Genomic DNA, 141,080 nt, shown 5'->3' with positions numbered 1-141,080 from the left:
CACTAAACTACTCTCATAATTATGAAAATGAAGTCAGTTATATTTTATGGCTTTCACAATCACATGCACTCAGTCAACATCTATGGGAGATTTTGGACCACCATGTAAGACATTCCTCTCCACTGCCATCATAAACACCAAGGGCGGGACTATCTCATAGAAGAGTGATATTGCATCTGGTCAGATAACTGTAGAACCAGTGCCAGGCTATCTATAAGCTACTTTAACACTCTTGATGTCGGATTTTTCTTTAATTTGTTACCAGTCAGCAGTTCCTGTGAGCATGTGATTTTCCAGTTTTATAACATCTGGCCATGAAGAATATCAGTCTTATCTCAAGGAGAATATCAGTCTTATCTCAAGGTTTAACCTGCTCACCACCACCCTGTTGTGACAGGGCAGCGTGACCTGGGATGACAATAAGAAGATCAAAAGGATGGTAAGTAAGTACTTTTAGTGCTCTCACCATGACAAAGAAAAAAGAAACTTTACATACACCCTCAAGAGGGTAATTTCTTTGCATGTGCATGAATGTGCTTATACTTGAGGTTAACGCTCTGAACCTACTGATAAGAATGTTCAACTTCAGCAGCATTTACAGAAACCAGCCGTGAACTACGACAAAAATTCTGTTATCTCAGCAGCTTCCTATAGTTTGAAAGAGTGTTTGTGTTATGGGTTGCTTAAAGCTGATATACACTAATCACATAATACACAATACTACTGCTACTACTACTAATAATAATAATATATGGCAGATGCTACTCTTCCAGACAGATACAGTACTGTGCAAAAGTCTTTACTCACCTCTCATTTTACTCACTACTTTTTTTCAGTCACTTTGTTACCAGCAACATGCCACAAAAATGCATTATTTATTCCCATTTATTCAGTCGAATCTATTTGACTGGGACAAAGTAATATTTTTGCACAAGGAAGATAATTCATCTTTGAGCTATTTGCTGAAAACGTGGCATATCTCAGCTTGGTGTGCAAAAAGTCTGAGACAGGACTTGAGAGATGGTTCAATTGATCCATCTACTGTTCATCAAAGTTTCATCAGAAATGGTCTTAGTGGAAGGGTGGCTGTCGAGAAACCATTCTTAAAGAAAAGCAACAGGGAGAAAAGACAAATTGCACAAGCACCGGACTGAAAACCAGTGGAAACAGGTCTGATGGAGTGATGAATTCAAATTTGAAATTTTTAGTTTAAATCACCATTTGTACACAAGAGGTCAGGAGAGGTAAAACAGTGAGTGTCTGAAACTATCTGTAAAGCATGGTGGAGGCTATGCAAAAGGGAGCCAACATGCTGAGAGGAGCTTTGAATGTCTTTCAAGAAGCCTGGTGAACTATTCCTGAAGTCTACTTAAAGAAAGGACAAGAGCACTTGACTAAAAAAGTTCAGGCTGAAGTGCACTAAGTGGTGCAGAGGTATACGCCATGATGGATTACAGCTTGTTCAGTGACCTTCTCTCCACCGCAGCTTCAAATGTGTCCAGTTTGCAGGCATTCAAAGAGCAAATCTTTCTAATCTGTTCTTTTCTAATCTAGTTTGCTGGTGTCACCAACAGTTACTATTGGAGGGCACTGGGTGTGACCAGTTCCTGAGTGACTGAAAGTCTCCATCATTTTACTGTATAGGCTGAGGGATCTCTTTATCCTCTTTTTATATGCAGCTTCTGTGTTGGTCTTCCAGTTTAACCTGTTGTTGATGATGATGATGACATCCCAGTTCTTCTTCAGCTTGTCAACACCATGTCATAAAATTTAATTAAATAAAGACAAATAACATGTTTTATTGCATATACCGATCATTAAAATAAAAACATGGTAAATGGCCTGTATTTGTATAGCGCTTTTCTAGTCCCTAAGGACCCCAAAGCGCTTTACACAACCTGTCATCCACCCATTCACACACATTAATATCGCTGTGACACATTTTAGTTAAAGCTCATTAGTGTTTCTACTTTATTTAGAACCTCTCGTGCCACAGACGTGGGTCATGCTCCGAAAAGGGAACCTTTATGGAGAGCCGCTGGAGAAAGGAGGACTCTTTATGGGTGAACACCAGCAGTTTCCGGTAAAATTTGTTTTGAATTTTTGTCGAGCCACTGACAGGGACTCAGACTGTGGATTTCGGGTAAGGTTAAGCACGAAGTTATTTTATTGTTTGATTATATCACATCATTTTCAATCCACAATATCAGGGGAGTGTTAGATTTTAGAGTCTGTGAGTCTTAAACTGGAGGACTTTTAAATCGACCGTTAATGACGTATTAGCTGTTCCTCTGTCGTTTGTTGTCTTAACGCAAACTCCGGCTTCAGTTTTCTTTCTGTTTTATGGGATTCATTTCTGTTGTGTGACAGAAATGTCCACGCTGTTTCCGTCGTTGCTGCCCCGGATAACGGAGTCTCTGTGGTTTAATCTGGACCGACCGTGTGTGGATGAGACCGAGCTGCACCAGCAAGAGCAGCAGCACCAGACCTGGGTAAAGGCTCCCCAGAGCAATTATAGACTTGTATTTTCCATCTTTATGCTATTTTTTTGCTTCCATTTCACTTACGATGAGTTTATATACTCTGCGCGTGTTAGTTTATAATTTATTAGTTTGAGTATTTGCGAAAGGCTAAAAGTCATATAGAAGTCCTGTAGTCTGCTATAATTACTGGTGGCTCTATTATTTTTCCTTTATCAGAATCAAAATAATAAATAAACTTATAAATACATCTTAATCCCAGGAGGAAATCGTTCTAACTTGAGCTATAAATGTGAAAAACATAAAGTGTAAACACTATATATAAAAAAAGAGTAAAACTAAGGCACTCAAAGTGCAATGTTTAGTCAAAATTAAATGTTACAAAGTTAAAACAATACTTTACACAGTACGGTGTGAAAGATTGTTCAGTATAACTTGGACAGTATTGTCCTTTCTGAAACCTCAGATCAGTCAAGCTCCACAGCTGCAACATCTCTGGCCATGCATGATCAGTCTATTGATCGTATTATGAGACTTCATACACTTTAATATGTGCAAACTGTCTCTACCGTAGCTGCAGAGCATTGCTGAGAAAGACAACAATCTGATGCCCATTGGAAAACCAATTTTTGAGGTAACGGAAAAAGATTTTTAAACACAAAATAGACACAGTGTGAAACAGACTGGTTACATACTTTGTTCCCCTCCATTCATGCTGTCTGCATTTACTGGGTGCAGGCAGGCTACGAAGAGGAGGAAGAAGAAGATGACGAAGATGAAGAAGACAGCGAGGAAGACTCAGAAGATGAAGAGGACATGCAGGACATGGATGAGATGAACGACTACAACGAGTCACCTGATGATGGCGAGATAAATGAGGTGCTTTTCTTTATGATTTGAATAATTTTTTTTCCAGGCGACAGTATCACAAACCCTACGGTCATGAGGTTTTTTAATGTTAAGACTTGGTAAAAATACATGTATCTAAATTTAATTCAGTTTCTTTCCATTACCAAAACTGCCTCTAATCTAGCTCGGTTTCTTTCTGTCAGGTGGATATGGAAGGACCAGACCAAGACCAAGACCAGTGGATGATTTAAGACAATACTGGTTTTCATCAGGCTGGCCCTGGGTTTCCACTCCATGCTTAAAATACAACTGCTGCTCTTCAGTCTCTGACATGTTTTTATGTGTGAAATTAGTGAAAGAACAATGCTGAAGAATCACCATAAGATACTTTGAGAAATCAGTGCATTTTTTCTAACTTCAATTTAATTACAATTGTGTGACTGTGGAAAATACTTTAAACCAATCAAAGTGGCTCCAATTGTGTGGTGCTCTTAAGTAGTGTTGTTTTTGTATCAAGTCGGGAAAACCTTCACGCAGTGGTAGCAGCAGGCCCACTGATCCGTTATGTAAACCTTGAACTTTTGCTATCTACAGTTATGCAGAGCAGCGTCTGCAACCAGCAGACTAAGCATGACCATAACGTCAAGTCAGCAAAATAACTTATTGACCTATGCAAGAGTCATCCAGTTGCTTCACCATATAGTCCTGTTCTGTTTCCCAGCAGTGTTTTGTATGTTACAGAAATACCTTCAGCAGAGCATTCATAAAACCCCAGGACATGTATTCTGATCAGACACTTTTTATATTTTGAACTATGTCAGAAGCAAAAGCTGCTAACAAATATTTAAATATGAGACACAGAGTTCTGTCATGGTTATGTTGTAGAATATTTAACCATGGCATTCCCTACTTCTGCTGAAGTTGTAAATTATTTTAACTGAACCATGTTTCTGTTTTTGTGTATTTGAATTTATTAATAAAATCTAACAAGATGTGACGCGTCACTTGTAGTTCAATAAAAAGTTTGGTGAATTTTGGTGGTGGGATGGCCAAGGTTTATATAATTAGACTTTAACTGCAGGGAAGATTTTAAGAATTAATGCTTGCAGTTCAGCTGAAGGAAGACAGGTGATTAATATTAACATGTACTTTAATAAAAATTTTATTTTAATTTAGGTTTAATTTGCATTTAGATTAAATTTTGTGAGTCTCAAATTTGGGAGTAAGAAAAAAGAAGCCTTAAAAAAATTGTTTATTTGAGTCTTTTAAACAAAAGAAAAGACATGAGATGCTGAGAAGTCACAACAAAGTCCCAGTAGAATAAAAGGTGATTGGAGCATATGAGATACCTAAACTGGGGATTGTTTATATTTCTCTATATAGAAAGTGTCAGCCTTTTGTTTTAAGATTTAATTTAGCTTTGTTTTGTTTTTGTGGGTAAATGTTGCAGTAAATTATCTCTTGTGAAATCGGTGGGGCACTTGGTCAAACGGGATCTGCAGTAAACCTTGAATCTCCTTCTTTACCCAGTATGCACTAGTGAGTTATTTTGCAAGGTATTTCTTCACAGGATGAGCTGTATTGTTACACAGACTAGAAATTGAAACGATACCCCTTTAGATGAAGTAAGAATTTGGACATTTCTGTTTCTGAAGTGTGTGTTTGAGTAACAATATGAAATCCTGCCATGATGTCATGATCTACTTGATTCCCTGGTACACCAGCTCAGCCATCCCATCCCTGATGCCCTTGCTATACTCTAGCATGGCCCGGTGGATCTTCCATTCATACAGGCCACTCTTGCGAATATATCTAAGGAACTTTGGAGCACCAGGAAACAGCACGTTGTCTGCCAGGATAATAGATCCTTTTCCCAGTAGACCAGAGCCCTCGAGCATCTGTAACACACAGGGACAGCGAGTGAGGCAGCTGGGTGGGTAACAGTAGGAAAGCGCAAACCTTTAAGTCAAATATATAATATAATATAATATATACAAATATCCTGTCTAGTAATTTATTCTCATTACTTGCAGGTCAGGGAGGTAACATTTCTTCCAGTGGTCCATGAAGACAAAATCCAGTCTTTCTAAATTGTAGTCAGAGCGCAGCTGAGGGATCACTTCATCAGATGGATTGACAATCAGCTCCACCTGAGGAAAGCACAGCATGATTATCAAAAGTATGAAACTCTCATTGTTTAGTAAAATTAGAGTAATAAAGCCCCAAATGTATCTGGTCTTTCAGACGGCCTGCTGCACATGAAGTGTACTGAACAAAGAACATTTTTTAAATTGTTTAGATGCTTCTCTAACTCACCGTGTCATCATCAAACCCTGCCAGGCGGATGACTTTCTCAGCGATAGCGGCATTTCTCTGGTCCATCTCGATGCTGTAGAGCCTGGCGCCCAGAGGCAGAGAACGGGCAATCCGCACAGTGCTGTATCCACAGTGGGCACCCAGCTCCAGCACTGTCAGAGGGCTGTGCTCCATCAGCAGCCGGTCCAGGATCTTTCCTAAAAATCAAGGAAACCATACACGCAAATACACACCTAAAGGTGCTTTTTACTTTTTAAAACAAACAAACAAAGATTACGTTTGCTGTGTTCAAACTCTGTACCTTTTTTAGGTCCAATGTTGCTGATGAACTCCACCTTGCTGCACCAGACATCAAAGGTGTCCAGGATACTGTCAGGGTCTCCGGGGGTGGCATGAGTGAGGACGTACTGAAAGGCACGCTCCTCTCGGCTCAGACCAGTAACGCAGTCCTTCCATATCCTGATGAGGACTGCCCGATAGAACAGCACAAAGAAGTAACGGTACCTGATAATCAGCGTCAGCAGGAGTGGAAGGAAGGCCAGAGCAATAGCAGGAGACACCATCCTAGCATCTACAGACAGAAACACACATGCACAGGTCGGTTATTTGTCAGATATATTTTAACAAAGTGAGCCCTGTATTATTTATCACAAGAAGTATAAGTAAACACTGACTACAAGGGTTTTTGAAAGATGTTTTGATTGACTGGCTCTGGAAAACCTAAAAGAGGAGACCTTTGGGAACAAATAGTCTACACACACACACACACACACACACACACACACGTTTACAGCATGTCATTAAATTATGTCTGCTCTCTCCCATAGTTTGTGTCTTGTCTCTGTGTGCTCCTCTTTTCTCTCTCTTCTTTAACCTCACCCACCACTCGGTCGCGGCTGATGGCTGCGCCTGCTTGAGTCAAATTCTGCTGGAAGTATCTATCTTCGGCCTGGTGTTTGCCATAGGGGATCATTAAATTGGTGTTTTTGTGAACTGGCAAGTCCTTTAATACCTGAAGTATACTTGTTGCTCTCTTTCTGATTCCCACAGAATTTATGCACCTGCAACACCTTATAAAAGCACTGAATCATTTTGATTTCATGGTCAACAGCATAAACAGAGAAAATATTACTACTCAACTTCAATTTAACATTGATCGGTGTCTTAGACAACACTGGGCGTGCGTTCCTTTAAAATTTAGAAATTCCATGATTGGCACAAGGGAATTTATATTATTGCATTTTTTCTTAGCTCAGGTTCATTGAGGAAGGCACTTGTCTTTTTTAAATAAACATCAACTGATGTTCTCATAAAAATAAAGAATCATAATTCAGGGGCAGTGGTATCACTCTCCAAACTACAAAACCACTTACTTATTCTGTTTATGCACTATGTGCTTAAACTATGATGTACTGGCACGTAAAACAACAACAGAAGGTAATACTGCACTGGATTAAGAAAAATTTCCCAAAGTGTGTCTCTGTTGTACATTTTTCAGTAACGTAGTCTGGTTTAGCTTTTAAATATGACCTAAGCTGTAAGTAAGGACAACAAGGACGCAGAAAAGCCACAATTTTCATTTAATCATTATTTCTTTACAGCAAAGAAATAAATGTACATACACAGGAAACTGTTAATAATTAAAACACTGTGATCTTTATTTGTAATCACAAAATATTTCTGAGCTGAATGAACTTCTAATACTCATGTATGCAAAATGACATCTGCACAGAAACAGGTGTAGCCGCCATAGTCTCGTGCTAAATGTGAAAGAAAGTACTGTGCCGCTCTAGATGTTTCTACTGCCCCACATAAGTGTAGACTTCACCGACTTTCTGCATCACACTGAACAGAATCCATGTTACTCGGAAAGAAAAGACAAACTTACCTGTTTAATAAAAAGCAGAGTAGACTTTGAAAGGTGGCACTTGAGCTGAGGCAGGTGCAGAAACACAGAGAGAAGAGCGTGTGTGTTTAAGAGAAGCTCAGAGACACAAGGCTGTGAATAATTTATGTATCACGTGCATGACAGTATATATATATCCTATAAATATTCCCATTTAACAGAAAAAAACTACAACTGTTTAACATCAGGTTTTGCCATTTTTCATGTGACATGAAGAAACCAGTATATTTAAAAAAAATAAAATACAAATAAAATGAGCAACAGGAGAAACAAGGGCAGTGTGAAACTGACATTTGATATCTCAAGTTAACGTCAACAGGTGTGCGTCTCTGTGCGGAGTCCAATTTCTTTCTTTACTAAGTCATGATGGAAGGATCAAGAAAAACCTTATTGATGTATCAAGTAAAATACAAGATTAAAAAAATAAATTGAAGTAAACAGATAAATATATTGCTTGTGTGTGCATGGACATGTCACCACAGAGAGGGGAGATCGGTCTCCACCACAGCGATCATTACAAAAAGATCTCTTAATTCAGTGAATAATTTGATAATGGAGACAAAATGTAACTCATTTATGTACAAAAAATATATATATAAAAATAAAATGCAATGTTCCTGCCGGTATGATTTTGGGTGGTTCAGCAGTGTACACAAACACCAGCTCTCTTATCTTTGTTGATGAGGTGATGATCATTTGTAAAGTCTCTGGCTTCTCATTTTGGTAAAAATAATGCTCCGTTTTAATGGAGGAAACTCAGTGACAATAATAATGCAAGGATACATTTTGTAACAAATCAAGATGATGCTGTGGTTTAATAAAAAAATGTTACTATTTTTTTAACGTAGCTATCTGAAACTGTCTGAACTATCAGCTGTTCACCAGTTAGCAGCTGGCTCCTTTGCTGGACTTTGTGTACATTACTGCAAAGCGCTGGTATTCACGCAGCACAATGAAAGCATCATCTGCAGGGCAGGAACAGATGTGGATGACTCGCTGTTTAAAGCTCTGCACACGGCTGCTTGAGGAGAGCTCGGATGAACTTCTTCAGCTCTTTGTCCCCTCTGCTCCACCTCACCAGTCGAGTCAGCACCAGTCTTCCCTCTTCAGCCTGAGCAAGGGAAAGGTACCATCCACCTTTCCCCACCTTTTTTCCTCTTTTTGTCAGTTTCTTATCCATCTGCACCTCCTCTTGACTTTTCTCCTCATTCTCGTCACTCTCTGCAGAGTCTAAACCAGGACAGTTACACGTGCCGCCTTCTTGGAGCCACAAAGCGCTGTGGGCCATGGCGCCTCCGACTCCTTCTGCTTTCTCAGCCCCTCCCCCCGCCCATCTCAGGATGCGACTGCGGGCCGTAGGCACCAGCTGAAGGTCACCCCCCACTGTCATCATGCTGCCCAGACGCATCTTAAATGCTACGACAGAGACACGGAGAACACTATTCAACAGGTGTCACTTCATGCATGTTGTAAATCACCCAGTCTCTGTGACTAGATAAGCTGTCCTGTTTTTGCAAGAGAAATTGCATGCTACAAAAGAAAAGGATGCATTTGGAGCCCACGTTATCTATAACACTTTGTTCTCACCATATGGACTGTGGCAGAAGTTTTCCTGGATGTCAATCTCTCCTTCTGCAGCCAGACTGCAGGCTTCACAAATAACACTCCCTGGGGGGATGGAAAACGACAATGGTTAAATGATTGCAGCAGTCTGCAGTGGGGATATAAAAATAATCACCTTGGTGGAACTTTTCTCTTTTGTTTTCTTTCGTCCATTAAACCCCAGCATCAAAGCAGGCCAAACACCTTAAGGCTTCAGTAAGAACCTTAAGTAAAAGTGGATTAAATACAACTTTACAGTCTAAAGTGTCTTGAGGTGGCTGTTGTAGTGATTTGTTGCTATATAAATAAACCTGAGTTGAAACTGAATTGAATTTTTTAAATGGATGCTGTGAAAGAGGCGTGATTGCAGTACTGTAAAAATTACATTCAGGGATGAATAAAGAGTAATACTAAAACTTAAGTAAAAGTGCCAGTATATTAATGTTTTTTTAAAAATCTGTTCTAAGTAAACGTGCTGCATTTAAAGACAAAAATAAAGAAGTAATATGAGAAAAATGTAATAAAGCAGAAAAATGGCTTCAGGAAATGTAAACTACATTTATAAAAATGAAGTAAAACTACAGCACTCCAAGTGCAATGTTATTAATTAAAATGAAATATCCCAAAGTTAAAACAATGCCATGTACAGTACACAGAGTATATTATAAGTGAAGTGTAATTAGTACAGTTTACATATGACTGGAGTATTATTGATGCAGCAAAGTGGAAGCACAACCTTTCAAAATGGGTGACATCACAATACAATCATGTAGTTTTCTTAAAAATTACTATTGTTATTATTATTATTGGACAATTGTACTTGTCGGAGGCTTCAACAGTTACTCCATTAAAGTTAAATGTGTCAATTAAATTTCAGTTCAATTACATTTATATAGGAGCAAATCAGAAAAATAGTGCTTCGTAGTGCTTTATATTGTAAGGTAAAGACCCTACAATAACAGAGAGAAAACCCCAAAGATCAGACAGCGTCCTATGAGCAAGTATTTGATGAGAGTGGGAAGAAAAAACCCAGAATAAAACACCTTTTAACAGGAGGAGACCTCTGGCACAACCAGGCTCAGGGAGGGGCCCTGACTGGTTGGGGGTGAGGAGAGGAAGACAGGACAAAAGAGAAGAGAGCCAGAGATTAATCATAACTAATGATTAAATGCAGAGAGGTGTAAACTATGTGTAAAAGCATAGTGAGTTAAAGTCCCCCAGCAGTCTGGGTCTATTGCAGTCTGACTAATGGAGGATTCAGGGTCGCCTGATCCAGACCTAAGTATAAGCTTTATCAAAAAGGAAATTTTCAAGCCTAATCTTAAAAGTAGAAAAGATGTCTGTCTTCTGAATCCAAACTGGGCGATTGTTCCACAGAGAGGGGCCTGAAAGCTGAAAGGCTCTGCCTCCCATTCTGTCCTACGAACCACGAGTACGCATGCAGTCTGAGAGAAAAGTGCCCTACTGGGTTGATACGCTACTAAGAGGATTATGATTATGGGACAAACACTTGCATTTTAAAGACTTATTAAAATCTTACATGAAACACTAGAAGAGCTTGTGAACATTTACAATGAAAAAGAAAACATGAGAAAGTTCAGTTCAGTGTTTATGAGAAGCTTTTCTGGAGTAAGTGAGCAACATTTCCTTAATGAATGCAGTGGAAATAAAGGAAAAGGATAAACTATAAGAAAAACACAGTCTAGCAAACCGCATCCTCAGAGCTGTACTTGAGTACTTGAGAACTTCCCAAAACAAAAGTGTTTTGGTGGAGAATGACACAACTTTGTGCACTGACCTTTGGGCACCTCCTCGTGCTTCGCCTCCTCTGTTTCCCGCCCATCCTGCCCCTCGGATACGGGGATGCAGAGTTCGGTTTCGTGTGGGAACCGGGTGCAGTTAAACATATAAGGCCAGGGGAAGCCGAACGCGCTCATCACTGGCACGCAGCCATCCCGTACGGCCTCGCACAGGTTCCTGCAGGGGCTGACCGGCCCGCTGACCTCCGGCAGACACACCGGAGCGAAGAGCGAGCATAGAAACTTCTTGGTGTCCCGGTGGCAGTGCTTGGAGATGAGTGGCAGCCAGGCTGCAGACTGCTGCTGGACCTCCCTCAGTGAATCATGGCCGAGCATGTTTGGAATCCACATGCTCCTGTAACCGATCCCGTGGCACAGAGACATAGTGCTCGGAATGGGTTTGCACACGGAGCGAAAAGTGGGCTTGAACCAAAGCGACGGTTCCGGAGGCGCGCTGTCAGAAGCGTGAGAAACTCCAAAGAGCGCAATGAAAGAGAGCAGAAAAACAGGCATCGTTTTGTCTACAGTCTAAAGCGCTTCTGCTCTTCTGTCTGGACTTGACCGGCATGTAGGTGTAAACAGAGAGGTGTGGAGGAAACAGGGGGTTAATGAGAGGCCAGGCGCCTCCCAGTCACAATCCCACCCCATCAAACCGCTGCTGTCTGCCTCCACGGCAGTGTCAGTGGGGGCGTAGGGATTGTTTACTTAGTTTGGGTTGTCAGTAATGTTGAAAACATTTGTGTGCAGCGCCACAAGACAGAAAGAATAAACTTCTGCAATGCTATTTGAACTTATGAGAAATATTCACCAGCCTCCAAACGTCTGTGTATTGACAATAAGGTTAGATTAGATGAAACTTTATTAATCCCTCGGGTGGGTTCCTCCGGGAAATTCTAATTCCAATAGCACAGCACCAACAGAAGTTACAGAATGTGAGCAGAAATATACCATATATACACATATATAAATACAGAGTATACAAAAGGGATGAATAGAATAAATAGGAATAAGAATACAAGGGAATTGCACATTTCAAGTATGTGAGTCTATTGCACCGTTGACTATTAACAAAAAGTATTGCACAGTGAAAAGGCACTACAGCTTAGTTGTTCCCCCCTGCTTTGTCCTCCTGTTTCCCCTCCCTCTCCCCTCCAGAGAGGAGTTAAAAATCCTTTGTGTGTGGGACAAAGGAGTTTTTAAGTCTGTTGGTTCTTGACTTTAGGAGAAGCAACCTGTCACTGAACAGACTCTTCTGGTTGTTTATGACCGTGTGCAGAGGATGCCCAGCATTGTCCATAATGTCCAGAAGTTTCTTTAGTGTCCTTTTCTCTGCAACTGTCACCAGAGTGTCCAGCTTGATGCCGACCGCAGAGCCAGCCTTCCTGATCAGTTTTTCCAGCCTGGGTGAGTCCTTCTTTGCTGTGCTGCTCCCCCAGCACCCCACAGCATAGAACAGTACTCCAGCAACCACCGACTGGTAAAACATCCTCAGGAGCTTCCTGCAGATGTTAAAAGCGCGAGGTACTTGTATGTGTTGACCACCTCCTCTCCCTCTATCTGAACTGGCACTGGACCTGCTCTGGACCTCTGGAAGTCCACAACCACTTCCTTGGTCTTTGAGGTGTTGAGTTGCAGGTGGTTTGTGTGACTAAATGTGACAAAGTTCCTCATCAGACTCCTGTACTCTTCCTGATCATCCCAGATACACAGTTTATAATTTAAACTGTTGCTTTTTATGCCATTCTGCTATGTGTTTTAATGTTTTTTAATTGCTCTTATTTGATACTTTACAAAATATAAAAAATTGGAAATGTATGTCTAAGTAACAAACAAACAAATAAAGTAACAGTGACAGTGCAGCAGTATGAAATTAATTGCTGGAAATAAAATGTAACTATCGTGCGTTTGAGAAGCTGAATGTGTTTGGTACCCTGTCATCGTACACAACCCGAGGATATATCAGCGAGCCTTTAATCTTTCCCAGCGAGTCTGCCACATGTACAATGACATGTCCTATCCTGCCCCATCATCTTACACTTTGCTACAGTAGCTTATTGTAAACGCAGGAGCAGTTCATACTTGCTTAAATATTTGTAGTTTGGTTTATCCTAATTTCCTATCTTACTTCAAAGCAAAAAGAAAGAAATACAGTGTTCAGACAAGTTAGAGTCACTCAATACAGAGCAGAGAATTAATGACAGAGGCACAGCACTTTGCTACTTCGCCTAAAGATTGTTATGGACATTAAAAAAGTACTCTTCAGGGCAATACAGAACAACAAAGTGGGATACTTGTAAGCTGATTCATCAGTAATGTAATACTCTATAATTAAATCCAACTTAACCTGCTTAGACCCAGGGAAGTCCCTTTATTGAACCCCACCTATATTGTGTCCTGTTGGTTCTATATGTTACGTAAACTTCCTAATTACTGTCCACATATACAGAACTGGGTAATAGTCTTCAGCCAACCCATATTTTTAATGCTCTGTTTCCAAAGAGCCAAACTTCTTTATGTTTATTTGTAGGCTTTTAGAACAAAAGTTCTTCAGTCTTCCTGAACATCTTCCAGAGTTTTTCTTTGTACATACAGTGGGGCAAAAAAGTATTTAGTCAGCCACCGATTGTGCAAGTTCCCCCACTTAAAATGATGACAGAGGTCAGTAATTTGCACCAGAGGTACACTTCAACTGTGAGAGACAGAATGTGAAAAAAAAAATCCATGAATTCACATGGTAGGATTTGTAAAGAATTTATTCTTAAATCAGGGTGGAAAATAAGTATTTGGTCACCTCAAACAAGGAAAATCTCTGGCTCTCACAGACCTGTAACGTCCTCTGTAAGAAGCTTTTCTGTCCCCCACTCGTTACCTGTATGAATGGCACCTGTTTGAACTCATCATCTGTATAAAAGACACCTGTCCACAGCCTCAAACAGTCAGACTCCAAACGCCGCCATGGCCAAGACCAAAGAGCTTTCGAAGGACACCAGGAAAAGTATTGTAGACCTGCACCAGACTGGGAAGAGTGAATCTACAATAGGCAAGCAGCTTGGTGTGAAAAAATCAACTGTGGGAGCAATCATCAGAAAATGGAAGACATACAAGACCACTGATAATCTCCCTCGATCTGGGGCTCCACGCAAGATCTCATCCTGTGGGGTCAAAATGATCATGAGAACGGTGAGCAAAGATCCCAGAACCACACGGGGGGACCTGGTGAATGACCTGCAGAGAGCTGGGACCAAAGTAACAAAGGTCACCATCAGTAACACACTACAACGGCAGGGAATCAAATCCCGCAGTGCCAGACGTGTTCCGCTGCTGAAGCCAGTGCATGTCCAGGCCCGTCTGAAGTTTGCCAGAGAGCACATGGATGATACAGCAGAGGATTGGGAGAATGTCATGTGGTCAGATGAAACCAAAGTAGAACTTTTTGGTATAAACTCAACTTGTCGTGTTTGGAGGAAGAAGAATACTGAGTTGCATCCCAAGAACACCATACCTACTGTGAAGCATGGGGGTGGAAACATCATGCTATGGGGCTGTTTTTCTGCCAAGGGGACAGGACGACTGATCCGTGTTAAGGACAGAATGAATGGGGCCATGTATCGTGAGATTTTGAGCCAAAACCTGCTTCCATCAGTGAGAACTTTGAAGATGAAACGAGGCTGGGTCTTCCAACATGACAATGATCCAAAACACACCGCCCGGGCAACAAAGGAGTGGCTCCGTAAGAAGCATTTGAAAGTCCTGGAGTGGCCTAGCCAGTCTCCAGACCTCAACCCCATAGAAAATCTGTGGCGGGAGTTGAAAGTCCGTGTTGCTCGGCGACAGCCCCAAAACATCACTGCTCTCGAGAAGATCTGCATGGAGGAATTGGCCAAAATACCAGCTACTGTGTGTGCAAACCTGGTAAAGACCTATAGTAAACGTTTGACCTCTGTTATTGCCAACAAAGGCTATGTTACAAAGTATTGAGTTGTATTTTTGTTATTGACCAAATACTTATTTTCCACCCTGATTTACGAATAAATTCTTTACAAATCCTACCATGTGAATTCATGGATTTTTTTTTTTTTTTTTTCACATTCTGTCTCTCACAGTTGAAGTGTACCTCTGGTGCAAATTACTGACCTCTGTCATCATTTTAAGTGGGGGAACTTGCACAATCGGTGGCTGACTAAATACTTTTTTGCCCCACTGTATGCTGCTTTTTCAATCACTTCTTTTGCTTTTTACATTGTTTTTTTTTTAATCATTTATTTATCCAGGTAAAAGTCTCACTGAGATTCAATTTTCATTTCCAAGAGAGACCTGGTATTTTTCAGTACAATCCTTGTACCTGACCATTGTCAGAGGAATGTAAGCCACTTAATACTGACGTAGGAAACATTCAAACATAAAGTCACCTAGCTTAAGAGATGAACTAATGTTGTGTCTACACTTAACAGGCAATTTAGCAAAGAATCACAGAGATCTTATCACTGCCAGCTGGTTGCAAAAACAAATAATTTGTTCCCATTTATTAACTTAAATCTACAGACACAGTTTGATGGGCTTAAATTATTATTTTTGCAGCAATGACGGTGATTCCAAAAGAGATATTAGCTTAAAACTTGGTGTGCAGCAAGTCCTTAACAACTTTAAGGAAACTGCACAAGTTGAGGATAAAAGAAACCAAAGAAATTAAAGCAGAGAAACAGTATCTGAAAATCATAGTGAAACAAAAATCCAGCAAAGACCTGACACGGGGCCTGAGAGATACAGTAGATACATCTACTGTTCACTGAAGCCTCATCAGAAATGGTGTCAGAGGAAGGGTGTTTGTCAAGAAGCCGTACGTTCTTCACAAAGGGAGTCAGGAAGAAAAGTTTGAGGTATGCCAAATTACACATGAACTGGACTGAAAATGAGTGGAAACAGGTCTGATGGAGTGATGAACCTTTTGCGTCATAAGATTGTTCTGTGTAATGTGTATACAGCAGGTCAGGAAACAAGTACAACACAAACTGTTTATAAAATATGGTGGCGACTCTGTAAGGTTTTTGGCTGCATTTCAGCCAGTGTTAAACCTGAGATTTCTTTCTGATATACGCATTTCTAATCCTGCCAATCCGTTTCACTTTCAATTTTAAAAATCATATCATCTGCAGCTCTGCCACCTCCAGCTCTCTACTTAAAATCAGGTCTCATTACCATCTGGCACAAATCTCACAGGACGCTCGTCTTCACCCACTTCACCCCGGCTCCACTCTAACCCTAACCTCTTTTGTGCACTGTCCATTGATTTGGATGGTTAACCCCAGGTATTTAAACTCATCTACCTTCATTGCGTCTTCACCGTTACAAAAAACAGTACGTAAACAAAAAATACATAATGAAACCATCAAAAAGCAACATACTAAAAATGTCGTATATTAGTATTAATATATTATTCATTTCCTCGCGACCCTGAAAAGGATAAGCGGAAGCGAATGGATGGATTGATATTATCTATTTATTTATCATTCATTCAGTTCACGTTTAAAGCTTCCTCTTCACGTGACGAGGTCCGACGTCGCTTCTCAAAAACCGGAAGTGGTTCTTGTGTTGTTGCGTTAGAGCTACTGTCATGTGATAGCTCGCCCGAGAAGCTGCTGCTGCTTCTGACAGTAGCTCCTTACCTTTAGATGAGGTTATAATACAACCACGCTGGAGACAACTTTTATGTTTGCTAGAGAAGAACAGCACGACTGGTTTCTGACGGAGAGAAGGGACGCCGGGGTTGTGTAGTGTCGGCCGTCGGACGTTGCCATGGGTTGCTGTTACAGCAGCGAGAACGAGAACACAACTCAGGTAGTTAGCTGTTAGCAGGCTAAACCCAATATGTGAAAGCTGGGCAATTTAAAAGTGGAGTACCTAATAGTATATTATCCCTTTGGGCATATTTCCCCGCAGACGGTACACGTGAGTAATGCGTGACGACGTTAACAAGTGGTCGTTTTCTAGGGGCTAGCAGCTTGCTACTGTAAGCTAGCCTTTGGCTAGGCCTTTTGTGAAGTACAAGCCAGTTAAGTTAGCCAAGATGATAAACAGTCTGACTTCAGAAAGCTTTAACAGATCCAGAGGCAAAGAGATGTGTTTTGATGGTTTAAAAAAAAAAAAAGTTATTTACTTATATAAATGGTTTTAAAGCGAGGTGAAAAGTAAAGAATAAGTTGCTAACGTGTTAGATAGGACAAACGGCAAGGTGAGGGACATTTGGGATTTTACTTTCATGTAGTCATATGACCCTAAAGATTCCCAGCTATTTTTAGTTTAGAGAAACAAGTCATTTCTTCCTCCATGCATCTTTCCAGTTTAAAGGAGCAATGGGGACAGAATGAAGATCTATCTTTCTCTGCCTGCCTGTGTTGTGCTCATATATTTGTTTTAGACTGAAGAAATTACTTTTGGAGTATTTGTAAGAGCACCACAAGTTGCAGAAGTGATACTTTGTGCGTTGTTGCATTACTATAATGTAATTATATTAACTAACACACACACACACAAAATAATGAAGTAAAATAAATAAAATAAAACAAAATAAATGATAACTTTAAAGTGGTCTCAACTGTCATAATTAGCTTTGATTTAGAAGGAAAAAGAAGTAAGTTAAATTTCTTGATTTGTTTAAGGAAGAGACAAAGCCGCTCATCTCCCCGAACCCTCCCAGCAAACCACTAAATGGCGTGACCGGCTGGAACCCTGGAACTAGCTCATCAGCGCTGTCAAATGAACAGGCCCTCCTTTCATCCATCCTGACAAAGACGGCACAGTAAGACCCTCCTTAATGCAAATGTAGCCATGCCACTGACAATAACGCAAGAGTGTCTGTGTAATAAACATACCGTTATCCCCCTGTACATCAGGAACATCATCGACGTCTCAGCAGCAGACGCCATCATGGTGGAGCCGCATGAGTACATGGACAGAGCTCGACAATACAGGTGTGCAAATAGACGGTTTATGGCTTGATGGGTTTTGTTTACTGGCTCATAATAATTTTGGATGGCTCTTCAGCATGTTGTTTGATTTCTACCAAACAGAGCAGCCTCGTTTACACTAAAACACAGGTGCAGGTTAAACACTAGCTCCTCAAAGCACAGTCTACTGGTTTAAGAGAACTTAAATAGCAGCACAGCTGATTTCTTTATGTTTTTCTCTCTTCAGTACAAAGATGACTGTATTGAGCACCAGTCTGCCTCAAAACAAAGCCCTCGCTCTCCCCTCCCTCACCAGCCAGCCCCACCAAGTACTTGCGAGTGACCTGGTGCCATACTCAGATGTTCAGCAGGTATCCATCCATATGTAACATACTCTGATTGAATGGGGCTGTGTGATTCCTGTGCAGAATCCCCAGTCATGTCATTTTAAAGACAGCTAAGCGGTTAGAATTTGACTTCTCTTTTTTCTTTGCAGGTGTCTAAGATAGCAGCCTATGCTTACAGTGCAATATCTCAAATCAAAGTGGATGCTAAAGAAGACTTGGTGGTCCAGTTTGCCATTCCCTGATTCTGCAACTCTGGCCTGCATATTGTTGCTCCAGTCCCACTTTCTTCGTGTCACTCCTGCATCCTCAACCTCCAGCCCCACCCGTCATTAAACATTTTGGTCCTCCTGCTTTCTGCTTTAAACTGCTTCAAAGACGAAGACAATGTAGGGTCTTACCCCATGGCTGTCCTCGAGTGTAATTAATTTAGTGACAAATGGAAGATGGGTTTGAGCTCGTATGTACATCAGCGAGGCCTCCAGCTGTGGAAATCAAACTTTTTGATGATCTCTTAAAAAAAAAAAAAAAGTTTTCCACGGGTGTTTTTAGTTTCTTTGTTTTCTGAGAATCAGAGCTAGCTTGTCACCTTGCTGATACCTATGTTGGACTCACCTGGGATAAAGCTGTTGGATTTTTGACACAAAGCTGTTGGCTGTTGGTTAATACAATGCATTTGATAAAGTCTCCACTGAAAAAAAGGGATCACTGTGGCGTGGAATATCGCAAATAATCACTGCACCACATGTTGAATATGTTATTTACCAGGGGAATAAAAAGCAAAACAAAACCCCCAAACATGATTTAATCTTAACTCTTCATATATGTTTAGCTCTGTTTTACATCCTTGATGTCACCAGAAATTCTTCAGTCTTTATCCCTGAGCAACATAATGTTAATATTAGCACCAGTAAAAAGGAATGACACGCTTTTTCTCCCAAAATTAAAATGTTATCGTTTAGTGGAGTATACTGGCAACCATAAACAACTCACACTAACCTAGTTAGAGTGAATTTCAATGACATTTGACAGTGACGGTGGAGTAATCTGTTATTCCAGTCGAGGCCAAACCTTAATAACCTTTCCTTGGCTGGTGGGTGAGGATGCAGCTTTTCTTGGGTCACAATTCTGGAGTTTACAGGTGGCGCTGTGTCCTCTGCGCTTATCTAGCATTAAATAAACGAGCAGGCCAGAAGTTCAAGTGTAATATTCAAAGATGAAAGTGCGTGGTTGGGTGTGTGCGAGTGTGTGTAGGGACAGATATTGTGTCTTCATGCCTTTGTACAGAATTTTCTGCTTGAATATAAAAACTAAACATGATGGATTGTATGAAGTCCCTCCTTTTTGTAGAGACTTCACTGGTCAGAATTGGCTAAGATCTTGTGGCGATAAGTTTTTATGAAACACAAGAACCCTTTTAAGGCCTGCATTTGTTAAGCTTTTAAACAAAGAGGTTTCCCCTGCAGATTGCAATATGATTGGATTCGTTCATAATTAGAAACTAACCGTTATAGCAGTGCAGCAGGGGGCAGGGTGTTAACAATCAGTCTATAGCAGCAAATAAAACGAATTGATCCCTTTTTGTGATTATTTATTTCTGTTTCTCGAGTATATATTTGCTCCTCGGAGGAGAGCACGACTGTATGCGTGGGCAGGGAGCACGGTGAAGCGCTCTAGACACAAAAGGGATAATCTGCTAGGCTTTGATTATTTAAACCACGCAACTGATCTGAGCTTTTTGCAATGGGTTCTTGGCATTTTTTCCCCCTTTATGTTTGTTACTCAAAAGTGTAATACTACCTGAAATATGTTTGTAATGTCTTAGGCTAGTACCAAAAAGTTTTAGTTTTGTTTTTTGTTTTGTTTAATTCATTAAAGACTTTTAACAAATCGCTCCTGTCCTGACCCCAGTGTGCTCTTATGTGAGATGTAATTATTCAGTGATGCTACAGAGATGGTCAACAGCACTTTCTTTAATTTAACTTTGTTGCAAACAGTATTAAAATATTTCCAAAACCCACATGAATGATCAGATATCTGGATGTGAATGACAACATTTTGTGATCTATGGATAAAGAACACAGTAATGTACTACAACACTACTAATTCTGAAGAACGGTTATTATCAGTGGCCTCATCAATCAGCCACGCTTGAGTTAACTGATTTAAAGAAAAGTCAGGTGTCTCTTTTTTTATGCTTTTTTTGTATACTGCCTTTAGTATATTTAATAAAGCCATGCAAAATTACTATTAAACTTAGTTCTGAGTTATAGGCCGTGCTAGTAAGCAGAAGTAGGCTGAATTTTGTCACTTTATGGCCTGTTTTGAGCTCATACCTGCTCAGTACAAGAGATTACTACACAAAATGCAACACATATAAGCTCTTTTTTTTTTTTTTTTGAGAAAAAGGTGAGAGATTGTGACATACCCCTTGATATTAATGCTCAAAGGGTCATTGTTTCCCAGAGCCTCTCCCTCTTCTTTTTTATTTTTCTCTCTGTGACCCTCCTGCTTTCTCTGCAGCTCTCAGTCACCTTCTCATATACTCTTAGTATTTAAGGACTGGCTTGCCATCCATACAATGCCAGATCATACAGCTAGATTTTTAATAGTAATGTCCGCCTCTTTATTCAGTGTTTGGATTAATCCCTTTATGTGTGCTTCATGCTTAATAAAGTGTGCACTTGACAAATAGGTAAAGAGTATCAGTTTATGGATGGAGACGAGCCAGCAGTCACTGGTTAACCTTGCTGCTCCTGCAGCGGCTGTTGCTCTGGTGCCAGATCTTTGCCAAGACTCGCTCCTGTCGCGTTATGGCACTGAAGTCCATTGTCTTTAACCGAGGCAGGACGGTAATCACACGATTCCTACATACAGAAAGACGCCCAATAAATATCTCAGGCACATTTTGTAGACATTTATACAGAAATAACACTGAATACTAAAAAGGCCTCGTCTTTGCAAACGCATCCAAACTTTATCTTGTGTAACCAGCACTGCAAACATGCTCTAAATGAATGAAGAAGCTGCTGTCACTCATTAGAAATCGGTTTTAAACAGAGGCGCCTCTGTCTGCAGATGGACATGAGCCTGCAGTCACTGCACTGTATGTGTTTTTTTAACCGGTGTTGCTATGCAGACTAGGACAAGTAATATGAACCCTATCTGCATTTAAGCACCTGTTACAATGTTATGAACTTAGATGCTTGCCGTGCACTCATGTCACACTTACAGACATCTGCAGAATGAGAGCAATCCCTCATTCTACACCTCTGAGGTGTCTGAGCTTCTGATTGTCTGGACTTGGTTCTGTAAACAGCAAACTATCATCAGCTTCTATAAAATATCTCCCATTTAAAACACATTAAAGCTCCCTGGGACATGTGTGACGAGTGTTTAGTGTAAAATACAGTTGAGAAAATCTCCACCTGTATGCCTTGTTGGTTTCTATGACATTTCCATGCAGAGTGATGGTGTGCAGATGTGGCAGCACTCCCAGCCTGTCCACCTCTGACAGAATAAAAATGCTGTTTCCATGAAGGTACAACACACGCAGTTCACGCAACTCACACAAGACCTGGAACACACATGTGTACACCAGCTTCAGATGTACTTCAGATGTAAAAGAAAGACAAGCAGCTGCTGATAACGACACTCACGTGGTCTATGTGTGTGATTTTGTTGAAGGAAAGATCCAACCAGGTTAGATGTGCCGGCTGAGCCAGGAAATGGCTAACAGTCTTCTGGAGGTCATGAAGCTCAGTGATGTTGTTGTTGTTGAGGCGGAGCGAACAGCTGAGATATTTCATCTCTGAATTTTTCTTTAGAGGCCGCAGACCGCTGTTGGGCTCCTCTATCCATGTGTCTGAAACCCCAAATAAAATAAAACATTATTTTATGAATATTAAGTGAATATTAAGTGCTACTAAAGTACGGGCCTGTGATTGTGTTTGACTTTGTGTGCTGTTGTATTAGTGTTGCCATCTTTTTCATTAATATAAAGGACTTGAGGCTTAACGAATCCCTCCGACGTAACATAAAATTCTCATAAAAATGGTCAGAAATTATTTTAAATATCTTAATCGATACTCACAAATATATTTAACATTTCTCTTGGGGGGGGGGGGGGGGGGGGGGTGTGCTTGTAGTGAGATAAGGACAGACTAGAAATCTAAAGAGCAACTGTTCCAAACTTCAGGCTGCCATTGTCCAGTCTGAAATGTGATAATCTTCTGAGGCCCACCCAAACCCACTGTTAGAGCTTTGATCGTCACACAAGTGGAAAAATAAGTAATTTCTTTGTGTTATTCAGTTGGATCTTCTGACAATTTACTTCTTTAACTTAAAATTCCAACAACAGCTTCCCCCCCCAACTAATGTAAGTTATGTATAAATTTTAAAGCGCCATGACCTTGTTTTATTACTTCAGTTTCTTTTCAAAACATCAATATTTCAGAGTGACTTTAAATTATACATTTTAAATGGATTTGAATTACCCCAAAAGGATTATCATTTGATTTGGACTATATAAGTGTGCATCCTAATAGGTTCATTAAGTTAGAGGTAACTAATAATTTACTTATTTATTGTAAATGACCTCTTGCAGCCCTTAAGATCCTACATAAAGAGCGATATAGCAAAGAGTATTACCTGTTAAATTGCTGATGTTTTTAAAAGATAAATCCACTGGAGCTGCATACATAGTCACCCGCCAGCAGGGGGAGATGATGTTACGGTGAAGTACTGCGTTTAACAAGAACGTCTTTAAACACAGCACGATCATAAACACAAACAGCACGAACAAAAAGTTTGTGATATGAGTGAATAACACACACTCACTGCTGCAGATAATGAATTTAAAGCTTCTGTAAAAGCACCATAAACGTGTCATGATCTGTCAAGTCATGCTAAGTATGCTAAGCAGCACATTTGAGCCATAAACGCTATTTCTAACCATACTGATCAGTTTTAATCATTTATGTGGATATTTCACTTACCCAGAGTGTAAGGTATATTATACAGCTAATACACGTCACGGTGGCACAGCTTCCAGTAATGAGACAACAATTCGTTTCTATAGAAACGACCGAGTGCCATATGGAACTTGTAGTCCAAGCCAGTCTTGCCAAACGGCAGACATCTTGAAGCACTTTTTTGTGCAAAATGCAATGAAATGAACTAAATCTGTTTGAATCATCTCTACCATTTTGGATCTGTTTCGTCTGAATGTGGATCTGTCCGTTTCAGCTTCCTTACAGGAAGTTAGCAATGCTAAAGAAATGCTGGAAATGTGGACTGTGCTTGGATGAAAAATTCAAACTTTAATGAACAAAATTAAGTAATATGATGAGTAAAATATTTTTTAAAAAGCCAATGGTGAGACAATTTTCTAAAAACAGACTATTTACACAGAAATGAACACTGTTCTGATCATGTATATGAGTTAATATGATGAATTTAATTTAATTGCATGACATTAATGCAAACGTTATTTAACTGTATGTATGAACATAACATATTTAGCTTCATACATGCAGCTAAATAGCCTCCCTATGAATATTCATTGTTGTTACCATCAAATTCGATATCATGTACTCGAGGAAAAAAACATGAAAAAACAAAACTGGGAGGGGTATCGAAACGCAGTCCACTATGCGTTTTGAGGAGAAAATTACATAGAGCAAAGAAAAGTTTAACCCTTTCATGCATGAATTATGATGATGTCAATCAGGATTTCTTTTCTTAAGTATTTTTATTCATCTTTAGGCATAAAAAGATGAATAAAAATACTTAAGAAAATAAATCCTGATTGAGGTTGTCATAATTCACACATGACAGGGTTAAATAACAATAATTACAATGAAACACATACAGTAACATTAAACGACCAGTGGGTGGCAGGGTATGGAGTGACACATTAATGCCCAATGTAGTGGTTTATGTGCAAGTATACCATCAACACTGACACAATAGCTGTCCACTGTAGTGACCAGTATGTGTGAAAGAGTTATTTGGAGTGAACAAAATTCATTGCTGCGTGCAAGAAATGTATTTCAGTGTCTGCTATTTATCCATACACACACACAATAACAGCCCCGCACTCTCAGTTGTTGGCGTTTGCTCTCGCTCAGATCTCTGCTCTATGTGCTGACGGACATCTGCGGACCTGCTCTCAGTGTGTTGTCCTGCTCTCAACATCTCTGCACCCTCAACTTTTTCTGTACTCGTTATAAATGTGCGACAAAACCAACTGATCACAGACTTGGGTGCAAAAACTCTGATTGGCTGTTTTGGTCTCCAATCAGCTCGGTAGCTACTGCATGCCGGAAACACTGTCCAAAGTGTAGTTAAACCCATTTTCGGTTAGTATGTTATTTTATTTTAAATATGTAATTTTTTAAGACTATTGTTAGTTTTAATCTAATTTAAACCAAACCACTCCACTGGATTTAGCTACACTTTGTGAATATTTGATGTGGTACAGATGGAGAAGGCTGTGAGTCATTCCAGCAGGCAGAAGCAACTTCTCCAGAAAAGCAAAGAGGAGGTGGATGCACTAAAATGTTCTCTACAGGTCAAAGAGTGGGAAATGCAGGCATCATCATCATCACGGAAAAACTGCTACTTCAGCTCAGGTTGGGCAACGCCCAAACCAATGAGAGGATGCTTGCAAACAGGGTGGCCAGCTTGGAGGCACAGGTTGGTATTGCTGTTTGAAGCACTGAGCAGAAATATGAGCACAGATATAAGCACGTACACTTCTTTTTCATTCTGATATGTTTTCTATCATTATATCTTTACTTTTAGTTGGGTTCTGCTGACCATACCTTTAAAGTGCACAATGAGACTCTGTTCACTGTGTTTCTTTGAGGTCCTGAACACAAACTCGAGTGTTTGCAAGAGAGCACAAGAGAAGAGAGCCATGAAGTGTGAAGATGCCAGCAGGATTAATGCGCAATAGGAGAATCAAATGTAAGCACAAAGGTAGCCCAAATAATAACAGTGACTCGTGTAAAGTTTCATGACTGACTCCTGTGTGCTTGTGATGTTATTGCAGTGAAAACCTACCTTAAACTACTTTTGTGGTAATTGCAGTAGGGGAGACTGGGGATAGTTGTAACATTTTTGACATTTCTGTCTGTAAATTGAAGCTCTTTTAAGGTAGTGGATTCAAAATGTAATGCAAAGTATTTACATGTCTCTGCTATTAAATAGTGCATCTATTTTCTCTGCAGCACAATTACCCATTGCATGATATGGTCTCAAACACGAAGAGTGAAATGTTACAATTAACCCCATAGTCTGGGTTAGTTGTAACATATCCTGGGGTAAAATGTAACACAATGAAATAAGGGTACTAACAAAACATTAACATGTAATCTTTGTTTATTCAACACATGAATGCACTTAGAGCCATTTATGTAGCTATGTGTGTGTGTGACAGAATGCAGAAATCTAGCTTTTGAACATATTCCAACCCCCCAAAAAAGACAAATTATGGAAATTTCTGCAACTGAATATTTCATTAATTTTGGTTGGTCTTCCTTGAGTTTGGCCTCATTGGCTCAGTGGGCATTATAACCTACAACTCTTGCACCAATTTTGAACATAACAATGAAGCTGAAAAAATGTAGTTGTTCACCAGCATCGCAATTCCATTACTTTTTATCCTGGCTTACCTTGGTGTGGTTTGCAAAGTGCTTCAGAAAGATGAGGAAATCTGTTTCTTGCACCCATCCTGACTTATTTCCACTACCAGTACTTCCTACTGGTCCATCTCTGACACAGTGGTCTGCATAATGTATGTGTGGGAACACAAACAGTGGAGGAATTGTGTTGCCAATGGCATTAACTGCATATATAAATGCGACCAGTGAACCTCTCTCTGCTGATGTCGTTGCCCCAACTTGTTTAATATAAGTTAAAGTAATAGTGTGGCAACTTGTAACATTTGCATTGTTACAACTAACCCAGACTGTTGCTGTTACAACTGACCCAGACTCCTATAGCCATGAACTAGCTAACATTACAGCCAACGGCTAAAACATTAGCACTAAAGACCTACACAGAATATATCCCCATAGACAAACAAATAACATAATTTAAGTTTGATGAGTTTAACTGCAAAGCAGATAATGCTATTACAAATTGAAATAAAGTAGAAAAACTTACTTTTTGGCATATAAATTACTTTTTTTCGTGTTAAATTGTCTGTGTTTGACAAAATGTGCTGATTTTTCACATGTGATAGCAGAACTGAATTGGGCATGCACAGGATGAGTCACATCATTTGAAACTTAGCCCTGATTGGAGAAATTGGAAGTGTTACAACTGACCCACGTTACAACTATCCCCGGTCTCCCCTAGTTACCAGTCACCAGGACCATGATGAGCACAACACAGAGGACCCCCTTAGAAAAAAAAAAAAAACTCATGCAGGAAAACTTCAGTGCCCCGTAAATTAAAAAAAAAAAAAATTTAAGCTGTGTTATCTCTTTCTCTCTGCATTTACAAATCACTGCCTACACTTACTGTAGACCCTTCCAGTAATTAATAAATAACTCTTCTTAATTGTAGGCAAATGTTATAAAACTGGATTACAGGATTATTTTATTTATATTTAATTACTTCACACACCTTTCAGAAACCTTGAGTATGAATGAATTTGTAAATTTTACTTTTCATCTTTCACGACTTGTGCTGAAGATGATATGGAAGTGGATTCAGCCCCAAATAATTCAGTTTCATCTTTCAAACTTTGCAGAACCAAGCAGGTTATGAACTTCACTGGGCACTAGTTTAGCTCAGTGAGTGAGCAGGCACCATGTGCTGCATGGCTGCAGGGTAGCGGCCTGGGTTTGAGTCTGATCCATGGCCCTTTGTTGCATGTCTCATCCTTTTTTCTCTCCCTTCCTTCCTGTCTGTCTACACTGTGTCTATGAAGTAAAGGCTAAAAAATGCCCTTGAATACTTTGATTTAAAATTTCTTTAAAACTGTTCTTAATGTCTGTAATACATTTATATGGATTCCCAGTTTTTAATTACCATACTAAAAGAATATTTAAATCTTGGATCTTTTCTTCCTCTCGGGTTGTCAGCAGCCCTTTTTTGTTCACACCTACAGTACTTTAGCAGCACACAGAAATGGTCATGATTGGTGTTTGAAATTTGCATCTCTAAACATCTCTGTGCTCCCATTAAAGTGTTATTGTTGTGACCTAAATGTTGTTTTCTGATCTGTAGAAGACTCCTGGCTTCAATGAAGGGGATGAGACTTTGTACAGCCTGGCTTCAGCTCGCTCTCTCTTAATCCTGACCAGTGCGAACTGGGCAGGATTAAGTCACATTTTATTTGTAGTGTGAACACAGCGTGTGTGTGTGGAGATGTTTGACACACCTGCAAGAAGCTATGCCACTAACCAACTCACTGGTCTTCCAGGTTACAGAGAGAGCACCGCCTCTGCCGAGTATAAGTAAACGCCTGGGGTGCCCACATGAGTACAGCACCGGCTTGCTACATTTTAGCAAAAACATAATAAAAAGTTAATAGTTTATAAAATTGAGATGTTATACTTGGAGCTTGTCTGAAAAGTCCTGAGCTCTTGTTCACATGTTCACTGCACCGCAGGGTTCACTATAAAGCTTAACAATTAAAATGTCAAATCAAAGTGCTGCAAGCTGAAATTCTGTATGAAAACAGTATTTTTAATGCAGTATTTAATTAAGCACATTATCATACTTTTCCTCAGGACTCTTTCTTTATGGAAAAGTTAAAAAGTGATCAGTTGTTAAAATAAGATTTGGCTTTAAGAACCATGATTTAGGGGGGAGATGAAGAAATGTCATCCCGGCAATGACTGGGAGGAGGCCCCGGGGCAGACCCAGGACACGCTGGAGAGATTCTATCTGGCGGCTGGTCAGAAAAGCTGGAGGAGGTGGCTTGGAAGGAGGTCTGCGTAGGCTGCTGCCCCCGCAAACTGCCCCCAGATAAGTGGAAGAAGATGGATGAACAAATGGCATTATGATTACGAAGGCTGAACAATTATGGCAAAAATCCTAATTACATTATTTTGGTCATTATTGGTCTCACTTACTTTGCAGACTTTGGGGGAAAGAACACCAGCTGCTTTTATTTGAATTTCTTTCCCTTTAAATTAGGGATGCACCGATACCGGTATCTGGTATCGGCCTCGATACCACATTTTCTAAGGTTACAGTCACAACCGAAAGAGATGGTGGAAGACTTTGGGAAGACCAAGGCCAATTTAAACCAGTTCTGTTCTGGAAGAATTTGCTTTTTTGTGGCAATGGAAAAAGTACAAAGTGTATCAGCTGTACTTGTTCTGCCCTGCAAGAAAGGACATAGGAGACTACTTCTTGATGAAACTTGAATGATTTAATGTTTTCACAATTTTTTTCCATTTTTTAAAAACCTGTTTGCTGTTGCAGTTTTCTTCGCACACAGTTGTAAAGAAAACTGCACCCAGGTAGCCGATTCAGAAGTCTGGCTTACGCAGGAAAACCACTCTGTAACTCCCTACAGTGAGTTAGTGAGAGAAAGATGTTGTACAAACTATGGACCACACCTCACATCTGCTGCATTGTCTTACTGGTTAAATAGTCTCATCAATATATTTGAATATATAATTAGAATCTATCGTATTAAAATAATTGTTACAATACAAATTATATATCACAATGAAAAAGACAATAATAGTAATATTTCAGATGATTTACATTCATATTTGTTTATACACTATTGCTGTTTTACGTTAAAAATAGTACAGTCTTATATTTAAAGTAGATCATGATGTTTAGCAAATGTCGCACTGAGACCCCAAACAGTGTAATTGTTACTGCCAGGCACCAGAAAATGATGTGGCATGTTTGAGGCAGTGCAATAAAGGTAACATTTATTAACAAGGATATTAAAAGAACCAAGGTAAAAGCCCTAAACCCTGAAACCCCAAATAAAAGGAATATATGACAAAACTAAACAAAATGCAGCTTCATCTACTCCACTGTACCATTCATACCAGGTGAGCAATCAACTATAACTAAACATGAAACAAATGATCGATATTTTTCCCCCAACAAAGCCTTTAAAAACATCAGATTCAGTCCCGTGACCAAGTGACTACTGAAATGCACAACAAACTGATAATAACAAACCACACTGATAATATGTGGGAACTCCTCTAGGTGCCTTCTGTTGGAGAGGCCAAAGATAACAGAGGTTAACAGCCATTAAGTTGTATTTTAACACCAACAAGGCGATTCCCAAAGAGCTATTTGCTACACAGCATGCTGAACTTTTAACAAAATATAAGGAAACTCTACAAGTGGAGAACAAAATAACAAGAGGCAGGCTTAAAAGACGATCTATAACAGATGAAAAGTATCTGAAAGTCACATTGTTATGAGATAGGACACAAATCCAGCAAAGACCTGACACAGGTTCTAAGAGAGCTGCCCCTTCAGTTGATCCATCTACTGTTCAGTGAAGCCTGATCAGGAACGATCTCAATGTGACTGTCAAGGAGTCATTCTTAAGAAAGGGAAATGGAAATGATTACAATTCAAATCATAATTACATCATTTTAATGGAAGTTTCATTTTATTTTATTTTTTAAGCATGAAACTGATAACAATATTATACAGGATTGTTCTTTAATGCTCACCTTGACAGATGAAAGGTAGTCTGTCATGGCAGTTGGCATCCAGCAGCTTAATTTCTTGTTGCTCAGTCAGGATCATCTTTGCACAGTGGTTATTTGAGTCAGCTATGCTGCTGTTCCATTTAGGACAAATGTCTTTGGACTTTGAAATCCACATCCACTTCTTATCTTTGCCAAAAACTGAGCGTTCCAGGCCAATCCACACCCCTCGTTGCAGGTCTGTCTCATTTTGCAGGAGACTTTTCACTTCATCATTCACTGTTTGGTTGGTGATTTCAACCAGGGAGGTGTAGTCTGTCTGGCATTGCTCCAAGGCATCAATCCAACTTTTGCTTTCATTGTAGAACTCCAGGTTTGTAACTGGAGACAAAAAAAGCAAAGTGACATTTAAGATATGCTAACACTACAATAGGCCACAGCTTCCTGCTGTCTCCTTATTTATACAAAGCTCTGCTGACTCAGCCTGATAGTCAGGAATGTTTTGTATAGATTAATATATTGAGTCTACGGCATTATAATATATTAACATATACTAAATATATTAAAATGACTGTTTTCAGGCTGAAATATAAAAAAATTCCACCTGATGTAGCTGTACTCCTTGTAGACACACTAACATTGCAGGGCCTTTGATTTGAACCTGGACATAAGAAGAAAATGTAAAAATGTAAGCTTTAAAAACATATTTCAGTTTTACAAAAGAAAAAAAAATCCTGTTGTAACTATACAGTTTTTAATTCTTTTTTTTATTTTTTATTTTTTTAGGAAAGGTGGATTGTGCTGACAAAAGTACTTGCCTGTATCTATACAGTCACTGATATTGTATACTTCATGGACATCTCGAAAATCTATCTTTACTGTTTTTGGAAATCGATTAGACACTGAGATAGCAATCTTTTTTCTGTTGATAGAAAATACAGAGCTGTTTAAAAAGCATTGGACAAACATGAGAGAAATTCTATAAGAGATAACACATCTGCATCTTCTGTAGTATTATATTTAAAGAGCTCAGTGCGCAAAAAACATATTTACCCTGAAATACAGTTGGTTGGCTTTTTGCTGAGAGGATTAATGGTAACTCCGCTGTTGCAACTTCCACAAATGTTATCACCATTGGAAACCTTTACACGCCCTGCAGAAAACAAAACAAATGAATCCACATGAAGAGGTGTGGCACGTGCCTTTAAAAACTACTGTGTCACTTCAGATTTTGTACTTGCTGAATTAAATATTCTAGTATACTTTAAAATCCATTTGCTGCAGACACTTCTTGCTTTATTTCAGGAATAAAATCATGTTTAAGCTACTAATATTCTGTCAATGGAAGAATATGCTGTGAAGTTGAGATTTCTTACCAGCTTCTACCTGCACAGTCAAAAGAAAACTGCTGGTTGTGCATGTGATTATAGGACATGTTTTAGAAATCACCCCACGGTTACTGAGTTTAGTGGCTTCCAGTGTGACTTGGTTAACTTTGGGACCACCGCATTCAAATTTCAAAATCCATTTGCCATTTATGCAGTTGCAATTTTGGTTAATAATCCCTCCAACAGGGCACCGATCACAGGGAGTGATTTTGATTTTTCCATATGCAGAGTTTGGTGTTGAAAAACAGGGCAGCAGGCTCACTGCTGTAACACAGGAAGATCACATCAGGTCTGAGGACAGTTTCCATTTAGGTGTTTGCTAAAGTGATAATTTTCTTCTTCTACAATAAATATAAAATAATTCACAGATGTAAGAAAAATATAAACAAAAACATGTACAAAAGTCAGTATTTTTGTAACTATTCTTTTTTCACTGTCCTTTCTTCCATTTTCCTTTTTGCCAAAACGTTCCCATGCCATAGAAAGAGCCAAGCGATGGGATCAGTGCCACTGTCTGTTAGATCTCTCTCCAAGTGCAAATGTATTTATTTATGTACTTTAAAAACATCTTTGTTTTATTATATATAGACACATTTGTTTGTTTAATGCATTGGTAAATAGAATGAAGAACATAAAGAAATAGATAGTGAAATAGAAATGTGTTAAAATGGATCTGCATGGCTAGATCTAACCTATGACCTTTTAAGTAATCTTTTAAATTACAAGTTACTGTTATAACAATAAACATACCTAGCTGCAGTAATGATAGATGAATCACATGTGCCATGGTCTGTAACATGCAAAAAAGTAGAAAATTGAGTAATAATGAATCATCATATCAAGAGTTTCTAAAGTTTATTTTCTAAGTTTAGTTACACTTCAGTACTTACAGTCTTTGCAGAGATCTTTGTTAACTGTAAATATCCAGAGTGTTTGAAGAAACCTCCCCACTGTCCTCTGGCTTGTTGCTCAAATCCAAAATGGAAATTCATGGAAATGTCAACAGGAGTGACTTTGCATCGTATCATCATGTAAATGTGTTCTCATCCTCCTCAAATCTAATAATGAGGGTTTTTGTCCCTTAAGGTACTGTGGATGTGCAATATTACAACTGTATTAAGGTGAATCAATCATGACTGATACAGAAGAAGATTTAAATTTTATATCTTGCTTAAGAAAATCCATACAGCAGAAAAAAACAGTTTTTTGTTTGTTTTTTGTTATTATGTTAGTTTTAATTGCAGGTATTCCTGTGAACAGTAATCATCACCCCATAAATGAATGCACAGCACATTACATTCTGCAGTGGTTGCCCTGAAAGTGTAGTTGTTAAACTATGAGGACTTTAGAAGGACTTCTTCACCACGTTAGCTTAAAGCGAGTTCTAACGCTTCTCTCAGCTCTGAAAATATTTAGATTTTATTTGTTGTTATTTGTTTCCATTTGTCATTATTATCTGGTCCTTTTATCAGTGTGGTCCCATTTCCAATCAACAGCTAAGTCCACATTAAATTTTCCATGTAATGAGTTGAGAAAAATGTCCCTGTTTCCACATTCAGTGGTGTTAGTATTTATTTAGTATTTATTTATTTATTGTCATTGTCAAGAACAATGAAATTGCGTTTGGGGCTTCCATACAACCCCCCCCCCCAAAAAAGAAGAAAATAATAAATACCCCTTAAAACCCAAGTGTACATATTTAACCCAGTGTGACTCCAATGCAATAAGACAATCCTTAGCAATAATGTTCGTAGAAATTCAGACAAAGACCTGAGAAACATGACAAAATACAACAATGCAACCCATTCAATATTATTGTACTGTGAGATATGATATCAGATATGATAGTTATCTATTAGAGGTAGATCGTATGCCTAGTCAAATAGGAAGCAAATATATCCTTATCAGTTTTGATGTTACAAACAAATGTATCACATAACCAGGGTACACTGGAAAAAAGCCTCTTTCATGTTATGAATGACCAGTTCATCCATCACTACATGATTTCTGTTGCTGAACTGACTTAATACAATATGTTTAAATAAATGATGCTGACTTTTGACCTTTAGGGATCTGATAGTTTACTATACTTTACAGAGATGTGAACAGATCTATAAAACAAACTATGTTTAAAATATTCTATTTTTCCCCTCTTGCAAAATTTAAGATCTGTGTCTAAGCTGTTCCATGCACAGTAACATATAACCACTTCATGTTCTAAATCTACTAATAAAATGTACACTCCTTGCAACAATCTCAATGGTAACAATGATAATAAAAACAGAACTGCACTTATAACCTTTATTTCTTCTTTAATAGTGGCCAATATATTCATTTATATTTATTGGAAGCATTTAAAGTATCTGTACTCTGAGTTGGCGGATGGGATTAATATTTTTTCACTTTGTCTGATTCATCCCAAACATGTTCTATCAGGTTGAGGCCAGCATTAAGAGATCCTTTCACTGGAACAAAGGGGCTGAGCCCAACCCCTAAAAAACAACCCTACACTATGATCCACCAAACATTATACTTTGTACAATGCAGTAAGACTAGTACCATTCTCTTTGCAACTGCAAATGGTTGCCTCAGGAAAGGCATCTGATTAAAAGCTCATTGTCAAGAATGAGACTGCCATAATAGATTGGTGGAGGCACGCCCACCACCAGTGCTGTCGGCCAGCAGGGTGTTGGTGGACACTATGACACGGTTAGCTAAAGACAAATGCAAGGAATAGGGTGAGATGGAGACAGATGATCCACTGTGGTAACCCTTAAAGGGAGCATCCCAAGAGACATATTTATATCTTTGTATGTCACAGAAATCTTATATACAGTCTGGTGCAACTAAACATGACACAAACAACTAGAGCCTGAACTGGATCAATATCACTTGAAGTATGAGTATTTATTTTGTTGAGCTATTTTAATAAAATTCAGAAAAACAGACTTACAAGTGTACCTATAACTAATAAGTTTCCTTGGTAACTTTGGATAATGGTCTAATCCGATAGAGATGGATTATTTTTAGTAATTGCTGAATTTGAAACTGTTTTCAGAAGCATGTGTCCATAAAAGAAGAAAACCTCACTTGAAGTGTGAGAAGGTTGATTTACAGTAACTTTAACTCATTTTGTGGTGGTTTGTTTCTCTACTAGCTTGTTGGTGGATCTCACACAACACTGTCTCACATTGTGACAGAACAACATGGTGTGTTTCTTACATAAACACACAAATAGGTGTCCACTCTTCTTTTAAACAGTACGAACAGTTTAATAATTATACATTTTAATAAACGTTCTCTTATGGAAATGCATTTTTCTTTAAGTTTTGATTTAACTTCTTTTTTGGTTCTTCTAAATTAACAGATGGTGCAAAGGATGAAAATCTGAAGACTGGTTCATTCACAACAACACAGACGAAACACAATTTATTTTAAAAATCATCGTCCGTTAGGACTTCTTTTTACAGGCATCTTTAATTTTTTTTTATTGTATAAATGTTGTTAATAAAATAATTTAAATGATCTGGTTTTTGCTATCAGATTGATCTACATGAGAATTTGTTTATCACACAACAACTTCATTTTGATGGTTAATATATTTGTGATTAATGAAAGTTTAACTACGTAATTTCACTGCTAACCTATAAAACCAAGAGTGCCCAACCGCGGCTCTCGTGCTGTTTGTGGTTGTCTTTTTTTTAATGTGCGTGTTTGCTTTGTTTGTGTTTAATCCGGTATTTTCATCAAATACGCCTGTGCATGTGAAAAAATACCGCAAAGTTTTCCAGTAGGGGCAACATCATTTGAGTATTCAAATTATGTCATGCTCGCTCTCAAAACAGCAGGGAAAAAATGCACAGCAAAAAAAAAATATGAAGAAGAACACAGAATGTTTTTAACAGAGTGGGAGAGTTTTTGTTGTTGTTGTTGAATGTAATGGCAAGTCATCCTGCCTCATATGCCAGGTGTCATTAGCGCATTCCAAAGCTTCAGATCTTCATTCAGCATCACTTCAGCTCAAGCCATGCTAACATCGACCAGGAATTTCCAAAAGGGACTGAACTTTGCAAGCACGAGTTGGTCACTTTGAAAAGTCAGGCAGAAAAGCAGATACAGTTTTTCCAAAAATATACAAAGTGCTCTCTCTGACCTTCAAGCATGTGCTTATTTTAATTTTGCAATGGATGGGAGTTGTGACACACAAAACAAGCCTCAGTTGGCAGTATTTGCATGGTCTGTGTCAAATGAGTGTGTGATCAAAGAAGAACTCCTTGATATTGTGCCATTAAAAGACACACCCCGAGCCATATAGGTGAAAGAAACAATGATGGCTGTGTTTGTGAAAAGCAAATCTGCACATACCGAAACTAATACAATAGCTACAGATGGAGCTACTGCAAAAAAAAAGCTATTCACAAAACAAACTTTAAAAAAAAAAAAAATGTTTATTAAGATTTTGATATAAATGAAAAAACACAAACGGACAACACACCAGCAAGGACAAAAACACAAATAAGGCAAAAGATTACACTGCAGCAACAAAAATACTACTTCAACACTGACAATAAACAGAAGTAAAACGCTGCGATCGATCAAAGAGAACTTTGTTTTAATACATGATCTAAAAAAGGTTGTCACACATCAAAGAACTTACTAAGTTTGCCCTCTAATGTATACCTAATCCTCTCCCTGTGCAGTAGAGCAGTCAGTTCTCTTAGCCACATTTTGAATTGAGGCACAGTGCCAGACCTCCAGAGAGGCAAAACAATTTTCTTAGCAATTATCATTCTGAACAAAACTGTAGTTTATGCAGCAGGGCGGAGGTGTTAAAGATGAAGAGGAAGACTCAAACAATGCAGTTATTGGGTCCGGCTCTAATGTGTAATTGTACATATCAGAAAAACATTTAAAGATGTCCAGCCAATAGTTGGACAATTTGGGGCAAGTCCAATGAGTAAGAGAGCCTTCTCCAAGTTTACAACGATCACATATAGGACTAAGAGAAGGAAAAATCCTGTGCAATTTAGTTTTTTAGTAATGAAATCTGCGAAGCACTTGGAATTAAATTAACTGAAGCCTTGAATTTATAGAACAAGAATGGATCCTACACAGACTCCTCTCACACACCTCATCTCCAATTTGCAAACCCTGCTCCTCCTCCTGTCTTCAAAAAGTCAGATTTTACAATTCAAATACTCAGAAAAAGCGTTCACAAAACCAGAAACCAACTTTTCAGAATCCTGGGAACTAAAAATTGACCCCTCTTCCGGAAGAGATGGAAAGTTGAGGACACTCTGACGAACATAGTATCTTATCTGTAAATGTGACGCATGTAATATATAAGTCTTTGAGAGTAAGTATACATTTTTGTGTCTAGACCTCAAAAGAGGCATCTAAACATGAGGGTAGAAATGCATGATTACAATATATTGGAGTATGAATCGAAGTGTCTGGTAGAGCACAACCTTTTTTGATCCGACAGATTTTAACGCAGTTGTACAAAATCTCACTAGCTAACTGCAGGGGGTACAGAGTGGTTCCCAATCTGCTACCCTGCTCCATAATCCATAATAATAATAACAGATGTGACCCACAGAAACAGTTGGGAAGACAATCAAAAGATCAAACAGTCTTTTGACCAAGCCAATAAGCTCATAATGACAGACCACACTGATAATATGTGCAAACTGCCCTCTGGCCTTAAAGTGGACAGGCCAAAGACAGCACAGTTACAGGCATAAAATAGTATTTTTGAACCAACAAGGTGATTCCCCAAGAGCTGTTAGCTGGATGCTAGAAAATCTGGACATGGCGAGCGGTGGTTCCTTAACAATATTGAAGAAACCAGACAAATGAGTGTCAGGCCCCTACAGCAGCAGATGAACAGTATTGTGTCATTAAGAAATAGCTTTATGACTCGAGCTTAATGAAGAGCTTTGGATGTCCTTCAAGACGCTTGGAGAACTATTCCTGAAGACTACTTAGAGAAATGACAACAAAGCTTAACTAAGACAGTTACATATAGAGCTGTAGTCAGAAGTTTACATAAACTCACTGGGCATGAATGGTAAGGTAATTTTGTGTTTTTAATGATTTCGTTGATCTTATTTGTACACTTTCCTCCCAGTGTGAATTAGAGAAAGAGAATCCCAATTCATGTTTTTTTAAGTCATTAAAGATGTATGCTATACAATGTTTACACCCTTTCTGGCACATTATTTGACATGTCTCCATGACAACAGTTCAATGTCTAGACCACAGATGCTTTGTTTTTGACTAAAGCACAGGTCCTGCAGTTGTTGATGACTGAATCCAGAGTTTTCCTGTTACTTTGAGTAGAGGTCACGAGGGCCTTCTCCAAGATCTGTAAAAAAAACAACCAAAAAAAAACCCCAAACCGCAATATTAATTAAAAGTTAATAATATCCAAAAATATTCTTTCAGAAGAAGCTTCTGCTTTCAGGCTGTAAGACTAATATTTTACATTTTTGCATCAACATCATTATGGCCATGTCTCTTTTTTAAATGGAAAAAAAAAAGAAAGAAAAAGAAGCAGAAAACTGATAACAGTATTATACCAGACTGTTCTTTAATGCTCACCTTGACAGATGAAAGGTAGTCTGTCATGGCAGTTGGCATCCAGCAGCTTAATTACTTGTAGCTCAGTCAGGATCATCTTTGCACAGTGGTTATTTGAGTCAGCTATGCTTCTGTTACACTCAGGATAAATGTCTTTGGACTTTGAAATCCACATCCACTTCTTATCTTTGCCAAAAACTGAGCGTTCCAGGCCAATCCACACCCCTCGTTGCAAGTCTGTCTCATTTTGCAGGAGACTTTTCACTTCATCATTCACTGTTCGGTTGGTGATTTCAACCAGGGAGGAGTAGTCTGTCTGGCATTGCTCCAAGGCATCAATCCAACTTTTGTTTTCATGGTAGAACTCCAGATTTTTAACTGGAGACAAAAAATGCAAAGTGACATTTAAGATATGCTAACACTACAACAGGCAGTGTTGGGACTAACGCGTTAAGTAACGCGTTACAGTAACTACGTTATTATTGTGGTAACGAGCACGGTAACTAGTTATTATGCCAAAATCAGGAACGCGTCAATCGTTACTGGGATTTAGATAGGGTCGTTATTCGTTACTTTGTGTGGTGGCTATCGCGGACCTTCCACAGATTCAGCAAAATTAGCAAGTGGTGGAGGCCAGTAGGTGGATGAGGGAAAGGGGAGGCAGGAGGAGCCGGCCGCCGGTCCAAGCGTCAGGTGAACTGAACTTCAGGTAAGAAGTTATGACCTGCAGTCTATCTGGGTCAGATATAAACCAAGTTTAGGAGTTTATTTTCGTTGTGCTGACTTTTTCGTACTGGGTACTAGCTAGCATGATGGAGTTTCTATACAGCTGGGTGGGTGCTATGATGTTACTGATGTTGAACTTTATTTTGTTCATAAGGTTAATTATTAGAGTTGCCAGCCGTCCCCTAAAAACGGAATCGTCTCATGGTCAGAGAAAATATTACGCATTTCGTATTGAGCTGAAAAGGAACAGTTTGTCCCGTAATTCAGCTAGAATGAAAAAGACACAAAGCTGGAGTTATTCTGTCTTTGCTGCACAGCTGCCTCTTCTTCTTTCATTCTCCCCCCTCCTTCTCCTGTTTCTACTTCAATCATGAAACTGATCAATGATCAGCTGATCGGCTTTTCTCTCTTGCTTGTTTATCGCCCACTTCGTGCCAGAAAGAAGAAACCAGCGGAGGTCGCGTTAAACAACAACAGCGCGTTTAAGCTTGATCAGCTGTTGTTAGAATGTATTTAATATTAATTTCTAGTATAGCTGATGTTTGCTGGAGCCACAGCTGTAAAGCGGCTGGTCATGATATCGGTTTGGTTATCTGGTGAGAGGGAAACATGAAGATGAAACCAGGAGATGTCCTTACTGGATCATCAGAGCTGAACAGGTGATGGAGAAACAGGTTTACCTTTTAGGTCACATGAATGAGTTGAAGGGAAGTTATGAACTGTTTCTGAGAGACGAATAACCCCAGGATCCTTTTTTAGGTAGCTGACAGCTGGTAACTGTCCAGGGGCGGATCTAGCAAAGTTTTGCCAGGGGTTTTCGTGTTGGATGTAAAAAGCGCACATGACGCTGTGACGTAGGCTAGAATCATGGTGGTGGTCAATGATGGTCCAGGCGTGGGATTTCTCTCGTGGAAATATGCACATTATCTTTTCCTTTCTATTGGTAGGTGGCACAGTGCACTTGTGGCCAGTAAGCGAGCTAGAAGACTGGTAATCTCGCGGGGTATCCAGTTATGGAAGCGGCGCATTAACAAGAGAATTCTGAGTAAAGCCAAAGTTACTTTCCCTAGTAACTAGTTACTTTGAAAGTAACGAGTAACTTGAAGTAACTGAGTTACTTTTGATAGAAGTAACTAGTAATGTAACTAAGTTACTAATTTAAAGTAACTTACCCAACACTGACAATAGGTCACAGTTTCCTGCTGTCTCCTTATTTATGCAAAGCTCTGCTGACTCACCCTGATAGTCGGGGATGTTTTGTATAGATTAAAGTATTGAGTTTACAGCATTATAATATATTAACATATTATTTTATTCACATATTGTTAAAAGTAAATGACTGCTTTCAGGCTGAAATATAAACATTTCCACCTGATGTACCTGTATTTGTTGTAGCAACATTAACATTGCAGGTCCTTTGATTTGAACCTGCACATAAGAAGAAAAAGTAAAAATGCAGGCTTTAAAAACATATTTCAGTTTTACATAAGAAAAAAAGTCTTGTTGTAACTATACAGTGTGTAAATATACATGTATGTATAAAATTTTTACAGATTCATCTTATGTTGTATTTGTTTTCTTGTTTGTGGAAAAAACGCATCAGTTTATTGTTTTGCACATCAACAATTTACTTTTGTTGTTTGAGAAAGAAAAACTATGTAGCAAATTAAATTCTTAAAGCTGCTCTTTGGAGGAAAGGCTGATTGTGCTGATGAAAGTACTCGCCTGTGTGAGCCTCTATACAGTCGCTAACACGGTGTTGTTGATGAAACCTCTGAAATTTGAGCTTTACTCTGTTTTGGTTTTGCTTAGGAACCGAGATATGTATCTTTTGTCTGTTGAAGAAAACAGAAAGCTGTTTTAAAAGTATGTGACAAACATGATTTTGCCTATGAGGTACCAATCTGCATCTTCTTCATCATCATATTTAAAAACAGATATAAATATATTTACTTTTTTTTTTTTAAAGCTGTTACATTTTGTGCCGGCAGTAGTTGAAGTTCCAGAGCAAGATTCACAAATGATCTTATTGTCACTCGTATGATTTAAATACCCTGGTACATGGAAACAAAACACATGAATGCTCATCTATAAACAATATAATATGCATCAGGTTTTAAAGTTCTTAGATTTCATTTTAAAGTCAGTCCGCCGACTTTAAACCAGCGATAAAATCATTTTTAATGTGTTGTGAATTTTAGATTTCTTACCATTTTCTACCTCCACAGACAAAACAAACATTTTTGTTTTGTATGTGATTTTACGGCATTTATTAGTACAGTCCTCTGTCTCAGTGTAATTGGCTGTGGCAGTTGCTTCCAGTGTGACTTGGTTAGCAGTCGGCCCACAACATTTAAATTTCCATATCCACTTTCCAGCTGTGCAATTGCAATCATGTGTAATATTCCCTCCAACAGGGCACAGATGATAGGGAGTAAATTTGATTCCTCCATCTGGAAAGTCTCGTATGGCTGAAACACAGGGCAGCAGGCTCACTGCTGTAACACAGGAAGATCACATCAGGCCTGAGTACAGTTTGCATTTAGGTGTTGACCTGTACGTTGGAAACATACCTAGTAGTAATGATAGATGAATCAGACGTGCCATGGTCTGTAACATGCAAAAGAAAAAAAAAGATAGAAAATTGAGAAGGAATTGATCTTTCACATTAAGAGTTTATAAATAAAACGTTCACCTTCAGTGCTTCCAGTCTTTGCAGAGATGACTGTTAAATATCCAAAGTGTTTGAATAAACCTCCCCACTGTCCTCTGGCTTGCTGTCTTTCTCCAGAATGATAACTCAGAGAAATGTCGGCAGGAGTGACTTTTTATATTGCTCTTTATATTATCATATTTTTGATTAAATAAACACAAATGTGTTCTCAGCTTCCTCAATTGGAATAATGTTGCTTTTCCCCCCTCTAAGGTACTGTGGATGTGCAGCATTACAAACTTAATAAGGTGAATCAACTTGACTGATATAGAAAACATTTGGATTTAAAATGTTGTTTAAATGTTGTTAAAGCAAAAAATCCACAAAAAAAATATTTTTTTGTTACACATTATTATTATATTTGTTTAAATGGAGGTTTTCCTGTGATCAGTAATCGCCTCCAACCTGTTTCATGAATGCACAGCACATTAACTCAGCGTTTGCTCTTAAACTGTAGTTGTTAAAATCTGAAGGCTTGCCTAGTCAAACAGGAAGCAAATATATCCTGATCAGTTTTTATTTTGATCTTATAAACAAATTGGGTATGTAACCAAGGTTTACTGACAAAAGTCTCCTTTATGTCATCAGGTACAGAAACTGGTAATAAATAACCAGTTCATTCACCACCACACGATTTCTGCTGCTGCATTAACCCTCAACTTAATACTTTCAATAACTGACACTGACTTTTCACCTTAAGGAAATCGATATAGTCCCCATTCTATACAGCGATCGAAACAGATCCATAAAACAAACAATTTCAAATATAGTATTGTTTTTCCTCTTGCATGATTTTGACCTGTGCCTACACTGTTGTAAAGTTTTAAGTACACTCAGTACAACAACCCGGATGGTAATTGGACATGTGTAATGACAATACAGTTGAATCCTAATCCTTTATTATGTCGGCCCATTCTTTGTAGCTATAACATCTTCAACTCTTCTGGGAAGTGTTCATGTTAATTTCTGATCATGCAAGCAATTGTGAGGTCAGACACTGATAATGGACAAGAAGGCAATCCACCCCAAAGGTGTTCAGGTCGAGGGTCAGGACTCTGTGTAGACCAGTCAAGTTTGTGCACTAGTGTGCAGTCATGTTGGAACAGGAAGGAGCCATCCCCACGCTGTTTCCACAAAGTTGGCAGCATGAAATTGTCCAAAACGTTTTGGTATGCTGAAACATTAATTCTTTCTTACCCACGATACAGTCAGAACAAAACCCAGACTCATTGATCAGATTGCCAGTTGGAGAAACATGATTCATCACTCCAGAGAACACATTTCCACTGCTCTAGAGTCCATTGGCAGTGTGCTTTACACCACTTTATCTGACATTTTGCATTGCACTTGGTGACATAAGGCTTGGATGCAGCTGCTTGGCCATGGAAACCCATTCCATGATGCTCTCTATGCGCTAATCGGAAGGTCGGGTAAATACTTTGAAGTTTGGTAAAAGTTTGTGATGGTGAGTTTGAAGTGTTACTAAAAACAAACAGCTGGACGAATAGTTTGCAACACATTAGTTTAACTGACAACAACATGGTAACATTCTTGGGCATAAAAAGGACAGGTGGACAGATTTCACCCTAGGTGTGTGAATGGCGTCTGTGACAGATTGGTATACCCCACTATCTCTTGAATCAAGATATCGCTGAAATAAACACAGTTTGCATTTTGTTAACTTTACATTTTATTATTAGCACAGAATTAATATTCTTTAGTTTTTTGTTTGAGAGAAAAATAAAATGTTATTTCTTATAACCGCTCAGTTAAATTAGCCAGATATTTAGGTTTTTAATGACAAAAATAATACATCGACTCTTTACATAGAAGCATCTTTGACAAACACAGGTACTTCTGAGAAGTGGTGGGTAAATGGTTAATTTAACAAGGCTTGCAAATGATAGTAACCAAAGTAGTTTTCCTGTGAAACACAACACTACAGCTACAGCATACAAACATACAAACAGCATATATACTGTTATGAGTTCAAATATTGGGGATGGAGACAAGAGAAAAAACCACAATAACAACACTGGTCCGGCCGGGTTGAGTCAAACGATGATTTTAATAGTCACACGCGTGGGAGATGGACACTGTATGCAGACAGCCTCAGATCTCAAAATGGTGGAGCATTAATCAAACTCTTATAGCCTCTGGTGCCCCCACCTTATCATAAAAGCCTAAACATTCACATGCTTTTCTCTCACACGGCGCCTAAGCTACGACCTTGGCTCCCCGTTTTATCTGCTCCTGCTGAGATGGGGCAGAAAACTCCAGCATGCTCTGTTCTCTTCTAATCAGACAAATAAGGCGATGACTCTCTGCAAACAGTATTTCTTATAACATCATAAAACAATATCATTCATCCACAATAAATCAGCAGTCTAATGTAATGCAAATCAGTTTAACTAATGCAATAGTTATCAGCTTCTTCTAATTCAGGAGAATAATGCAAACTAAAACTACATAATAATTCACAATCTTTAATTAGGGGTATAACATGGCATAAAATAATATTATAATCTAACAATACACATTGGGTTTGCTGGGTCATCCATCTGCTTCTCCAGGAATCTCACCTTGATGTGATGACGATTGAGACGCTGCGAATCGTTTTCTTTGGTGCTATCAGTTCAGTCAATGTCAATGAAAAGCTCTGTGGCCCAAAACACAAATATTAATTCAAAAATATATAAAAAGCAGAGTGGAATGGCTTCATTTTAAACTTCCCATTGACCTTTATACATCTACTTATATGTAAATATTGCAGCTTACAGTGACATGTGTCACACAGATAAAAAAAGATGCAGAATATAAAGTAAAACGTCAATTTATGCCTACGGGCTAGAAAACATTTTGGTAGATATACCTGACTTCTCTGTATATTCATCAGTACAGGGCTTTTCATTCATTCCTGGAGAAAAAGAAAAAAGAAAAACAATAAGATTTAATAAAAACCAGGTGAAGAAGTCTGACTGGACAACAAAACAGCAACTTACTTTGACAAATGTATGGTAATTTTTCATGGCAGTCGGCGTTGGACCACTTGATTTCTTCTGTCTTATTATCAAAGATGACTTTTCCACAGTGGTTGTCAAAGTCATAGTTGGTGGACGAAGTTCTATTCAACTGTGATTTTACAACATTATACCCTGAAATCCACTTCCACTCAGGTCTGTAGCCAAAAACGGACCTTTGCAGTCCAATCCACACCCCCGTCTTTGAGTCTGTTTTATTTTGCAGTCTTTTCACATCATCCCTTACTTTCTTTTCGCAGATCTCAACCAGGGAGAAATGATCCCTCTGGCAGTCCTCCAAGGCATCAATCCAACTTTTACTTTTGTTGTGTAGACTGACTGGACACAAAAATCGAGAGTAGGTTTTAAAAATGTAATGCACACATATTGTACATAAACTCCATGTCATTATGTTAAATTAAATGCAGTCTTTAAGCAATTTTACTGTGTTGGGTAGAGCTTACTGTTAGCAGCAGGGTACTCAGCACATTGAAAGTTAATCTTTACTTTCATGCCATTCTTTGATGTCATGTTAAAGCAGATATTTCCATTCCTTTTGTGGAGGAAAATATACAGGTGATTTATTGAAAGCATGTCTGGCACCAAATATACTGAATCTTTGTATTCAGTAATTGAGTACACATGAAACATACTGTTGTGTAAGATTAACAGCTGTTTTGTTGAAAGTGACATTTGGGTGGCATTCAGGCTGAGTGTAGTTTTCCTTACAAACTGTATCGTTTACAGAGACCTTTATAATTCCTGATACACAAAACCAACATATAAAGATTCATCAGAGAAAATAACACTGCATGTGTGCTTAAAGTATTTCTTAAAGAATGTACTGGTTTGCAGTGCTTACCATTTTCTACCGCTAGAGAGGAATTCAAACACTTTCGCTCTCTGTAATTGGTGCCAGGACATGTTCCTGAGCTGTACATCGAGTACATCGAGTCCAACGAGTCCAATTTTTGAGCCACAATTTTCAGTGTGAATTGGTTTCTGTTGCTCATACAACATTCAAGTTTCCAAGTTAAATTGCCAATTTCTAAATCTCCTGCATTTGGGCACACATAGGAAGAGAAAACAAAGTGCAGCTGGACTGTTGCTGTAACAGAATAAGACCAGATCAACAGTTTAAGTATCATTTAGTCATTTGTTTTTTTTGCATTACTGTTATCTAAAGAAATTTAGAATTTAAAGAAAGGTGACTGGACTTCTTAAAGATGTTTCAGCTGAAGAACTTCTCAGGTAAGAGGTGAAAGTCTACAAGAAACTTTAAAAAGTCCAGTTGCTTTTCTTTCCAAACTCCTTAGACCTGAGAACCTGCACAGACACATTACTGTTATAGTTCATCTTTAAAAAACGTACTGATATATATGTAGTATATTTATGTATATGCAAAAATGTAAATACAAAAAAAGTGCATTATTTTTACATTTCTAATTATTTAAATTTTAAAGGCAAATATGTTTTTGTGTTATTTTCTTCAAGACCATGCAAAAAATTTGAATTTCTTTACTCTTTTTGAATATAGACTGTAATGTTCAGTTCACGTTACTCTTCATGTTTTTTAAATGTTTGCACCACTTTAACTAAATGCTGTAAGCTCCATAACAACAGGAAATATTTGTTTATTTATTAATTTTAGAATCTAGGTACATCATATTCAGTGATGGGAATAACAGCGTTACAAGTAATGGCGTTACTAACGGCGTTACTTTTTTCAGTAACGAGTAATCTAACTAATTACTATTCCTATCGTTACAACGCCGTTACAGTTACTAACAAGAACATGCGGTCCGTTACTATTTTTCAACAAACAGACTGTTGAAGCTGTGTTCATCTTACCACATCTTATATCAGTTGCACGGAAGTAGCTGACTACATAAGTAATCTGGACGCTACAGCTTTAAGCAGCTGTGCGCGCTCCCGCGGACGGTAATCACGATCACTTTCTAGCACAACACCTGGAGCTAAGGAGGCAAAACAATCGCATGAGTGCTGCTGTTTGACTGAGGAAGAATAAAGTAGTCGTGGCAAGCCAATCACATGACCACTTCAAGACAAAGCAACAAGGTGATATATACCAGTTTTTAAATTGTGTCGAGTAAAACCAGAGTCACGATAAACAATATATACGTTTTTTCCTCAATAGTTTCGTCATGTTTACTGTCAGAACAATGAGGCGACTGCTGTCTCCGGGTAGAAACATGAGTGATACACCTGCTGCTGTCAGACCTGCAGGTATCAGGCTGTGATGTTCTCCTTTATAGTGGACAGAAATTATTTTTTTGGAGTGGCACAAATAATTTGTGTGGCATCTTATTTAATGCAGAACAGCTGATTGTTATATAGATAGTTTGAAATGGTTATTTTTAAAAAAAGGTAAAAGATAAATGGCTGCAAATAACTTTGTTGTTTGCAAAACTTGTGCATAGTATTTTAAAATTGACAATTTATATTTGCATTTAAAGTTATGAAATATGATTCATTAAGCATGTGTGTGGTTATTACAGTAAAAAATATAACTTTTTCTACTCTGGTTTTATGTTTTTTGTCTGATTTTAGATCAATTGTGTTAATACAGTGTGTCAAAATGAAAACATAACTGTAAATTCAGACACGTGAGGTTGTGCTGAAAAGAATGATACCAAACAAGGCAAATAAACTGTTTTTAAAGGTGAAATGTGGAGGGAAAATCAAAAGTAGTTAAAAATGGCCAATTATACCCTGGACCCCAGAGGGTTAAACGTTTTTTTTTAAAGTAATGCAATAGTTACTTTTCCAGTAATTAATTACTTTTAGAATATTGTAACTCAGTTACTAACTCAGTTACTTTTTTGAAGAAGTAACTATTAACTATAATTAATTACTTTTTCAAAGTAACTTGCCCAACACTGATCATATTTAACATTTATAACAATGATCATTCACCAAAAAACATACCTAAAAGTAGTGAAAGAGGGCTCAGCAATTCCATGGCCTGTAAATACAAAAATAAAAATAAAAACCCAACAACAACAAAAAAAACAGAAAAAGTTGAACACATGGGATTTTATGCAAAATAATATACCGTTAATATTGGTACATCAAAATCCAACATGACAATATGCACTTTGAATAGGGCAGTATAGTACTTTGGTAGTCAAATCGTGACAGATACCACTGACAAACAAAGGCTTGTCTGTGCAGTTCTCTTCTGATGAAATGTTTACACAGAAATATTAAAGTGTTTAATAATTAATAATAATAAACATTTAATCATTCTACGAGTTCTTTTTGTGTTAATTTTAGAAGGAAGTTCTTAGGATTTACACATTCTGGTAATTAGTAATCTAATTTCAACTTACCTTCTCAGTGAAAACTTGCTGTTGGTCTCTGAAATATAACAGAGCTTTAGACTGGGAAATGTAAACTTGTGTCTCTGTATGGAGATACTAAACTCATCCCTGTTTTGACTATACAAACACGCCCACCAACACACCATACAGGGCTAGGATCTTATTAACACTGGGGGCCTCGCCCAGCCTTTTTTTTTTTTTCTAATTTGTCCAGCTCTGGTCTCATAGCTTCTGCCTCTGTTGCACCTTCTAAATTGATAATCTGTCTTCTTCTTCTTCTTCAACTTCCCTGCTGTTATTTTTACTCTGAAATCTTAAGCTTGATTTACTTTGTAAGGACATAGTAACCCAAGATTCTTTATTAGAAGTCCTGAGAGTTTCAGAGTAACAGACAATTGGCGTCACACAGTAACCATGGTTACGCACTGTCACGCGCACCTGTGCAAACAGTCTGAGAGAGACTGTGCTGTTGTTTAATAACAGACATCACTCTGAGCATTATGCATGATTTCATCTTTACATGTTGAACTTGTTGGCATTTTTCACTACCCACCAGCGTAAACTAAGAATACAAATATTTACAATGGTTTGTGTGTAACCTTTGAGGACTCACAGTGTGTTGACTGAAGAAGGCATTCTGTCCACGCACAGACACAAAGCAATTTGAGCACACACTTAAAACTATTTTACAAATGCATACATCCAAACCTGAGCACACACTGTGCACACAAATGTCTAAAAGTACACGCACCTGCCTTCTCGCTCCCTTACAAAACCTTAAATGTGTGGACGAATCGTCTGATACGCACCGATCATGTTGCATGCCCACGTGGGGTTTTGAGGCAAATTTAACGCTGTCACTCAGGGGTGGGCAACTCCAGGGCTCGAGGGCCAGTGTCCTGCAGGTTTTAGATATCACCCTGGGTCAACACACCTGAATCAAACGATTAGTTCATCACCAGGCCTCTCGAGAATTTCAGGACATGTTGAGGAGGTAATTTAGCCATTTGAATCTGTTGTGTTGGATCAAGGACACATCTAAAATCTGCAGGACACCGGCCCTCGAGGCCTAGAGTTGCCCACCCTGGCACATATCATCTGCAAATGTAAGCTGCGATCATGTCACAGTGTAAAACTGGGACATCTGGGCCTCCAATGCCTAACTATTAGTTAGCTTATACTCACTCCAGAGTCTGATTCACAGCCACGCTGAGCACTGGCTGACTTTTCCTAGCATCTAGCAGCAGATTATTTAAACTGTATACTAACGTTTATAGGCTACTGTATAGTTTCTCTAATTGGTAAATCACATTTTCTAGTTGACTTAGAAAAAGACACGTCCACGTCCCCAAAACAAGACAAAACATTTGTGTGCACAGAAAGGTTTTTCAAAGAAAAAGAATATCTGATTCGTAAAACTAAACAAATTGCCTTGTATTTGTGTGTGGATTGAGGCACGCACTTGTGAGCCCTCAAAGGTTACACACAAATGATTGTACATATTTGTAAATCTTAGTTTATGCTTGTGGATCATATCGTAGGTTTTGCAACCCTTTTGAGGCAACTTTCCCTCCATAAGTCTATGCTGCAACAGTAACAGGAGACGGCTCCTCTGTTGAAGTGCTTTAGTTATAATAAGAGGCATTCAAACAAGTAGACATCTTAAATGTTTTTGTACATTCAAAGAGTAAGTAGAGTAATGTTTATTTATATACCACTTTAAGATACGAACGAGTCACAAATTGCTTTACAGAGGTAATAAAAATGTGGTCAAAATGGACACACACCATTACGTAAAGCAACACAAATCACAAAAAATTACTCAAATGCCTTTCTAAATACATTAATTCACAGCTATTTTTTAAAGGATGCCACAGTGTTGATGGGCCAAAGACAGAGGGGTAAGTTGTTCTGCAGTTTTAGTTTCAAAAGGTTTCGATCTCTGGACCTCAGGATTTGGTTTGAAGAATAGGTGTCGAGTAGACCGGAGACATATAAGTGGCATCCTCTCCTCCGAAGGCCATAAAAGAAAGAATGAAGATTTTGAACTGATATGTAAATCTAACAGTAAAGCCAGTGCAGACACTTTAATAATGGAGTGATATGAGAGAATTTATGAGTGGGATAAAAGCCTTACAGCAGCATTTTTGGCAGATTGGAGATGATTAATAGATGATTTAGACAGACAATACCATAGAGCACTGTAGTAATCTAAGTGGGAGGAGATGAAAGGATGAACAAGCATCACCATTTTTGAAAAAAGTAAAATAAAAATACACATGGCAAAAATAAACCGTACAATAACATTAGGGTGTTAGACTGACCATCTCACAGACATTCTGAGTTAATGTGTAAATTCACATTGTTGCACTTTAAAGTCTCTTAACTATTAATCCACTACATCAACTGCTTTGCAGCACAGCTGCTGAAGTCACATGTTACAGGCCTGAATGCATTTTCCTTTTAACGAATCCTTCTTTTATGAGGTTTGACCCTATTCAAACAACATCTGGGACTCGAGAGCAAAAGATTGAAAATACTCTGAATATATATTTTAGGTGTAACTGAAACCACTGATGAAGCATGTTTTTTTCATGATGACATATTATATTTGTTTCACAGGATCCAAAGACTCGAACCTATTTTTCATCTATTTATAACTAATGTGTTTCCAGTCATTGTTCTATAATTAGTCTTTATTTCCAGGAAAGCTTTCATTACAATTACTTGACATGTTTTTTTGTTTTTCGCAAAGAAAAGGAAACACATCTGCTTCCACCTCATGCAAATCTAAACCCGGAAAATAATCGCGCGCATGCGCACACGCACGCACTAACACATTCTCCAACCACACACACCCATCTTTTGCTCCATTGCGGTTTATTTCACACCTCAAACATTTAGTAAACAATTAAGCAAATACAAGTAATCTGCAATAAATTACATTTAGTAAGAAAATAAACTACTAACTCTTTTACGCTACGTCCACACCTACACGGGTATTTCTGAAAACGCAGCTGTTTCGTCCACATGTAAACGGCGTTTCAAATCACCGAAAACTGAGATTTTTTAAAACTCCGGTTTTGCGTTTATGTATGGACGAGGAATACAGAGTTCGTCACGCAACGTCAAAGGTATGTGTCTTTTTTCACGTCACGCTGTGCGCCACGTTATTGTTTACATGAGATGAATTGCAGAATAGCAGGTAGAGACAAAATACTGTTAATCTGACAATCTGCAGGTTTTACACGCTTACATATACACATGCAGCTACTGTTCCTCTATTTACAAAGGCAGAGGCGTCACGGTGTGATTACTTTACATGTAGTTGGTTTTTTCCGGTGTAATAATATTCAACATTGCTGTCAATACATTTTTCAATCCCTCTGCAAAATAGGTTTAAAAACATAAACAACTGTGGGATGCTGTTTGTCCCTGATTTGAACCGGGGGAACAAATTGTGGCCTGATGTCATTTGTATCCCGCTGTATCTTTACTGTATAAAGAGCTAAAATCTCCAAAATGTCAGGAGTAGTTAGTAATTACAACAAGTGTTTGTGAACTAAAAATCAAGAATGTGGGATACTGTTTGTCCGTGATTTGGAGAGCCCAGCGCTGCTCCCGACGAAGGGAAAACCAATTCTGCAGGGGAGACCTACCTCGGCACTTGTGCAGGTGAAGCCAAAGGGAAGATTTGCTTCATCATATTTTCTAGTCTTTGGCTTAGAATGAAGTTGGTTTGGAAACATATTCAGCGATGCTTCATCTCCTGATTTGCGTTTGTGGAGGCGCCCCATGCTAGCAGTGTCCAAGCATTGTTTTTTTTTTGTTTTGTTTTTTCCTTTTCATACTGCGCCTCCCTTGCAATGGCTCTGTGCCCTCCTTAGGGGGCGGGCCCCACACTTTGGGAAGGTCTGGTGTAGAGTATGGTGAGGAGGCTCTGAAGAAAGTTGAGCAAATGGAGGCTGATCTTGGAGGAACAGAGATCCTGGAGCCCCTCAAACATATTTACAGCCAACCCTGCATTACACACACACACACACACACACACACACTTTAATGATGTCATTCTTTAGTCCTTCCTTTTTTTCTCATTCATTACTCCAACTTGTAAGTTGACCATGTCTCATATAATCTGCTAATTATACATGAGTTGATCTGTTGAGTGGCTCCTACTGTTCCTCTCACTCTTGCTTTTTTTAACTTGTTAAAACACTTTACTGACAGCATACATACATGAAAAAGTGTGTGTAAACTCTCCTCTCCAGCTGTTTGTCTTTACTGATGCAGAGGTGGGGAACACCAAAGAAGTGATCGATCTGGTGAAGAAGAACTCATGTCCTCTGTGTACTCAGCAAAAGCTGTTGTATTGCAGGTGTTTCTCTTTTGGGATTGGGGAAGGGGCCAGCTCTGCTCTCATCAATGGGATGGCCAAGGAAGGAGGAGGTCACGCTCAGTTCATCACAGGGACTGACAGGATGCAACCAAAAGTAAGACATAAACACAATTACAGGTCAAGTTAAACATTGCAGCAGCAGCAGATACATATTTGAGATCAGACCTGCAGTGAGTAAAATGTCTGTTCCAGCTGTTTGTGTATATTTGGAGAGTTTTTCATTATTTTTCAGGTGACGCAGTCGCTGCGATTTGCTCTGCAGCCAGCTGTGGTCGACATCTCAGTCACATGGGATTTACCAAAGGAAGTGTCTGTCACTGTCCTCTCTCCACCAATCACAACACTTTTCCAGGGTCAGAGGTCACTGATTTATGCCCAGCTCACTGGACAGGTAGGAGCAGCAGCCTCTCATGTTGTTGTTTAGGTATTTGATGACAGTAATTAACGTGACTTCTAACACTGTAATTCTGTGTCAGAGCTCAGAGTCAGCAGAGGGCTGTGTGACGCTGACGTACAGCCTGGCAGATCATCCCTCTGAGAACCAGCTGCACTTCAGTCTCAGACCTGCAGAGGACGCTGGGTAAAGCAGTTTAACACAAACAACACTTCTGTTTTGAATTGTGAGTTTCCACGTGTTGAATTTAAAACAGTATTTTCAGAAACGTAACTGTACTTACTGGAAAACAGTTAATAATACCCAAACCTAATGCTGTGTGTCTAGTTTTAAACATGTTTCACTTTTTCCTAATCATTATTTCTTGGATTAGGGATATCATAACATCTAATAGTATATCATTACTGATCACAAACATATTAGACATGACAGAGTAATCTCAGTCTGCAGTTTGTGTGAAATCAAGGAGACATTGTTTGAATTCAAGTCCAAACACTATTGTGCAATAATCTGACACTTTTACTCTAAAATACACTAAGAACAGACAGATTGACACACACAGGAACATCACCAACAATAACTAATTTGTGTCCTCAGAGCCTGCTTTTGTAAAGAATGACAGACTTGTCTGCACATTGCACACTGTCATAGTGTTTGTTTAGAGAAGAAAACAAAGTCTGTCTGACTTTTAGAGGCAAATCCATCAGCAGCAGAAAGAAATCGAGATCCTGTCAGGACTCCTTCAGCCTGATAACTGGGGTTAAGTAAAGACAGCATGTCTGTCTGGACTAAAGGTCACCATCCTCTGTCAGTATGTGCGATAGAAACAAAGTATAGCACGATAAATCTTGAAAATATAGTCACTGGCAATACTGCATAATTTTATTTTTTTAAAAAAAGCATTTTTAGAGTTTAGTAGGAAGAAACACAGATGTTTTACAGTGAGTTAAATGCACTGTTGTCTATGTTTACCAGATTCTCGTTAAAAATCTTTAGATTTCTATTTGGTTTCTTAACAATGTCTCCATGAAGCCCTGTAACACAAATCAATTAGTTAAAGTACAGTCATGTCTTAAAGACATCAAGGCCTGGATGACCTCGAATTTCCTGCTTCTAATTTCAGGCGAAAGCGAGTTTTTGTGCTCGACCCTAAAAATGTTAGAAACACAGAGTCCAGATACTTGACTCCCTCTGCATCCTTGTCTTTCCCCTCACCCCCAACCAGCAGATAGTTGCCCTCCCTGAACCTGGTTCTGCTGGAGGTTTCTTCTCTTTTAAACAGAGTCGTTCCCTCCCAATGTTGCCAAGTGCGTGCTCATAGGGAACATCTGGTTGTTGTGTTTTTCTTCTCTAATATTATAGGGTCTTTAGCTTAATATGCAAAGTGACTTAAAGCAACTACAGTTGTGAAGTAGTGGAATATAAATAAAATTCAAATTGGCTAATTGCAAATGATAAATGATCATTTATACAGTCTATCAAAGTGATTATGGGGGATTTCTGCTAAGCTGCAGCCTCTCTTCACTATAACTCCTGTTAAAACTATTTTAGGATCATGTTCTTTTACCAAAACAAATACCACAACATTGAAGTCTAGGGAGCCAGCTTCAGTGTTAACTTAAGCACAGCTCAGTAATTTCTTAAGCTGATGGGTAGTTTTTGTTTTTACTACCCAAGTTACTAGCTGCTTGTTAAACAGTAACTTCAAACTGTCAGTAAAACCAAGTCCAGCTTAGTTAACTCATGGATCATTCCATTTGTAATCAACACGGGTCTTCTGCTCAACCATCCATCATTTTCATAAAAAATGTTAAGATACAAAGTGTGGGCACATATGATGAGTGCTGTGAAATTTTAGGTTCAAATAATAAATACTACTCAAAATAAGTTCCTTTGAAAAATGCTCTGTCAACCCACTTTCAGGCATGTTATTTTTTCACGCATTGAAATCTGATGCCATCTCAAAAACCAAGAAAACTCCCTGAAGTTTTCAGACATCAAAATGAATGAGGCTCTATAATTTTGGAAAAATTATGCTCTTTCATTTTATTTTCAACCTGGACTAAGCAAAGTTGTACTACTAAAACAAAAATATCAGTAGATTTTTCTGTCCAACAAGAATATGTGCATATTTTTCATTTGCGAGACTTGAGGGACTCCATTTCAAATCATCAGAGCTGCGGTTGCAGGGTGGTTGGTGCCTGTTGTGGTGGTAACCACTGAACCATACCGCCTAAAGATTATGGCCACCCGTTTGGCGACTCAGGAGGGGAAAGAGGTGATCTACCTGCACTGTGCATAGTGAGGGAGGAGTGCTGCTGACTTCGAATGAGAACACTGTCGGGTGGTGGAAGGAATGCTTCAAGGACCTCCTTAATCCCACTGGCATGTCTTCCATGGAGGAAGCAACAAGGAGGTGGAAAAGTCAAAGCCTGAAAAGATGCACTGCTGTCAATTTAAATATTAACACAAAATGATGATGTGAGATAAAAACAGATTTGATTCTATAATTTGAACAAAATAACATGATATAATTAAAAACACACCATAAAACAAATAAAATGAAGTCAAACTAAACGTAGGCCTGCCTCACAGCCTGAGAATAAACATCTGCATATCAGAAGCTAAAACACTGGTGGTAATCACACTCCTAACCTCCCACTGAGCTGCACCAGCGTCTGATATTATCCAGAAACCACACGGCAGCAGAAATTATTTTCCTCATCAGTTGTTGTAAAAACATGTCAGCACATTATTTTAGAGCATTTATGACATCACAGTTTGGGATTTCATCAGGAAGAGCATCCAGTGTAATAATCTGCCAAATCAAGTCGAGTGTGTGGATGCTGGAAATGTTCTGCTGGGCTGCAGCGTGAAGAAAGAAGCTCTGGGACTCTGAGGGTTTTCTTAAAGTAGCTTCATCTTCAGAGTGAACAGAAGCAGGTCTGCTTACTCCACACTGCCTTTGATACAGAGCTGTTTTATATCATCAACCCCTTTTACATGTTTATTTGTCATGAGTTATGTACCTAATATTGGTTTTACCATTGTGGAAAAAAAGTATGTCAAAATTGTCTGAATACTCCTAACACAGTAGAAGATTGGACCACTGCTGTGGCAGCTCATTCACAAAGTGTTTTAATTCCTTTTCTCTGCCACTAGATGGCGATTATGTTCATGTTTTTACTGATTTCACACAGAAACACCAAAACCAATCTAGAATCTCATCAATTCGAGAAAGACCACAACCAATACAGCCTTCGTTCGAACAAAATCATACAATTGATTGTCCCAAAAATCAGAACAGAATTGGGGAAAAAGGTTTTAAATACGCTGCCCCTGCTTCCTGGAATAATCTGCAGAAGGAACTCAAATTATTAGAATTGGTTACCTTGGGAGAGTTTAAGTCTGTCTTAAAGGAACGAGAGAACAGCTCTTTTACTCAGTGTGATTGTTTTTAATGTGTTATTGTATATTTTACACATGTTGGTATGGGATATTGTATTTGTTTTAAATGTTATGTGGTATGTGACTTTTGTTGCCATGATGCCAGGTCTCTCTTGGAAATGAGATTTTTAATCTCAATGAGATTTTTTTTACCTGGATAAATAAAGGATTAATAAAAAAAGAGTGTCTTTCTCTCCATCTTCAAGCTGGCCAAATGTCATGACTTTATATCAGTAAATGGTTTTAACTAATTAAGAAAATGTTATGTGGAGTGTCCCTTATTTTTTCCAAAAGTTAGATCATAAAGAGGTTTATAATTACTTAACACTCACTAACTCTCGCTGACATAAAATCTTATATCACTTTAAAGGTTTGTTTAAAAAAAAGAGAGGCAAAAATGATGTTTTCCTCATTATACTGATATTTGTCATTATACCATCCATAGATCATAAAAGTCAAGAGCATATTTACAAAAACAAACATATTCCTTTTCTGTCACTTTTTATGGTTTTAAACTAAAATAGCTGTAAAATAGTTTTGGTTGTCCAGTGATGTTTCTTCTGTCTCCTCTCCTCGTCCAATCCATAAAGTAGAGTCCAACTGCTCCCTGGACCCTCTGCAGTACCTCAACACTGATCAAACCCAGGCCACGGTAGGTAGAGTGCTGATGTGTCTGCTGCGTGTGGTTGTTACTTCTTCCTGAGGAATAAATATGAATGTGTTTGTGGTGTGCAGGTCAAGCTGGCTGCAGGACACAAGTTTGACAGAGATGTTGAACTGCTGATTTATTACAAAGACGCCCACCAGCCCACTGCTGTGGTGGAGGCAGGACAGGCCTCTGCTGAGCCGGGTGAGTGAAAAATAAGTGAAGTCATTAGTTTGCAAATAAAAATTCAAGAGCCCAGTTCTTCAACCTGGAATTTAATTGTATTGGAATATATTAGAAACTGTAAACTTGACATTTTTCTGTCCTTTTCATGTCTCTGATGTGTTCAATGGCTTCATGTGGAGAGTTTGTGTTGGTAGTGAATCAATCTGAAAATATGAGTAATACTCGCACCAGCAGTGCCAGAGTATTCATAAAGTGGTGTTAGAGTTACAAAATATTTCCTCAAATCGTTCCTCTCACACAGTGGCCTCACCATCTTTCCCTCTTCCCTTCAGGACAGTCCTCTGCTCCTGTTGAAGAGTTTACCAATGGGCTGCTATTCAAACATTTTACAGTTTGGGGTCTCGTTGTGAACACATCTTCCCGTGAGTTGTATTCATGTGATCTCAGTGACTTAAAGTGATATCACTGTAAAACACCATGTTGCCTTTGGATGATTCTGCAAAACTCCAGGTTATGTTTGATTTACTTGCTAAAACAGATTACTGAAAGCATACTTGTATACCTGCCAAAGAGTTGAGCTTTTGCTTGTGTAGGTGAAAAAACTCTCCTCTCTTGCTGTTTGTCTTTACTGATGGAGAGGTGGGGAACACCAAAGAAGTGATTGAGAATTCAGGTTCTCTGCGTACCAAACCTGTGTGTCTTAAAAACAGCTGTTGTATTGCAGGTGTTTCTCTTTTGGGATTGGGGAAGGGGCCAGCTCTGCTCTCATCAATGGGATGGCCAAGGAGGAGGTCACGCTCAGTTCATCACAGGGACTGACAGGATGCAACCAAAAGTAAGACAATGAGTCATAACAATTATCATGAAAAGGCAAGATGATATTAGTATTTGAACAGAAGACATAAATTCCAAAAACATAAATGTATATTTTTTCAGGGTTTTTCATTATTTTTCAGGTGATGCAGTCGCTGCAGTTTGCTCTGCAGCTGACTGTGGTCGACATCTCAGTCATATTGGATTTACCAAAGGAAGTGTCTGTCACTGTCCTCTCTCCACTAATCACAACACTTTTCCAGGGTCAGAGGTCACTGATTTATGCCCAGCTCACCAGGACAGGTAGGAGCAGCCTCTCATGTTGTTGGCAAACTAGATCAATCTGCTGGAACATCTGATTTTAGGACAATCACTTGCTTTTCCAAAGGACACTGACAACCAGACGTTAGATGCCACAGCCCTGGCCCACGGTATCCCCCCATGCATGCGGTGGGCCTTCTGTAGAAAGAGAGCAGCTTAATGAAGGTGACAAGGTGAAAATAGGGTGATTGATGTGCCGGTGCTGTGAGGGCATGTATAACACCACCTACCCAAGTGTTGAATATAAGGAGGCTTTGAAGAATCTACAATAATTGTGTGTTGTTTGTACATGAATCACAATGTGTTACTTCAGAGGAGTGATGTTTTCAGGGGGTTTTTTTCTGCGCTGCAGAAAATTGAAAAACTACTGTGAACTTGGTGGATCTGTCCAGATCTTTGACTGGAAACTATTTCTATGAATGAGTGGTTCAAAAATGTGTAAGTGAAAAGCTGCCATATTTCAGGTCCCAAAGTCAAACGAACACTGAGGGATCACTGAGAGCTAAAAACGGTCTAACTTCTTTCATCTTTAATAAAATGATCAGCGTTGCTGTTTTACCGGGTTTAACAATTAAGTTTAACATCCAGGCATCCAAGAAAACAGAGTTTATTCAATTTAACTGAGTTAGAGGTTTGCAGTAAGTTAGCTCGCTAGTTTCCACCTAAACATGATCATCATAAGCAGTGTTACCAATTCATACACTGGTTTATCATCTAGACTTTTTGTCTCATGCAGCACCATGATCAGGTCCAGTTTTTATTTCATCTTTGATTTTTCAGCTGCTGTGCCTGAGCAGCCTCCCAGAGACCCTTTGTTGCAGTTAGTCTTCCTCCAGAAGCCATCTGGCTGCTTGATCCAGCTCTGGCTGCTGCACCGGGAAAGAGCAGTGAGGAGGTGGATTGATAAATGAAATTCATAACAAAAATTCATAATGGACTTTTTCCATTTAGGAATAATAAAAATCAGCTTTCTTTTTAATTGCTATTAACTGACAGTCAGATAACCAGCTTTTAAAAACATATTCATAAACACTTTGCAATCAACAAAATTTACACAGAGGTTATAGATGAAATAAAAAGTATCACGTGTTTTCGTGTTTATAACTCTGTTATTGTACATATTCTGTGTTATACATCATAATCATTCCAGTCTCTCTCTTTTTTTTTTTACTGTTTTAATCTTTATAAAACTCTTATTTATTTATTTATTTTTATGATTTCTGCTGCCCTATTGGTCTGGTCTCTCTTGAAAATCTGAAAATGTGATATTCATAATAAAAGGATTTAAAAGTTTACTGCCAAAAATTATTAAACTTCATAACAGAAATGTGCTAACTGGGTTGAAATAGATTGAAACTGTTATGAGATTGCTTCAGGGAGCAGACATGACACCGTCTTTTAGGTTTCGCCATCACTTTGTATTATGCGCACAACACCACCCTCCTCTGGCTTCCACGTGAACTGCACCTTAAACATCAACTGTTTACAAATGTCATGACACAAACAAACGTTTCAATACCGTAAATCACTTTTTGGACTGCGATCACTTTTTGGCACAACATCGGCTCTGATAACATTTAAAGCGCATTGAAAAACTATTCTTTAATGCTAAAAATCCATTATCAATTGTAATTATTTATTTATTAATTTAAATTTCAGATATCGATCTTCATTTTTGTAAACTGGTGAATTAATGATTTTTTTTAAAGAATTAAAACGACAAAGTTTGGCAACATATTTTTTATAAAGGATGAATAAAACAGTAAAATAAAATGAGAAATATATATATTTTTGAAAAAGCTATGATAATTAGACGAACTTTATTTTAAATAAATAAAATTGATTTTCGGTGGCACTGGGAGTCATGGTGATGATGACGTGTTTGAGTGCAGGTATAAAAGCAGGAGGCAAAATTGGAATTCGGGTTTCACGTTTGAGCGCAAACAGGAGCTTTTTCCCACTAGTGCTGTGAAAACTCGGATTTTTCAAACTACAGCCAACGTTTGAAAATCTTCAAGAAAGATTTGCAAAATGACTTCTACAAACTTCAGTCGCGAGATGCACCTGTTCTCCCTTTTTATTGACGAGGTGTTAGATCAACGCTATGGTGAGTACAGCAGGCTAATATGTCAGAGTGCTAGCAAACAAATACAACTTAGATTTTTGTCTTTTATTGTTTGGAAGTAGGACTTCATGAGTGTTAACGTTTAGGATGAGATGTTTCATACTTGAGTAACATCAATTTTAACATGTGCCAGTACACTATAAAGATGGCGCCATGTTTTTTTTTAAATCGCTGGAAAAAAAAACAATTGAATGCACGCGCCCTGGAAACGACGTAAGGCATTGGAGGACGCTGACGTCAGCGCGCGGCCGTTTTTGCATGTAGAGGGTTTGAGTTGACATGTTTGGGCTGCTGGCGCTGAGTTATACGTGAAAGTTTCATAGATTGTGAATTTTATAAAGCTGGAGAATGGAGTTTTAAAAGTTCACAGAGTCGCTGGATGAGTTTGAGATTGAAACAGTGTGTGCCTGCAATGAGGAGGTGGGAGGTTTCTCACCTAAATGTAGCTGCTTTATTCTCAAAATATCGATGCTCAACTAATATGAAGATATTACTCCTTAATGTGAATGCGTATTAAAACCTCAGTGAAAGTCCATGCAGCCTTACACTGCATGAAAACTTTTACCAAAAAAGGTGAAGGCTTTCATAAACAATGAGTTCTGCTGGGAGCTTCTTACTGTTTGTGTGTGGAAGAGCTTATGATGATGTAAAGCCATGTCTGGACAATTTAAATTCAGGCTTTAGTTTGTGTGATCACATGATTAACGTACACGCATGCTTTGCTTTCTCGTAGCTGAGCTGGTGAGTCCAATCACTGCTCCTCAGATGGTCGTCATTAACTTGAGGAACCGTGAACTGAGCAGCAGCCAACTGGACTCCATGTCCCACCTGGTCCTCACTCTTTACCATAACCTGGTGACGGGGTCCAAGGACTTTCCTTACATACCTTTTAAAGGATTGTTCCATCGGGACCAGGTGACGACACCATTTGTCCATGTGAGGCAGAGCCAGAGAGAGAACACCACTCCTTCTCCTCCTACGGACTCACCAGCTGGCATGATGCTGCCGCCTGCGGGCTCCAGCTCTCATCCACGCTTCCTGACTCCAGTTCTTCCAGAGAAAGCGGATCTTGCTGTGCTGAAGGCAGATCGGAGGAACCGTGTCGGCACCTTGACTGTCGACGGCCTCCTCGTCACCAGAGTCATCTCCACTGTTTACCGAACAGAGGACACTGAGATGACGAACCGCTGGAGAATAACAGACTACAGCGCGGACGGCAGAGTTCTCACTTCGGTGCTCTGCCGTTTTCTAAATATGTCGGCAAAGCGTGCTAAGAGGAAGGCTCCGGAGGAAGAGAGCAGCATCCGGAGCCCGAGTCCAGCAAGGAAGCGCTTGAGATTATAATATACAGTGAAGCATGTCGAACGTCAGCAAGCCTGAACAAAGTGGTAAGTAGTAAATAGTGCTTAAGGTTGTTTCTAAAATAATGTCCTAAAATATTTGAAAATCGTCGAGGTTTTAACTTTTATTCTTTCTTTTCTGCCTCTTGTTTCTAAAAGTCAGGAAAAAGAGTCACGCTGCGAAGAAACTCCACACAGAAGATTTTCCCTCAGTAAAATGGTAAATATATTCATCTTGTTATGACGTTTGCTCACAATAACCAGGAGTGTTCCTGTGTTTCTGAAGTGATTCACTCTCATTTGGTGTTATTTGATCCAAAGACAACTGAGGGTCTTCAGAGCAGCGTGAACGGCCGTCACCTGAGAGCAAGACAGTCCTGGCGCCTTTGTGGTTCCCTCCAGGTACTCCAGCTTCATCCCACAGTCCAGAGAGATGCAGTTAGGTTGAATGTGAGTGTGAATAGTTGTCTGTTTCTCTGTGTTAGACTGACCTGTCCAGGTTGTACTCCTGCCTCTGGCCCCATAACAGCTGGGATGGCTCCAATCTTGAATTGGATAAGCTGAAGAAATGGATGGAAGGATGATCCAAAGAGAAACATTAAAGGCCCTCTCACAAAAAAAAGATAAGAACTCATTTTACACATTTAAAGTACAAAGTACACATATATTTACCATTTTACTGAGGGAACATCTTCTGTGTGGAGTTTCTTCTCATCTTGGCTCTTTTTCCTGACATTTAGAAACAAGAGGCAGAAAAGAAAGAATAAAAGTTAAAACCTCAACGATTTTTTAATGTTTGGGATATTTTAGAAACAACCGTAAACACTATTTACTACTTACCACTTTGTTCATTCTTGCTGACGTTCACTCTCCTCATCTTCTCTCTAAAGGAAGATGCAAACGCTCTCATTGTGAAAGATAAGTATACATCCATCTAACCTGCGACTCTGTCACAACTCTGATCAGCAATTCTTTCAGGTTTGTCTGTTTTGATGATGCTATTAATTGTTATTATCCTTTATCCAGGTAACTTTCAGAGAGGAGCGGAGGGAGGAGCGAAGCCAGCGTGCTCTGTAAACTCTCATTAAAAAAAAGATAAGTACATATTGATTTTATATTATTATGACAGCTCCTCCTCAGTGAACACTTCCTCTAGTTGCTGAAATCATTTACTAATTTTTTTCTTCCCATTTGTCTTTTGTTTTTCAGAGAAAACAGAGAGGAGACAAGGTGACATTAAGACCTAAGACAGGACGGATTGAACCCTTTCTCGTAAAAAGATAAGTATTCACTCTGCTTTTAATCAGAATATTGATAAATATCTAAAATTCTGCTCACCTGGTTGATAAAGTTACTAAAACGATTCCCTCTTTACTGTCATTTGTCCTTTAGAGAGAAGATGAGGAGAGTGAACGTCAGCAAGAATGAACAAAGTGGTAAGTAGTAAATAGTGTTTACGGTTGTTTCTAAAATATCCCAAACATTAAAAAATCGTTGAGGTTTTAACTTTTATTCTTTCTTTTCTGCCTCTTGTTTCTAAATGTCAGGAAAAAGAGCCAAGATGAGAAGAAACTCCACACAGAAGATGTTCCCTCAGTAAAATGGTAAATATATTCATCTTGTTATGACGTTTGCTCACAATAACCAGGAGTGTTCCCGTTGTTCTGAAGTGATTCACTCTCATTTGGTGTTATTTGGTGTTTGTCTTTGAAAGGAGAAGAGCAGCAACGACACTGGGAGACAAACAACAGGATGATCCAAAGACAACTGAGGGTCTTCAGAGCAGCGTGAACGGCCGTCACCTGAGAGCAAGACAGTCCTGGCGCCTTTGTGGTTCCCTCCAGGTACTCCAGCTTCATCCCACAGTCCAGAGAGATGCAGTTAGGTTGAATGTGAGTGTGAATAGTTGTCTGTTTCTCTGTGTTAGACTGACCTGTCCAGGTTGTACTCCTGCCTCTGGCCCCATAACAGCTGGGATGGCTCCGATCTTGAATTGGATAAGCTGAAGAAATGGATGGAAGGATGATCCAAAGAGAAACATCAAAGGCCCTCTCACCAGATTTCATTTATTAAATTTGTCTTTACTGAACGATTTCTGGTGTGTATTTGCATTGATACTCAGACAACAGCTCCTCTTTCTGTTTGTGCTGGAAGATTCAGGCAAACACATATTACATATATAGATTGTTATGATATGACTCAGTTTCACATTTAGTGCTATATGAGAATGATAAGGTCCAGTTTAATAGTATTGCTAGTGTCTAATGAAATGAACACGTGATTTTCTTTTTTTTCTTTTCTTGCCTGTCCCGTTTGGCTCTTTTGCCATCAGAATTATTGTCTAAAGGCAAAGAAAGATGCCCAACGGATTTACTTTACCAAATTGACCATCCCAGCCTTGCCGTAATGGTCCATTTGATTCACCTTTTATTGTTTATTTTATTTTCACTTGCTGAATATGGGACAGACTTGACTGGGGGAAAGAAGGGGAGAAAGAAAGAGAAACAGCTGAGAAGAGGGACAGGGGAGAAGGGCAAAAAACAAAACCCAACAGAATGGGCAGAAAAAGAAAAGAAAATGCATCTATCGATCACCTGGATCACCTGTTGAGAAAGACAAAAGAAAACAAGCAGAAGAGAACAAGAGTAATAGAATAAACAACATCACAATGATATATGGGAATATGACAGTAAATACTAAATATTAAACATTATTGTGCAGCACGTAAGATCAGCAGAACACAGTGTGCTTTGAGGTAGGAGCCAAAAAGGGTGTAGTTTGTGGGTGTGATCACCCGTGTGTACACCTGTGAGCATGGACACGCTTGTTTTTTTAAAAAGTTCCTTCATGTAATGATCTGCTAGAGGGTGTGGGGGGGCCACAGCCCCGTCCTTCAGGGCATGAAGCAGGTATGGAGGAGATCAAAACTCCAGACATCCAGAGGCCCCGATAAGCGGCCGCCAAGGAGTGAGCCGGTGTGTACCTGGACGCCCATCCCCAGACACAAAGAACCACCAACGCACTGATGTCTGAGGGAGTCCGCCACTGGCAGGGGAAGTGGTGGTGGGGGGAGATAGGCCTCCAAACCTTGGAGGGCCTGAGATGTCCCCAGAGAGGTGGCGCCTGACACCCAACCTGACATATAGACAGACATACAGGCACACACAGACACAAACATCCATTCCCACCCTCATGCTCTCATATACACTTACTCCACACTCAACCAACGTGGAGACAGACATAAAGAGACGCTGTACACACGATCACACTCCCCAAGCGTACTCTACAAACCGGGTCTAGGTACCCTTGCCCCTGAAGGGGGGAACTGCACCCAGACCCAGGTGGTGTTACCCTTTTCCCTGCGGTGGGGAGAGGCAGACCGCCCCGACTCCGCAGCAGCAGGGAGGCCCCACACTCCAGACCGCAGTCGGACGGCCAACTCCTCCTCCTAGCCCCCCCGCTCCAGCGGGCCGCAGAGAACGGGGGTGAGAGAAGACTCCAAACCTCCCTCCACCCGCTCATTGTAGTGTTGATGCATGTGTGTTCTAAGGTGCATTTAAAACCCAGGAGGGCATGGAGCTACCTGCCAGAGAGCAGCAGGTAAGCGCATAGTCCCTCCTGCTAGCCCTCAATGTCTACGCTTACGGCCACACCACCCTGAACACGCCCGATCTCGTCTGATCTCGGAAATCGTGATTTTCAGATCCAGCAAAGTGAATATTTTTCACTGTGGATAAATTGCATGGAAACGTTTAATGAGTCATCAGCTATTTCACTACAAAGATGATGTGATTAATGTGTTTGATGTGGAGCTCTTATGTAATGATTACATTTTTAAGATGTAATTTTCAAGTGAAAAACATAATATTTATCTGTTGCATAGTTTACAGTGCAGTGTTTTATGCACTGAGTTATCATGTAGAGTTCTGTTTGTCATCTAGCACCATAATCGGGTTTTGTTTTTATTGCATCTTAGATTTTCCAGCTGCTGTGCCTGAGCAGCCACCCAGAGACCCTTTGCTGCAGTTAGTCTCCCTGCAGGAGGCGTCTGGCTGCTGGCTGCTTGATCCAGCTCTGGCTGCTGCACTGGGACAGACCAACGAGGAGGTGGAAAAGTCAAAGCCTGAAAAGGTGCACTGCTGTCAATTTAAATATTAACACAAAATGATGATGTGAGATAAAACAGATTTGATTCTATAATTTGAACAAAAACACATGATATAATTAAAAACACACCATAAAACAAATAAAATGAAGTCAAACTAAACGTAGGCCTGCCTCACAGCCTGAGAATAAACATCTGCATATCAGAAGCAAAAACACTGGTGGTAGTCACACTCCTAACCTCCCACTGAGCTGCACCAGCGTCTGATATTATCCAGAAACCACACGGCAGCAGAAATTATTTTCCTCATCAGTTGTTGTAAAAACATGTCAGCACATTATTTTAGAGCATTTATGACATCACAGTTTGGGATTTCATCAGGAAGAGCATCCAGTTTAATAATCTGCCAAATCAAATATGCAGAGCTGCCCACCTTGGTGACCCCGTGTGACAAAGAAGTACACAAACATATGTAATATTACTGGTTGTAGAAAGTAAAATGTGTGTTCTGTCTGGTTTATTTGATTGATTTTGATTTGGGGAATTAGACCAGCAGTGAAGTGTGGGCCACCATTCTGGCTCTGATCTGGCTTCATGGTTTCAAGATGGATGCAAAGGACGAGTGGGAGCTTCTGGCTATGAAGGCTGCCTCGTGGCTCTGTGCTCACAATGGTACTAGCAATGATTGTAACAGATAAAATAACAGCTTTAAAAAACTGTTTCATTCTACAGCTTTCCTCCCACAATCATTATTTTAATATCTGTTTTGTGTTTTTATCACCGTGTGTGTCAGAGTGTGTGGATGCTGGAAATGTCCTGCTGGGTTGCAGCGTGAAGAAAGAAGCTCTGGGACTCTGAGAGTTTTCTTAAAGTAGCTTCATCTTCAGAGTGAACAGAAGCAGGTCTGCTTACTCCACACTGCCTTTGATACAGAGCTGTTTTATATCATCAACCCCTTTTACATGTTTATTTGTCATGAATTATGTACCTAATATTGGTTTTACCATTGTGGAAAAAAAGTATGTCAAAATTGTCTGAATACTCCTAACACAGTAGAAGATTGGACCACTGCTGTGGCAGCTCATTCACAAAGTGTTTTAATTCCTTTTCTCTGCCACTAGATGGCGATTATGTTCATGTTTTTACTGATTTCACACAGAAACACCAAAACCAATCTAGAATCTCATCAATTCGAGAAAGACCACAACCAATACAGCCTTCGTTCGAACAAAATCATACAATTGATTGTCCCAAAAATCAGAACAGAATTGGGGAAAAAGGTTTTAAATACGCTGCCCCTGCTTCCTGGAATAATCTGCAGAAGGAACTCAAATTATTAGAATTGGTTACCTTGGGAGAGTTTAAGTCTGTCTTAAAGGAACGAGAGAACAGCTCTTTTACTCAGTGTGATTGTTTTTAATGTGTTATTGTATATTTTACACATGTTGGTATGGGATATTGTATTTGTTTTAAATGTTATGTGGTATGTGACTTTTGTTGCCATGATGCCAGGTCTCTCTTGGAAATGAGATTTTTAATCTCAATGAGATTTTTTTTACCTGGATAAATAAAGGATTAATAAAAAAAGAGTGTCTTTCTCTCCATCTTCAAGCTGGCCAAACGTCATGACTTTATATCAGTAAATGGTTTTAACTAATTAAGAAAATGTTATGTGGAGTGTCCCTTATTTTTTCCAAAAGTTAGATCATAAAGAGGTTTATAATTACTTAACACTCACTAACTCTCGCTGACATAAAATCTTATATCACTTTAAAGGTTTGTTTTAAAAAAAGAGAGGCAAAAATGATGTTTTCCTCATTATACTGATATTTGTCATTATACCATCCATAGATCATAAAAGTCAAGAGCATATTTACAAAAACAAACATATTCCTTTTCTGTCACTTTTTATGGTTTTAAACTAAAATAGCTGTAAAATAGTTTTGGTTGTCCAGTGATGTTTCTTCTGTCTCCTCTCCTCGTCCAATCCATAAAGTAGAGTCCAACTGCTCCCTGGACCCTCTGCAGTACCTCAACACTGATCAAACCCAGGCCACGGTAGGTAGAGTGCTGATGTGTCTGCTGCGTGTGGTTGTTACTTGTTACTGATGAATAAATATGAATGTGTTTGTGGTGTGCAGGTCAAGCTGGCTGCAGGACACAAGTTTGACAGAGATGTTGAACTGCTGATTTATTACAAAGACGCCCACCAGCCCACTGCTGTGGTGGAGGCAGGACAGGCCTCTGCTGAGCCGGGTGAGTGAAAAATAAGTGAAGTCATTAGTTTGCAAATAAAAATTCAAGATCCCAGTTCTTCAACCTGGAATTTAATTGTATTGGAATATATTAGAAACTGTAAACTTGACATTTTTCTGTCCTTTTCATGTCTCTGATGTGTTCAATGGCTTCATGTGGAGAGTTTGTGTTGGTAGTGAATCAATCTGAAAATATGAGTAATACTCGCACCAGCAGTGCCAGAGTATTCATAAAGTGGTGTTAGAGTTACAAAATATTTCCTCAAATCGTTCCTCTCACACAGTGGCCTCACCATCTTTCCCTCTTCCCTTCAGGACAGTCCTCTGCTCCTGTTGAAGAGTTTACCAATGGGCTGCTATTCAAACATTTTACAGTTTGGGGTCTCGTTGTGAACACATCTTCCCGTGAGTTGTATTCATGTGATCTCAGTGACTTAAAGTGATATCACTGTAAAACACCATGTTGCCTTTGGATGATTCTGCAAAACTCCAGGTTATGTTTGATTTACTTGCTAAAACAGATTACTGAAACCATACTTGTATACCTGCCAAAGAGTTGAGCTTTTGCTTGTGTAGATGAAAAAACTCTCCTCTCTTGCTGTTTGTCTTTACTGATGGAGAGGTGGGGAGCACCAAAGAAGTGATTGAGAATTCAGGTTCTCTGCGTACCAAACCTGTGTGTCTTAAAAACAGCTGTTGTATTGCAGGTGTTTCTCTTTTGGGATTGGGGAAGGGGCCAGCTCTGCTCTCATCAATGGGATGGCCAAGGAGGAGGTCACGCTCAGTTCATCACAGGGACTGACAGGATGCAACCAAAAGTAAGACAATGAGTCATAACAATTATCATGAAAAGGCAAGATGATATTAGTATTTGAACAGAAGACATAAATTCCAAAAACATAAATGTATATTTTTTCAGGGTTTTTCATTATTTTTCAGGTGATGCAGTCGCTGCAGTTTGCTCTGCAGCTGACTGTGGTTGACATCTCAGTCATATTGGATTTACCAAAGGAAGTGTCTGTCACTGTCCTCTCTCCACTAATCACAACACTTTTCCAGGGTCAGAGGTCACTGATTTATGCCCAGCTCACCAGGACAGGTAGGAGCAGCCTCTCATGTTGTTGGCAAACTAGATCAATCTGCTGGAACATCTGATTTTAGGACAATCACTTGCTTTTCCAAAGGACACTGACAACCAGACGTTAGATGCCACAGCCCTGGCCCACGGTATCCCCCCATGCATGCGGTGGGCCTTCTGTAGAAAGAGAGCAGCTTAATGAAGGTGACAAGGTGAAAATAGGGTGATTGATGTGCCGGTGCTGTGAGGGCATGTATAACACCACCTGCCCAAGTGTTGAATATAAGGAGGCTTTGAAGAATCTACAATAATTGTGTGTTGTTTGTACATGAATCACAATATGTTACTTCAGAGGAGTGATGTTTTCAGGGGGTTTTTTTCTGCGCTGCAGAAAATTGAAAAACTACTGTGAACTTGGTGGATCTGTCCAGATCTTTGACTGGAAACTATTTCTATGAATGAGTGGTTCAAAAATGTGTAAGTGAAAAGCTGCCATATTTCAGGTCCCAAAGTCAAACGAACACTGAGGGATCACTGAGAGCTAAAAACGGTCTAACTTCTTTCATATTTAATAAAATGATCAGCGTTGCTGCTTTACCGGGTTTAACAATTAAGTTTAACATCCAGGCTTCCATGAAAACAGAGTTTATTCAATTTAACTGAGTTAGAGGTTTGCAGTAAGTTAGCTCGCTAGTTTCCACCTAAACATGATCATCATAAGCAGTGTTACCAATTCATACACTGGTTTATCATCTAGACTTTTTGTCTCATGCAGCACCATGATCAGGTCCAGTTTTTATTTCATCTTTGATTTTTCAGCTGCTGTGCCTGAGCAGCCTCCCAGAGACCCTTTGTTGCAGTTAGTCTTCCTCCAGAAGCCATCTGGCTGCTTGATCCAGCTCTGGCTGCTGCACCGGGAAAGAGCAGTGAGGAGGTGGATTGATAAATGAAATTCATAACAAAAATTCATAATGGACTTTTTCCATTTAGGAATAATAAAAATCAGCTTTCTTTTTAATTGCTATTAACTGACAGTCAGATAACCAGCTTTTAAAAACATATTCATAAACACTTTGCAATCAACAAAATTTACACAGAGGTTATAGATGAAATAAAAAGTATCACGTGTTTTCGTGTTTATAACTCTGTTATTGTACATATTCTGTGTTATACATCATAATCATTCCAGTCTCTCTTTTTCTTTTTCTTTTTACTGTTTTAATCTTTATAAAACTCTGATTTATTTATTTATTTTTGTGATTTCTGCTGCCCTATTGGTCTGGTCTCTCTTGAAAATCTGAAAATGTGATATTCATAATAAAAGGATTTAAAAGTTTACTGCCAAAAAATTATTAAACTTCATAACAGAAATGTGCTAACTGGCTTGAAATAGATTGAAACTGTTATGAGATTGCTTCAGGGAGCAGACATGACACCGTCTTTTAGGTTTCGCCATCACTTTGTATTATGCGCACAACACCACCCTCCTCTGGCTTCCACATGAACTGCACCTTAAACATCAACTGTTTACAAATGTCATGACACAAACAAACGTTTCAATACCGTAAATCACTTTTTGGACTGCGATCACTTTTTGGCACAACATCGGCTCTGATAACATTTAAAGCGCATTGAAAAACTATTCTTTAATGCTAAAAATCCATTATCAATTGTAATTATTTATTTATTAATTTAAATTTCAGATATCGATCTTCATTTTTGTAAACTGGTGAATTAATGATTTTTTTAAAGAATTAAAACGACAAAGTTTGGCAACATATTTTTTATAAAGGATGAATAAAACAGTAAAATAAAATGAGAAATATATATATTTTTGAAAAAGCTATGATAATTAGACGAACTTTATTTTAAATAAATAAAATTGATTTTCGGTGGCACTGGGAGTCATGGTGATGATGACGTGTTTGAGTGCAGGTATAAAAGCAGGAGGCAAAAGTGGAATTCGGGTTTCACGTTTGAGCGCAAACAGGAGCTTTTTCCCACTAGTGCTGTGAAAACTCGGATTTTTCAAACTACAGCCAACGTTTGAAAATCTTCAAGAAGGATTTGCAAAATGACTTCTACAAACTTCAGTCGCGAGATGCACCTGTTCTCCCTTTTGATTGACGAGGTGTTAGATCAACGCTATGGTGAGTACAGCAGGCTAATATGTCAGAGTGCTAGCAAACAAATACAACTTAGATTTTTGTCTTTTATTGTTTGGAAGTAGGACTTCATGAGTGTTAACGTTTAGGATGAGATGTTTCATACTTGAGTAACATCAATTTTAACATGTGCCAGTACACTATAAAGATGGCGCCATGTTTTTTTTTAAATTGCTGGAAAAAAAAACAATTGAATGCACGCGCCCTGGAAACGACGTAAGGCATTGGAGGACGCTGACGTCAGCGCGCGGCCGTTTTTGCATGTAGAGGGTTTGAGTTGACATGTTTGGGCTGCTGGCGCTGAGTTATACGTGAAAGTTTCATAAATTGTGAATTTTATAAAGCTGGAGAATGGAGTTTTAAAAGTTCACAGAGTCGCTGGATGAGTTTGAGATTGAAACAGTGTGTGCCTGCAATAAGGAGGTGGGAGGTTTCTCACCTAAATGTAGCTGCTTTATTCTCAAAATATCGATGCTCAACTAATATGAAGATATTACTCCTTAATGTGAATGCGTATTAAAACCTCAGTGAAAGTCCATGCAGCCTTACACTGCATGAAAACTTTTACCAAAAAAGGTGAAGGCTTTCATAAACAATGAGTTCTGCTGGGAGCTTCTTACTGCTTGTGTGTGGAAGAGCTTATGATGATGTAAAGCCATGTCTGGACAATTTAAATTCAGGCTTTAGTTTGTGTGATCACATGATTAACGTACACGCATGCTTTGCTTTCTCGTAGCTGAGCTGGTGAGTCCAATCACTGCTCCTCAGATGGTCGTCATTAACTTGAGGAACCGTGAACTGAGCAGCAGCCAACTGGACTCCATGTCCCACCTGGTCCTCACTCTTTACCATAACCTGGTGACGGGGTCCAAGGACTTTCCTTACATACCTTTTAAAGGATTGTTCCATCGGGACCAGGTGACGACACCATTTGTCCATGTGAGGCAGAGCCAGAGAGAGAACACCACTCCTTCTCCTCCTACGGACTCACCAGCTGGCATGATGCTGCCGCCTGCGGGCTCCAGCTCTCATCCACGCTTCCTGACTCCAGTTCTTCCAGAGAAAGCGGATCTTGCTGTGCTGAAGGCAGATCGGAGGAACCGTGTCGGCACCTTGACTGTCGACGGCCTCCTCGTCACCAGAGTCATCTCCACTGTTTACCGAACAGAGGACACTGAGATGACGAACCGCTGGAGAATAACAGACTACAGCGCGGACGGCAGAGTTCTCACTTCGGTGCTCTGCCGTTTTCTAAATATGTCGGCAAAGCGTGCTAAGAGGAAGGCTCCGGAGGAAGAGAGCAGCATCCGGAGCCCGAGTCCAGCAAGGAAGCGCTTGAGATTATAATATACAGTGAAGCATGTCGAACGTCAGCAAGCCTGAACAAAGTGGTAAGTAGTAAATAGTGCTTAAGGTTGTTTCTAAAATAATGTCCTAAAATATTTGAAAATCGTCGAGGTTTTAACTTTTATTCTTTCTTTTCTGCCTCTTGTTTCTAAAAGTCAGGAAAAAGAGTCACGCTGCGAAGAAACTCCACACAGAAGATTTTCCCTCAGTAAAATGGTAAATATATTCATCTTGTTATGACGTTTGCTCACAATAACCAGGAGTGTTCCTGTGTTTCTGAAGTGATTTACTCTCATTTGGTGTTATTTCATCCAAAGACAACTGAGGGTCTTCAGAGCAGCGTGAACGGCCGTCACCTGAGAGCAAGACAGTCCTGGCGCCTTTGTGGTTCCCTCCAGGTACTCCAGCTTCATCCCACAGTCCAGAGAGATGCAGTTAGGTTGAATGTGAGTGTGAATAGTTGTCTGTTTCTCTGTGTTAGACTGACCTGTCCAGGTTGTACTCCTGCCTCTGGCCCCATAACAGCTGGGATGGCTCCAATCTTGAATTGGATAAGCTGAAGAAATGGATGGAAGGATGATCCAAAGAGAAACATTAAAGGCCCTCTCACAAAAAAAAGATAAGAACTCATTTTACACATTTAAAGTACAAAGTACACATATATTTACCATTTTACTGAGGGAACATCTTCTGTGTGGAGTTTCTTCTCATCTTGGCTCTTTTTCCTGACATTTAGAAACAAGAGGCAGAAAAGAAAGAATAAAAGTTAAAACCTCAACGATTTTTTAATGTTTGGGATATTTTAGAAACAACCGTAAACACTATTTACTACTTACCACTTTGTTCATTCTTGCTGACGTTCACTCTCCTCATCTTCTCTCTAAAGGAAGATGCAAACGCTCTCATTGTGAAAGATAAGTATACATCCATCTAACCTGCGACTCTGTCACAACTCTGATCAGCAATTCTTTCAGGTTTGTCTGTTTTGATGATGCTATTAATTGTTATTATCCTTTATCCAGGTAACTTTCAGAGAGGAGCGGAGGGAGGAGCGAAGCCAGCGTGCTCTGTAAACTCTCATTAAAAAAAAGATAAGTACATATTGATTTTATATTATTATGACAGCTCCTCCTCAGTGAACACTTCCTCTAGTTGCTGAAATCATTTACTAATTTTTTTCTTCCCATTTGTCTTTTGTTTTTCAGAGAAAACAGAGAGGAGACAAGGTGACATTAAGACCTAAGACAGGACGGATTGAACCCTTTCTCGTAAAAAGATAAGTATTCACTCTGCTTTTAATCAGAATATTGATAAATATCTAAAATTCTGCTCACCTGGTTGATAAAGTTACTAAAACGATTCCCTCTTTACTGTCATTTGTCCTTTAGAGAGAAGATGAGGAGAGTGAACGTCAGCAAGAATGAACAAAGTGGTAAGTAGTAAATAGTGTTTACGGTTGTTTCTAAAATATCCCAAACATTAAAAAATCGTTGAGGTTTTAACTTTTATTCTTTCTTTTCTGCCTCTTGTTTCTAAATGTCAGGAAAAAGAGCCAAGATGAGAAGAAACTCCACACAGAAGATGTTCCCTCAGTAAAATGGTAAATATATTCATCTTGTTATGACGTTTGCTCACAATAACCAGGAGTGTTCCCGTTGTTCTGAAGTGATTCACTCTCATTTGGTGTTATTTGGTGTTTGTCTTTGAAAGGAGAAGAGCAGCAACGACACTGGGAGACAAACAACAGGATGATCCAAAGACAACTGAGGGTCTTCAGAGCAGCGTGAACGGCCGTCACCTGAGAGCAAGACAGTCCTGGCGCCTTTGTGGTTCCCTCCAGGTACTCCAGCTTCATCCCACAGTCCAGAGAGATGCAGTTAGGTTGAATGTGAGTGTGAATAGTTGTCTGTTTCTCTGTGTTAGACTGACCTGTCCAGGTTGTACTCCTGCCTCTGGCCCCATAACAGCTGGGATGGCTCCAATCTTGAATTGGATAAGCTGAAGAAATGGATGGAAGGATGATCCAAAGAGAAACATCAAAGGCCCTCTCACCAGATTTCATTTATTAAATTTGTCTTTACTGAACGATTTCTGGTGTGTATTTGCATTGATACTCAGACAACAGCTCCTCTTTCTGTTTGTGCTGGAAGATTCAGGCAAACACATATTACATATATAGATTGTTATGATATGACTCAGTTTCACATTTAGTGCTATATGAGAATGATAAGGTCCAGTTTAATAGTATTGCTAGTGTCTAATGAAATGAACACGTGATTTTCTTTTTTTTCTTTTCTTGCCTGTCCCGTTTGGCTCTTTTGCCATCAGAATTATTGTCTAAAGGCAAAGAAAGATGCCCAACGGATTTACTTTACCAAATTGACCATCCCAGCCTTGCCGTAATGGTCCATTTGATTCACCTTTTATTGTTTATTTTATTTTCACTTGCTGAATACGGGACAGACTTGACTGGGGGAAAGAAGGGGAGAAAGAAAGAGAAACAGCTGAGAAGAGGGACAGGGGAGAAGGGCAAAAAACAAAACCCAACAGAATGGGCAGAAAAAAAAATGCATCTATCGATCACCTGGATCACCTGTTGAGAAAGACAAAAGAAAACAAGCAGAAGAGAACAAGAGTAATAGAATAAACAACATCACAATGATATATGGGAATATGACAGTAAATACTAAATATTAAACATTATTGTGCAGCACGTAAGATCAGCAGAACACAGTGTGCTTTGAGGTAGGAGCCAAAAAGGGTGTAGTTTGTGGGTGTGATCACCCGTGTGTACACCTGTGAGCATGGACGCGCTTGTTTTTTTAAAAAGTTCCTTCATGTAATGATCTGCTAGAGCAGGGCTGCCCAATCCCAGTCCTCGAGAGCTACTATCCTGCAGCTTTTAGATGCATCCCTACTCCAACACAGCTGAATCAAATGAATGGCTTGTTATCAGGCCTTTGCCAAACACGATGGCATGCTGAAGAGGTAATCAAACCATTTGATTCAGCTGTGTTGGAGTAGGGATGCATCTAAAAGCTGCAGGATAGTAGCTCTCGAGGACTGGGATTGGGCAGCCCTGTGCTAGAGGGTGTGGGGGGGGCCACAGCCCCGTCCTCCAGGGCATGAAGCAGGTATGGAGGAGATCAAAACTCCAGACAGCCAGAGGCCCCCAGAACACAAGAGACCAAGGAAGACCAACAGAGGGGCAGCTGCGCCACTGTCCCAGAAAGAGCTGAGGAGAGTCCCAGATGAGGGCTCACTCAGCAGCCGCGGAGCAGGAGCCAGGGGGAGTTGCAGTGACGCGCCCGTGAGCTCCGCTGGCAGCCAGCTGTGCCTGAGTGACCGAGCTCCAGGCCGAGAGGCCGGGGGCACCACACCTCCGAAGTGGCCCGAGCGAGCCCCAGGATCCAGGCCCCGATAAGCGGCCGCCAAGGAGTGAGCCGGTGTGTACCTGGACGCCCATCCCCAGACACAAAGAACCACCAACGCACCGATGTCTGAGGGAGTGCGCCATTGGCAGGGGAAGTGGTGGTGGGGGGAGATAGGCCTCCAAACCTTGGAGGGCCTGAGATGTCCCCAGAGAGGTGGCGTCTGATACCCAACCTGACATATAGACACAGACATACAGGCACACACAGACACAAACATCCATTCCCACCCTCATGCTCTCATATGCACTTACTCCACACTCAACCAACGTGGAGACAGACATAAAGAGACACTGTACACACGATCACACTCCCCAAGCGTACTCTACGAACCGGGTCTAGGTACCCTTGCCCCTGAAGGGGGGAACTGCACCCAGACCCAGGTGGTGTTACCCTTTTCCCTGCGGTGGGGAGAGGCAGACCGCCCCGACTCCGCAGCAGCAGGGAGGCCCCACACTCCAGACCGCAGTCGGACGGCCAACTCCTCCTCCTAGCCCCCCCGCTCCAGCGGGCCGCAGAGAACGGGGGTGAGAGAAGACTCCAAACCTCCCTCCACCCGCTCATTGTAGTGTTGATGCATGTGTGTTCTAAGGTGCATTTAAAACCCAGGAGGGCATGGAGCTACCTGCCAGAGAGCAGCAGGTAAGCGCATAGTCCCTCCTGCTAGCCCTCAATGTCTACGCTTACGGCCACACCACCCTGAACACGCCCGATCTCGTCTGATCTCGGAAATCGTGATTTTCAGATCCAGCAAAGTGAATATTTTTCACTGTGGATAAATTGCATGGAAACGTTTAATGAGTCATCAGCTATTTCACTACAAAGATGATGTGATTAATGTGTTTGATGTGGAGCTCTTATGTAATGATTACATTTTTAAGATGTAATTTTCAAGTGAAAAACATAATATTTATCTGTTGCATAGTTTACAGTGCGGTGTTTTATGCACTGAGTTATCATGTAGAGTTCTGTTTGTCATCTAGCACCATAATCGGGTTTTGTTTTTATTGCATCTTAGATTTTCCAGCTGCTGTGCCTGAGCAGCCACCCAGAGACCCTTTGCTGCAGTTAGTCTCCCTGCAGGAGGCGTCTGGCTGCTGGCTGCTTGATCCAGCTCTGGCTGCTGCACTGGGACAGACCAACGAGGAGGTGGAAAAGTCAAAGCCTGAAAAGATGCACTGCTGTCAATTTAAATATTAACACAAAATGATGATGTGAGATAAAACAGATTTGATTCTATAATTTGAACAAAAACACATGATATAATTAAAAACACACCATAAAACAAATAAAATGAAGTCAAACTAAACGTAGGCCTGCCTCACATCCTGAGAATAAACATCTGCATATCAGAAGCTAAAACACTGGTGGTAATCACACTCCTAACCTCCCACTGAGCTGCACCAGCGTCTGATATTATCCAGAAACCACACGGCAGCAGAAATTATTTTCCTCATCAGTTGTTGTAAAAACATGTCAGCACATTATTTTAGAGCATTTATGACATCACTGTTTGGGATTTCATCAGGAAGAGCATCCAGTGTAATAATCTGCCAAATCAAATATGCAGAGCTGCCCACCTTGGTGACCCCGTGTGACAAAGAAGTACACAAACATATGTAATATTACTGGTTGTAGAAAGTAAAATGTGTGTTCTGTCTGGTTTATTTGATTGATTTTGATTTGGGGAATTAGACCAGCAGTGAAGTGTGGGCCACCATTCTGGCTCTGATCTGGCTTCATGGTTTCAAGATGGATGCAAAGGACGAGTGGGAGCTTCTGGCTATGAAGGCTGCCTCGTGGCTCTGTGCTCACAATGGTACTAGCAATGATTGTAACAGATAAAATAACAGCTTTAAAAAACTGTTTCATTCTACAGCTTTTCTCCCACAATCATTATTTTAATATCTGTTTTGTGTTTTTAGCACCGTGTGTGTCAGAGTGTGTGGATGCTGGAAATGTCCTGCTGGGTTGCAGCGTGAAGAAAGAAGCTCTGGGACTCTGAGAGTTTTCTTAAAGTAGCTTCATCTTCAGAGTGAACAGAAGCAGGTCTGCTTACTCCACACTGCCTTTGATACAGAGCTGTTTTATATCATTGTTGTGTTTTCTACGGCACAAAAGTTAGGCGCACACAAATTTTATAATAATTAATATAATATTATGTGTTTTTCTGGATACACTGTGCTTTTTCAGCATTCAAAGATTGATGACACCGTGTCAGAGCACTGGCTATGAATTTCAGAAGGATCAGGCCTTAACTTAACAGAAAAGTTATCAATAGTAATTTTCTTATTACAGCTACATCCACTTCTGTTGTGCCTAGGCTGCTCACTACGGCTGGGTATCATCACTGATTTCTATAATCCCTTCGATTCCAGTTCTCAAAGTCCCAATTCGATTCAACTTAGCCTCAGACAGTCAGAAATATTATAATTCTGATCATTTATCAGTACTGACTTCATCAGAATTGTGAACATCACAGCAGATGCCTTTGTGTGAAAGTAACTGAGAATAAAACACAGAAAAACATGAAGGAGATTTTCCTGGTCTGGCTTTTTATAGCAGATAACCTTAAAAATATTCTACAATTTTCTGCATATAAAGTTTAAATTTCTTCAGTATTGAACAACAAAAAAAATAGGCTTTCTTGTCCGAGGTCATTTAAGTGAAAAAAAGAAAAAGAAAAGAAAAAGACAGCAGCGCTGTAAACAACGGTAGACTGGTGGGTAATAAGCGAATGAATAATACAGGAAACAGAGATTGGAGACGGGAAACTGTTCTTGAAGTACAGAGAGAGATAGAGAGAGAGCTAGCTGTGCATGAAGTGTGATTTTAATAGTCGTGGAAGCAAAACAGCAAAATTCATGATGACATTGATCAAATGTGAAGCGCAGTTTGCTGCTTCTTTTGCTGCTTCTTTTGCTGCTGGCTCGATGAATTTTGGTTGAAAGAGACAAAACCTGCAGCTCAGAATCAGCGCAAAAAGATGTAATCACAGACCGGACGCATCAGAATCGCTGAGCTCCGACAGCGTGTCCGTCTAAGGCCGTCGGATGAGAAAGCCGAGAAAGACAAAGCTGATTCTGATGCGTCGGGTCCGCTCTGTGTTTACGTCTTTGTGTGGAATCCGTGTACCTGCTCTCATTTGCTGTTTGGTTGTTGTTGAAATGGTTTTTCTGAGCTTTAATCTGAGAATCTGGCATTTCTGGCAAAACACAGTTATATTTAAAAGTCATTCAGGATTTAATGAATTGATATCGCTTTATTCAAGCTACTCACCTCCCATTTCCACCTGCACTTTCATCTGGACCACGGCGAATCAGAGAGGTCCCGCCCCTTACTATCTCTGATTGGTTTAGTCCACGATAGGGGCAAAATGTGTGTCTGTTGTTGATGTCACCTGTTCGTTTTTGAGGAGAGAGACAAACGACTGCAGAGTCTCATTCAGATGCGTCAAAACAGGATTTAATTAGAAAACATATGGGGGGAAGTCGAGCACGATCACCCAATCAGCATCGAACTTCCTTACAACAGTTAAGATGGATCATTTTATACATATGATGACCAACAATATACGTCACCCCAGATAAAAACAACATCGGCCATATTCTAAAACAGAACAGTTCCTCTCTCAGTTCCTCCAGATACATCTATTTATTCTACTTGTTAGACTTAAACAACACTTGCAAACAGTTTACCCAGACAGGCTATGTCTGTGTGTTAATTTAAGTGCATGACCTCCCTCTACCTCATTCAAGCTACTCACCTCCCACTACCACCTGCACCTTCATCTGGACCACGGCGAATCAGAGAGGTCCCGCCCCTTACTATCTCTGATTGGTTTAGTCCACGATAGGGGCAAAATGTGTGTCTGTTGTTGACCACAGGGAAGGTTGCAGTTTTTTGTTTTTTTTTTGCTACCCGAACAGTTGGTCGCACAGGTGCAACCAAATATTTCTTTTTAGTCGCACCACTGAAAAATTTGGTCGTATTTGCGACCAAATTGGTCGCACTCTAGAGCCCTGCTTGAACGTCTTAAGACAGCACATAGTCTTCATTCATGTTCGCTTATTCATGACTGTAGTTAGAGTTACATCTGAATTTACAAAAACTGCCTGTTTTGTAGTGATTGAAATAATAATTAGCATAAAAAGTTATGAAATCTATGTTTGGTTTTTTATTTCTTTGTTGTAACAATTTTGGAAATAAATTGTATATTGGCGTAAAAGTATCAATATATTTGAGGTTTGAGCAGCAAAGTTGAGTACCAGGGTTTTGCTCCTGAATAACTTCCTAAGTCTTCTCTGCCAATGCCAAATAGCTTTCTGGGTGCTGCGCTGCACTGTCAGAGCACACCTCCTTATCTAAGGTTTTCTGTGTTTCTTATTCTCTTTAAAAGTTCTGCTGAGGGCCTCCTATACTCGAAGTCTAAGAGCCAACTCTGTTCTTTGGCTCGACTTTCTTCCATAATCTTTTCACTTTTGTGAGAAATAAAACACAATTTAAGAACAGATTGTCATAAAAAGAAATGACATCAATAACTACACCAAGGACATTCAAAACAAATTTTAAACTTGGCTTAAAGACCATAAGTCTGATCTGAAAATGTCGACCAACTTCAACATTTAGATTGTGACACTAACTTGTCTCTCTTCCACAGTGTGTTTCTTTTGTCCTGCTCCCCTCTCCCTTAACCAGTTGTGGCAAATGGCTGCCCCTTCCTGAGCCTTGATCTCCCAGAGGTTTCTTCCTGTTAAAAGGGAGTTTTTATTTCCCACTGTTGCCAGGTACTTGCTCAAAGAGGATCATTCAATTGTTGTTGTTTTTTTTCTGTATTACTTAGTGTATTTACCTTACAATATAAAGCACCTTGAAGTGACTGTTGTGTTGATTTGGCGCTATATAATTAAAACTGAATTACATCTCTGAAGAAATGTTACATGCATGTTTTGTTGCCTTTTTAAAGTGATGGGGGAATAATTGTAATGGGCTAATAAAAAGGGACAGACGTGCTCTGTGTAAAGATCAACCCTTTGACCACCATTCACTGCATCATTAATTGCTTTAACTTATAGTCCATAATGCTGTAAAAACAAAAGAAGGAAAAGCTGAGTCATTTTCACATTTTTATTGAGGTTTGAATTCAGAAAGTCTGTTGCTGATCTCAGTAAATGTAACAGGATGTCTCCGAAAATTTACAGTTGTGGATAAAACAGGGTGATGTGTTATTGTCAGGTTTGAGTGAATAACAGGACCCAAATGCAGGACTTCCTGAGAAGCCACAGTGGAGGAGTGAAGGAGAAGGTGGTGCAGCTCAGTGTCCAATCAGGAGTGAGCAGTTTTTTCACTGCCTTCATTGCGTTCAACAAAGACAACGGAGAGGCGATCCAAGGACCTCTTGTCCAGAGAAATATTCCATCAAGTTTTTGTTTTGAGTTTTTGTTGTTTTTTGTTTTTTAAAGCAAACACTAAAACTGTCACCCACACCTCTGAAGATAAAGATTACTAATCATAAATAAAGGGAATATTATCACGATGAGGACACTATCAGAGGTAGTTCAGGGAACTGTTATACTTCATACCAGAAAAATCTTTTTTCTTTTCTTGTTTTTTTGGCTTGACTTCATGGTAGGCAAAATGAAGAAGAGTGCTTGATTGCGCCTAAGTAAGTAAAAGCTGCATGGCAAAACAACACACACCTTCACTGCAGATGCATGCACAGAAACCAGTGTTTTTTGTATCTTAAATATTAAGTAGTGTGTGTACAGTAGTCAATATAATGGGATGTGTCCTAAAGCAGCGAAAGAAGAACTGAGTTCTTGCAGCATTTTGCAATATTTAGGATTTTATTGAACACTTTTACCTTTCAACATTTGTAACATTAATGAGTAATGAAGCATTGCAGAATAATCCTGTGTTTTTGATTATTTATTGTACACTACAAGTAAACAACAATAAGTTAAACATCTGTCACATCTGTCAGAAGCTTGGATACATTTACTCCTACAAGGATTTTACTCTTATGAAATGTAAAAAGAACACTGAAATTATATTTTACAGTTTTTCACATAAACAGTTTTGCTTTGCTTACAGAAACTATAACTTTAATCTCAGCCAAACCGATTTACTCAGGAACAAATAAAATACTAAAAAAAAGCCAAACGATAACATTTTTAAGTTATCTAAGTGACCTATATATGTTTAACCTGAGTAGCGAAACACTGCTGTGGGTTTGAAAACGATTTGCGGGAGTCCGGTGTTCTCACGGGCTCTAGTGAGCCTTGCCCCCCCGCTAGCTATCGAGCTAGTGGGTAACAGACGTCTCTGACAACGTCGGAGCGCTTTTGAAAATATGTGGTGTCTTGATAAACTGAGCAGATATTTGAGGTTTACACAGTTACAGCCTCGCCTGAAAATATGTTAAACGTTTATTTTGTGACCCATAAAGAATAATAAGAGTAATATTAAAACTAACTTGCTGCCGCCATCGTTGGAAACTCAGCTGGGCTGCGCTATGAATTCTGGGACACATCTTCACTCAAAAAAATCTGTTGTTGGATGAACACAATTTAATCATGGCACCCTTTTTGCACACAATTTAACCAAGTACAATAAACCCTTTTCGATCATGTCAAACCAACACATTTAGCATTTGGTGGTTTAATGTAATCAGATTACGTTGGATCAACATACTATACTTACATTGATTTGAAGTGATTTATTTAAGTATGTAGAGTGAAATTTGTTTTAATTCATTCTACACAATTTAAAAAGTTTAGGAAAACAGAATTAAATCTTGTTGTTTCAACAACTACTTTGTTAATCAAGGCAATGATTTCACTCATTTCAACCAAATTATTTCAATTAGATTTGTTTACATTTGTTACACATTTAGAAACCCACTACTTTACAAAAAAAAGTCACAATCAGATTATGATAACATTATCTTTATTAACTGGATTTAGTGGACAATATAAAAGCTTACCATTTTTGTACACCTGCAAGCATTATGCCACTTCAAAAGGTAAAATGTTAGAATACTTATTTACATAGGTAATATGTTGGAACCAAAGCTTCCACAACTAAAAACAGATGCAAAATTTGCTCAATATATCGACTGCATTTTAAAAAATTAAACTAAAAGATAAAAATACATCTCCCACTTGGCAAGTTAAAACATGTGACAAAATAGAATTGTGTGAATTTGGAAAAATAAAATAAAATAATTAGAAATATTTTGGGGGCAATACAACAACAACAAAAAATTCCATAGGTGATGAAAATCTATATTTGTTTGGTGTATCTCATTGAAATAATTATTAGTTTGACCAATTTTTATATTTCTGTATTTATTTTTTTAATTTTGGTTGCAGTCCTCCACAGCTAGCAATATAGTTTTGCTGTGTTTTAAAACATGCTAGCAAGCAAAAATGGACACAATAATACAGTGAACTTAACAGGTGGCAGTGGTCTTAAACTTTACAGGACTTTGATACATAAACACAACATAGTACTTCTGTCAGTACTTCTGATCCATTTTGAGCCATCTATATAAGGACAAACAAAAATCATCTGCAGTGCTGTATAAAAGGTGAATTGCCCAACAGAGAGAATCCAAAAACTTAAAAAAAAAATTTTAAATGAAAGAAAAAAATATAAACAACTCAAATATTACCATTATATATTGGAAATCACCATTGCACCAATGAACCATTCAAGACCTATCAGTCATTTTCAAGTGCTCTCACCCCATAAGCTTGTTTTTCAGAAACTGTACCTTTGAAGACAGCTTTTGTCCATCAAGATTTAAAAGTATCTTCTGGAGGACTTCAAAGGTGCATTTAAGTTCTGGTGGGTAGCTCAGGTTCAAACAGTATATGAGTCCAAACAACAGAGCACATGCTTGTGCAATGTTACCCAAATCAGTGTTAGCCTCCACACCCTCAATCAGGACACCAACGTCCTCTGGGTCATCTTCAGGTTCAGCACCCTCCTTCTGGATGACGTACGCCCCCATCACAGTTTGCTCCATGCAGCTTTTTGCCTCGCTGTCCGTATCCTACATGAAAAAGTATAAGACAACAAAGTAAAATTTAAGAGATTGTTTAAACAACTGTTTCTATGCTGTTCATAAAATCCAAGTAGTCAAAGAAATAAACAGAAAATTACACACCACTAAAGTAGTTGTTAGTAATTACTCCAATACATAAATTATAAAATACACCTCTCATGTCAAAAGAGGTGGCATAATTGACCTCTCACCGGCCCCTCCCCCGAAAGGGCCATTGTCCAATTACACATTATAGCAACCGTTACTGTGTCTGACAAACATTAACCTCAAGCAAGATGGAGAAGCGGTGTGCCCACCGATACGCCGAGAGATTGTGTCTGGAGGAGTTGTGTTCTTTCCATTCACAAAGTCAAAAACAACGTGAATGGATTAAACAGTGTGTATGGCCCCATTCCCAGGTAAATGTACCGAACATTATGAAGCATGTCTGCTTGCACATTTGGGTACCCATTGGTGCGCAGAGGAAACCATTTGTTTGTCGGACGTAGCAAGAGTAACTTAGGGGGACAGGACTCGAGAAAAGGCTAACTCAGCTGCTAAAATAAAACAGGTATAGAAGTGTTAGTACTAAACAGCTCAAAGTTCATAGACATTTCTATTTACTGATGACCATAGCAATGAAAAAAACAACAGGACTTGTTTTAATCCAAGTACAGATTCAAAAGCAATATTGTCTTGATGCATGTTAAATGCATTGTATGTTTGTGTATCAAGTCTAACTAGGCATAAATTTCTTTCCTTCCAATACCAAATTCCAGAAATTCTTTATTGCAACGCTTAATACTGTTTGGTATTCAAGACATCCTTTCCCCAATACCAGGTGTCTTGTTGCTAATCTCAAAATTGTAATTTTAATGATTTGCATATGAGGCAACGTCACAATTTGTATGAGAATGTTACAGACAACATGCTGTCACAATGGCTCACCAAGTATTCCTTTATTAACTTCTATTAACGTCTTCGTTTAGGTGGATGCACAAAGACTTCAAGATGCATGCTCGTCTGGTATGGATGTTGTCATGCTTCAGAGGAGGAGGAGATAATATGAGCCAAAACCAGTCTGTTTTTCTTAAAGCTAGGGTAATCAGTTCACTTGCATAATTATTCTTTAGGTTAGAACCTGGCATGTACCACTTGTTAAGCCGAAACAAAATTGACAACTTCATCTCCAAATAAAAGTTATTTTTGCTGCCTATGACAAAGTCTACTCAATCCTAATACAAACCTTGGAGATGGCAAGCATGAGACCTCTTATTTTCTTTCCACGTGTCCCTCCTTTGGTCAGAAAGATTTCCATTAAGCGTGGCGCGTATTGGTCAAGCTCGGCAAAGAAAGTAGATAGCAGAGGCTTTGTGGTGATTCGCAGAAACTCCTTCTCAATCTGCAATAGAGAACAAATACATTGATTAAAAACGCAACTGTATATTTCACTCACTTCACATCTAAGCTGACTAAAGCTGCTTTTAGAAGACCATGCAGACATCAGTGCTGTCTGTGTAGAACATGAATCAGTCTGTGTCAGATACTGAATTTGAAATTTCCACTAAAGTCACAAGTAAGAGGCAAGTGGAACCAAGATCTAGGCCATTTGCTTTTTGAAGTTTGCAAAGACTGCTAAATTGCACCAGTGGTAGTTCACTCTTTGCAACACAGTATGCTGTTCTAAACAGATTTTTCAGGTTTATTTTTAGTATATTATTTGCAATTGGTGTTTGTTCTGGGAAAGATATTGCAGACTGAGCAATAATCCATTTCTAATGGGGGCCTTTCTTAAAATTACTGGTCCCAGTAACAAAGGCGCTTGTCGACTCAGAAATAGAGGGAAAACCAACAACACACCCGGCAGAACATCATGTTATTTACACGGGTGCACATAAGTGGTCCGCATGTGCGCATTCGCTGTCAAAATAAAAGACGCGCAACAGATAAGAAGTTGCAATGCACGTTTGCATCCATATAAAAGGCACTGTTTTTGTCCGCTAGATTGGGATTTTCATGGCACATTCTGCACCACATCTGTGCGTTCATCATTTGTTTGAAGCCAGCTCACCTCCTGCAACCACTTTTACGAGAATACGTGCTTCTTTTGTGGTTCAGACTCCTTCTGACATTTGTTTGGAGGTGGAGGAAAACCAAAGTAATTGCTTAAAGGAGCTTCTTCGACATATTTAAGAGTTCTAAACAAATATGTCCTCCTCCAGATCTTTGACTGGAAACTATTTCTATGAATGAGTGGTTCAAAAATGTGTAAGTGAAAAGCTGCCATATTTCAGGTCCCAAAGTCAAACGAACACTGAGGGATCACTGAGAGCTAAAAACGGTCTAACTTCTTTCTTCTTTAATAAAATGATCAGCGTTGCTGTTTTACCGGGTTTAACAATTAAGTTTAACATCCAGGCATCCATGAAAACAGAGTTTATTCAATTTAACTGAGTTAGAGGTTTGCAGTAAGTTAGCTCGCTAGTTTCCACCTAAACATGATCATCATAAGCAGTGTTACCAATTCATACACTGGTTTATCATCTAGACTTTTTGTCTCATGCAGCACCATGATCAGGTCCAGTTTTTATTTCATCTTTGATTTTTCAGCTGCTGTGCCTGAGCAGCCTCCCAGAGACCCTTTGTTGCAGTTAGTCTTCCTCCAGAAGCCATCTGGCTGCTTGATCCAGCTCTGGCTGCTGCACCGGGAAAGAGCAGTGAGGAGGTGGATTGATAAATGAAATTCATAACAAAAATTCATAATGGACTTTTTCCATTTAGGAATAATAAAAATCAGCTTTCTTTTTAATTGCTATTAACTGACAGTCAGATAACCAGCTTTTAAAAACATATTCATAAACACTTTGCAATCAACAAAATTTACACAGAGGTTATAGATGAAATAAAAAGTATCACGTGTTTTCGTGTTTATAACTCTGTTATTGTACATATTCTGTGTTATACATCATAATCATTCCAGTCTCTCTCTTTTTTTTTTTTACTGTTTTAATCTTTATAAAACTCTTATTTATTTATTTATTTTTATGATTTCTGCTGCCCTATTGGTCTGGTCTCTCTTGAAAATCTGAAAACGTGATATTCATAATAAAAGGATTTAAAAGTTTACTGCCAAAAATTATTAAACTTCATAACTGAAATGTGCTAACTGGGTTGAAATAGATTGAAACTGTTATGAGATTGCTTCAGGGAGCAGACATGACACCGTCTTTTAGGTTTCGCCATCACTTTGTATTATGCGCACAACACCACCCTCCTCTGGCTTCCACGTGAACTGCACCTTAAACATCAACTGTTTACAAATGTCATGACACAAACAAACGTTTCAATACCGTAAATCACTTTTTGGACTGCGATCACTTTTTGGCACAATATCGGCTCTGATAACATTTAAAGCGCATTGAAAAACTATTCTTTAATGCTAAAAATCCATTATCAATTGTAATTATTTATTTATTAATTTAAATTTCAGATATCGATCTTCATTTTTGTAAACTGGTGAATTAATGATTTTTTTAAAGAATTAAAACGACAAAGTTTGGCAACATATTTTTTATAAAGGATGAATAAAACAGTAAAATAAAATGAGAAATATATATATTTTTGAAAAAGCTATGATAATTAGACGAACTTTATTTTAAATAAATAAAATTGATTTTCGGTGGCACTGGGAGTCATGGTGATGATGACGTGTTTGAGTGCAGGTATAAAAGCAGGAGGCAAAATTGGAATTCGGGTTTCACGTTTGAGCGCAAACAGGAGCTTTTTCCCACTAGTGCTGTGAAAACTCGGATTTTTCAAACTACAGCCAACGTTTGAAAATCTTCAAGAAGGATTTGCAAAATGACTTCTACAAACTTCAGTCGCGAGATGCACCTGTTCTCCCTTTTCATTGACGAGGTGTTAGATCAACGCTATGGTGAGTACAGCAGGCTAATATGTCAGAGTGCTAGCAAACAAATACAACTTAGATTTTTGTCTTTTATTGTTTGGAAGTAGGACTTCATGAGTGTTAACGTTTAGGATGAGATGTTTCATACTTGAGTAACATCAATTTTAACATGTGCCAGTACACTATAAAGATGGCGCCATGTTTTTTTTTAAATCGCTGGAAAAAAAAACAATTGAATGCACGCGCCCTGGAAACGACGTAAGGCATTGGAGGACGCTGACGTCAGCGCGCGGCCGTTGTTGCATGTAGAGGGTTTGAGTTGACATGTTTGGGCTGCTGGCGCTGAGTTATACGTGAAAGTTTCATAGATTGTGAATTTTATAAAGCTGGAGAATGGAGTTTTAAAAGTTCACAGAGTCGCTGGATGAGTTTGAGATTGAAACAGTGTGTGCCTGCAATAAGGAGGTGGGAGGTTTCTCACCTAAATGTAGCTGCTTTATTCTCAAAATATCGATGCTCAACTAATATGAAGATATTACTCCTTAATGTGAATGCGTATTAAAACCTCAGTGAAAGTCCATGCAGCCTTACACTGCATGAAAACTTTTACCAAAAAAGGTGAAGGCTTTCATAAACAATGAGTTCTGCTGGGAGCTTCTTACTGTTTGTGTGTGGAAGAGCTTATGATGATGTAAAGCCATGTCTGGACAATTTAAATTCAGGCTTTAGTTTGTGTGATCACATGATTAACGTACACGCATGCTTTGCTTTCTCGTAGCTGAGCTGGTGAGTCCAATCACTGCTCCTCAGATGGTCGTCATTAACTTGAGAAACCGTGAACTGAGCAGCAGCCAACTGGACTCCATGTCCCACCTGGTCCTCACTCTTTACCATAACCTGGTGACGGGGTCCAAGGACTTTCCTTACATACCTTTTAAAGGATTGTTCCATCGGGACCAGGTGACGACACCATTTGTCCATGTGAGGCAGAGCCAGAGAGAGAACACCACTCCTTCTCCTCCTACGGACTCACCAGCTGGCATGATGCTGCCGCCTGCGGGCTCCAGCTCTCATCCACGCTTCCTGACTCCAGTTCTTCCAGAGAAAGCGGATCTTGCTGTGCTGAAGGCAGATCGGAGGAACCGTGTCGGCACCTTGACTGTCGACGGCCTCCTCGTCACCAGAGTCATCTCCACTGTTTACCGAACAGAGGACACTGAGATGACGAACCGCTGGAGAATAACAGACTACAGCGCGGACGGCAGAGTTCTCACTTCGGTGCTCTGCCGTTTTCTAAATATGTCGGCAAAGCGTGCTAAGAGGAAGGCTCCGGAGGAAGAGAGCAGCATCCGGAGCCCGAGTCCAGCAAGGAAGCGCTTGAGATTATAATATACAGTGAAGCATGTCGAACGTCAGCAAGCCTGAACAAAGTGGTAAGTAGTAAATAGTGCTTAAGGTTGTTTCTAAAATAATGTCCTAAAATATTTGAAAATCGTCGAGGTTTTAACTTTTATTCTTTCTTTTCTGCCTCTTGTTTCTAAAAGTCAGGAAAAAGAGTCACGCTGCGAAGAAACTCCACACAGAAGATTTTCCCTCAGTAAAATGGTAAATATATTCATCTTGTTATGACGTTTGCTCACAATAACCAGGAGTGTTCCTGTGTTTCTGAAGTGATTTACTCTCATTTGGTGTTATTTCATCCAAAGACAACTGAGGGTCTTCAGAGCAGCGTGAACGGCCGTCACCTGAGAGCAAGACAGTCCTGGCGCCTTTGTGGTTCCCTCCAGGTACTCCAGCTTCATCCCACAGTCCAGAGAGATGCAGTTAGGTTGAATGTGAGTGTGAATAGTTGTCTGTTTCTCTGTGTTAGACTGACCTGTCCAGGTTGTACTCCTGCCTCTGGCCCCATAACAGCTGGGATGGCTCCAATCTTGAATTGGATAAGCTGAAGAAATGGATGGAAGGATGATCCAAAGAGAAACATTAAAGGCCCTCTCACAAAAAAAAGATAAGAACTCATTTTACACATTTAAAGTACAAAGAACACATATATTTACCATTTTACTGAGGGAACATCTTCTGTGTGGAGTTTCTTCTCATCTTGGCTCTTTTTCCTGACATTTAGAAACAAGAGGCAGAAAAGAAAGAATAAAAGTTAAAACCTCAACGATTTTTTAATGTTTGGGATATTTTAGAAACAACCGTAAACACTATTTACTACTTACCACTTTGTTCATTCTTGCTGACGTTCACTCTCCTCATCTTCTCTCTAAAGGAAGATGCAAACGCTCTCATTGTGAAAGATAAGTATACATCCATCTAACCTGCGACTCTGGCACAACTCTGATCAGCAATTCTTTCAGGTTTGTCTGTTTTGATGATGCTATTAATTGTTATTATCCTTTATCCAGGTAACTTTCAGAGAGGAGCGGAGGGAGGAGCGAAGCCAGCGTGCTCTGTAAACTCTCATTAAAAAAAAGATAAGTACATATTGATTTTATATAATTATGATAGCTCCTCCTCAGTGAACACTTCCTCTAGTTGCTGAAATCATTTACTAATTTTTTTCTTCCCATTTGTCTTTTGTTTTTCAGAGAAAACAGAGAGGAGACAAGGTGACATTAAGACCTAAGACAGGACGGATTGAACCCTTTCTCGTAAAAAGATAAGTATTCACTCTGCTTTTAATCAGAATATTGATAAATATCTAAAATTCTGCTCACCTGGTTGATAAAGTTACTAAAACGATTCCCTCTTTACTGTCATTTGTCCTTTAGAGAGAAGATGAGGAGAGTGAACGTCAGCAAGAATGAACAAAGTGGTAAGTAGTAAATAGTGTTTACGTTTGTTTCTAAAATATCCCAAACATTAAAAAATCGTTGAGGTTTTAACTTTTATTCTTTCTTTTCTGCCTCTTGTTTCTAAATGTCAGGAAAAAGAGCCAAGATGAGAAGAAACTCCACACAGAAGATGTTCCCTCAGTAAAATGGTAAATATATTCATCTTGTTATGACGTTTGCTCACAATAACCAGGAGTGTTCCCGTTGTTCTGAAGTGATTCACTCTCATTTGGTGTTATTTGGTGTTTGTCTTTGAAAGGAGAAGAGCAGCAACGACACTGGGAGACAAACAACAGGATGATCCAAAGACAACTGAGGGTCTTCAGAGCAGCGTGAACGGCCGTCACCTGAGAGCAAGACAGTCCTGGCGCCTTTGTGGTTCCCTCCAGGTACTCCAGCTTCATCCCACAGTCCAGAGAGATGCAGTTAGGTTGAATGTGAGTGTGAATAGTTGTCTGTTTCTCTGTGTTAGACTGACCTGTCCAGGTTGTACTCCTGCCTCTGGCCCCATAACAGCTGGGATGGCTCCAATCTTGAATTGGATAAGCTGAAGAAATGGATGGAAGGATGATCCAAAGAGAAACATCAAAGGCCCTCTCACCAGATTTCATTTATTAAATTTGTCTTTACTGAACGATTTCTGGTGTGTATTTGCATTGATACTCAGACAACAGCTCCTCTTTCTGTTTGTGCTGGAAGATTCAGGCAAACACATATTACATATATAGATTGTTATGATATGACTCAGTTTCACATTTAGTGCTATATGAGAATGATAAGGTCCAGTTTAATAGTATTGCTAGTGTCTAATGAAATGAACACGTGATTTTCTTTTTTTTCTTTTCTTGCCTGTCCCGTTTGGCTCTTTTGCCATCAGAATTATTGTCTAAAGGCAAAGAAAGATGCCCAACGGATTTACTTTACCAAATTGACCATCCCAGCCTTGCCGTAATGGTCCATTTGATTCACCTTTTATTGTTTATTTTATTTTCACTTGCTGAATACGGGACAGACTTGACTGGGGGAAAGAAGGGGAGAAAGAAAGAGAAACAGCTGAGAAGAGGGACAGGGGAGAAGGGCAAAAAACAAAACCCAACAGAATGGGCAGAAAAAAAAATGCATCTATCGATCACCTGGATCACCTGTTGAGAAAGACAAAAGAAAACAAGCAGAAGAGAACAAGAGTAATAGAATAAACAACATCACAATGATATATGGGAATATGACAGTAAATACTAAATATTAAACATTATTGTGCAGCACGTAAGATCAGCAGAACACAGTGTGCTTTGAGGTAGGAGCCAAAAAGGGTGTAGTTTGTGGGTGTGATCACCCGTGTGTACACCTGTGAGCATGGACGCGCTTGTTTTTTTAAAAAGTTCCTTCATGTAATGATCTGCTAGAGGGTGTGGGGGGGCCACAGCCCCGTCCTTCAGGGCATGAAGCAGGTATGGAGGAGATCAAAACTCCAGACATCCAGGCCCCGATAAGCGGCCGCCAAGGAGTGAGCCGGTGTGTACCTGGACGCCCATCCCCAGACACAAAGAACCACCAACGCACTGATGTCTGAGGGAGTCCGCCACTGGCAGGGGAAGTGGTGGTGGGGGGAGATAGGCCTCCAAACCTTGGAGGGCCTGAGATGTCCCCAGAGAGGTGGCGCCTGACACCCAACCTGACATATAGACAGACATACAGGCACACACAGATACAAACATCCATTCCCACCCTCATGCTCTCATATACACTTACTCCACACTCAACCAACGTGGAGACAGACATAAAGAGACGCTGTACACACGATCACACTCCCCAAGCGTACTCTACAAACCGGGTCTAGGTACCCTTGCCCCTGAAGGGGGGAACTGCACCCAGACCCAGGTGGTGTTACCCTTTTCCCTGCGGTGGGGAGAGGCAGACCGCCCCGACTCCGCAGCAGCAGGGAGGCCCCACACTCCAGACCGCAGTCGGACGGCCAACTCCTCCTCCTAGCCCCCCCGCTCCAGCAGGCCGCAGAGAACGGGGGTGAGAGAAGACTCCAAACCTCCCTCCACCCGCTCATTGTAGTGTTGATGCATGTGTGTTCTAAGGTGCATTTAAAACCCAGGAGGGCATGGAGCTACCTGCCAGAGAGCAGCAGGTAAGCGCATAGTCCCTCCTGCTAGCCCTCAATGTCTACGCTTACGGCCACACCACCCTGAACACGCCCGATCTCGTCTGATCTCGGAAATCGTGATTTTCAGATCCAGCAAAGTGAATATTTTTCACTGTGGATAAATTGCATGGAAACGTTTAATGAGTCATCAGCTGTTTCACTACAAAGATGATGTGATTAATGTGTTTGATGTGGAGCTCTTATGTAATGATTACATTTTTAAGATGTAATTTTCAAGTGAAAAACAATATTTATCTGTTGCATAGTTTACAGTGCGGTGTTTTATGCACTGAGTTATCATGTAGAGTTCTGTTTGTCATCTAGCACCATAATCGGGTTTTGTTTTTATTGCATCTTAGATTTTCCAGCTGCTGTGCCTGAGCAGCCACCCAGAGACCCTTTGCTGCAGTTAGTCTCCCTGCAGGAGGCGTCTGGCTGCTGGCTGCTTGATCCAGCTCTGGCTGCTGCACTGGGACAGACCAACGAGGAGGTGGAAAAGTCAAAGCCTGAAAAGGTGCACTGCTGTCAATTTAAATATTAACACAAAATGATGATGTGAGATAAAACAGATTTGATTCTATAATTTGAACAAAAACACATGATATAATTAAAAACACACCATAAAACAAATAAAATGAAGTCAAACTAAACGTAGGCCTGCCTCACAGCCTGAGAATAAACATCTGCATATCAGAAGCAAAAACACTGGTGGTAATCACACTCCTAACCTCCCACTGAGCTGCACCAGCGTCTGATATTATCCAGAAACCACACGGCAGCAGAAATTATTTTCCTCATCAGTTGTTGTAAAAACATGTCAGCACATTATTTTAGAGCATTTATGACATCACAGTTTGGGATTTCATCAGGAAGAGCATCCAGTGTAATAATCTGCCAAATCAAATATGCAGAGCTGCCCACCTTGGTGACCCCGTGTGACAAAGAAGTACACAAACATATGTAATATTACTGGTTGTAGAAAGTAAAATGTGTGTTCTGTCTGGTTTATTTGATTGATTTTGATTTGGGGAATTAGACCAGCAGTGACGTGTGGGCCACCATTCTGGCTCTGATCTGGCTTCATGGTTTCAAGATGGATGCAAAGGACGAGTGGGAGCTTCTGGCTATGAAGGCTGCCTCGTGGCTCTGTGCTCACAATGGTACTAGCAATGATTGTAACAGATAAAATAACAGCTTTAAAAAACTGTTTCATTCTACAGCTTTCCTCCCACAATCATTATTTTAATATCTGTTTTGTGTTTTTAGCACCGTGTGTGTCAGAGTGTGTGGATGCTGGAAATGTCCTGCTGGGTTGCAGCGTGAAGAAAGAAGCTCTGGGACTCTGAGGGTTTTCTTAAAGTAGCTTCATCTTCAGAGTGAACAGAAGCAGGTCTGCTTACTCCACACTGCCTTTGATACAGAGCTGTTTTATATCATCAACCCCGTTTACATGTTTATTTGTCATGAATTATGTACCTAATATTGGTTTTACCATTGTGGAAAAAAAGTATGTCAAAATTGTCTGAATACTCCTAACACAGTAGAAGATTGGACCACTGCTGTGGCAGCTCATTCACAAAGTGTTTTAATTCCTTTTCTCTGCCACTAGATGGCGATTATGTTCATGTTTTTACTGATTTCACACAGAAACACCAAAACCAATCTAGAATCTCATCAATTCGAGAAAGACCACAACCAATACAGCCTTCGTTCGAACAAAATCATACAATTGATTGTCCCAAAAATCAGAACAGAATTGGGGAAAAAGGTTTTAAATACGCTGCCCCTGCTTCCTGGAATAATCTGCAGAAGGAACTCAAATTATTAGAATTGGTTACCTTGGGAGAGTTTAAGTCTGTCTTAAAGGAACGAGAGAACAGCTCTTTTACTCAGTGTGATTGTTTTTAATGTGTTATTGTATATTTTACACATGTTGGTATGGGATATTGTATTTGTTTTAAATGTTATGTGGTATGTGACTTTTGTTGCCATGATGCCAGGTCTCTCTTGGAAATGAGATTTTTAATCGCAATGAGATTTTTTTTACCTGGATAAATAAAGGATTAATAAAAAAAGAGTGTCTTTCTCTCCATCTTCAAGCTGGCCAAATGTCATGACTTTATATCAGTAAATAGTTTTAACTAATTAAGAAAATGTTATGTGGAGTGTCCCTTATTTTTTCCAAAAGTTAGATCATAAAGAGGTTTATAATTACTTAACACTCACTAACTCTCGCTGACATAAAATCTTATATCACTTTAAAGGTTTGTTTAAAAAAAGAGAGGCAAAAATGATGTTTTCCTCATTATACTGATATTTGTCATTATACCATCCATAGATCATAAAAGTCAAGAGCATATTTACAAAAACAAACATATTCCTTTTCTGTCACTTTTTATGGTTTTAAACTAAAATAGCTGTAAAATAGTTTTGGTTGTCCAGTGATGTTTCTTCTGTCTCCTCTCCTCGTCCAATCCATAAAGTAGAGTCCAACTGCTCCCTGGACCCTCTGCAGTACCTCAACACTGATCAAACCCAGGCCATGGTAGGTAGAGTGCTGATGTGTCTGCTGCGTGTGGTTGTTACTTCTTCCTGAGGAATAAATATGAATGTGTTTGTGGTGTGCAGGTCAAGCTGGCTGCAGGACACAAGTTTGACAGAGATGTTGAACTGCTGATTTATTACAAAGATGCCCACCAGCCCACTGCTGTGGTGGAGGCAGGACAGGCCTCTGCTGAGCCGGGTGAGTGAAAAATAAGTGAAGTCATTAGTTTGCAAATAAAAATTCAAGATCCCAGTTCTTCAACCTGGAATTTAATTGTATTGGAATATATTAGAAACTGTAAACTTGACATTTTTCTGTCCTTTTCATGTCTCTGATGTGTTCAATGGCTTCATGTGGAGAGTTTGTGTTGGTAGTGAATCAATCTGAAAATATGAGTAATACTCGCACCAGCAGTGCCAGAGTATTCATAAAGTGGTGTTAGAGTTACAAAATATTTCCTCAAATCTTTCCTCAAATCGTTCCTCTCACACAGTGGCCTCACCATCTTTCCCTCTTCCCTTCAGGACAGTCCTCTGCTCCTGTTGAAGAGTTTACCAATGGGCTGCTATTCAAACATTTTACAGTTTGGGGTCTCGTTGTGAACACATCTTCCCGTGAGTTGTATTCATGTGATCTCAGTGACTTAAAGTGATATCACTGTAAAACACCATGTTGCCTTTGGATGCTTCTGCAAAACTCCAGGTTATGTTTGATTTACTTGCTAAAACAGATTACTGAAAGCATACTTGTATACCTGCCAAAGAGTTGAGCTTTTGCTTGTGTAGGTGAAAAAACTCTCCTCTCTTGCTGTTTGTCTTTACTGATGGAGAGGTGGGGAACACCAAAGAAGTGATTGAGAATTCAGGTTCTCTGCGTACCAAACCTGTGTGTCTTAAAAACAGCTGTTGTATTGCAGGTGTTTCTCTTTTGGGATTGGGGAAGGGGCCAGCTCTGCTCTCATCAATGGGATGGCCAAGGAGGAGGTCACGCTCAGTTCATCACAGGGACTGACAGGATGCAACCAAAAGTAAGACAATGAGTCATAACAATTATCATGAAAAGGCAAGATGATATTAGTATTTGAACAGAAGACATAAATTCCAAAAACATAAATGTATATTTTTTCAGGGTTTTTCATTATTTTTCAGGTGATGCAGTCGCTGCAGTTTGCTCTGCAGCTGACTGTGGTCGACATCTCAGTCATATTGGATTTACCAAAGGAAGTGTCTGTCACTGTCCTCTCTCCACTAATCACAACACTTTTCCAGGGTCAGAGGTCACTGATTTATGCCCAGCTCACCAGGACAGGTAGGAGCAGCCTCTCATGTTGTTGGCAAACTAGATCAATCTGCTGGAACATCTGATTTTAGGACAATCACTTGCTTTTCCAAAGGACACTGACAACCAGACGTTAGATGCCACAGCCCTGGCCCACGGTATCCCCCCATGCATGCGGTGGGCCTTCTGTAGAAAGAGAGCAGCTTAATGAAGGTGACAAGGTGAAAATAGGGTGATTGATGTGCCGGTGCTGTGAGGGCATGTATAACACCACCTGCCCAAGTGTTGAATGTAAGGAGGCTTTGAAGAATCTACAATAATTGTGTGTTGTTTGTACATGAATCACAATGTGTTACTTCAGAGGAGTGATGTTTTCAGGGGGGTTTTTTCTGCGCTGCAGAAAATTGAAAAACTACTGTGAACTTGGTGGATCTGTCCAGATCTTTGACTGGAAACTATTTCTATGAATGAGTGGTTCAAAAATGTGTAAGTGAAAAGCTGCCATATTTCAGGTCCCAAAGTCAAACGAACACTGAGGGATCACTGAGAGCTAAAAACGGTCTAACTTCTTTCATCTTTAATAAAATGATCAGCGTTGCTGTTTTACCGGGTTTAACAATTAAGTTTAACATCCAGGCATCCATGAAAACAGAGTTTATTCAATTTAACTGAGTTAGAGGTTTGCAGTAAGTTAGCTCGCTAGTTTCCACCTAAACATGATCATCATAAGCAGTGTTACCAATTCATACACTGGTTTATCATCTAGACTTTTTGTCTCATGCAGCACCATGATCAGGTCCAGTTTTTATTTCATCTTTGATTTTTCAGCTGCTGTGCCTGAGCAGCCTCCCAGAGACCCTTTGTTGCAGTTAGTCTTCCTCCAGAAGCCATCTGGCTGCTTGATCCAGCTCTGGCTGCTGCACCGGGAAAGAGCAGTGAGGAGGTGGATTTATAAATGAAATTCATAACAAAAATTCATAATGGACTTTTTCCATTTAGGAATAATAAAAATCAGCTTTCTTTTTAATTGCTATTAACTGACAGTCAGATAACCAGCTTTTAAAAACATATTCATAAACACTTTGCAATCAACAAAATTTACACAGAGGTTATAGATGAAATAAAAAGTATCACGTGTTTTCGTGTTTATAACTCTGTTATAGTACATATTCTGTGTTATACATCATAATCATTCCAGTCTCTCTTCTTTTTTTTTTTACTGTTTTAATCTTTATAAAACTCTTATTTATTTATTTATTTATTTATTTTTGTGATTTCTGCTGCCCTATTGGTCTGGTCTCTCTTGAAAATCTGAAAACGTGATATTCATAATAAAAGGATTTAAAAGTTTACTGCCAAAAAAATATTAAACTTCATAACAGAAATGTGCTAACTGGGTTGAAATAGATTGAAACTGTTATGAGATTGCTTCAGGGAGCAGACATGACACCGTCTTTTAGGTTTCGCCATCACTTTGTATTATGCGCACAACACCACCCTCCTCTGGCTTCCACGTGAACTGCACCTTAAACATCAACTGTTTACAAATGTCATGACACAAACAAACGTTTCAATACCGTAAATCACTTTTTGGACTGCGATCACTTTTTGGCACAATATCGGCTCTGATAACATTTAAAGCGCATTGAAAAACTATTCTTTAATGCTAAAAATCCATTATCAATTGTAATTATTTATTTATTAATTTAAATTTCAGATATCGATCTTCATTTTTGTAAACTGGTGAATTAATGATTTTTTTAAAGAATTAAAACGACAAAGTTTGGCAACATATTTTTTATAAAGGATGAATAAAACAGTAAAATAAAATGAGAAATATATATATTTTTGAAAAAGCTATGATAATTAGACGAACTTTATTTTAAATAAATAAAATTGATTTTCGGTGGCACTGGGAGTCATGGTGATGATGACGTGTTTGAGTGCAGGTATAAAAGCAGGAGGCAAAATTGGAATTCGGGTTTCACGTTTGAGCGCAAACAGGAGCTTTTTCCCACTAGTGCTGTGAAAACTCGGATTTTTCAAACTACAGCCAACGTTTGAAAATCTTCAAGAAGGATTTGCAAAATGACTTCTACAAACTTCAGTCGCGAGATGCACCTGTTCTCCCTTTTCATTGACGAGGTGTTAGATCAACGCTATGGTGAGTACAGCAGGCTAATATGTCAGAGTGCTAGCAAACAAATACAACTTAGATTTTTGTCTTTTATTGTTTGGAAGTAGGACTTCATGAGTGTTAACGTTTAGGATGAGATGTTTCATACTTGAGTAACATCAATTTTAACATGTGCCAGTACACTATAAAGATGGCGCCATGTTTTTTTTTAAATCGCTGGGAAAAAAAAACAATTGAATGCACGCGCCCTGGAAACGACGTAAGGCATTGGAGGACGCTGACGTCAGCGCGCGGCCGTTTTTGCATGTAGAGGGTTTGAGTTGACATGTTTGGGCTGCTGGCGCTGAGTTATACGTGAAAGTTTCATAGATTGTGAATTTTATAAAGCTGGAGAATGGAGTTTTAAAAGTTCACAGAGTCGCTGGATGAGTTTGAGATTGAAACAGTGTGTGCCTGCAATAAGGAGGTGGGAGGTTTCTCACCTAAATGTAGCTGCTTTATTCTCAAAATATCGATGCTCAACTAATATGAAGATATTACTCCTTAATGTGAATGCGTATTTAAACCTCAGTGAAAGTCCATGCAGCCTTACACTGCATGAAAACTTTTACCAAAAAAGGTGAAGGCTTTCATAAACAATGAGTTCTGCTGGGAGCTTCTTACTGTTTGTGTGTGGAAGAGCTTATGATGATGTAAAGCCATGTCTGGACAATTTAAATTCAGGCTTTAGTTTGTGTGATCACATGATTAACGTACACGCATGCTTTGCTTTCTCGTAGCTGAGCTGGTGAGTCCAATCACTGCTCCTCAGATGGTCGTCATTAACTTGAGGAACCGTGAACTGAGCAGCAGCCAACTGGACTCCATGTCCCACCTGGTCCTCACTCTTTACCATAACCTGGTGACGGGGTCCAAGGACTTTCCTTACATACCTTTTAAAGGATTGTTCCATCGGGACCAGGTGACGACACCATTTGTCCATGTGAGGCAGAGCCAGAGAGAGAACACCACTCCTTCTCCTCCTACGGACTCACCAGCTGGCATGATGCTGCCGCCTGCGGGCTCCAGCTCTCATCCACGCTTCCTGACTCCAGTTCTTCCAGAGAAAGCGGATCTTGCTGTGCTGAAGGCAGATCGGAGGAACCGTGTCGGCACCTTGACTGTCGACGGCCTCCTCGTCACCAGAGTCATCTCCACTGTTTACCGAACAGAGGACACTGAGATGACGAACCGCTGGAGAATAACAGACTACAGCGCGGACGGCAGAGTTCTCACTTCGGTGCTCTGCCGTTTTCTAAATATGTCGGCAAAGCGTGCTAAGAGGAAGGCTCCGGAGGAAGAGAGCAGCATCCGGAGCCCGAGTCCAGCAAGGAAGCGCTTGAGATTATAATATACAGTGAAGCATGTCGAACGTCAGCAAGCCTGAACAAAGTGGTAAGTAGTAAATAGTGCTTAAGGTTGTTTCTAAAATAATGTCCTAAAATATTTGAAAATCGTCGAGGTTTTAACTTTTATTCTTTCTTTTCTGCCTCTTGTTTCTAAAAGTCAGGAAAAAGAGTCACGCTGCGAAGAAACTCCACACAGAAGATTTTCCCTCAGTAAAATGGTAAATATATTCATCTTGTTATGACGTTTGCTCACAATAACCAGGAGTGTTCCTGTGTTTCTGAAGTGATTTACTCTCATTTGGTGTTATTTCATCCAAAGACAACTGAGGGTCTTCAGAGCAGCGTGAACGGCCGTCACCTGAGAGCAAGACAGTCCTGGCGCCTTTGTGGTTCCCTCCAGGTACTCCAGCTTCATCCCACAGTCCAGAGAGATGCAGTTAGGTTGAATGTGAGTGTGAATAGTTGTCTGTTTCTCTGTGTTAGACTGACCTGTCCAGGTTGTACTCCTGCCTCTGGCCCCATAACAGCTGGGATGGCTCCAATCTTGAATTGGATAAGCTGAAGAAATGGATGGAAGGATGATCCAAAGAGAAACATCAAAGGCCTTCTCACCAGCTTTCATTTATTAAATTTGTCTTTACTGAACGATTTCTGGTGTGTATTTGCATTGATACTCAGACAACAGCTCCTCTTTCTGTTTGTGCTGGAAGATTCAGGCAAACACATATTACATATATAGATTGTTATGATATGACTCAGTTTCACATTTAGTGCTATATGAGAATGATAAGGTCCAGTTTAATAGTATTGCTAGTGTCTAATGAAATGAACACGTGATTTTCAGATCAAGCAAAGTGAATATTTTTCACTGTGGATAAATTACATGGAAACGTTTAATGAGTCATCAGCTATTTCGCTACAAAGATGATGTGATTAAAGGTTCTCATACATGCAGGTCAGAAGTTTTGCTCCATCCTGGATGTTAAATGCTGATCACTGTTTACACATATCTGCACATTTCTAACAGCTCATTTCACAGGTCATCAGTCTCCTGACTGCATATGCAGAGTTTTATCATCACGTGTTCATGGCAGACAAACATAATTATGAATTCTTGTTTTAGTTCCATTCAGTCACTCAACATCAGGTGTCTGCTTGTCCTGAGCTGTGAGAACTACAGTGAGTTGCTTTCCTCTTTAGCTTAGTATTAATAAACCAGGTCGTAGGTGGGCACCTGCATCAAGGAGTCAAGAAGCATATTTTACTGTTTAATGGTGAAAATAATGGATTGTTGTTCATTTGTTTAATGGAAAGACTGAAAGCGTGGCCTGGTGTTGACTTACACTTATTCAAAGTGATGAAGTACCAACAGATACTAAAAGTCACAGCCTGAAACACGTCAACTGCTTTATTATTTCTGGTTTTAAATAAACTGTAAGAGCAATGTGCAACAACAAAGAAAAAATCCCTTAAATAAAACAGTACCTAGTTCATATGTTTTAAGTTCTAACTACTAAATAAAACACAAAGAGGTAGGTGCAATAAGGGAACATGATTTGTAAATCAGTCGAATAATTAAGTAGAATAATTTGTTCTGAAAACTGTAAAACTGTGTAAACTCTTTGGTAAAAACAGGAAGAACTACATTTGAAAATGAATGATTGGAATCCTTCTTCTTTCCACCTCCCAGCGGGATTTATCCGAGACGCTTTCTTCCCACATCTTTCTGAATTTCCTCCGTTTGACCAGGTCTTTTAGGATGGCCTTTCCATGAGCTCTGCAGAGAGAAGCATTTTTAATCAGCACATTAGTTTCTAAGTAAATGCAGAGAATTTATCAAAAGAAAGTCAAAATAGAAATATCAGCCTATAATTGTTAAAAGTTCACACTGACCTGACTTCAGAGGAAGCATCCTGACACAGTTCACTGACAGCCAACAGGAAGCATTTGGTGAAAATCCGTCTTGCAGACAGGACTTTCTCCGCTTCCATGAATTTATTGATTATAAGGAGCCCCAGTGCGGCACCAGCTCTCACGAGAACGCTCTTATGTCTGAGGAAGGAAACACAGACAAATCCACTCAGTGTGTTTGATTTTCACCTGATCTGATTGTGATGCTGGGGTCACAGATACTCTTCACAGGTGTGAACTTACTTCAAACCCATAGTCACCAGGCTGTTTAGAAAGCGACTCGGGCTGCAACCGTGAACCAGAGAGGTCAGAGCTTCCTTGGCATGCTGCTGGATGAACACATTGGCATTTGCCCTTGCAAACACCTGGAGTAAACTCTCACAGGTCCATTCAGCTTCTTTGTCCATCCTCTCTCTGAGGTGTACACACAAATATATTACGGTGTCCAGTGCCGCACAGGACACACAAGAGGGATTGTTTTTAATCTAAAGAATCAGAGGAAATTTCAGCAGTTAGAAATCAAACTTGTTACAAAGATACATGAGACAGGGCACGCTTGCAAACATGGACAGAAGAGGGTGGCATAAAGACAGATGTAGAGAAAAACAGCTGGTATACCTCTTGTGTCACCCCCAAGCAAACTCTACGGAGGTTTAACTCCAACTCCTCTTGGTGATGCCGCACCAGGGTGCGGATGTATCGCAACCCCTCTATCTTTTTCTTCCTGTAGGAACATCAAATAGTTTTAAAACTCACATCCTCACATTAAATTGAAAATAATTAATGCTAACAGTAGAAAATCATTTTACCAGTCGCCCTGACTCAGCAGGCTGAGGCTCAGCCGGAGAGTCTCTGAAGGATCAGAGACTGGCTGAAGCTCCTCCCCTAACTTTTCGTCAATTGACAGGAGGTACCCCACGATAAGCCCTTTAAAGTCCACCTCTGGAGGGTGTCTAACAACCCTTCGAGGTTTCCTTTGTTCTGGAGCTGGAGTTTGAGGAGGAGCTGGAGCTGGAGGAGGAGCTGGAGTTCGAGCAGGGGCTGGAGCTCCAGGAGGAGCTGGAGCTCGGGAAGGAATTAGCCTCCGACGAGCTGCAATAGTTTGGGGCAGAGAGGCATCCACATTTTTTTAAATTGTTTGCTCCAATGCCTCAAACATATGTTGGGCTGTCACCAGCCTCACAACACCAGCAACTTCTTTGTCTGCACAGATTAGATCATGAAATATTTATTACTCACATTTCTGTTTGTTTGCAGCTGAAAATGAACAAGACTAAAGTGCACTTTAAAGGGGAGAGCAAACCATGTATGTCTATAAGTGTTTTTATTTAATTACATTTTTCAAGTTTTCAATTCATCATAATCAATCTTAATTAACCATTTACCAAAATTTGTATTCAAATAAAACCAAATCACAGCCTGGATAAAAAGTGAAGCTGAAATGTCAAACTTTTGACCTCTATAGATATTTTACCATGGCAACAGCTTAACATTCAATGTGTTTTAGCAATGTGTAAACTCTGGTTGGAGGGTTTATCTCTCACACAACAGCTGATTAAAAGTCTGAAGAGTTTAAATGTCTGACATTCTGACTCATCATTACGTCGATTTAAGAACTGACCTGTTTCTCTGTAGCTTTTTAACCTCACTGGAATCTGACTTCTCCTGTGAGGACGAGAAGATGATGTGGTATGTGACTTTTGTTGCCATGATGCCAGGTCTCTCTTGGAAATGAGATTTTTAATCTCAATGAGATTTTTTTTACCTGGATAAATAAAGGATTAATAAAAAAAGAGTGTCTTTCTCTCCATCTTCAAGCTGGCCAAACGTCATGACTTTATATCAGTAAATAGTTTTAACTAATTAAGAAAATGTTATGTGGAGTGTCCCTTATTTTTTCCAAAAAGTTAGATCATAAAGAGGTTTATAATTACTTAACACTCACTAACTTGCGCTGACATAAAATCTTATATCACTTTAAAGGTTTGTTTAAAAAAAAGAGAGGCAAAAATGATGTTTTCCTCGTTATACTGATATTTGTCATTATACCATCCATAGATCATAAAAGTCAAGAGCATATTTACAAAAACAAACATATTCCTTTTCTGTCACTTTTTATGGTTTTAAACTAAAATAGCTGTAAAATAGTTTTGGTTGTCCAGTGATGTTTCTTCTGTCTCCTCTCCTCGTCCAATCCATAAAGTAGAGTCCAACTGTTCCCTGGACCCTCTGCAGTACCTCAACACTGATCAAACCCAGGCCACGGTAGGTAGAGTGCTGATGTGTCTGCTGCGTGTGGTTGTTACTTGTTACTGATGAATAAATATGAATGTGTTTGTGGTGTGCAGGTCAAGCTGGCTGCAGGACACAAGTTTGACAGAGATGTTGAACTGCTGATTTATTACAAAGACGCCCACCAGCCCACTGCTGTGGTGGAGGCAGGACAGGCCTCTGCTGAGCCGGGTGAGTGAAAAATAAGTGAAGTCATTAGTTTGCAAATAAAAATTCAAGATCCCAGTTCTTCAACCTGGAATTTAATTGTATTGGAATATATTAGAAACTGTAAACTTGACATTTTTCTGTCCTTTTCATGTCTCTGATGTGTTCAATGGCTTCATGTGGAGAGTTTGTGTTGGTAGTGAATCAATCTGAAAATATGAGTAATACTCGCACCAGCAGTGCCAGAGTATTCATAAAGTGGTGTTAGAGTTACAAAATCTTTCCTCAAATCTTTCCTCAAATCGTTCCTCTCACACAGTGGCCTCACCATCTTTTCCCTCTTCCCTTCAGGACAGTCCTCTGCTCCAGTTGAAGAGTTTACCAATGGGCTGCTATTCAAACATTTTACAGTTTGGGGTCTCGTTGTGAACACATCTTCCCGTGAGTTGTATTCATGTGATCTCAGTGACTTAAAGTGATATCACTGTAAAACACCATGTTGTCTTTGGATGATTCTGCAAAACTCCAGGTTATGTTTGATTTACTTGCTAAAACAGATTACTGAAAGCATACTTGTATACCTGCCAAAGAGTTGAGCTTTTGCTTGTGTAGATGAAAAAACTCTCCTCTCTTGCTGTTTGTCTTTACTGAGGAGAGGTGGGGAACACCAAAGAAGTGATTGAGAATTCAGGTTCTCACAGGTAAAACAACAAAAAGATGATGACATGTGCTGCGTACCAAACCTGTGTGTCTTAAAAACAGCTGTTGTATTGCAGGTGTTTCTCTTTTGGGATTGGGGAAGGGGCCAGCTCTGCTCTCATCAATGGGATGGCCAAGGAGGAGGTCACGCTCAGTTCATCACAGGGACTGACAGGATGCAACCAAAAGTAAGACAATGAGTCATAACAATTATCATGAAAAGGCAAGATGATATTAGTATTTGAACAGAAGACATAAATTCCAAAAACATAAATGTATATTTTTTCAGGGTTTTTCATTATTTTTCAGGTGATGCAGTCGCTGCAGTTTGCTCTGCAGCTGACTGTGGTCGACATCTCAGTCATATTGGATTTACCAAAGGAAGTGTCTGTCACTGTCCTCTCTCCACTAATCACAACACTTTTCCAGGGTCAGAGGTCACTGATTTATGCCGAGCTCACTAGGACAGGTAGGAGCAACCTCTCATGTTGTTGGCAAACTAGATCAATCTGCTGGGACATCTGATTTTAGGACAATCACTTGCTTTTCCAAAGGACACTGACAACCAGACATTAGATGCAACAGCCCTGGCCCACAGTACATGAATCACAATGTGTTACTTCAGAGGAGTGATGTTTTCAGGGGTTTTTTTTTCTGCGCTGCAGAAAATTGAAAAACTACTGTGAACTTGGTGGATCTGTCCAGATCTTTGACTGGAAACTATTTCTATGAATGAGTGGTTCAAAAATGTGTAAGTGAAAAGCTGCCATATTTCAGGTCCCAAAGTCAAACGAACACTGAGGGATCACTGAGAGCTAAAAACGGTCTAACTTCTTTCATATTTAATAAAATGATCAGCGTTGCTGTTTTACCGGGTTTAACAATTAAGTTTAACATCCAGGCATCCATGAAAACAGAGTTTATTCAATTTAACTGAGTTAGAGGTTTGCAGTAAGTTAGCTCGCTAGTTTCCACCTAAACATGATCATCATAAGCAGTGTTACCAATTCATACACTGGTTTATCATCTAGACTTTTTGTCTCATGCAGCACCATGATCAGGTCCAGTTTTTATTTCATCTTTGATTTTTCAGCTGCTGTGCCTGAGCAGCCTCCCAGAGACCCTTTGTTGCAGTTAGTCTTCCTCCAGAAGCCATCTGGCTGCTTGATCCAGCTCTGGCTGCTGCACCGGGAAAGAGCAGTGAGGAGGTGGATTGATAAATGAAATTCATAACAAAAATTCATAATGGACTTTTTCCATTTAGGAATAATAAAAATCAGCTTTCTTTTTAATTGCTATTAACTGACAGTCAGATAACCAGCTTTTAAAAACATATTCATAAACACTTTGCAATCAACAAAATTTACACAGAGGTTATAGATGAAATAAAAAGTATCACGTGTTTTCTAGGTGTGTTTATAACTCTGTTATTGTACATATTCTGTGTTATACATCATAATCATTCCAGTCTCTCTTTTTCTTTTTCTTTTTACTGTTTTAATCTTTATAAAACTCTGATTTATTTATTTATTTTTGTGATTTCTGCTGCCCTATTGGTCTGGTCTCTCTTGAAAATCTGAAAATGTGATATTCATAATAAAAGGATTTAAAAGTTTACTGCCAAAAATTATTAAACTTCATAACAGAAATGTGCTAACTGGCTTGAAATAGATTGAAACTGTTATGAGATTGCTTCAGGGAGCAGACATGACACCGTCTTTTAGGTTTCGCCATCACTTTGTATTATGCGCACAACACCACCCTCCTCTGGCTTCCACATGAACTGCACCTTAAACATCAACTGTTTACAAATGTCATGACACAAACAAACGTTTCAATACCGTAAATCACTTTTTGGACTGCGATCACTTTTTGGCACAACATCGGCTCTGATAACATTTAAAGCGCATTGAAAAACTATTCTTTAATGCTAAAAATCCATTATCAATTGTAATTATTTATTTATTAATTTAAATTTCAGATATCGATCTTCATTTTTGTAAACTGGTGAATTAATGATTTTTTTAAAGAATTAAAACGACAAAGTTTGGCAACATATTTTTTATAAAGGATGAATAAAACAGTAAAACAAAATGAGAAATATACATATTTTTGAAAAAGCTATGATAATTAGACGAACTTTATTTTAAATAAATAAAATTGATTTTCGGTGCCACTGGGAGTCATGGTGATGATGACGTGTTTGAGTGCAGGTATAAAAGCAGGAGGCAAAATTGGAATTCGGGTTTCACGTTTGAGCGCAAACAGGAGCTTTTTCCCACTAGTGCTGTGAAAACTCGGATTTTTCAAACTACAGCCAACGTTTGAAAATCTTCAAGAAGGATTTGCAAAATGACTTCTACAAACTTCAGTCGCGAGATGCACCTGCTCTCCCTTTTCATTGACGAGGTGATAGATCAATGCTATGGTGAGTGCAGCAGGCTAATATGTCAGAGTGCTAGCAAACAAATACAACTTAGATTTTTGTCTTTTATTGTTTGGAAGTAGGACTTCATGAGTGTTAACGTTTAGGATGAGATGTTTCATACTTGAGTAACATCAATTTTAACATGTGCCAGTACACTATAAAGATGGCGCCATGTTTTTTTTTAAATTGCTGGAAAAAAAAACCAATTGAATGCACGCGCCCTGGAAACGACGTAAAGCGTTGGAGGACGTTGACGTCAGCGCGCGGCCGTTTTTGCATGTAGAGGGTTTGAGTTGACATGTTTGGGCTGCTGGCGCTGAGTTATACCTGAAAGTTTCATAGATTGTGAATTTTATAAAGCTGGAGAATGGAGTTTTAAAAGTTCACAGAGTCGCTGGATGAGTTTGAGATTGAAACAGTGTGTGCCTGCAATGAGGTGGTGGAAGGTTTCTCACCTAAATGTAGCTGCTTTATTCTCAAAATATCGGTGCTCAACTAATATGAAGATATTGCTCCTTAATGTGAATGCGTATTAAAACCTCAGTGAAAGTCCATGCAGCCTTACACCGCATGAAAACTTTTACCAAAAAAGGTGAAGGCTTTCATAAACAATGAGTTCTGCTGGGAGCTTCTTACTGTTTGTGTGTGGAAGAGCTTATGATGATGTAAAGCCATGTCTGGACAATTTAAATTCAGGCTTTAATTTGTGTGATCACATGATTAACGTACACGCATGCTTTGCTTTCTCGTAGCTGAGCTGGTGAGTCCAATCACTGCTCCTCAGATGGTCGTCATTAACTTGAGGAACCGTGAACTGAGCAGCAGCCAACTGGACTCCATGTCCCACCTGGTCCTCACTCTTTACCATAACCTGGTGACGGGGTCCAAGGACTTTCCTTACATACCTTTTAAAGGATTGTTCCACCGGGACCAGGTGACGACACCATTTGTCCATGTGAGGCAGAGCCAGAGAGAGAACACCACTCCTTCTCCTCCTACGGACTCACCAGCTGGCATGATGCTGCCGCCTGCGGGCTCCAGCTCTCATCCACGCTTCCTGACTCCAGTTCTTCCAGAGAAAGCGGATCTTGCTGTGCTGAAGGCAGATCGGAGGAACTGTGTCGGCACCTTGACTGTCGACGGCCTCCTCGTCACCAGAGTCATCTCCACTGTTTACCGAACAGAGGACACTGAGATGACGAACCGCTGGAGAATAACAGACTACAGCGCGGACGGCAGAGTTCTCACTTCGGTGCTCTGCCGTTTTCTAAATATGTCGGCAAAGCGTGCTAAGAGGAAGGCTCCGGAGGAAGAGAGCAGCATCCGGAGCCCGACTCCAGCAAGGAAGCGCTTGAGATTATAATATACAGTGAAGCATGTCGAACGTCAGCAAGCCTGAACAAAGTGGTAAGTAGTAAATAGTGCTTAAGGTTGTTTCTAAAATAATGTCCTAAAATATTTGAAAATCGTCGAGGTTTTAACTTCTATTCTTTCTTTTCTGCCTCTTGTTTCTAAAAGTCAGGAAAAAGAGTCACGCTGCGAAGAAACTCCACACAGAAGATTTTCCCTCAGTAAAATGGTAAATATATTCATCTTGTTATGACGTTTGCTCACAATAACCAGGAGTGTTCCTGTGTTTCTGAAGTGATTCACTCTCATTTGGTGTTATTTCATCCAAAGACAACTGAGGGTCTTCAGAGCAGCGTGAACGGCCGTCACCTGAGAGCAAGACAGTCCTGGCGCCTTTGTGGTTCCCTCCAGGTACTCCAGCTTCATCCCACAGTCCAGAGAGATGCAGTTAGGTTGAATGTGAGTGTGAATAGTTGTCTGTTTCTCTGTGTTAGACTGACCTGTCCAGGTTGTACTCCTGCCTCTGGCCCCATAACAGCTGGGATGGCTCCAATCTTGAATTGGATAAGCTGAAGAAATGGATGGAAGGAGGATCCAAAGAGAAACATCAAAGGCCCTCTCACAAAAAAAAGATAAGAACTCATTTTACACATTGTTGAAACATCCTGAAAGTTATTTGTTCTGTTTAGAAACTTGTTGAACTGTTGTTTCGACTTGTTGTTCATTTCTTATTCGGTTCAGCTGTGTTTCTATGTGTCCTTAGTTCCCATAATCAGCCTCCTGTGTGTAAATATTGTGTCAGTCTCCCTTTGTCCCTTGTCAGAGTGTTAATCTCCGTCCCCTCGTGTTTCCTTGCCTCAGTAGTTCTGTTTCCTATAGTTTTCCCCCAGTATAGGTTTTGGTTTGACTTTTTCAGTTCCCTTTGTCAGTCTTTGTATTTAGTATTTCTTCATCAGTCTCATCACTTTCCTCTGCAGAGAGAAAACAATAAAAAGACCTGAAGAGGTCTTTTTATTGTTTTCACCAAATAACACCAAATGAGAGTGAATCACTTCAGAACAACAGGAACACTCCTGGTTATTGTGAGCAAACGTCATAACAAGATGAATATATTTACCATTTTACTGAGGGAACATCTTCTGTGTGGAGTTTCTTCTCATCTTGGCTCTTTTTCCTGACATTTAGAAACAAGAGGCAGAAAAGAAAGAATAAAAGTTAAAACCTCAACGATTTTTTAATGTTTGGGATATTTTAGAAACAACCGTAAACACTATTTACTACTTACCACTTTGTTCATTCTTGCTGACGTTCACTCTCCTCATCTTCTCTCTAAAGGACAAATGACAGTAAAGAGGGAATCGTTTTAGTAACTTTATCAACCAGGTGAGCAGAATTTTAGATATTTATCAATATTCTGATTAAAAGCAGAGTGAATACTTATCTTTTTACGAGAAAGGGTTCAATCCGTCCTGTCTTAGGTCTTAATGTCACCTTGTCTCCTCTCTGTTTTCTCTGAAAAACAAAAGACAAATGGGAAGAAAAAAATTAGTAAATGATTTCAGCAACTAGAGGAAGTGTTCACTGAGGAGGAGCTGTCATAATAATATAAAATCAATATGTACTTATCTTTTTTTTAATGAGAGTTTACAGAGCACGCTGGCTTCGCTCCTCTCTGAAAGTTACCTGGATAAAGGATAATAACAATTAATAGCATCATCAAAACAGACAAACCTGAAAGAATTGCTGATCAGAGTTGTCTGTCTGCTTTTGGCTAAAGGCCAACGTATCGACCTTCCTTGGGACAGAAAATAATCTGTGTCTTAGTCTTAATACTCGTCAACAACACACACAAAACAAAAATGAGCATTTAAATTTAAATGACATAAATAACACTGAATATAAACAGTCTGGTTTTCTAATATTGAAATGAAAGAAATTCTATTTTTTAAATTTAATCATTTTGAATTTTTAACAGCACTGCCAAACTCTGATTCCTTCTTTAATAAACCTGGAGAGTCACTTACCTCTGTGTCAGTACTTACCAAAATATTGCCTCTTGCCCCTCTGACAGATGACCTCGCCTGAGAAAAAACAAAAAACAAACCTTAAAATGGCTGCAACTGCTGTGCTCCCTAAATTAGTACAAATAGGGGGAAAGGAGAGTAGGCATGTTAAATATTACAGTTAGATTTTCTTAAACTTTCACTCTTAGAAAGCATTCTGTTTTAAAGCGAGCACTTTAAAGACATGATGTTTGTGCAGGTCTCCACTCCTTCCTCCTCATGTTATCCAGCCACTGGTTCAGTCTTGCTGCTCCATCATAACCTTTAGTAAAACGAGAGGCTCAGAAGCAACAAGAGTATTGTGTGAAAAGAGATCTGAATAAACAAAGAGTGGCAGACCCCCGGCTGTGTTGTGTTCTTGCTATTAGCAACTTTATGGTGATTCAGAACATACAGAACATACAGAACATACAGATCCTTTTTTATAGATGATGTTTGCTGAGTATTCATGCATGCATCATCCATTAATGTTTGGGAGGAGGGGCTGATTGACTTTGTCAGGACTGTTTTTCCCAATAAGCCACCACTATTAAACTTTGACGAGCCTTATGGCCAACTCAACCCATCAGATCTTTGATGTGTTAAAGCCAAAAACCTGCTACAAGACACAATCGAGAGGACTGATGAGAAAAGAAAGTGAACTGGATTTTCTTCAAATTTAAAGAGCACCGTTAGCTTTAGCTCATTTAGCTTTGTTAGTGAGCATACATGTAGCTTACAAATAAGTAAATTGAATTAAGGGAGGGAAGAATCAACTTGAAGGCTGAACTCCAGGAAAAACTAGGAAGCTTGAAAGGGAAACAGCAGTTACTTTGGCTGCTGCCACAGCCGCTCCTTAAATACCTGGTCTTGCTGACACACTTAATTATCACGCTGGTGCCTACATGAAGGTGAGAACTTCACTCCCAACCACTGAATAGACAAGATTGTATCCACACGACGGCTTTATTGATCCCTTTGCAGAGGTTTGAAATTTCTTAAAATAAATCTCAGAAAATCGGTTTGGTTTCGATGTTTAAATTATTTTTCCACAACAACAAACAGAAGCATCGATGTGAGCATCGGTCCAAAGAAAAACAATACAAAGATATTATTAGTAGCTAACATATTGCACTTTGGGCTACTGACTAGATAGCCACTAATTACGCGAGGAAATACAAGAATAACTGAATGCAATTTGATTTATTGAATTTGTTTATTGAAAATGACTTGAAGAAAGACGAGAACATTTGTTGTCGTTTAAAGTTTTCTTTATTTTGTGCCAAATTGGTGCCAAATCAATAAATGAGCAGTAGAAGCTACCGTTCACAGATGGAAAATGTAAAACACTCACTTGCCACTCTATTAAGAACATGTTGCTTTTTGGTCAATGTGACGGACCAAAAAGCAACAAAGTTATTGTACCCAATTGATCCCTATGAGCGACCGTGGAGAGGAAAAACTCCCTTTTAACAGGAAGAAACCTCTGGCAGAACCACACTGTAAAAAAATATTCCGTAGAAAAACGGAAAATGTCCTGGTAATTTTCTGCCAGTACATTTTCTGTTTTTTTACGGAAGTTTGACGGACTTTTCTGTAAACGATAAAACGGAAAATTCTGTAGATTTACAGTATACTCTCTGTACTATTTACGGACATTTCCTTCAGCTATAAAACGGAAGATTCCGTTTATTCACAGTATATTTTCTGTATCATTAACTGATATTTTCCGTAAATAGAAAATTTGAAATTTCTGTTTATATTACTATTTCCAAGCACTTCTTTTCACTGTAACTCATTAAATATAGTTCTTTATATCCTTGAACGTACATTTCTATGCAATTACAACCTAGTACACCATGTACTCAAAAATTCATAAATTAAAACTTAAATTAATTTGTGCTTCGTACACAACAACATTGGTACAATTAATGTTAAATATTCTTTTATTCTCCTCAACTCTAAAACTATACTAAAATATAATGACAGCATCCATCTTGTCATAAAACTACTAAACAGCTGATACATGAACAAAATAACTCACAAGCTTTCAAATTTGAGCATTTTTATTTCCTTAAAATCAGGTTGCCCTCATGTAAATGTGTTTATTTACATTCATTCAAGTGGCTACCAAGTGTTTTCTTCAAACAGGACACCCGACAAACAAAAAATGTCATATTTAACTATATGTTCACATGTAATAATATCCATAGTACCTTTTAGTTAGAATCACTGCCTTGTGGTAGTTTTGCCTCAGCCAAATGGTTAAGGTGTGGTTTACATCCATGTCTGTCCACTTATGATACAGTATACACATGTAGTCAGTTATAGCCAAACACCTTTGATTACTGAATTACATTCACTTCATTAATGAAAATGCTCAAAATAATCCTTAGACTCAAACGTTAGAACAGGCTTTTCCTCGCAGCACGCCGTGAAATAAATACTCAGAAAGAAAATGGCAGCCGTTTAAACTCATGTCTAAAAATGTATCGTTTCATGCATCGGTCAAAACACTCGACTCCAGGTACACGACGCCCAACTGAAAACACTTCACATAAGTCGAGTTGCCCGAGAATCACAGAATTTACAGAAAATGCACTATTTTGTGATATATATCGTTATCAGGAGAGAAATGTCTTATATTGGGATGTGAGATTTTGGTCATATCACACAGCCCTACAAAGGATTATAATTCACGTAGTTGCATACACATAACACCATTCTGTTGCAACAAAAGCAGTTTATAATTAAAGTAACATACATACCGGTACCTTGAAAAACGAAATCAACCACAACATTAAACTCACCTTGTGTTTGTAGAGAAGGTGGTCAGGGTTTTTCTTCATTTCCTGAGACCAGCTGCTCTGGATCATTACCAGCTTGTATCTTCATCTTTTTTTTCACTTGGTGAAGTCTTTCATTGCTCTGCACTGGAAAACCAAAGTGTGTGATCAAAGGTGAAATAAGGGATATTTTTCCACTGCAGGACTTAGAGTCAAGTAGTGATAGCTGTTGAACCATTTCTCAAATAATCTGTAAGGATCTGGATTTTTAAGAAAGATACAAATATCTCTGCTTATATTTGGCTAAAAGCTTGATATAGACAAGGCATATAAAGCCCCTGCACACCAGCACTGCGCTTACATTATAGTTCAATCAAGAAATAGTTATTATTGATTTATTATTGAATTTTTTTTAGTAATAATTATTAGTATTTAATCATATTTGCACAGTGGGGTGACAAAAGTATTCCACATACTAGAAATGCTGCTCAACATTTCATAAATTACATTTTCAACAAATGCTGGAGTAAAAACACAGTTACAGGGAAAATGTGTCTGTCTATAAATATTAACTAAACATTTCTATGTGCTACAAAATAGACATGTGGTGAGGTGAAACTATACTTTCAATAATATTACCACTACAGTCTGTTAACCACCGAAATAATCTATGCTGGTCAGCTAGCTAAAAGTATTTACTTTAGCAGCCCAAATCAGAGTGCTGCTAAAGTATCATCAGCAAAAGCTAATGCTACATTAGCATTTGCTAGCGTCAGCCAGGAAGGTCTGAGGGTTAAACTAGGGTTAGTGTAACTTTGCCCGAAACCCTTTAAAGTGTACAGTAGAGCCAACTGTAAAACATGGGTATTGATACAGTACTTATGAGAGTCCTAGAATAATTTCTAGGACCATAAGTTCTCACTTTCCCCAGTTATCCACATCGCTGACTTTCGCTAATTAGCTAGTTAGCAGTCACAGCTGTGTAATACCCAGAGAGACACAGACAGCTAACTATAATATTTATGAAAACTGGTTCAGCCACTGAAGGGCAAAACTGGTGGTATCACAGTAAAAATTATTTTAACATTAACTAAAATAAAGCTTAAGTCATGTTAAACCTAAATAACAATTATTTTTTTAAAAATGAGTCAGCAAAATATTCCTGACTTGTCTGGAGACAGCCGAAACCAGTTAACAAATAAATTAACAATTCTTTCTAAATAAAAACGCAGAGTCTTTTGAAAAATATTATTTTGATAAAAGGAAACATGAGTTTTAATACTTACCACAGAAATTTGAAGACAGTTTCTCCAACTTCAGAGTCCAAAATCCAGATGAAGCCTGAAAGAATGCATTGCAGTAGTTGAGAAATACAGAAAAATACCTGTAAATGACTAATACGGAAAATTCCTTCACGTTTATACAGTAGATAGTACTGTATTTTTACGGATTTTTTTTACAGTGTGTGTTTCAGCGTCTTTACGGAAGGCTGCGAAATAAAAAGATGCTCATATTCACTTGCATTTGTTACCCTGTTGTTATCTTCATGTCGGTTACCTTCACGTGCTGCTCTTTGGCAGTTTTACAGATTTTATTCTGAACATCTTTCTGAAGTGACTGGTTTTTGCTTGTATTCAGCAGAAACTGGAAACTAATCCAACTTGCTGAATGTATTTACACAGTCTTGTTTGCCTCCAGTGCAGTGTCTTTGTCACAAATGTGAGAAACAAATTAAAAGGTGATCATGCCAAAAGGTAGTGAAATTAATACAAAATTGTGAAGGCAAAGTGCCAGAAGAGTAAATACATGGTCACAAACTGTGTATCAGGTAAAATTGTCTAAGTGAGGGTTATGCTTGTGTTTTACTATAACACCATCTAGTGGATATCTAGTGCTCATTGTTCTTTGACAAATACTTTCAAATAGCTTCACAGTGCAAAGCAACCAGAACTGAAGGCAGATACAGTAAAGGCCTCGCAAGGGAGGAAACAACATTTGATATCTATGAGTTCTACACTCCAAACGGTCAATTATTAACAAAAAAACTTGCTTGTTCAATCCAATTTGAGCCTTTGAAAATGGGGGGATTGTATGAAAAAGGCCTAACTCCTGAACGAGCATTTTCAAGGATTTCAAGCACCTGTACCTGTTCAATGTTCACTTGAAAGACCCCCTTATAAAGTACTTCTAGCTGAAATGATGAGGACAAAATCCATGCTGCTTGTTTGTGAAAAATCTGAAAGTTGTGGCTGTATAGACAAACACAGTGAAAAATTTCTGAAGTCTCAGTGTCTCCCTGTGTGTTGATGCAGAATGTGTGCACACAGAAGACTCAGTGCCAGTTATCAATTTAGTTATTTATTTTTTGCACTGCATTAGATAACATCAAAATAGTGTTTTCAAAAATGACAATAATATTCCCAATTGTGTTATTTTTATGTTGTAATCTTTATGAAAAAACTTAAAAAACAAACAAACAAAAACAAAACACCTACCTCATAATCTTTTGAGTCTGGTATATGGCGGGGCGCTGTGGACACCCAAGTTTGTGAATGCAATAACTCAAGAACGAGACAATGTAGAATTTTTAAATTAATACCATGGTAGCATTTACTAAAAATCTCTGTAAGGTTTAAATCTCAGGGACCTTGACTTCAAGGTCAGAGCTTAACTTTTCTAAAGAAAAGAGGATTTTCCCATTTATAAAACATGTATGTCTACTAGGAGGCTAAAGGTTAGCACTATATTTAAAAAGAGTTACAAACAACAATTAGATGATGCTTAAAGCTGGTTTATTTAATAAACATCCAGTTTATTTCCAATTTGGATCAAATTATGTCTGATTGAAGGACTGATGTAATGGTAAGTTGTCCGCTGCTCCGCTTTGAATATTGGTAAGAACTTGACACAGAGATTACTTAATGGATTTTAAGCAAAATTGTGCCTTAGTTCAAGAACATATTCATCAGTTGTTTTTATGTTTTTAGGCTTTTTTTCCCTTTTCAATTTTCACAAGAATTGCTAGTTCCCCTAGAGTTTTGGCCACCTCAACAATCAAGTGATTCCCTATGAGCAAGCAATGAGCGACAGTGGGAAGGAAAAACTCCCTTCTAAAAGGAAGAAACCTTCGACAGAACCAGGCTCTTAAAGGGACAGCCATCTGTCGCGACTGGTTGGGGTGGGGGGAGTGAAAATTAAAAAAGACAAAAAAGCCAAAGTGATCATTATTGGAGCAGCTTAATTAATTCTTGCAATGTAATCTGCTGTTAATGGCTTTTTACAATCCCTGTTTGTGTTTTTGTCATTTTTGTCCGTGGTTGAAGCAATGCTGGAGATTGATTCTCTATGATCTTTCTGTTTTGAAGGCTGCTGAGAGACCACAAGGTTTGGTCCCCGTTTGCTACTCATGTCAGGGAGAACTCTTAGAGAGGCCAGGACTGAAAAAGGGGTGGTGGAGAACCTCCGAGGGTGTTATGCGCTGGTTTGGATCCAATGCTAACATCTCTTTGATTAGGCTGACAAATACATTTTGGATTTTTTCCTTGCCCCACATTATACTCAGCATTAGTCCAAGGTCATCGAGGCACTTAAGTTTTATGGATCGAGTGTCGTTGGACTGATAATCTGTTTCATCTTGAAATTGTCTTTCGGTCTTAAATGTCCAGTGTTGTCCGTTGTAGTTGTCTTTTATGAAATAGTTATCAGTGTAAAAGCCAGAGTCTAAAACATGATCTGGTGGCTGTCCCTGGGTCTGTATGATGAATTTCAAAACATCATAATCATTTCTCCCAGGGTAGAAAGGATACCCAGTAGCAAGCTCCACAGCTACCAGCCCCAGGGACCACATGTCTATTGCTTCATTAAATAGACTACCAATCATAACCTCAGGTGCTTTATAACCAACCGTCCCCACACAGTCACCAGGAATCACTGTAGATGCGGGACATGCAATGCCAAAGTCTATAAGTTTGACTTTGATGGGACACTCATAGCGGTCCACAACCATTATGTTTCCAGGTTTGAGGTCAGCATGCACTATTCCCAAAGAACCCAGGTGGGACAAGGCATTTGTGAGTTGATGTAAAATTGGCCTGATTTCGCTTATGGGGAGACCCTGGTTTTCCGGGTCCTCTATGTAGTCCCACAGGCTTTGGTCAAGGAGTTCAAAATTTAAGCAGATGCGGTCACCGTCGATGAAAAAGTCGTTCCATTGAACAATGTTGCATCTATCTGCATCCAAGCCTCGCAGCTGCTCCAGGATGAGAATTTCCATTTTTGCCTGTTGGAGAATTTTAGGGTTATTTTTGTTGACTTTAATAGCAACAACTTTGTTGGTTTTTGTATTGCAACATTTGGTTACAATACCAAAGCCCCCTTCTCCAAGGAAACCCTCGACCTCGTAGTGACCTCCCAAAAGGGTCCCTTTAGATATTTCAAGATCATCTATAGAGGAGGATGTGTTGGCTGATGCGTTGACGTATTCTTGTTGAGAAAATTCTTCTGAGTATTGGGAACTGCAGCTGATTTTCTGTGATTCTTCTCTTTTGCAACTAGAAGGCTGCTGAGAGACCACAAGGTTTTGTCCCCCTGTGCTACTCATGTCAGTGCAGGGAGAACTCTTAGAGAGGCCAGGATTGAAAAAGGGGTGGTGGAGAACCTCCGAGGGTGTTATGCGCTGGTTTGGATCCAATGCTAACATCTCTTTGATTAGGCTGACAAATACATTTTGGATTTTTTCCCAGCCCCACATTATACTCAGCATTAGTCCAAGGTCATCGAGGCACTTAAGTTTTATGGATCGAGTGTCGTTGGACTGATAATCTGTTTCATCTTGAAATTGTCTTTCGGTCTTAAATGTCCAGCGTTGTCCGTTGTAGTTGTCTTTTATGAAATAGTTATCAGTGTAAAAGCCAGAGTCTAAAACATGATCTGGTGGCTGTCCCTGGGTCTGTATGATGAATTTCAAAACATCATAATCATTTCTCCCAGGGTAGAAAGGATACCCAGTAGCAAGCTCCACAGCTACCAGCCCCAGGGACCACATGTCTATTGCTTCATTAAATAGACTACCAATCATAACCTCAGGTGCTTTATAACCAACCGTCCCCACACAGTCACCAGGAATCACTGTAGATGCGGGACATGCAATGCCAAAGTCTATAAGTTTGACTTTGATGGGACACTCATAGCAGTCCACAACCATTATGTTTCCAGGTTTGAGGTCAGCATGCACTATTCCCACAGAACCCAGGTGGGACAGGGCATTTGTGAGTTGATGTAAAATTGGCCTGATTTCGCTTATGGGGAGACCCTGGTTTTCCGGGTCCTCTATGTAGTCCCACAGGCTTTGGTCAAGGAGTTCAAAATTTAAGCAGATGCGGTCACCGTCGATGAAAAAGTCGTTCCATTGAACAATGTTGCATCTATCTGCATCCAAGCCTCGCAGCTGCTCCAGGATGAGAATTTCCATTTTTGCCTGTTGCAGAATTTCAGGGTTATTTTTGTTGACTTTGATAGCAACAAATTCGTTGGTTTTTGTATTGCAACATTTGGTTACAATACCAAAGCCCCCTTCTCCAAGGAAACCCTCGACCTCGTAGTGACCTCCCAAAAAGGTCCCTTTAGATATTTCAAGATCATCTATAGAGGAGGATGTGTTGGCTGATGCGTTGACGTATTCTTGTTGAGAAAATTCTTCTGAGGTTTGGGAACTGCAGCTGATTTTCTGTGATTCTTCTCTTTTGCAACTAGAAGGCTGCTGAGAGACCACAAGGTTTTGTCCCCCTGTGCTACTCATGTCAGTGCAGGGAGAACTCTTAGAGAGGCCAGGATTGAAAAAGGGGTGGTGGAGAACCTCCGAGGGTGTTATGCGCTGGTTTGGATCCAATGCTAACATCTCTTTGATTAGGCTGACAAATACATTTTGGATTTTTTCCCAACACCCCCTTATCTTCAGTAGTTGTTCAAGGTCATCGAGGCACTTAAGTTTTATGCATCGAGTGTCCTTGGACTGACAACCTGTCTCATCTTGAAATTGTCTTTCGGTCTTAAATGTCCAGTGTTGTCCGTTGTAGTTGTCTTTTATGAAATAGTTATCAGTGTAAAAGCCAGAGTCTAAAACATGATCTGGTGGCTGTCCCTGGGTCTGTATGATGAATTTCAAAACATCATAATCATTTCTCCCAGGGTAGAAAGGATACCCAGTAGCAAGCTCCACAGCTACCAGCCCCAGGGACCACATGTCTATTGCTTCATTAAATAGACTACCAATCATAACCTCAGGTGCTTTATAACCAACCGTCCCCACACAGTCACCAGGAATCACTGTAGATGCGGGACATGCAAAACCAAAGTCTGTAAGTTTGACTTTGATGGGACACTCATAGCGGTCCACAACCATTATGTTTCCAGGTTTGAGGTCAGCATGCACTATTCCCAAAGAACCCAGGTGGGACAGGGCATTTGCGAGCTGAAATAACACTGGCCTGATTTCTGTTACTGGGAGAACCCGGTTCCTCCGGTACCGCATGTACTGCCACAGGCTTTCATCGAGGAGTTCAAAATTTAAGCAGATGCGGTCACTGTCGATGAAAAAGTCATTCCATTTAACAATGTTGCATCTATCTGCATCCAAGCCTCGCAGCTTCTCCAGTATGTAAATTTCCATTTTCGCCTGTTGCAGAATTTCAGGGTCGCTCTTGTTGACTTTAATAGCAACGACTTTGTTGGTTTTTGTATTGCAACATTTGGTTACAATACCAAAGCCCCCTTCTTCAAGGAAACCCTCGACCTTGTAGTGACCTCCCAAAAGGGTCCCTTTACATATTTCAAGATGATTTGAGGTGAAAGTCATCTTGACTGAAATGTGTTTGTTTGCTCAGTGAATTGGTGAGAACGTTTAAAAAAAATTTCAGTGACTCTGAAGAGGTTTACAAATACTTTCAAATATAGCTCTGGTCGAACGTTTGAAGGCTGCGAACAAACTGACTAAAACTTGCTGCTCCTGACCCCTATTTATAGAAAAACTTCAAAGGCTCAAAGGCATGTGCTTGTGACATCCTCACATGTCCTTGTGACATCATCACATGTCCTTGTGACATCATCACTCTTCATGAATCAGATTGTCACATGACATTTTAGAATGGGGATGTTTTTTTTTAAAACCGTTTTCAAATTTAACCCTCTGTGGTCCAGGGTATAATTGGCCATTCTTGACTATTTTTGATTTTACCTCTATATTTCACCTTTAAAATATGTTTTTCTTGCCTTATTTGGCACCATTATTTTCAGCACAACCTCAAATATCTCAAAGTCAAAGTCAACTTTATTTGTCAATTCTGCCACATGTACAGGACATACAGAGAATAGAAATTTCGTTACTCTCAAACCCTAGATGAAATAGCAAATGAACATTTAAATATAAGAGAGTGATTAAAAAATGCAAATAAAATAATTAAAAAGTAAAAATTTAAATAAATACAATACAATTTAACAAGAAAGCTATGCAATATACAATATACAATATTCAGGTATGGGTAAATGACATTGAGTGTAAACCAGGCAGAGTAGTGCAAATAGGCAAATAGTGCAAATGGACATCTAGTAATATACGGTTAGAGATAGTATAACAACAAAGTCTTATGAGGTAATGGCAGTCCAATGCTCCACAAAGTGACTGGTAACTGGTGCAGGCCAGTGAGTGTGTGTGTGTGTATGTGACAGAGTTCAGTGAGACCATGGAGGAGAGGAGGGGAGAGGGGGCAGAATCGGGAGGGAGTTAAGCTTCCTGACAGCCTGATGGATGAAGCTGTCCTTCAGTCTGCTGGTCCTGGCCTGGAGACTCCGCAGTCTCCTCCCTGACGGCAGCAGCTTGAAGAAGCTTTGCATTGGGTGCGTGGGATCAGCCGCTATGCAAAGGGCTTTTTTAGTGAGACGGGTGCTGTAAATGTCCTGGAGGGAGGGGAGAGAGACACCAATGATCCTCTCTGCAGCTCTCACTATGCGTTGGAGGGTTCTATGACAGGACGCATTGCAGGCTCCAAACCACACAGTGATGCAGCTCGACAGGATGCTCTCGATGGTGCCTCTGTAGAAAGTGTACATGAGAAATTTGAGTTATTGTTTTCATTTTGGTATACTATATTAGCACAGTTGATCTAAATTAATAACACAATAAATTGTGTGTGCATCTCCTGTTTTGTCATGGTTGTATGTCCCGGTTCGTGACAGGCTGCATGAGCTCATCTGGTGGGAGTGTAGTACTGTAGAATTTCAGGCATAAAAACGTGGTTTTCACAGACCTTGTCACAGGGTCTGAGTTGGAAGATTTTGGTAAAGCTTTGTCCCTGAGGTAGTTGAAAAACCCCAGTTGGGTAAAGCGTTTGGGTTTTTTTGTTAACAGACATGCTTATCTATTTAGTTGGTGTTATTTTTTCAGCTAAATTTTTTAGTGCAATTAGCACTTTCAGCATCAATCCATAGCAATGTGTTGTATTTTTCACATTGTCTGTGTGTAAAATACATATGTAAGCATAGATTACACAAAGGATCCTGCACGCCAAGCTGGATACAAATAGAAATCCCTGGAAACAATTCTTTCTGCGCTTAAGAGCAGCTTCCTATTGCAACGCTGGAGGATTTGTCACCATTACTGGATATGCTGCAGAAGCACAGCAAAGCAGTGACTGTGTGTAGTCGGTTGCAACGTTAGAGCTCACGATCGTGAAGGCAAGAAACTGGATTAATCTTTTCATCGTTTTCCATCCTGGCGGCAACGTGAGGGATCCCATGTATCCACCAAACAAAGACGCCAGGCATGGATTGCAGCGGTGAGACGAGCGGATATCGAGTTCCGTGCAATCCCCAGCTTTTTGTTGGTTTGCTCGCGGCATTTTCTCTCCGGTGAGTTCTAAAGTAATTCATATCACTATCCGATTGTTCAGTCTGACGTCACTAGCCGTGTCTGGGCCTAAACTCTGCTGCAGGTCCATATATCAAATGATCACTGTGGCATTACTGAGAGTTAAAACACTGTCTTAAGTCTTTCATCTTTAATAAAATTATCAGCGTTCTGCTCTACCAGGTGTAACAACTGAGTTAAACATCCAGGCATCCATGACAATGGAATTTATGACATATGAGTTAGAAGTTAGCAGCAAGTTAGCTCGCTAGCTTCTATCTAAATACAATATAGCATGTCCTGACTGCGGGGTTTTGGAAACAAATTAAAACGTACAGCTTTCTTATCACTTCCAACATAAATGAAGACAGAAAACTAAACAGCAGTGACATTTGTAGGGTTACTGAACTTGGGCTAGCTGGTATATAATGATGTGCTACGTGACCGCTAGCGACACAGCTATGTTAGCATAATATAAACACGCTAACTTTTTTTCCACTCGATAAAAGTTAACGTGAGTGTTCTCGGTGGTCAGGAACAAATGTAATCGCATGGCAGGATGCTGTAAAAGGACCAAACTAAAAGGCTTTTAGTGGGTTTTTTTTTCAATGCGCTGCGGTCATAGATAATGAGATAAAACATGCTAATGTGTGATGCTGCAGAACCACGTCATGTCGACTGAGTAGCTTTTGATTTGGCATTATTGCAGGCAAACCAGCATATGAAATGGATGTAACAAATCCAGTGGTGATGGGAGTGACAGCGTCACGGAAGCTGAAGGGCAGACGAAGGACTGTGTGTGCAGTCAACAGGGCAGAGCAGAAATAAACCGGCTGTTGGAGGAGAACAGACTGCTTCGAGCACAGTTGCAAAAGACAGAGCTGAATGAAACTTTCTTAAAGGACGATACCGAAAAAGTAAGATATTACACTGGACTATATTGTTATGCAGTCTTAATGTCCCTCTTCAACACTGTCAAAGATTTCCTGCCAATATCGAAGAAACTGACAGGTTTCCAAATGCTCTTACTCACACTAATGCGTCTGAGACTTGATCTTCCAGTCCAGCATCCTTGTCATCTATTCCATGTGTCACTGTCTTCTGTCTTCACCGATACCGTTGATGTTTTGGGCAGACTGACAGAAAGAAGGATGACCTCAAAAAGTGATATAGTCCAGACAGAGCTTACAAATGATGGGCCATTTGCTAAACCTGCAGCACACACTGCTTTCTATGTGAAAGAACCATTCTGTGAGAAAAACTCTACTGCTCATTTGATCTATGACCTCTGAAAAACAGTTCATGATTTCCATTACTATTCAATTATAAAAAAAAAAGTACATTCCCTGGGTTATACAGCACTGATATGCAAAGCTTAATTGTATATCTGTAACTCTAGAACTGCAGTATTTATAGTTTTCTTAGTTTAATATTTCAATTTCATATTCTTCTTCTAAGTATAAAATCCCTTTTGTTATATTTGTCTCGTTAATTTAACTGAAATACACTGAAAATTGCTCACAAATTAAGGTTTATGTGTCAATACAAATGCAGGTTTTATTGCTGGGAGCTTCCCGTGATGCACTGACTATTTCTTCTTCCATGACACTAATGTTTTGTCTTTGCTTCATCATTTATGTACTGTACTGTATCCCCAGTTTTCCAGCGAGGGCTGCGTACATTTTGATTGCATTAACGTTTTTATCCAGCCTTTATGTGCAATAAAGGCTATACTTTTACACTGTAAAAGTATAGCCAATCAGAAGCTGCAAAATTCAAATGTAGTTACTGACAGGCCAAAGTGCAACAGGGAAGAGATTAAATGGGATCAAAGGGAGTGGCATTATAAATTCCTTCCTTCCTGAGATTCAAATCCTCCAATCAAAACGGTGCCAGCAATGCAAAGACAGATTTCTTTAAAAGATTGGACACAATAACAAAGTCAGTCGTTTATTTATTAAAGCACTGTTAATAATTTTAGTTGCTGCTATTTCAAATAAATGTTTGGTACAACAAATTTCTCCGTGTTCTGTCTCAGGCTTTATTCGGGCCCTGGTACTAGAGCTATGGTCTGTTCTTGAGTGCAGCAGTGACGACATCAGAGTGGTCCGTCCCAAACCAACTCCCATTGACCCCACAGATAGGAGTTGCATTAAGGTATTGTATGTATGTGCGTGCGTGTGTGTGTGAGAGAGAGAGGGAGAAGGAGAAACTTCCTGGAGCCCACAATGCCCCAATTTTTAGATATCTACATAATAGTACAGACACAGATCTCTTAGAAGTTTTGCTTTTCCATCATGTTTTTAGCTCACTGGTTACAAAGGTGTTTAAATTGATTAAAATTAAATTGATTCCAATTATTATTAACCCAGGACTCAGAATAGTGGTCCATGTGTTGCTGTGATACCAGCAGCCATGTAGAAAATTCACTTGTGAATATTCATATTTAAGAAACTGGCAATAGTGATTTTGTTAACAAGAAAGGCTTTTTGCTGATTGGTTTATGGGTGTCTGGGCAAATAAGCCTTACTTTCATAAGACTGCATTTTTAGTTATGTTTTTGGCAGAATTTCTCTCAGGAAAGCTTCAACAAGCTCCAGCGTGAGCCTGTCTGTGTGTGTCTGATGCTTGGCCTCTGACAGCAGCCAAGTCATCTCTCTCAGAGAGACTAGCCAAGTGAATACGGACAGCCAGTGATGTGTAAACTGTGTCCTGCCACAGGCGACTTTAAAGTCTGCCTTATCAGTGGGTTATACATATATGCTGAGGTCAAAGGAAAACTAAATATACACACACCAGCACTTTGGTGAATTAACTCGAGTCTTTGCTTTAATCTGTGCTAAGTACAGTAGGAGGTTTGGTAGTACATATGAAGATAAGTTCACACATGCACAGAAACATCAGAAGACACATGAAAGTATAGATATTTCTATTTTAGAAAAAAAAAATCCATCGTATCTTGTTTTTTTCTTTACGTTTCTTTGAAGCTGTTTAATATAATCTAAGTTGTAGCTCGTTTGTGCAAGTGTCTCTCTTTTTTTCCTTTGATGCTTTTGATGATATGTTTTCCCTGTTCTACCAGACCCAGTGAAAAATGCAGGGAGCTTTCCTGTAGTTTAATATTCTTCAGGCTGCAATAGGTTTCTGCTCAACCACTCTGCTCAGAATATATGTCTTATTCAGTTTTGAGAGTGTGGTAAACCATGTTTTATCTTTGCAATCATAAATTCTTTTTACATTTTGTTTTGCTTTGAATACTACAGATATTATTTGTCATATTATCGGTAGTGTTTGTAGTTGAATAGTGTTATATTATTATTATGTGTTAGGATTTGATCAATCCATGACGTGCACAAATGCATTCACAATGGTCTTTAAAAGCAAATACATTTTTTCTCTCTAACAGCTGCTGTATTTACTTTCCTCTTCAGTCCTTCCTGTACTTGGTCAACCTCCTCTCCTCTTCCCAGTCGGTGTGGCAACTGCTGGGCCGACAGTCTTTGGCCAACAAAAGCGAATACACCCTGAGGGAGATGCCAACCTCCATACCTGTAAGTGTTTTTCTTCTTCTTCTTTTCCACACACTGCAGTTTTTTTTTGTCATCCATCTGAGGGCATGTTTGCACTTTTTATTTGGCCTCCAAACACCACCCACCCATTTGTTTTACTTCAAACGCATTCAAATAAACCCTCTCACACTGAGACTGATATACGTTCTCCACCTTACCCATTGTAAATTTCCACACAGTTTTCGTTTTGCACCCTATCCGGTGCATTCTTGTTCAAAGCCTCTCATTTTACTCCACAGGATTTGATTGACAGACTGATTGCCGTGAATTCGGATGGGAAGATTCATTCTCTCTTCCACTACGAAGAGAGTCACACATTCGGCCTAAGGTGGGATTCATTTTTTTTTTCATATTACTTAACATGGTAAATGGTAAATGGCCTGTATTTATATAGCGCTTTACTAGTCCCTAAGGACCCCAAAGCGCTTTACATATCCAGTCATCCACCCATTCACGCACACATTCACACACTGGTGATAGCAAGCTACATTGTAACCACAGCCACCCTGGGGCGCACTGACAGAGGCGAGGCTGCCGGACACTGGCGCCACCGGGCCCTCTGACCACCACCAGTAGGCAACGGGTGAAGTGTCTTGCCCAATGACACAACGATCGAGACTGTCCAAGCCGGGGCTCGAACCGGCAACCTTCCGATTACAAGGCGAACTCCCAACTCTTGAGCCACTATCGTACTTCCCCACTAACATCAGTGGGGAAGTACATGATATCAGATTATCACCTGGTGACTGCACACACACTTCAGCCTCTGGCAATAGGAGACTGGCATGGTTCTTTATACTTTGATTACCCAGCATTGAAAGGCTGATGAAAGGATTTCTCTGGATAAGAGAGAAATAAGCTGGTGTGTGTGTGTGTGTGTGTGTGTGTGTGTGTGTGTGTGTGTGTGTGTGTGTGTGTGTGTGTGTGTGTGTGTGTGTGTGTGTGTGTGTGTGTAAATACTCACATCAGCCTGTATAAAATACAGCAATGCATAAGTGTTTTGAATGAATAGAAATGTGACACATGAGAAGGTGTGTCTGTGACTGTTCCTGTATAACTTATTTTCAGACTAGTTAACAAGTTATGCTCCGGTCATTTGATGTTACCAAGATAGATGTCCTTTTGTAATATAGTTAAATTTTCTTTGTACATTTCATTTATCCACCATCATACATTAAGCCAAGAAGAGTTCATTATACTAACAAGAGGTATCAACGCTGGGCCAAAGTGCAGCACGTGGTTAAAGTTTGTAATCCAGCCGGGGTGTAAATATCACTCAGCAGCCAGTCGCAGAGATGAAGCAGGCAGCATCAACACATAAATCTACTCTACCCGGCTTAAATCAAAAGACCACCTCTGACTGAAAAGCTGTAGATTTTACTTTTTTGCACAAATTAATTCAGATTCACACTAATTCTGTTCACAGCTCCAACAAAATGAGGAAGAGGAGGGGGAGAAACACAAGTAGATTGAAGTACAATTGGATGAAAGTCGAGGAGAAGGAAGTTTAGGATGAGGAGGAAGAAAAGCAGCAGGAGCATCTTTAGGGATCCCTATGATGTCATTGAGGTTTATTTCATTAATATTGTCCTCTCACAAAGAAAGATGACTTGTTTTAGTTCACCTACCTACTTCCTGTATTAAATAGTGATGTGCAAAATGTTGTGGAAAACCACGGAGCAGGCACGTATAGTGCATCTGCAGGTAAATGAACATCAGATCTCTCAGACTAAAATCTGTATTATACTTTTAGTCTTAAGAACATATGTTGTATATTTATCACCCTTATGATAAAACCCATGTCAGCCATTGGTTTATGGACTTTGTATTTAGAAGCCTCAACATTTGCTTTATTGCTATCGCTATGTTGTTTTTTGTGAGCCTTTTAGGACCATATTAGGACGAGGGATCAGAATCTGGAGTCGTGCACACTACTGTTTCATTTAGCGTGTATCCATAAGATTTGTGCAGCAGATCCAAGTTGTGCCTTGAAAACAGGAAGGTTGTCTGCATAGAGGAGAACTTTAATAGCAGGCTTGTACAAAGTGAGGCTTTGTGCTCACATTTGCTGCAAACACTCGTTTTAATTCTGTTACCCTGTTTTGATGCAGAATTGAGTTGAAATCAGGCACCTTCTGTTTTAATGTGTTCTTGTGAATTGATTGTGTATCGCATACATTTGATTTGACTTTCTGCGAGACAACAGTCGTCCGCTGGCCAAAAAAAGTTTTCCAAATACCTCCACGTGATCAAGCCTGGATTTAGAAAACAATAGCAAAAAAAATCTGCACCTCCTGCTTCACATGCAATTTGTGTTTGTGTGTTCAGAGGCGGCGGCGAGAGGGGAGACCTCGGCTCATCCAGCTGGAGAGCCTGACCAGGAGGAGTCGAACATTAACTCTGCTCTTCCAGGGCACCCTGCAGACTTGGCTGCTGGCATTGGCGAGGGAGTGCGGCCGCCGCTGGGATGACGTGAACGCCAATCATAGGTCGACTGCAGGTATGCGAGTCAGACCTTCTCAGGAGGGTTTCACTTTTCTCTCTTCTTTATAATTGACCCTTGTTTTCTCTCTCAGCTCCTTGTCTCAGAGTGGGAGGGATTTGAAGCACAAAGGGAGGAGCTTGTCGTTTGGTTGGCTGATATGGATGTCCACCTGAGTGAGGTTGACCAGCTGACAGGAAACACCTGTGAAAAACTGAAACAACTGCAGGTGTGGGGTTGTTTTGATATGACATAGTTTTGATATGATACATACGTCATCCTAAACTGGACTAACAAAGAACCATGAGTCCAACATGAAACTTACCTTGCATAAGCAGGGCTCGCAAAATTTCAAAATCCCTGGTAGCCCTTCGGGCAGGCACTCTTCAGTTTTTGGTAGCCCAAAATAAATTTAAGAAGCCCAAATAAAAAAATAAAAAAGAGGACAATTTTTAGATTGATGTTTTGTTTCCTTTACAATATTGTAAAGGAAACAAAACATCAATCTAAAAATATTTAAAACACAAATTACAACAACAATTTCAACCATCAACTCAAATATTTGGTTCTAATTGAACAGAAATTTCTATGAACTTGCAAGAACTGTGTAGGACATGAAACAGTGTGTGTCAGATCCTGAATTTGAAATTTCCACTGAAATCACGGGTAAGAGGCAAGTGGAACCAAGCTGACTTCTGCTAAATGGGTCAAACTGGGCAGAAAGTACACAAACACATAACATCCTTATAGAATATGATGTAACACTATAGATCAACTTACCTCAGAATATATAAAGCATATAAACAATTACAGCAATATGATGCAACAAACACAGCAGTGCTACTAATCCAAAATACTCATAGAACTTCATAGAACTGAAACAAACATTTATTTTTAGGCCTTCGTCGCGTCGCTGTGACGTAATCGGCCTTAAAATGCGGCCTTTAAGGCTGCAGACCCTGAATTGGGATACAGCCTCTGAATCGCTGCATCTTGTAGCTGTGTCGTCTTAAATTGGTCATGTGATTTTGACGCGCCGACGCGTCCGGCAACCCCAGAGGTTTAACTTAATATTTAAGTGTCTCTTGGTTTTAGACTAGTTGTTTAGTCTAATTTGATGTTTTAAACCAGAAAAGGAAGAAGAGGGCTTAGAATTACAGGTAAGAACTGCTCAGTGGTATGTGATAAACTGTAAATGTAAAGCTTACAGGTCAGTCCTCATGTTTTTAAATCAGATTTTGAGTCTGTACATGGCACATTATGCTTTTGCATGTTGTGAAATGTGCTGCAAAACAAACTGAGGTAAACTAACTGGTTTACTGTGATGGATTTAAAGTGCGTGTGACTGGTGCGCAGTGGCTGTGGTGCTCACGGTCAGAGTTCAGTCACAAAGAGGGTAACAGAGATGAATTTAAAGTTAAGGTGATGGTGCTTAGATTCATTCACAGACTGAAACCTTCACACCAACTTTATCCTGTGTCTCTTAGTTTTAGACTAGTTGTTTAGTCTATTTTGATGTTTTAAACCATATCACAGGGTTTTTACTTCACCATTTACGGGGTTTTAACAAGCAAACAAAAGACAGATCGTGATGTTTGAAAATGTTTTGGAAATATTCTTTAAAGATTAGATGTAAAATACGCAGAGGATAAATTCAATTGGTTTATTAGTTTATTACATAAGTTGAAAAAAAGTTAAACAAGTAAATAAAGAAACAACATAAAAGAAAAGTAAACAAAACAAATCGGTAAATAAAGGAAAATGGTAATAAGAAGGGAAAAAAAAAGAAAAGAGAAAACCCCAACAATCCCCTCTGAGCAAGCACTAGGCGACAGTGGGGAAGAAAAACTGCCTTTAAACGGGCAGAAACTTCCGGCAGAACCAGGCTCACGAGGGGCAGTCAACTGCCGGGACTGGTTGGGGTGAAAAAAGATGAAGGAGAGAGGGAAGAAGTGTTAGGAGAGAAGGGGAGAGGAGAGGTGAAAATTAAGATGGAACAGAGGTGGAGGGAGACGAGGTGACGTCAGCAGTAGAAAAAATAGAAAAAGTAGAAAAAGCAGGAGTGTCCCTCCTCCAGAAGAAGCGGAAACGTTTTTTCTTCTTTTCCATGAGCTTTTCCACGACCACTTTTTTCTCTAGGATGAGGGTTCTCAACTGATCGGTTGTTTCTTCAACTTCCTTCTCAAGTTTCTGGCATCTTTGCTCCATTTCTTTTAATAGATTGCACTTGTCTGTATTTTGCTGTTGTTTTTCCTTGTGCATCTTTTCTAACTGCTCATTTCTTCTTGTGATTTCTTGAAGCTTACGCTGCAGGTCTTCATTTATTTTCTCTTGTTGCTGCTTTTGTGCAAGCATTTCAGCGTTTTCGCGCTTCAAGTTGTCTGAGTCCTGGAGAATACGTTTTTTTTCTTCTTCCTGTTGCTCTTTCTCTTGAAGAAGCTCTTTTTTTTTGCACTCTGTTTCATCCAGCCTGACTTTCAGCACTTCGTATTTTTTCTTTATGCCTTTGAGTTGGTCCTGCATTTGTGTGACCCCTTCCTTTTTCTGTCCGAGGATTTGTGCAGTTTGTTCCATAGCTTCATCAAGCGTTCCTTGGAGCGCCTGATTCTTTTGCTCCATGTTTTGGAGATCCCTTTGCATCTCCCCAATAGTAGCATTCGCGCGTTGAAGCTGGGCAGACGTTTCTTTTAATTCAGCACTCTTTGTCTTGTTTTCCTTCATCAGGAACAAAATCTTCTGTCGTGCTTCACCAAACTTTCCTTCCCAGGCCTCACTAATAATTTTTGTGTAAGGCTGGCGTTGCTGTTGTTTTTCCAGCTCTTGATTTCGTGCTTCCAATTGTCTGCACTTCTCCTCCAGTTGAAGCTTCTCTTCTTCAATTTGTTTAATTTTTGCATGTAGGTCGGAGTTTTCCTGTAATGTCCTTTGGACTGATGAGGCACCAATGGATCGTGTCATATCAGGCTTCCCTCTTGAAGTGAGTGGCCGGCCAGACCTCGAAGGAGAGGCAGCAAGATTGTTTATTCTTTGTTGGCATTTTCGTGGATACATTTTTAATCCTGTGCACAGTGACTCTGAAGAGGTTTACAAATACTTTCAAATATATCTCTGGTCGAACGTTTGAAGGCTGCGAACAAACTGACTAAAACTTGCTGCTCCTGACCCCTATTTATAGAAAAGGCTCAAAGGCATGTGCTTGTGACATCATCACATGTCCTTGTGACATCATCACATGTCCTTGTGACATCATCACTCTTCATGAATCAGATTGTCACATGACATTTTAGAATGCGCCCCCTGCCGCCATCACAGTAGGCCAGACAAAGGATACAGCTTCAGCTATGGTGGTACGTGTGTAGTCGGTTGCAATGTTAGATCTCACGATCGTGAAGGCAAGAAACTGGATTAATCTTTTAATCGTTTTCCATCCTGGCGGCAACGTGAGGGATCCCATGTATCCGATATCACCAAACAAAGACGCCAGGCATGGATTGCAGCGGTGAGACGAGCGGATATCGAGTTCCGTGCAATCCCCAGCTTTTTGTTGGTTTGCTCGCGGCATTTTCTCTCCGGTGAGTTCTAAAGTAATTCATATCACTATCCGATTGTTGAGTCTGACGTCACTAGCCGTGTCTGGGCCTAAACTCTGCTGCAGGTCCATATATCAAATGATCACTGTGGCATTACTGAGAGTTAAAACACTGTCTTAAGTCTTTCATCTTTAATAAAATTATCAGCGTTCTGCTCTACCAGGTGTAACAACTGAGTTAAACATCCAGGCACCCATGACAATGGAATTTATGACATATGAGTTAGAAGTTAGCAGCAAGTTAGCTCGCTAGCTTCTATCTAAATACAATATAGCATGTCCTGACTGCGGGGTTTTGGAAACAAATTAAAACGTACAGCTTTCTTATCACTTCCAACATAAATGAAGACAGAAAACTAAACAGCAGTGACAGTGGCTGCAAATTTTACCAGGGTTTTAGTCAAATGCCCCCCTGTGATTTTACCTGCACCCTGCGATTTGATTTTTAGTTATTTTAACAGCAAACTGAAGAAAAGCCTTGACTCCGTTGCTCCACTCACCACCAAAAAGATTAACGTAAAACATGCATCACCCTGGAGAAACGAAGAAGTCAAAAAACTCAAAAGAAATTGCAGGGCAGCAGAAAGGAGATGGAGGAAAAATAAAAATAATATCAACCATCAAATATTTTCCGAGCAATTTAAAATGTACAATAATACATTAAGGAAGTCAAGAAATTCATACTTCGCCAAAATAATCAGTATTAACAAAAATAATCCCAAGGTCCTCTTTTCCACCATAGATCATTTATTTAACCCTGATTTTAACAGCTCCCAAAGAACCCCCACAGACTCGCTCTGTGAGCAGTTTGCAGACCACTTCAGGGGAAAGATCAGCGCCATCAGATCTGATATTTTATCTAATCGCGATATGATTGTAAACACATCTGAGGGCTCGATTGTACCTGAGGAGACACTGGACAGCTTTGTCCTGGTTAATGCTGAGAACTTTCAGAAGGTTTTCTCCACAGTGAGACCCACCACATGTCTTTTAGATCCAATCCCCTCTTCACTCTTTAAAACACTTTATGGATTTTTTGAGGCTGAGCTTTTATACATGATGAATTGCTCTCTTCAGTTGGGTGTCTTCCCTGCTGCCTTTAAAACGGCGGTGGTGAGGCCCCTTCTGAAGAAGAGCAATTTGGATTGTAATGATTTTAATAACTACAGACCTGTATCCAACTTACCATTTTTAAGTAAAGTCTTAGAAAAACTTGTTTTTACTCAGATTACTGATTTTCTCAATGATAGACAGATCCTGGAGATATTCCAGTCTGGATTTAGGGTGAACCACAGCACAGAGACGGCTCTCCTAAAGGTTTTAAATGATCTTAGATGTAACTGGGACGCCCAAAAGCTCTCAGTCCTGGTGCTGCTGGATCTAAGCGCAGCCTTTGATACAGTAGACCACGCTATTCTTTTAAACAGACTAAAACACATGGTGGGCCTCTCTGGTGCTGTACACAACTGGTTCACTTCCTATCTCTCTGACAGATCTTTTATGGTGAGTATGGATACATGCTCCTCTAAGATCCATAAAATGACATGTGGTGTGCCTCAAGGGTCGGTTCTAGGCCCTGTACTTTTTAATTTGTATATGTTGCCTCTCGGCAGTGTCATCAGGAGGCATGGAGTGAACTTCCACAGTTACGCTGATGACACGCAGCTGTACATCTCCGTGTCTCCTGATGACACCAGACCAATGGATGCCCTTTTTAACTGTATCTTGGATATAAGATCTTGGATGGCAGAAAACTTTTTACAGCTTAACCAGGACAAAACTGAAGTTTTAATTGTCGGTCCTGAGGCTCAGAGAGAGAAACTCTTGTCTAAATTAGAGGCATTTTCACTATGTCCTTCGCTACAAGTGAAAAACCTGGGTGTTATTTTTGACTCTGAGCTTGGTTTTATCCCACATGTTAAACATGTAACCAAAATTGGATTTTATCATCTAAAAAATATAGCCAGAGTCCGCCCTATTCTCTCTCGGGCCAACACGGAGATGCTGATGCATGCTTTTATTGCCAGTCGCATTGATTACTGTAATGCCCTGCTCTCTGGTCTTCCTAAGAAGAATATTTCAACTTTACAACTCTTGCAAAACTCGGCAGCTCGTGTGCTGACGAAGACCAGAGGGCGGGCCCACATTACACCGGTTTTAGAATCGCTGCATTGGCTCCCCGTGTGTTTCAGGATCGATTTTAAAGTTCTTTTATTGGTTTTTAAATGTCTTAATGGTCTTGGGCCTTCTTATCTCTCAGATCTGCTTTTACCATACGAACCCTCGCGGACCCTGAGGTCCTCTGGTACTGGCCTTTTGATTGTCCCTAAAGTCAGGACACATACTCACGGAGAGGCAGCTTTTCAGTGGTATGGTCCTCGTCTGTGGAACAGCCTGCCGGAGGAGCTCAGGGCCGCAGAGAACGTACATGTTTTTAAGAACAGGCTCAAGACCCACCTTTTTAATTTAGCTTTTACTTAGCGTTTATTTATTTTTTATGCTTATTTATTCTATCCTGTTATTCTATTATTAATTTAGGATTTACCTAATATTTTTTGATTTTATTCTTATTCATTTTTTAATCTTCTTACTCTATTTATATTTATATTTATATTGTATCCTGTTCTTATTTATTTTATCATTTTACCCTGTATATATCGTATTGCGTCATATCTCCAGTGTTTCCTCGGAGGGCGCTCTCTGCACCGGGGCTGTTATTGACCGTGGCTGCTGGTCTCTGGGGTCCTCTCAGCCTGGTTGGGGGGCTCCTTGGCCTCCCTCCGGCTGTGTGCCCAGCCCGGAGGCTGCGGTCTGTGACCGGCTCCCGGTGCAGACGGCTCTCTGTTATAATGTTTCCTCACTTGGCTCATGCGAGCCCAGCCCAATTTTTACTCTTTAAGTGTGCGCGTGTGTGTATGTGTGTGTGTGGGTGGGGGTGGGGGGATATATGTGTATTGAGAGTGTGGGGAGTGAGTTGGAGGGTGGGGTGGGCTGCTTTTAACTATGTAAAGCACTTTGTGCTACATTTTTTCTGTATGAAAAGTGCTTTATAAATAAAGCTTGATTGATTGATTTGTAGGGTTACTGAACTTGGGCTAGCTGGTATATAATGATGTGCTACGTGACCGCTAGTAACACAGCTATGTTAGCACAATATAAACACGCTAACTTTTTTTCCACTCGATAAAAGTTAACGTGAGTGTTCTCGGTGGTCAGGAACAAATGTAATCGCATGGCAGGATGCTGTAAAAGGACCAAACCAAAAGGCTTTTAGTGGGGTTTTTTTCAATGCGCTGCGGTCATAGATAATGAGATAAAACATGCTAATGTGTGATGCTGCAGAACCACGTCATGTCGACTGAGTAGCTTTTGATTTGGCATTATTGCAGGCAAACCAGCATATGAAATGGATGTAACAAATCCAGACTGGGCACCAACACTGCACATGGGGCACGACGACAAACCTGTGTCAGACTCGGACCGGCACGCAAGGCGTATGCAACGGAAGCGAAAAAGAGCACCCATTGCAGGTAAACACCCCCCTCTGAAAACATACTAAATTGCTCTTATGGTACACTAATCCGCACATAACTTAAAGATGAATCACACACCTGTCATTGGAATATTGGTGTACATTAACCTTAAGTCTATGCACTATTTTTTATCTTACAGGCTTGATGATCGATGAAGGTCTGACAGAAGAACAACAACCATGTCATGGAGGCAGTGGACAGCAGTTGTGTTGGACAAGTGGAGGTTGACGTACCAGCTGCAAATGTGGACAGTGGTGATGGGAGTGACAGCGTCACGGAAGCTGAAGGGCAGACGAAGGACTGTGTGTGCAGTCAACAGGGCAGAGCAGAAATAAACCGGCTGTTGGAGGAGAACAGACTGCTTCGAGCACAGTTGCAAAAGACAGAGCTGAATGAAACTTTCTTAAAGGACGATACCGAAAAAGTAAGATATTACACTGGACTATATTGTTATGCAGTCTTAATGTCCCTCTTCAACACTGTCAAAGATTTCCTGCCAATACCGAAGAAACTGACAGGTTTCCAAATGCTCTTACTCACACTAATGCGTCTGAGACTTGATCTTCCAGTCCAGCATCTTTGTCATCTATTCCATGTGTCGCACAAAACACTGTCTTCTGTCTTCACCGATACCATTGATGTTTTGTATGCCCACTTAGGAGCACTGGTGCACTGGCCTGAGAGGCACTGTCTGCAGGCGACAATGCCTCCACAGTTTACTGAAACTTTTGGAAAACGAGTAGCAATCATTGTTGACTGTTTTGAGATTCGAACAGAAAGACCATCTAATTTAAAGGCACGCGCACAAACATACTCTCATTACAAGGGTACACAGACCATAAAATACCTCATCGGGATTACACCCCATGGAGCTATTTCTTTCATTTCCAGGGGATGGGGGGGTCGTGCATAGAGCAGGGCGATATGGCCAAAAATATTTATCACGATATATATTTGAAAATTTGCGATAATGATATAACCGACGATATAATTGATGCGAGACAAAATACAACTCCACAACATTACTAGCGCAAAAAGACAACCTTCCATTTATTTTCACCTAAACAAGAAGCTGGTTTTTATGTACATTAAAGCTTTATAAAAATGTAACAGTGCAAATGCAAATTCCTTGCTGAAAGTTTAACCAAAAGGCATTTCCAGTAGAAATGGGCTGACATATCCTGAGCATAACCATGTATAATATCCACTGAAGTTAAAAAGAGGTGCTTTGCAACATTAAACTGCAGTGTGCAGTACGCATTTTTCGGACCATAAGGTGCACGGGATTATAAGGCACATTAAGCGAAACAAAGCAGTCAGATAAATCAAACTTTATTAAACTCATTCTTCTTGCTTCCTCCACTTCTGTACCATTGATTCATTAATGTTGAATTCTCTGGCAGCTGCTCTATTCCCATGTTGTTGCAGTATATTAATGACTAACCTGGTATTGTGGATAGATTATCTCAGTTGTTCTCCTGACTGAAGTTTGGTCCGTTTACAGCATCCTGCCATGCGATTGCATTTGTCTCTAACCATGAAGAACCTTCACGTTAACTTTTATAAGTGGAAAAGTGTTAGTGTTCGTCCTCCAGCTTCACTGTTTATGTTATGCTAACATAGCTGTGTCGCTAGCGATCACGTAGCACATCATTATATACCAGCTAGCCCAACTTCAGTAACCCTACAAACGTCACTGCTGTTTAGTTTCCTGTCTTCATTTATGTTGGAAGTGATAGCAGAGCTGTACGTTTGATTTTTTTCAGAAATCTCTCAGTCAGAACATGCTAAATCATGCTTAGGTAACTAGCGAAACTAGCGAGCTAACTTCCGCTAGCTTCCTGCTAACTTCTAACTCCATTAAATGTAATAACTTTTTGTTTTCATGGAAGTTAAACTTTATAGTTACACCTGGTAAAGCAGCAATGCTGATCGTTTTACTAAAGATGAAAGAATTTAGACAGTTTTTAACTCTCAGTGATGCTGCAGTGTTGTTTGACCTGAAGCATACGGAGTTTAGGACCCAGATTACTCCCAGATTTAAGAGCATCTTAGTCCGACAAATACGACAATAACGACGACCGCTTGCATGTTCTGCAAAAAAATGTGCTTTGTCGTGTATCTGACAGACAAACACCAAACCAGTTCCACATCACGGAAGTTGCACCATTTTTACAAACCAATTCTGGTTCATCTGTTTCACTCAACAATCGGCCATGTGCGTATGAAAACAAAGGCACTGCGCATGCGCGTTTTACTCCCATTCTATCGCGATATTTCATTTTCCTATCGTTGCCTAACATTATACCGGTATTACCGTGAATGGTATAATATGGCCCAGCCCTAGTCGTGCATCAGATAAACACATCATAGAGAGATGTGGCATTCTTCAAAAGCTGTTACCAGGGGACGTAGTATTGGCTGACAGAGGCTTTGACATCAGAGATGCTGTAGGAATGATGTGTGCGGAGGTCAAGATTCCAGCTTTCACAAAAGGCTACTGTCAACTTGATGCAAGGGACGTTGAACAAACGAGAGCAATTGCCCACCTGAGAATTCATGTTGAGCGAGTAATAGGTAGTTTGCGCAACAAGTTCAAAATGTTACACACAGTCTGATTACTCTTATCATGTGAGGCTGAAGACACAACACTTCTTGATAAGATCGTTAAGGTTTGCTGTGTTTTTGTTAATATGTGCCCCAGTGTTGTTGTCAAACCAGGGCCAAATGACACTTGCTCCTGTTGAGTATTCTTAAAGCTGTTCTTTTGGATGTACTGTACATTGTAAATAGTTGTACTTTGTGTGAAGTTGTTTTAATAAAACAAAAAAGAATAGTATATTTGTTTGTTTTTCTTTATTATAGATCTATTCACATGTACACAGCAATCACATAAAAATGAAATGCAAACTATTTACATCGCACCACACAGCTGTCATCAATCTTTAACCACAACATGAAACATTACAGGCTATTTAGAGCAGCACGTTGTTTCGAGAAGTATTTCCCAACAAGTTCAGGAAGGCACATTTTACGAAAGAAGTCTTGTGCTTTCTTTAAGCGCGGTTTCCAGAAATCCACAGCAGGGAAGACGCGAGTCACAGCAAGGTCTCTCTGTGTCCACACAACGAGGCCACAGTGGCTGGCGCCCGTAACAAAGACTCAGCGTCTCTGTTGTGTAAACACGCCAGTGATTGGGGTAATGTGGGTGACTGTGTAGTGTAGTTGGTGTAATAGTTTTCGACTCCACACAGTCACTGCTTTGCTGTGCTTCTGCAGCGTATCCAGTAATGGTGACAAATCCTCCAGCGTTGCAATAGGAAGCTGCTCTTAAGCGCAGAAAGAATTGTTTCCAGGGATTTCTATTTGTATCCAGCTTGGCGTGCAGGATCCTTTGTGTAATCTATGCTTACATATGTATTTTACACACAGACAATGTGAAAAATACAACACATTGCTATGGATTGATGCTGAAAGTGCTAATTGCACTAAAAAATTTAGCTGAAAAAAATAACACCAACTAAATAGATAAGCATGTCTGTTAACAAAAACCCCCAAACGCTTTACCCAACTGGGGTTTTTCAACTACCTCACTGACAGAATGAGCCCAGGTATTGCCAGTGCCACTGATGGAAATGAGCCACAGCAGCTCTTCAGCACCTACAAATGAGACCTGCCCACACCAACAAGCAAGAAGGGAGACCAGGTGGCGAGCATCGCCACACTTTCCAATCCAATAAACTACCATTGCAGTTAGTAGTAAGTGGTTGATTAGTGCAGCAACAACAAAAACACACTGAATGTCATTTTAAAATACACAAAATGTTTTATTTTACATTCTATCGAAGTTCCTGCTGGAAAGTGCTGTACTGTACAAGATGCTTCCCTCACCGCAAACTCAGGTTTACTGCTGGATAAATTTTATTTCCACATTAGTCAACTCAACAACCAAGACAGAGCACAATAGAGACAATAAGGGGGTGGCTGTAGCTCAGGCGGTAGAGCAGGTCATCTGCTGATCGGAAGATTGGTGGTTCGATTCCTGGCTTCCCCCAGTCTGCATGCCAAATATCCTTGGGCAAGATATTAACCCCAAATTGCTCTCCGATGCATCCATCGGAGTATGAATGTGTGTGAATGTTACTTAGAAAGCACCTAGAACAATGTGCTTGTGCGAATGGGTGTGAATGGGTGAATGCACAAGTTGTGTAAAGCGCTTTGAGTGCTCAGAAGAGTAGAAAAGCGCTATATAAGAACCAGTCCATTTACCAATATGTGCACTGGTCTAATGATGTTTATGGCTCCCAAAGTATCGAGTATTGAGGTCTATTGCACTGTTGACTATTTACAAAAGTATTGCACAAAAGGTATTGCACAGTGAGGTGAAGAGGCACTACAGCTTAGTTGTTCCCCCCTCCTTTGTCCTCCTGTTTCCCCTCCCTCTCCCCTCCAGAGAGGAGTTAAACAGTCTGATGGCGTGTGGGACAAAGGAGTTTTTAAGTCTGTTAGTTCTTGTCTTGGGGAGAAGCAACCTGTCACTGAACAGACTCTTCTGGTTGTTAATGGCCGTGTGCAGAGGATGCCTGGCATTGTCCATAATGTCCATCAGTTTCTTTAGTGTCCTTTTCTCTGCCACTGTCACCAGGGTGTCCAGCTTCATGCCGACCACAGAGCTAGCCTTCCTGATCAGTTTTTCCAGCCTGGATGAGTCCTTCTTTGCTGTGCTGCTCCCCCAGCACACCACAGCATAGCACTTTAAGAATCTAAAAGATAACAAAATCTGATAGGTAAAAATAACATTTTGAACCAACTAGGTGGTTCCCAAAAATCTGGCGTGCTGTGAGTCCTTAAAAAAATTGAGGAAACCGGAAAAGTAGCAGGACTAAATAACTCTGTACAGCAGATGAACTGTATCTGGAAATCATGTCCTTAAGATGTAGAAAAATATAAAGAAAAGCAAAGACTTGAAGTACCTGAGAGATGCACTGGCCCTTTAATGGATCCATCTGCTGTTTGCTGAAGCCTCATCAGAAACGGTCTCAGTGGAAGGCTGTCAGGAAGCCATTTTTAGTGAAGAGAAACAGGGAGAAAAGGCTGAGGTATGGTAAATTACACGAGAACTGGACTATATCAGTGGCAACAGGTCTTACAGCATTATGAATTCATATTTGACATTTTTGGTTCAAATAATTGTTGATATGACTCCAACAGAGGGTGTTTACATCCATCTGTAAAACACGATGAAGGCTCTGCCAGTGGTGTTGGGAATCTTGAGAAAGCTGATGGAAATATGAACCAGATATTAAGATTTTCATTAATCATGCAGTCCCAGCT

General features: G+C 39.7%; 11 protein-coding genes, 4 long non-coding RNA genes and 1 pseudogene across 22 annotated transcripts; 12 read left to right on the top strand and 4 right to left on the bottom strand.

Moving 5' to 3' along the window:
- Nucleotides 1-2,068: 2,068 nt before the first annotated feature.
- On the top strand, nucleotides 2,069-4,204 carry anapc15 (anaphase promoting complex subunit 15). The gene is made up of 5 exons (XM_085370679.1): nucleotides 2,069-2,143; nucleotides 2,371-2,492; nucleotides 3,055-3,114; nucleotides 3,219-3,359; nucleotides 3,533-4,204. The coding sequence occupies exons 2-5, from the start codon at nucleotides 2,373-2,375 to the stop codon at nucleotides 3,578-3,580; spliced, it is 369 nt and encodes a 122-aa protein (XP_085226805.1). The 5' UTR covers nucleotides 2,069-2,143; nucleotides 2,371-2,372; the 3' UTR covers nucleotides 3,581-4,204.
- An 825-nt stretch (nucleotides 4,205-5,029) lies between these two features.
- tomt (transmembrane O-methyltransferase) lies at nucleotides 5,030-6,208 on the bottom strand. The gene is made up of 4 exons (XM_085371573.1): nucleotides 5,947-6,208; nucleotides 5,646-5,842; nucleotides 5,357-5,479; nucleotides 5,030-5,227 (listed from the first exon to the last, which is right to left on the bottom strand). Exons 1-4 carry the CDS (start codon nucleotides 6,206-6,208, stop codon nucleotides 5,030-5,032), a joined length of 780 nt encoding a protein of 259 aa, XP_085227699.1.
- A 2,343-nt stretch (nucleotides 6,209-8,551) lies between these two features.
- On the bottom strand, nucleotides 8,552-11,465 carry sfrp2l (secreted frizzled-related protein 2 like). Its single transcript, XM_085370523.1, has 3 exons — nucleotides 10,952-11,465; nucleotides 9,139-9,219; nucleotides 8,552-8,967 (listed from the first exon to the last, which is right to left on the bottom strand). Exons 1-3 carry the CDS (start codon nucleotides 11,463-11,465, stop codon nucleotides 8,552-8,554), a joined length of 1,011 nt encoding a protein of 336 aa, XP_085226649.1.
- A 5,084-nt stretch (nucleotides 11,466-16,549) lies between these two features.
- Nucleotides 16,550-20,252, top strand: lamtor1 (late endosomal/lysosomal adaptor, MAPK and MTOR activator 1). The gene is made up of 5 exons (XM_085370524.1): nucleotides 16,550-16,787; nucleotides 17,609-17,748; nucleotides 17,843-17,920; nucleotides 18,144-18,267; nucleotides 18,393-20,252. The coding sequence occupies exons 1-5, from the start codon at nucleotides 16,746-16,748 to the stop codon at nucleotides 18,483-18,485; spliced, it is 477 nt and encodes a 158-aa protein (XP_085226650.1). The 5' UTR covers nucleotides 16,550-16,745; the 3' UTR covers nucleotides 18,486-20,252.
- A 722-nt stretch (nucleotides 20,253-20,974) lies between these two features.
- lrrc51 (leucine rich repeat containing 51) lies at nucleotides 20,975-22,942 on the bottom strand. The gene is made up of 4 exons (XM_085371297.1): nucleotides 22,891-22,942; nucleotides 21,900-22,105; nucleotides 21,669-21,817; nucleotides 20,975-21,107 (listed from the first exon to the last, which is right to left on the bottom strand). The coding sequence occupies exons 1-4, from the start codon at nucleotides 22,940-22,942 to the stop codon at nucleotides 20,975-20,977; spliced, it is 540 nt and encodes a 179-aa protein (XP_085227423.1).
- Nucleotides 22,943-43,922: 20,980 nt separating this feature from the next.
- LOC146618566 (regenerating islet-derived protein 3-gamma-like) lies at nucleotides 43,923-47,776 on the bottom strand. Its single transcript, XM_085371145.1, has 5 exons — nucleotides 47,680-47,776; nucleotides 47,276-47,312; nucleotides 44,309-44,665; nucleotides 44,179-44,223; nucleotides 43,923-43,965 (listed from the first exon to the last, which is right to left on the bottom strand). The coding sequence occupies exons 2-5, from the start codon at nucleotides 47,307-47,309 to the stop codon at nucleotides 43,943-43,945; spliced, it is 459 nt and encodes a 152-aa protein (XP_085227271.1). The 5' UTR covers nucleotides 47,310-47,312; nucleotides 47,680-47,776; the 3' UTR covers nucleotides 43,923-43,942.
- On the top strand, nucleotides 46,295-62,455 carry LOC146618565 (von Willebrand factor A domain-containing protein 5A-like). 5 transcript variants are annotated; one of them, XM_085371140.1, is made up of 10 exons: nucleotides 52,599-52,646; nucleotides 56,498-56,559; nucleotides 56,643-56,757; nucleotides 57,072-57,161; nucleotides 57,464-57,574; nucleotides 57,696-57,855; nucleotides 60,732-61,386; nucleotides 61,498-61,558; nucleotides 61,660-61,740; nucleotides 61,824-62,455. In XM_085371140.1, exons 5-7 carry the CDS (start codon nucleotides 57,563-57,565, stop codon nucleotides 61,340-61,342), a joined length of 783 nt encoding a protein of 260 aa, XP_085227266.1. In that variant the 5' UTR covers nucleotides 52,599-52,646; nucleotides 56,498-56,559; nucleotides 56,643-56,757; nucleotides 57,072-57,161; nucleotides 57,464-57,562; the 3' UTR covers nucleotides 61,343-61,386; nucleotides 61,498-61,558; nucleotides 61,660-61,740; nucleotides 61,824-62,455. The 5 variants fall into 5 exon arrangements, with proteins under 5 accessions (XP_085227269.1, XP_085227266.1, XP_085227267.1 ...); XM_085371143.1 differs by lacking the exons at nucleotides 57,696-57,855; nucleotides 60,732-61,386; nucleotides 61,498-61,558; nucleotides 61,660-61,740; nucleotides 61,824-62,455 and adding exons at nucleotides 46,295-46,405; nucleotides 52,046-52,160; nucleotides 52,299-52,457 and having other exon boundaries at nucleotides 52,543-52,686; nucleotides 57,464-57,566; XM_085371142.1 differs by lacking the exons at nucleotides 52,599-52,646; nucleotides 56,498-56,559; nucleotides 56,643-56,757; nucleotides 57,072-57,161; nucleotides 57,464-57,574 and adding an exon at nucleotides 57,941-58,046 and having other exon boundaries at nucleotides 57,796-57,855.
- Nucleotides 62,456-62,458: 3 nt separating this feature from the next.
- LOC146618564 (uncharacterized) lies at nucleotides 62,459-63,422 on the top strand. The gene is made up of 4 exons (XR_014906789.1): nucleotides 62,459-62,774; nucleotides 62,886-62,942; nucleotides 63,053-63,182; nucleotides 63,266-63,422. It is a non-coding gene; the product is annotated as an uncharacterized LOC146618564 (long non-coding RNA).
- Nucleotides 63,423-65,319: 1,897 nt separating this feature from the next.
- LOC146618563 (uncharacterized) lies at nucleotides 65,320-66,388 on the top strand. Its single transcript, XR_014906790.1, has 3 exons — nucleotides 65,320-65,469; nucleotides 65,992-66,115; nucleotides 66,237-66,388. It is a non-coding gene; the product is annotated as an uncharacterized LOC146618563 (long non-coding RNA).
- Nucleotides 66,389-67,068: 680 nt separating this feature from the next.
- On the top strand, nucleotides 67,069-94,017 carry LOC146618560 (von Willebrand factor A domain-containing protein 5A-like; annotated as a pseudogene).
- On the top strand, nucleotides 73,405-74,368 carry LOC146618562 (uncharacterized). Its single transcript, XR_014906783.1, has 4 exons — nucleotides 73,405-73,720; nucleotides 73,832-73,888; nucleotides 73,999-74,128; nucleotides 74,212-74,368. It is a non-coding gene; the product is annotated as an uncharacterized LOC146618562 (long non-coding RNA).
- Nucleotides 87,279-89,898, top strand: LOC146618561 (uncharacterized). Its single transcript, XM_085370859.1, has 5 exons — nucleotides 87,279-87,706; nucleotides 88,458-89,112; nucleotides 89,224-89,284; nucleotides 89,386-89,466; nucleotides 89,550-89,898. The coding sequence occupies exons 1-2, from the start codon at nucleotides 87,631-87,633 to the stop codon at nucleotides 89,066-89,068; spliced, it is 687 nt and encodes a 228-aa protein (XP_085226985.1). The 5' UTR covers nucleotides 87,279-87,630; the 3' UTR covers nucleotides 89,069-89,112; nucleotides 89,224-89,284; nucleotides 89,386-89,466; nucleotides 89,550-89,898.
- Nucleotides 94,018-95,364: 1,347 nt separating the features above from the next.
- LOC146618559 (uncharacterized) lies at nucleotides 95,365-100,617 on the top strand. 4 transcript variants are annotated; one of them, XM_085371626.1, is made up of 8 exons: nucleotides 95,365-95,414; nucleotides 95,741-95,830; nucleotides 96,133-96,243; nucleotides 96,365-96,524; nucleotides 99,411-100,065; nucleotides 100,177-100,237; nucleotides 100,339-100,419; nucleotides 100,503-100,617. In XM_085371626.1, the coding sequence occupies exons 3-5, from the start codon at nucleotides 96,232-96,234 to the stop codon at nucleotides 100,019-100,021; spliced, it is 783 nt and encodes a 260-aa protein (XP_085227752.1). In that variant the 5' UTR covers nucleotides 95,365-95,414; nucleotides 95,741-95,830; nucleotides 96,133-96,231; the 3' UTR covers nucleotides 100,022-100,065; nucleotides 100,177-100,237; nucleotides 100,339-100,419; nucleotides 100,503-100,617. The 4 variants fall into 4 exon arrangements, with proteins under 4 accessions (XP_085227752.1, XP_085227753.1, XP_085227754.1 ...); XM_085371628.1 differs by lacking the exons at nucleotides 95,365-95,414; nucleotides 95,741-95,830; nucleotides 96,133-96,243 and adding an exon at nucleotides 96,610-96,715 and having other exon boundaries at nucleotides 96,465-96,524; XM_085371627.1 differs by lacking the exons at nucleotides 95,365-95,414; nucleotides 95,741-95,830; nucleotides 96,133-96,243 and having other exon boundaries at nucleotides 96,457-96,715.
- A 4,134-nt stretch (nucleotides 100,618-104,751) lies between these two features.
- Nucleotides 104,752-105,503, top strand: LOC146618558 (uncharacterized). The gene is made up of 3 exons (XR_014906799.1): nucleotides 104,752-104,810; nucleotides 105,146-105,256; nucleotides 105,378-105,503. It is a non-coding gene; the product is annotated as an uncharacterized LOC146618558 (long non-coding RNA).
- Nucleotides 105,504-107,447: 1,944 nt separating this feature from the next.
- On the top strand, nucleotides 107,448-109,428 carry LOC146618557 (uncharacterized). Its single transcript, XM_085370090.1, has 5 exons — nucleotides 107,448-107,496; nucleotides 108,249-108,903; nucleotides 109,015-109,075; nucleotides 109,177-109,257; nucleotides 109,341-109,428. The coding sequence occupies exons 1-2, from the start codon at nucleotides 107,448-107,450 to the stop codon at nucleotides 108,857-108,859; spliced, it is 660 nt and encodes a 219-aa protein (XP_085226216.1). The 3' UTR covers nucleotides 108,860-108,903; nucleotides 109,015-109,075; nucleotides 109,177-109,257; nucleotides 109,341-109,428.
- Nucleotides 109,429-135,576: 26,148 nt separating this feature from the next.
- LOC146618556 (uncharacterized) lies at nucleotides 135,577-136,659 on the top strand. The gene is made up of 2 exons (XM_085371630.1): nucleotides 135,577-135,743; nucleotides 135,886-136,659. The coding sequence occupies exon 2, from the start codon at nucleotides 135,931-135,933 to the stop codon at nucleotides 136,657-136,659; it is 729 nt and encodes a 242-aa protein (XP_085227756.1). The 5' UTR covers nucleotides 135,577-135,743; nucleotides 135,886-135,930.
- Nucleotides 136,660-141,080: the final 4,421 nt, after the last annotated feature.

Source organism: Diplotaxodon limnothrissa, linkage group LG14, assembly GCF_057381915.1.
Source record: "Diplotaxodon limnothrissa isolate DT_005_m linkage group LG14, D_limnothrissa_male_GT1.1, whole genome shotgun sequence".
Classification (NCBI taxonomy): domain Eukaryota; kingdom Metazoa; phylum Chordata; class Actinopteri; order Cichliformes; family Cichlidae; genus Diplotaxodon; species Diplotaxodon limnothrissa.
This window is presented reverse-complemented; position numbering and strand designations above follow the sequence as displayed.

Coding starts and splice junctions, on each gene's coding strand:
- sfrp2l (XM_085370523.1), bottom strand. CDS start 11,465: ATGCCTGTTTTTCTGCTCTCTTTCATTGCGCTCTTTGGAGTTTCTCAC. Junction 9,220..10,951: donor GCACGAGGAGGTGCCCAAAG/GTCAGTGCACAA, acceptor CCATCCCCCCAG/GGAGTGTTATTTGTGAAGCC. Junction 8,968..9,138: donor CTTCTGCCACAGTCCATATG/GTGAGAACAAAG, acceptor TCTCTGTCGTAG/CATTTAAGATGCGTCTGGGC.
- LOC146618565 (XM_085371140.1), top strand. Junction 57,856..60,731: donor TGCCCAGCTCACCAGGACAG/GTAGGAGCAGCC, acceptor GCTTTCTCGTAG/CTGAGCTGGTGAGTCCAATC.
- lrrc51 (XM_085371297.1), bottom strand. CDS start 22,942: ATGTATGCAGCTCCAGTGGATTTATCTTTTAAAAACATCAGCAATTTA. Junction 22,106..22,890: donor AAACATCAGCAATTTAACAG/GTAATACTCTTT, acceptor TTGGGGTTTCAG/ACACATGGATAGAGGAGCCC. Junction 21,818..21,899: donor AAATCACACACATAGACCAC/GTGAGTGTCGTT, acceptor TGTGTGTTCCAG/GTCTTGTGTGAGTTGCGTGA.
- LOC146618559 (XM_085371626.1), top strand. Junction 96,525..99,410: donor TGCCCAGCTCACCAGGACAG/GTAGGAGCAGCC, acceptor GCTTTCTCGTAG/CTGAGCTGGTGAGTCCAATC.
- tomt (XM_085371573.1), bottom strand. CDS start 6,208: ATGGTGTCTCCTGCTATTGCTCTGGCCTTCCTTCCACTCCTGCTGACG. Junction 5,843..5,946: donor CAACATTGGACCTAAAAAAG/GTACAGAGTTTG, acceptor CTTGATTTTTAG/GAAAGATCCTGGACCGGCTG. Junction 5,228..5,356: donor GTTACCTCCCTGACCTGCAA/GTAATGAGAATA, acceptor TGTGTGTTACAG/ATGCTCGAGGGCTCTGGTCT.
- LOC146618561 (XM_085370859.1), top strand. CDS start 87,631: ATGACTTCTACAAACTTCAGTCGCGAGATGCACCTGTTCTCCCTTTTC. Junction 87,707..88,457: donor GGTGTTAGATCAACGCTATG/GTGAGTACAGCA, acceptor GCTTTCTCGTAG/CTGAGCTGGTGAGTCCAATC.
- LOC146618556 (XM_085371630.1), top strand. CDS start 135,931: ATGGAGGCAGTGGACAGCAGTTGTGTTGGACAAGTGGAGGTTGACGTA.
- lamtor1 (XM_085370524.1), top strand. CDS start 16,746: ATGGGTTGCTGTTACAGCAGCGAGAACGAGAACACAACTCAG. Junction 17,749..17,842: donor ATCCTGACAAAGACGGCACA/GTAAGACCCTCC, acceptor CCTGTACATCAG/GAACATCATCGACGTCTCAG. Junction 17,921..18,143: donor GACAGAGCTCGACAATACAG/GTGTGCAAATAG, acceptor TTCTCTCTTCAG/TACAAAGATGACTGTATTGA.
- anapc15 (XM_085370679.1), top strand. CDS start 2,373: ATGTCCACGCTGTTTCCGTCGTTGCTGCCCCGGATAACGGAGTCTCTG. Junction 2,493..3,054: donor AGCAGCAGCACCAGACCTGG/GTAAAGGCTCCC, acceptor TCTCTACCGTAG/CTGCAGAGCATTGCTGAGAA. Junction 3,115..3,218: donor TTGGAAAACCAATTTTTGAG/GTAACGGAAAAA, acceptor TACTGGGTGCAG/GCAGGCTACGAAGAGGAGGA.
- LOC146618557 (XM_085370090.1), top strand. CDS start 107,448: ATGCACCTGCTCTCCCTTTTCATTGACGAGGTGATAGATCAATGCTAT. Junction 107,497..108,248: donor GGTGATAGATCAATGCTATG/GTGAGTGCAGCA, acceptor GCTTTCTCGTAG/CTGAGCTGGTGAGTCCAATC.
- LOC146618566 (XM_085371145.1), bottom strand. CDS start 47,309: ATGGAATTGCTGAGCCCTCTTTCACTACTTTTAG. Junction 44,666..47,275: donor CCCTCTTTCACTACTTTTAG/GTATGTTTTTTG, acceptor TTTTGTGTCCAG/TCAGTCTACACAACAAAAGT. Junction 44,224..44,308: donor ATTACCATACATTTGTCAAA/GTAAGTTGCTGT, acceptor CTTTTTCTCCAG/GAATGAATGAAAAGCCCTGT.